The sequence below is a fragment of the Abrus precatorius genome, unplaced genomic scaffold (genome assembly GCF_003935025.1).
Source record: "Abrus precatorius isolate BTA unplaced genomic scaffold, Abrus_2018 Scaffold3, whole genome shotgun sequence".
NCBI classification, from domain to species: Eukaryota; Viridiplantae; Streptophyta; class Magnoliopsida; order Fabales; family Fabaceae; genus Abrus; species Abrus precatorius.
This window is the reverse complement of record NW_020874373.1, coordinates 30454934-30589271: the sequence shown is the minus strand read 5'-3', so window position 1 is coordinate 30589271 and position 134338 is coordinate 30454934. Positions and strand designations below refer to the sequence as shown.

The following is a 134338-nucleotide window of genomic DNA, read 5'->3' as shown; positions in this document are numbered from 1 at the left end:
TCCAACGCCATCATCTCCAAACAACCTTCCTTCTTGCTCTTACTCCTTTACTTCCTTACCGCTGCTGCGAAACACGCCAATGAGAAAGGTTTGAAGAAAGGCTCCACTTGATGACATTCTTTGTGTATGACTTTGATGCGGACGCTAGGGTAAGGCACCTGAAAACAGAACAGTGCGGGAATAATTGGAATGACATCAGAGAGGTTGTTGCTGAAAGTGTCAAAGATTTAGAGAGAAGAATGGTTAAACGGAGGGATGGAACCTTTGAAGTGGTTCCAACTAAGACAAAGGTAGTGAAGGCGGTCAAGGTTGGTGAAAGCTGTGGATATTGATCTGATGAGGTTGTTGTGAGAGAAATTTAAAATTCGAAGGCAGTGAAGAATGAAGAGTGAGGAAGAGAGAGAACGAATGAAGTAGTTGTTATTGAGAAAAGGACTTTTGAGATTGAAGAGATCAGTGAGTCCAGTGAGGTAGTTGTTTTGCAAACTAAGGAAGAGTCAAAGCAAGAAGGAAGGTTGTTCGAGAATGATGCATGGTAAATTTAGCAAAAATAAGATGAGCAGTTGGAAGTTAAAATATGAAACGATATTACATTTTCAGATTTGTCATTGAAATTTATTATACACAATAAAAAAATTAATAAAAATGTTATTTATAAAATTCTAGTTAAGTAATTAAAGTAAAAAAATATATAATGAATTATCTATAATTATAAAGTATTTAGTTGAAAAAAAATTATCATATTATAATAAAATAATTATTTTATATGATAATAAATGATGGACTTTAGAAGAACAATATAAAACAAAAATAAAAATAATATAAATGAAAATATTAATATAAATTAATGGTTAAATAAAAAATAACTAAATAAGAAATTATAGTATACATAAAAATATTAAAATAGTAAATATAATTAATAAAAAAATAATTAAAATTAATTTAAAATAATTTGACAGTGTATATATTAATATTTTTAGAGGAATTACTGAAAAAATAAATTACATAATTTTTAGTCCATTAAAAACAGTAAAACCTAAAACAACTTTAAATAAAGTTATTAAAAAATATTTTAATCAATAAATTTTTAACTAAATTTAATGGTTTATTTAGCCCACTTTATTTAATATGTTAAAGTTTGATTACTGGTATTGTACTTTATATATATATATATATATATATATATATATATATATATATATATAATCTATATAATCTCTTAGTAATAAGAAAGATGAAATAAAACTAAACCTTACCCTCTACTGTCCCTTCAAAATCAGAACCCTTTCAGGCTTTGATACCAAGTGGGAAAGGATCAAGTACAATATTTTGGTTCACAACATTTTGGTTTAAACATTTTGTAAGAAAATGAGCAGAATAATTTTACAAAATAATAAAAGATTAGTAAAAGAACTTATAGAAATATTGTTCTTCTTATTGAAACTTCTTGAAAGTTTTGATACAACGATATTGTAATATTACAAGTATTGAAAGGGTACAAAGCTTAGAGTGCAATCTTAAGCTTGATAGTATTGGAGAAGGGTTTAGGCTAGTAAATTTTGCTGTGTCTTGAAATGAGAAATGATCTTATTTTGTAGAGGCTTTAGTTCCTATTGGAGGATTCCTTCTTATCTCTTGTATTGTTGCCTTGTCATTTTTTGTTTACTTTTGGTCATATCTTGTTTGCCACTTCTGATAATGTAGTATTGTCATACTTGGTGTGATCTTGTCAATGACTTGTCATAGTATCTTTTGTCAATTTCTTTAGTCTTCTAGATATTCTAAATCATCAAAAGCTAACATCTTTCTTGTTGGATTTTTTAGAACATCATTGTAATGTAATAAGGATATATTTTTGTTTAAATAAATATTGTGATGTTTTTCACCGAAAGCTAATTGATAATTGGTCATATCTTGGTCTCTGACATCCAATCGATAATGTTGTTTATGTCTTTTGCTGTAAAATGCATCCTCTACATCTTCAATATTTTTTCATACTCTGGTTATAACTAATGGTGCCTTATTTGTTGAAATAGAAATGTTGTTTAGGGTTATCCATATATGATTGAATGGTGGTATTATTCCAGTCAATTCCCATACATGTGGTATTGATGAGAACAAGACTTTTGTGGTATCAGTATGGCTAAGAATATGTTGAATACTACAAAATGCTATTATTTGTCTTCCCAAAGATGAGATTTGTGATAAGCTAGTGAATCTCGTGGTATCCAAAAATCTCAAATCTATAAGAACTTGTATTGTTATCTTTTTATAAGTAGTTGACTTTCCTGGAGGAGTATAACTTATAATTTTTTCTTAAAATATTGATAAATCTAAGATTACTTGGGGCTAGAAATAGCTGGTAAATTTTTTTAGGATCTTTCTAGATAAAGGGTTTTAAAATATAATCCAAGAATTTTTATATTGGATATAATATTGTATATGGATAAAGCTTGGGTATAGAAATTGGTTTTTATTTTTTTCTAGATAATTTCTTGTATTTCTTAAGGAAAAGAATAGACTATTGGAATAGGCATACAAAATAGTTTAGATGTAAGATTTTTGTGACTAAGATTGATAGTTTGTTGACAAGACATTTTTTGTGAAGGTCTGATAATCATGTTTTGTAACTCTCATAGTTCTTTATCAATCTCTTTATTTATTTATTTTTCTAATTTGTCATACCCCCTCGAACTTTACTAGAAAAACATAAGAAAGATGGATTTAACTTTATTCATTTAGAATTAATTCAACTAGTAGTAAAACCAAACTTTAGATTAGGAATAGACCTTCCTATTCTAGTATTATTAAGACATAAAATTTAATAAAGTACAAGATTCAATAATAGCAATTTTAGAAATAAATTTACATGATAGACCAACTTTCTTTAATTGTTATCCTAACTTTGTCATGAGTCCCAATAATGAAAAAATAGCTAAAGTAATAAAGATCTTTATTAAAACACCAGAAAATATAGTAGATAACTCGTATGATCCTTTTCATTTAATATATAGGGTTTATTACAAAGTTACAAAAGTAGACAGAGCTCTTTACAAGATTTCAACTAATGAAACAATGGTGATACAAGCCAATTTACAAAGAAGTCTAGTACAAACTATAGTGATACAAGCCAATTTATAAAGAAGTTTAATACAAACACCTAAAAAATTAAAACATAATGAATTAACAATTCCTCAAGAATGAGAGTTAGAAAATATCAAAGAACAATAAAAATTATCAATACAAAAATAAGAGATATAATAGAATCTAATAGAAAAATAAGATTAAGAATGAATAGGTCTTCATCCATTAGAATAACAAGGTCTTATACTCTGAGCGAGTCTCCCACTCTGTAGATAACTCAACAATAGAATTAAAGGGATTAGACAATATATCAAAACCAAGAATATCAATACCAATTTACAAATCTGTAGAAAATAATAGTGAGGACAATTATAGTCCAACAGCATCCCAAATATTTAATACAATAACCAAAGTAAAACTCTTCATAATAGATAAACTATGGATAAAAGCTGAAATAGATGCAGAGTATACTAAAGAATTAAAAGAATGGTTTTTCAATAAATTTTTAGAACCAGAAAGATTAAAAATCAGAACAAGATTATATAATTATTTAGAAAAAAATAGAAATATATACTATTTTTTCCATGTTAGAACAATATTGTTTAAGAAATAACATAGAATATTTTTATTCCAAACAAATAAATCCTTTCCAAAAGAAAACAACATTAGGAGAAATATTGAAATATTCTTCGATAAAACAGAACAAATTAGAAAGTATAAATAAAAACTCAAAAATCAGTAGAAAATTAAGAAATTTTTTAAAGAAGATAAAAAAAATAATATAAGAAACAAGAAACTCTGCAAATAAATGTAATAATACAAGAGAACAAACAAAAATGCAAAAAATTAATAGAAAAATTAGAAAATTCAGTAAAAATAGATTTTATTAAACAATTAAACACTTTATAATCCTCTTTTGAGGAAAATAAAGCTCTAACTATAAAAGATTTACAACATGCAATAAAAACAATAAAACAAGAAATTAATAATCAAAGAAATGACTCTAATGATAGAGAATTATTAAATCCAGTAATAATACATATATGATATTGTGAGATAAAACTAATAGTAAAACATGAAAAATACAATATGATAGCTCTTATAGATTCAGGAGCTGATATAAACTGCATACAAGAGGGAATTATACCAACTAAATATTATTTTAAAACTACATAGAATTTAACTTTAGCTAATCGATAAAAAATGAATATACAATATAAATTACTTTATGTAAAAATCTGTAAAGATAAAATATGTTTTACAATATTCTTTGTATTAGTAAAAAAATATAACAACACAGATGATACTAGGAACCCCATTTCTAACATTACTATATCCGTGTAATATCAATAATAATGGAATAAAAGTGATGCAATAAAAGGAAAAATATTAGAATTCAAATTTTTAGACATACCTATTGTTAAAGAGTTAAATAGACTTCAAAATTCCTCTTTATTAAAAAACAAATTAAATTGATTAATAAAGAAATAAGTTATAAAAAGATAGAACAACAATTAAAAAGTCACAATATATAAAATATTATTAAAAACTATGAAAAAAGGAATTGAAAAAGACATTTGTGAAACAAATCCAATAGCTTTCTATTTTAGAAAAAAAAAATGAAATAAGTTTACCTTATAAAGAAGGATTTAATGAAGATAATATTCCAACAAAGGCTAAACTCATACAAATGAATAATGAACAATTACAATATTGCAAACAAGAATTAGGAGAATGTTTACAAAAAGGATTAATAAGAGCATCAAAATCCTCCATGGAGTTGTACAAGATTTTATGTAAATAAAGCCTCAGAACAAGAAAGGAGAGTTCCAAGAGTAGTTATTAACTACAAACCATTAAATAAAGTTTTGAAATGGATTACGTATCCTATGCCTAATAAACAAGATTTAATTAAAAGACTAATATATGCTAAAATATTTTTAAAATTTGATATAAAATCAAGATATTATCAAATATCTGTAAAAGAAGAAGATAGATATAAAATAGCTTTTGAAGTACCTATTAGGCATTATGAATGGAATGTTATGTCGCAAGGATTGAAAAATGCCCCTAGTGAGTTTCAAGAAATTATAAATAATATTTTTATCTATACATACATTTTCTATTGTTTATTTAGATGATGTGTTAGCATTTTCAAAAAATATTTCTCAACATATACAACATTTTAATAAATTTATATAATTGATAAAAGAAAACGAATTAGTTGTATCAGCTAAGAAAATAAAAATATTCGAAGAAAAAAATTAGGTTTTTAGGGTATGAAATATATCAAGAAAAGATTACCCCCAATACAAAGGTCAATAGAATTTGCAAATAAATTTTCAGATAAAATAAACAAAAAACAAGAGTTACAAAGATTTCTTGGGTGTTTAAATTATATAGCAGATTTTATACCTAATATTAGAACAATATGTGCACCTTTGTATAAAAGGTTAAGAAAAAATCCTCCTATATAGGATATAGAAATGACTAATTTTGTCAAACAAATAAAAACTTTAGTACAAACTCTTCCCTGTTTAGGAATTCTTAATCCAAAAGCCTTTTTTATAGTAGAAATAGATGCCTCAGATTTAGGATATGAGGGTGTATTAAAACAAAAAAATACAAGAAAAGGAACAAATAGTTCAATACCATTTAGGGATATGGCATCCTACACAACAGAAATATTCTACTATAAAAAAAAATATTTTATCAATTGTTTTATATTTACAAAAGTTTCAAGATGATTTATTTAATAAAAAATTTCTAATCAGAATTGATTGTAAATCAGCCCCTTCAGTTTTACAAAAAGATGTTAAGAACCTAATTTTAAAACATATTTTTGCTATATGGCAAGCTTTATTATTTAATTTCGATTTTGAAATAGAACATATCAAAGGAAACAAAAATTATTAACCAAATTATCTCACAAGAGAATTTTTACAGGATAAATATGTCCAAAATGACTAGTTCTCATTATGATACTCCAAAAAAAAAAAAGGAGGATTCAAAACCTTCCTTTCCTCCTACTCCTTCAAAACTGAAACTAGAAAAAGGGAAAAAGGTAATGACAACCTTACAAGTTCTACAAACTCCAACTCAATCTACCAAACCAATTACCCCTTCAGAAATTATACAATCAGCCAATAAATTTATAGTATTAGGATCTCCTAGTATGACAAAGCAAATATCTCTAGAATACGTTGAAAAAGAAAGATGTATTCCAATAATGTTCATAGACCCAAAGTGGTTTTCATTTCCTAGGAATGAAATAGTAAAAAATATCTTTCCTCATAATTGTCATGTTATTCCCTTTTCTGAGCACAAAAGAGAGAATTTTATGAGCTTATTTTAGTAGACATTCACTCTATTGAGTTAACTCATCAACAAGATGAACAAACTCAAGAAATAATATTTTCTAAATTTAAAATAAATAAGATTTTAACAATACAGAATTGGGGTTGTCCCCTTTTCCACTACAAGCTATTTATAATAAATTATCAGCTAACATAATATAATTACTTTAACTATATCGATGCTTGGAGAAATATAATGTATTTACGACCAACCACCCATTCTTGGTTTATTTGGTTCCGAAAAGAAATTTCTCTTAAATTTTTGAGATGGTTTCATTATTGGTTCCATGATTTTGGACCAACTCTGCAAATATTTCCTGAAGTAGTCAAAACCTCTTTACAATATTTTATTAAAAACACCCATTTTACTCTGGAATGTCAGTTGATATCTTTGGTAGCAAATTTTGGAGTAACCTGGATTACAATGTGGAATATGACTCAGCCAAGCTAGAAGAAAAGCTAACAATACAAATGCTAGTCAAAACTGTTAAAATAAAATGATGAAATAAATTCAATATGGACTTGTTCAATACACAAAAAATAGATCAATGATTGATTCAACATAGACAAACTCTGAAGAAAAATATAGGAATAATTACTAGTGAAAAAGCTAATCAAGAGTTCATTGATCAAAAAACTCAAATATTGACAAAATTATTTGTAGTAGGAAATGAACAAGAATTTAATAATATTCTGCATTATTGTCTCCTACTAATACTGATAATAATTTCAAAGACAAAAATGATAGTCATAATTTACTGGAAGATTATAAAGATTTAACTGACAATAATGAAGATAATTGTTACGGGATTTATTTACCCTTTCATCAAATATAAAGACAAAAGACAATCTTTTACTAAAAATAAAGAAAAAAAGATAACATAAATAAAAATGACAAGACAACATTATCACAAGTAATAAATAAGATATGACAATAGTACAAAAAAAAAAATAAAGAGTCCTCCAATAGGAGATAAAACTTCTATAAAAAGATCACTTTTTATTTGAAGACACAGCAAAATTTATTACCCTAAACTTTTAAGAAGTTTTAATAAAAAAATAATATTTTTATAAGTTTTTTTACTTATTTTTTATTATTTTGTAAAATTATTCTACTCATATTTTTATAAAATATTTAAACTAAAATATTATGCTCAATTCTTCCTTACTTGGTATTTGAGCTTGAAAAAGTTTTGATTTCGAGTGTAGTAGAGGGTAAGGTTTAGTCTTGTTTTATTTTTTTTTATTACTAACCTATATATATATATATATATATATATATATATATATTGGATTTGATGGGATGGGCGATAACTTTAATCCGCCAATAACATGCACTTTGATTACATATTTTTAGGTACAAGTCTCTAAAAAATCGAAACTTTTTGTATACTAATTTTGTAAGTCAAAATCATATATCTACCTCTAATTGTGCATATAAAAAACACTTTATTAAAAAAAAAAAATTCACTTTAATAGTCTTTACGTTTCAAGAGTCTTTAGTTATCCACTACAGTGATTATTAACCGGAGAATACACTTAGTTAGATTAATATTTTGTGTATATATATATATATATTTAAAATCTGATATGTAAAAAATTAAATCGCATTCTTAACAATCATTTGTGGCTTAATTTTTAAATCCCCAAAATTCAAGAATGTGGCAAAATCATTTCTTAGAATTTATGTCGAATCTAAAAATAAAAGTAAATAAAGATGGATATATCCTCCAAATTGACTGAAAACAAAGAAAGGTGAGGATAATTGTTGATGACTCTCATGGTTGATGAAGCAATTGTTATGATAACTGATTAAGGTACTCTGAGCAAGACAAGTTTGCTTTTGAAAGGACAAAAAGAGTGCATGATGCAGATGCAGGTGCAGGTGCCTTACATGCAGAAGTAGAAAGCTGAGACAACAAGACACACGTCTCATTCATGACTCCTGACGCATCGGTTTGAGTGAAATGACAGCAACCCATATCTTCAATTGACAAATGCTACAAATGATCAATAATTTTCATATATATACACACACATTGAATGAAGTGTAATCCATGCAAACGAGACTATAGTTAATGTAACGCGTGTTAGAAAATAAAAAATATATTATCCCATTTCATATTATGTTCTCTTAAATTATTTTGTTTATTTTAAAATATTTATTTATTAAAAACTTATTTTACCATCACAGCTTATATAATTATTTATTTTACACTTTTTAATAAAAAATACGTGCTTCAGTATAAACGTATAATTAGAGTTAATTTACACACATATATATAAAAGATAAATATTTATCATAGATCCTCATGCTACTATTGTGTTGTTGCTACTGTACTGTCATTGTTTTGTTTCTCTCTCAAATACCCTGTGTGGCTTCTTTTTATGTTTTGCAAATCATTGAGTTTGAGTTTTACCTCTAAACCCTTTTGGTCTCCGATTCTTTCCCTCCTGTTCTTCTTCCATCTTCATTCCTGCTTCTCTCAGTCATAGTTTTGTATTCATTAAATAATTTTACTTATTTATTGATTAAAAATTTATAAACATATAAATAAATTATACACCTGTGTTACTCAACACACTATGAGAGAGAAAATAGAATAAAAATAATAATAATATGATTTTTTGAAATCAAACACATACTAATTTATAAATTATAAGAAAAAATAAACTCAGAAGTTAAATTGTAAGCTAAAAACATCATCCGCAATTTTTTTTAATAAGTGCATGTTCCATTATATAGGTGTAATTTTTCCTTTCTCAATTCAAAAACTTAAACAATTATTCATAATTTATATAAACGCAGAGGGAACGAATCATATATATATATATATATATATATATATATATATATATATATATATATATTACCATTAACGTAATATTTCTTTCAGCTAAGAGCTTTTTATTGGTGTATCATGTCACTATAAATAAACATTAGTCTCTTTAGTTTTTATTTAAGATTTTTGTTAGCAACAATTTTTAAAATTGATTTTAAGCATTTAAAAACAGCAAGCTTTTAATAAAAAATAAATATTTTTTAATCAAATCTTGTTATTATTATATATTTAAATTCAGTTTTAAAAATTGTTATTAACAATTTTTATTTAATTAAATAGTACACGATTACAATACTAATCTTATATTTTTATCTTACTTACTTCTATAAAATTAAACAACTTAAAAGTTTACACATTTTTTACAATTATTTTCTCAACTTTCACACCTCATTTTTCCTATTTTTCCCATGCAAACACAGCCTTTTGTCTCACTGATCATTCTCCGACAGACATCACGTGTCTTACAGACATTGGTTTTCTATTAAAAAAATAAATATTTTAAAAATTCGTGTATGCATGCATCCATCTAAAAATGATGTATTTTAAAATTGGTCTATCTTGAGCTGCCTACACTAATTTATTTTGTTTTGCTTTTAATCTCCAAAAATGTAAAGTAGCGGTGCATCACTTTAACACTAAAATTTTGAGAGGGCAATGTTCACGAGATATATTAAACTCCTCTCGTGATCTTTTTACTTAATATTTTAAAAAAATATTAATGTCAATCTTAAACGATAAATTTAAATAATTAATAATAATAAAATTTCATTAAAAAATATTTATTATTTTTTTATAACTTTAATATCATATATATATATATATTAATATTTTTAATGCTTAAATTTAACTCTAAAAATTAATAAATTAAAATTTTAATAAACATTTATAAAAATGCAATAACTAAATTTTTTATTAAAAATTATAAAATTTAATATTATTGAATTCATTAGTACTATTAAATACTATATTCACAGTAAAAGATTATTATATATGATTTTTTATTTATGTACAATATTATATAAGTTAAAAGAAATTATTTATTAAAAATTTATCATGCATAAATTTTTATTGTATATTCTTATACGTAAGTTAAAAAATATTAATTAACATTAAAAAAAATTTGTTAACAATGTCCTCTTGTTCCCTCGTAACATATTAATTATTATTAAGTATTAATTTATATATTTAAAAATAATTAATTTAAATAATTATTATAATAAAATGTTATTAAAATTTCTTTATAAAAATATTAAAGTTATTATAGTATTTAAGTAAAAATTAATATTTATTAATTGATAAAAATATTCTTAATGAATAAGAATATTAATAAAAATAATCAATACTTTTAATATTTTAAAATAATAAAAATCTAAAACAAATAAAAAGTTATTGAAATAAAGAGAAGTAAAATAAAAGGAGTAGTTTTTTGGATTTATTTATATATATATATATAATATGTAAAAATAATATATATTGAAATGTAATATTTTTAAAAATTACAAAAATATGAAATTTAAACATTATTAGTGACGTATTTTTTGTATAAGTAAAAAAATTTAAAATGAAAGTGGTAAAATATTCAAAATAATTCATTTTTAAAAATTAAAAAATTAATATTTAAAATTTGTCATTAGTGATTTTTAAATTTTTTTTCATATTTTTATAATTTTGTTAAAAGTAGTATATTTCAGTAATTATTTTATAAAAAAAAAAGTCTAGTTTTTTATTTTAAAAGAAATTTGAGGTGGCCCGTGCATTGCGTGGATTAACAAGAATATGTTAATGGAAAAGAAAGGGAGAGTAATAATGATATCTGGAAAAAGAAAGAAAGAGAAAACACTGAAACCAATAGCAGTGTGAAAACAGGAGAAGGTGAAGCACTCAACTACCCATCTTATTCATATCCTCTTTATTAAATACCCTCCTCACCTCACCCTACCCTCCACCTTATCCCACTTAAACATCTTTAACATTCAAAAGAAATTATTAAAATTATTAAAATATCATAAATAATATTTTTCAATAAATATTATAATTAATTATTTAAAGACAACTTAAGATTATTATTTTTTGAACTATTTCTCAAATAAAATCATATATTTATTTGCATATACTTTAGTCATCAATTTTTTTTTATTGAAACAATATATATTTAACTATAATTAATGTGTTTTTAAATATATAATAAAAAAATATACATAATATTTTTCATTAAAAATTATAATATGTTTCAAAGTTTAATGAATTAATAATATTATTAACTTTTTAACATGTAAAACATTATATATGATAAAAATTAATAAAAATACATTTTTATTAATTATTATAACATTTAATATATTAATATATTCAATTATGAAATTTGAATAAAAATTTATTATATATAAATTTTTATTACATTTTATAAAGTATTTCTTTTAAGATACGAGTCTCTGACTTCTTCTTAGTGATAAATACTCTTAAATGTGACTTGATTAAAAAAAACGCCTCATCTATTTTATAGGTCTTTGTTAAAGATATTGATTAAAAAATTAATAAATTTTTATTTCTAATTCGTTAACTGACATTTTTAAAACACTGGATACATTTTGGTTATTTTATATATTATTTTTACTCATTATTACTCGTCATTCTTTAAAATCGTTTATTGTTTTTATGTACAAATCATGTGTACAATACCCCACCCTTAATAATAGCTAATTAAGCAAAGGACATGAAAGCAAGTTGGATATATATTTGAATATAAGTGTACGCATCGTCAATCATATACGAGGATCATTTATCGCTTTATTTTTTATGAACAAAAAGTTTCTCTTTTTATTTTTATTTTTATTTAATAGTATATTTCCATGATAAACTAGATGAGTATAATTATAGGTATTTAAATAAAAAATATTAAAATATCGAGAATTAATTCAACCGATACATACTTGAGTCTTTTAAATAATATTTTCGATTTAAAATACCTATATTTTATACTAAAACAATAAGAAAGTTTTATACGTATAGAAACAAATTTTAGCCAAAGATAGTAATAAAAAAATATTAAATCTCCATGTAAGAACTGATCTATTTCGTAAAATTATTGTATTTCAATATTAATTTTGACCGATTTAACTTTTAAAAATTAAATTTAGTATATTTTGAGGATATGTTTGAGTAATAATTTTAATTATTCTTAGTTTAGTACTTAAAAATAAATTATGAATTAGCAATTAGATTTTAAGATGTGATATGTTTATATTGATATTATTTAATTTAAAATATACATTGTAAAAGTATGCTTTAATTTTATTAGTTAACTATATAATATTATGATTGATAAAAATTTCTTTTTGATAAATTGGATTGATCCGAGCTCAAATAAAAAAACCTCAATCAAAATTTTAGATTAAGTATTCATAAACTTGTCCTGTATACTTATAATTTGAATATAATTATAATCACAGTCTATATATTAATTTTTAAAAAAATTATCGTATTAATTATTTTTAGTTAAAAAAATTATATTAATTTGTAATGTATATCATTATCATTGTATTAATATTAACTATTAGTTGGACTAACTAAATAACTGGTGTGAAATGTTAAATATTAATTAGAGCTATATATGTGATCTAGTGTTGACCGACGTACGTAGAAGAATTATTTTTAAAATCCATTAATTTTAGTTTGTAAAATTCTAAAAGTACCTCATCAAAGTATCTTGTCATTTTGCTCCTTATTCTTTTCATCTCTTTTTAGTAATATTTTTTTTCCTGCTTTTGGTTCCTTTAGCAACCATTATTTCTCTTTTGACATTGCACCTTCATTTGAGACTTTCACTTTGTGATTTGTTTGACCCAAGAAACTTAAACCCAATTTTAAATGTTAATGGGATTAAAAATCGTCAGCTATAGTTGCAAAAGCCTTCATCCCTCATTCTCTCTATAATTTATTCATTCATAAGAGATTTAATAACTCCAATTTCATCACAAACCACATTGTCCGATATTGATTTTTTAAACTTAAACATAGTTAGTAATAAGAATATTTTAAAATTAACTAAATTTACTAAAACTAAACTAAATTTATGAAAAATAAATGAATTGAAACTAAAATTTAATCTATACGATAAGATCTTAAATGGATATGATTTGGTTTTATGCTAAAGCAATCTATGTACACTCTTGCTAAGTGCACTTCCTCAATTTTTACCACATCTCAATTATCATTTTAGTCATCTTTCTTCTTCATGCTATCATCTCATCCTTTAAACCTCTTCACACCTTATCTCATTCTTCTTTTTTATTAGTAACTTCACTTATTTTCATCGATATATTATTTCTTTATCACAGACATTAACATGTTTAATAACATTTTCTTATTATTTTTCAAATCAATATATTTATTTCATTTAATTTCTTTTACAATAGTCTCTTCATGAATCTCTTTTTATACTTTCAAACAATGGTCAGTGAAGTGAGACACAAAATATGAAAGGATAAATATTAAATGAAAGAAACAAAAATGATCAAGATACAAATGACAATTTTGTTTTAGTTTTATGATTCTAAGCATTAGTTTGATAGATTTTAAATATAAAAATCTTTACGTCACTCAATAACAAAACTTTATATATATAGTCTACTTAACACTTAATGTTTCACATTAGCATTTTGGTTAGTTATAATAGTTGACTATTTTAAAAAAATTGTAAGTATTAGAGATTAGTATGACTATTTTTCTAGTTTGAAGACTATTTTAGTGACTTTTTAAAATGATAAAATCTAATACAATTATTTTCATTATTTTTTAAATATCAGACAATTTAACTCTTAAAAAATATTCAAACATCTTTAAAGACCATTAGTACAACATTAAAAAAAGATAAAAATAATATATTTGATGTTTAAATTTTTTTAAAAATAATATTGAGAATAATAAGAAGGTTTTCAAATTTGTTTCTAAAAATTAGTGTTAAGACACATTAATTCTTAAAATAAATATTAATAATATGTAATATACTTTTTATTAGTATTTTATTATTAAATAAAATTTATATAAGACTAATTAAATAAAAAGTAAAGTATATTGAACAAGGAGTAAACTCAATAATTTAGAAGATTTGAAATAAATTTTCTAAAAAAAATTAAAGAAGTGTCGTATAAGCATATTTTTTTTTATAGTTTTTAAAATAAAAATTCTTACCCTAATACCTAAAAATCATTAATGTTAGTCACATTAGATATTTTTTTAAAAAAAAATCAATACTTTCTTTAAAAAAAATTATTCTAGTATTTAAAGACTAACATCAGTGAAATTTATTTATTTTTAATAACTTTTTTTTTTCTAAAACTTCGGTAGAAACTCTTCTAACTTCTTATTTTTATATAGAAGGCTAAATATATTTTAAATAAATCAAATGTATTACTACCTCATACAATATTGGCACCGTGTATCTTTATACTATCGAATATTAATGCACTTATCATCTATGTTTTTTACAAAGGAATTGAAAAGTGTATATTATTATTATTATTGAAATTATAAGTAATCATAAATTTAATTCTTAATTTTATAAACATCTCAATTTAATTTTTAATATTTTTAAAAACCATTCATTTTAATAAATTTTTATTTTATATAAAAATCAAAATAAATATTATTTTATAAAGTCACAAAACAAAGTAATTTTGTGTAGTGGAGGAACTAAGATAATTTATACTTATAATTTGAGAAATTAAAATAAATATTTACTCTTATTATTCCTATAAGTGTTTGAAAAATATTTATTAAAAAGTTAATCAATAATTTTTTTAAAAATTATATACAATTTAATTAAAAATAATAACACAAGTATTTTTTAATTTTTTGATTAATGATATTTAAATACTAATTAATATTTGTCTAATAATATTTTATTATATTTCTTTAAACACACATTAAAAGAATATTTTTATGTTATAAAAAGCAAATGTATTTATTGTTTTACTTTTTACAACGGAATTGAAAAGTGTATTCTAATACAATAGTCATACTTAGGGATGGCAATGGGTAAAGTACCTGATGGGTACCCGCAAAATCTACCCTCAACGGGTAGGGTATTTACCCGCTACACGGGTATGGGTATGGGTATGGGGAAATACCCGCAAATTTCCATGGGGATGGGGGCGGGTATGGGTACCTAAGTACCCACCCTGCCCCATACCCGCATATACTATTATTATTATTATTATTATTATTATTATTATTATTATGCTACTTATGTGAGGGAGGCCTTAACCCAAAAGCCCATAATGGGAAGGAATTAGGGTTAATACTTTATGTTATTCAAGGCTAGGTCTCTTTTATAATCATTGATAATTATATAATTATATGAGTTGCTCTACAATTTGCCTATCGAGAGTTTTGCTTTAGGAGTGTAACTTACAGAAAGATCTCACCATCACTTCTTATAGAATTCAGAGATCAAGTACAACAAATTTTGCAAGTCTTCAACAAGTAAGCTTAAAACTCTATTATAATTATTATTGATATTTCTAATTATTTTTTATTGTTCTAATTTCATATATTATAGTTTGAATAATTTTTTACTTATAATGGAGGAACTAATAATTTAAGAAAACAAGAATCTAACCTACTTTTATATTTTAGAAAGTTTTTGTGGATGCTTTTGTAAAATTTTGGTCAAGATAAAGATTTTATTATTTATTTTATATAATTTCATGTCTTATATTTTTTCTCAGTTCAGACTTCTTTTATAGGTCATATTTATTTTATTTTATAATACTATATTTTCAAAAAAATTTCTATGCAAAATAAAAGGTTGAGAAATTTAATATAAATATTTATGTTACTCAAATAAAAGAATGCATATTTAAATATATAAAAATCTATCTAATTAAATTTATTTTATAAGATTAACATAAAAATATATTTATCAATAAAGTAAACCATAAAAATAATTTTTTTTCATATTTTTAATAGAAAAATTTATTTACTATTTTATATCGTTTAACTAGACTAATACAATTTAATTATTATATAGTTGATATGCGATTAATTTTTTTTAAAAAATTATTTCTATATGAAACATACAAAATGTTTAGAAATTTAGTGATTAAAATTATGTGATATTATATTGACTTGGGTTAAATAAGATTTTTTATTTAAGTTCTTGCTTTTATATAGGTAATAACAAATGGAAAATGTACGTGAAATAACTCCTTCAAAGGAATCTGAAAGTAGCTCTTCTCCAATTATTTTCATTACTCCTACACAACCTGAAAATGTTCCTAAAAGTACACTTAATGATTCTGGACCGAGTGACAGTTCTGATATTAGAGATCAATCTCAATCCCAGTCTGATACACTTCCTATTTAGGTGGATGGAGATGATTGTGATGCAACTCATGATGAAAAAAAAAGAAAGATGTCGATTGTATGGAATCACTTTAAGAAAAAAATTATTAATGGGGAAGAAAAAGCTATATGCAATTATTGTAACAAGCAACTGACAGGTAGAAGATCAGATGGAACAAATCATTTGCATAAACACTTTCAAACTTGTAAGAGGAGGTCATATAAGGATATAAGACAATCAATCTTATTGAGAGAACAAAAGAAAGTAGACGGATCATCCACTTATTTGAGTAATTATCACTTTGATCCAGAACAATCTAGAAGAGATCTTGCTTCTATGATAATAATTCATGAGTATCCGCTTTCTATAGTAGACCATTTGGGGTTTAGAGCATATTCTGAAGGCCTCCAACCTTTATTCAAGGTTCTTAGTCGGAACACAATAAAAGGTGACATTATCAAAATATATCTGAATGAAAAGTTGAAGACTATGGGACTCTTAGAGAAGATTGGAAGTAAAATTGCTTTAACAACAGACATGTGGACAACTAGCAATCAAAAGAAAGAGTTTATGGCTATCACAGCTCATTACATTACTGATGATTGGGATATGCAAAGTCGCATATTGAGGTATAATTTTTGTGATCATTATATGATATATTCATTTAGTAATTATTTGCATTATTTCAATTTTTTATATATGTATATAATTTATTTTTACATTAATAGGTTTGTATATGTGGAATGTCCACATATAGCAGAAGCTCTGTCTAAAGTATTAGTTGAATGCATGCTAGATTGGAATATTGATAGAAAGTTATCTACCATCACTTTGGATAATTGTAGTACAAATGATTCTCTTGTTGGTTTGTTACTAAACAAACTTGATTGTTCTTCTCTTATGCTTGATGGTCAATTGTTTCATATGAGGTGTTGTGCACATATTCTCAATTTAATTGCTCAAGATGGTTTAAATATTCTTGGAGATGGTATAGAGAAGGTTAGAAGTAGTGTTGCTTTTTGAACAGCTACACCTAAAAGAGAACAAACCTTTAAGGAAGCAGCACGTCAAATCAAAGTTTCCATTACAAGGAAACTTGTACTTGATTGTAAAACAAGATGGAATTCTACTTATCACATGCTTGTTGTTGCATTGGCTTATAAAGATGTTTTTATTTGTTTGAAAACAAGAGAGCATATGTATATATGTATCCCTACAACAAATGACTGGGAAATTGCTAAAGAAATTTGTAGTAGGTTGGAAGTCTTTAATCGTGTGACTGAGATGTTTTCTGGGACACAATATCCTACAACAAATATTTTCTTCCCATTGGTTTGTGAAATAAAGTTATCTCTGCAATAATGGCAAATTTGTTCAATTGAGGCTATTAGAAATATGGCTACAAAAATGGTAACCAAATTTGAGAAATATTGGTCTGTTATACATGAAATCATGAGAATTGCCATTTTTTTGGATCCAAGATATAAATTAAAGTTGTTAGAGTACTTCTTTCCCAAGCTCTATGGAAGTTCATCTTCTTTTCAAATTAACAATGTGAAAAAATTATGCTACTTGTTGTTTGAAGATTATTAAGCTAAAGCCATGGGAATAGTAGAAAGTTCAACTGAAAAGTCTAATGAGACGGAAATGAATTTGGATATACTTAATGTTAACAATTTTTTAAGTGATTATGATTCATTTGTTAAAGATACAAATGATATGCAATCAAAGTCTGAGTTGGATATCTACTTGGAAGAGAAGGTATTGCCTAGAAGTGCTAGTTTTGATATCCTTGGGTGGTGGAAATCAAATGGGATCAAATATCCAATATTGAAAAAATTGCCAAGGATATTTTGGCCATCCCAATTTCAACCGTTGCTTCAGAGTCTGCTTTTAGCACATGAGGTAGATTGTTGAGTCCTTATCGTTCTCGACTCCATGAAGATACTTTAGAAGCACTCATGTGCGCACAAAGTTGGCTGAAACATGAAAATGAAGGTATTGAATACTCTATTAATATATTTATTTAATTAAATATTTTTGTTAATTTTAATTTGATAGCTTAATTATTGATTTTCTTATTATGTACTTGTATGTTTTAGTTTCTATTGGTATTACTGGACCAAAGCAATATGTAAACTTGAAAGATAAACATTTACAGTCATTTGGAGAGTCTGATTCTGATGAAGAGGTAAAATAGCCTAACTATACTATTTTGACTTTATAATAAATAATTAACTAATGCTATTTTTTTAGGTCTTGCAGAGTGACAATACAGGAATATAAAGTTTAGGAGTTGGTTGTTTTACAAGATCTTGAAGATTATGTGTGTAATTTTGTTTGATTTTTAAGTACTTTAGTTTAGAAAATTGATGTCTTAAGATACACTTAACACTTATGATCTTTGAATATTTATTTTGTATTTATACTTAAACTTTGTTCGATAAAATTATATAAGCATATTTTTTTTATAACTGCTTTTTTTTCTTAGACATGCGCGGGTAATAGGGGCGGGTATGGGTATGCGGGTACCCAGAGGGTACGGGTACGGGGACTAAAAGTACTACCCATGCGAGTATGGGGCTGGGTACGGGTATTTTTTTAAAATGCAGGTATGGGGATGGGTACTATAGTACCCTACCCATACCCTACCCATTGCCATCCCTACTAACTATACTATTTTGACTTTATAATAAATAATTAACTAATGCTATTTTTTTAGGTCTTGCAGAGTGACAATACAGGAATATAAAGTTTAAGAGTTGGTTGTTTTACAAGATCTTGAAGATTATGTGTGTAATTTTGTTTGATTTTTAAGTACTTTAGTTTAGAAAATTGATGTCTTAAGATACACTTAACACTTATGATCTTTGAATATTTATTTTGTATTTATACTTAAACTTTGTTCGGTAAAATTATATAAGCATATTTTTTTTATAACTGCTTTTTTTTCTTAGACATGCGCGGGTAATAGGGGCGGGTATGGGTATGCGGGTACCCAGAGGATACGGGTACGGGGACTAAAAGTACTACCCATGCAGGTATGGGGCTGGGTACGTGTATTTTTTTAAAATGCGGGTATGGGGATGGGTACTATAGTACCCTACCCATACCCTACCCATTGCCATCCCTAGTCATACTAACAAGTGTCTTAGAGATACTAATTAGAAAATTGATAAATAATTTTTTATTAAAAGTTATATAAAATTGTATTAAAAATCATAATAAAAACATATTAATTAATATATGTCTAATAATGATAATAATTAAAAAAAAAAGGGCGCAGAGAAGGGAGAGTAATGGCATTGGTGGTGGCCCGAAGAAGTGAAGAAGCGAGAAAGAGAAAGAAGAAAGGAAAAGCAAAGCATTGGATTGGATTGGATTGGTGGTTCACCGTTCCTCTCTCTCTCTCTCTCAACCCATTCCTGATCTCACACATCCCTTCACTTCCCATCTCAATTCTCACCCTCATCTTCAGGTATTCTTCTCAATTTCATCATTTCGTCTTTTCAATTATTATTTCCTCAAAATTCTTCTCAATTTTTTTTTAAAACATTTTGCATTTAATTCAATTCCACGAATCTAGCTATTCACATTTTTTTCACCAATATCTTAGATCTCGTACTTTCGCGAATGCCGCCACACGAACTCGTAGCATGATTGGGGTTTTTTCGATGGTGGTTTTGTTCACTGATAATTCTCCAATGTCGTTGGAGGACCATATATGAGTCCTGATCAACCCTTGCTTCTCCAATCGGATCATCCTTCAGTGGTTCATCATCGCCATCGCAAATCCGGATCCTGGACCCGCCACTGCACCAATGCTTCCTTCACATCCTCTATGTTCGACGATGCTCAAGCTCAGAGCGTCGATTTTGATGTGAAGGACAAAGAGTCAGAGGTTGTGGTTTCTAGGGATTCTAGTTTTCACTCTGCATTTGGGAATAATAATAATAATAGTATCACTGAGAAGGAGTTTCAGCGTGTCGAATCACGCTTTTCTGGACAGTTTCCTTTGGAATGCCCCGCGCACAAGAGGGGACTCTCGGTGTCGTGGGGCGGGATGGAACTGCACGATACTGGAAGCCAGAGTGTGCCCTTTGAGATATCTGGAGCTGGATCTTTAGTTCAGGATAGGTTGAGTAAGTCTCAGAGGATTAGGCACAAGAGTGTGCAGTTTGATGATGCTGCATTTCATGAGGATAGTGCTAGGTTGATTTATATTAATGATCCGAAGAGGACGAATGATAAGTATGAGTTTACTGGGAATGAGATTAGAACTAGCAAGTATACGTTTATAACATTCTTGCCCAAGAATTTGTTTATTCAGTTTCATAGGGTTGCTTATCTGTATTTCCTTGCCATTGCCGCGCTGAACCAGCTTCCTCCGTTGGCTGTTTTTGGGAGAACGGTGTCTCTTTTCCCGCTGTTGTTCGTGCTTTGCGTAACAGCTATTAAGGATGGTTATGAGGATTGGCGTAGGCACAGGTCAGATCGCAATGAGAACAACCGGGAGTCTCTGGTGCTTCAGTCTGGTGATTTCCGGTCGAAGAAGTGGAAAAATATACAAGCTGGTGAGGTTGTTAAGATCTTTGCTGATGAGACGATCCCGGCTGACATGGTCTTGTTGGGGACAAGTGATCAAAGTGGGCTTGCCTATATTCAGACAATGAATTTGGATGGAGAATCGAATTTGAAGACGAGATATGCTAGGCAAGAAACAGCTTTGGCAGTTTCATCAGAAGCTTGTGATGCTTTTGGGATAATTAGATGCGAGCAACCAAACCGGAATATTTATGAGTTCACAGCCAACATGGAGTTCAATGGGCTTAAGTTTTCCCTTAGCCAGTCAAACATTGTTCTGCGTGGCTGCCAACTGAAGAACACGGATTGGATAATTGGTGTTGTAGTTTATGCAGGACAGGAGACAAAAGCAATGCTGAACAGTGCAGCTTCTCCTTCCAAGAGAAGCAAACTGGAAAGTTATATGAACAGAGAAACCCTTTGGCTGTCAATTTTTCTCTTTATCATGTGTTTGGTTGTGGCCCTTGGGATGGGTCTCTGGCTGGTACGCCACAAGAACCAGCTTGACACCTTGCCTTACTACAGAAAAAGATACTTCAACAATGGGCCGGATAATGGAAAGAAATATAAGTATTATGGGATACCTATGGAAGCGTTTTTCTCCTTTTTGAGTTCTGTTATAGTGTTTCAGATAATGATACCAATATCTCTTTACATCACAATGGAGTTGGTTCGACTGGGTCAGTCATACTTCATGATTGAAGACAGGGATATGTATGATGCAAGCTCTGGATCAAGGTTTCAGTGTAGATCATTAAATATAAATGAAGATTTGGGTCAAATACGCTATATATTTTCAGACAAGACGGGAACACTCACAGAAAACAAGATGGAATTTCGGATGGCTAGTGTACATGGGAAGAATTATGGGAGCTCCTTGTCCATGGCTGATATTACAGGTATCCAGTCTCCTCTGGAGATCGTTATGTAATTTTGGATTGCTAAATGATGTGGTAGAACAATACAGTGCCATTATTTCTTATCTTGCTATTGCACTTTGAAATCTTTGTGACTAAAAGGCAAACAATTGTTTATGGATTAAGGTTAGAGAAAATTTTGGTTTCTTGTGTTAGTCTGAGAAATGCATTAGTTATGCTTTTTGATTGCCTTTGTTTATGTTAATGATTATTTAGCTGGACAGTTTGATGAGAATTGGTGCCAATGTAATATGTGCTTCTGGTTGTAATTTTCTTCAGTTACTTATATATTTGATTGTGGGATATACCTAGCTATACTGCTGCATGAATATTTAAAGCTCTGTTATTATTGTATGAGGGGAAGAGCTTCTGATGAACTAGCTGACATTTTTGTTTTCCGTGTTCAGTCTCTTCTTGTTGGTTTGCTTATTTGATGAAATTGCTTTGTTTTTCAATTATTTTTCTATTATGAACTTACAATTCAGTTATATATCTTGATCCAAGTCTGAAGGTGTCAGCTGTGTAAGTTGTCGTCAGAAACCATCTGTGAGCTTATGATGAATTGATCAATTTGCTGGTGCTTATGTGTAAGACTTATTTGTGGGTGATTTTTTGCAGCAGTGGCAGCTGTTATTCCTAAACGGAGATGGAAGCTCCAATCTGAAATAGCAGTGGATTCTGAACTGATGACAATGTTGCGGAAAGACTCAAATAGAGAAGAAAGGATTGCTGCTCATGAGTTTTTTCTTACATTGGCTGCTTGTAATACTGTAATCCCTATACCTGGTGGTGGAAAATTTTCTGGTTGTGGAACTAGTGAATTTAGTGAAGATGTTGAATGCATTGATTACCAGGGAGAATCTCCTGATGAACAAGCTCTAGTTTCTGCCGCCTCTGCATATGGATATACTCTTTTTGAGCGAACATCTGGACATATTGTTATTGACGTCAATGGTGAGAAACTCAGGTAGATAGTGACTTCCTTTTGGTGGGGGACTACTTGTTTTATTTTGCGTTAACAATATTGAACTTATATAGTTAATGAAACACTATTATGTACATTGGATATTGTAGTTCAGTCTTGCTCTTCGTGTGTAACCTAAATCTGTATTATTTAGTAACTCCATTATCTTTGTGGTATATAGATTGGACGTATTGGGCCTGCATGAGTTTGATAGTGTGCGAAAGAGAATGTCTGTTGTTATTCGGTTTCCTGACAATGTGGTGAAGGTGTTGGTCAAAGGCGCTGATACTTCAATGTTTAGCATTTTAGCAAATGGAAGTGAGAGCAGCAATAGCTTATGGCATGCAACTCAGGGCCATTTGAGTGAATATTCTTCACAAGGTTTGCGCACTCTTGTAGTTGCCTCAAGGGATCTTTCTGATGCTGAACTTGAGGAGTGGCAAAGCAGGTATGAAGAGGCAAGCACTTCATTGACTGACAGAGCTACTAAACTACGTCAAACAGCAGCTCTTATAGAATGCAATTTAAAACTACTTGGAGCAACTGGAATTGAGGACAAGCTACAAGAGGGTGTACCAGAAGCCATTGAATCCCTGCGGCAAGCTGGAATCAAGGTTTGGGTTCTTACTGGTGATAAACAAGAGACGGCAATTTCAATTGCTCTTTCCTGCAAACTTCTCAGTGCAGATATGCAGCAGATTATTATCAATGGCACTTCAGAGGTCGAATGCAGAAATCTTTTGGGTGATGCTATAGCCAAATATGGTGTGAAATCTTCAGGTGGAAGGCGTCAGAATCTGAAGCAAAAAACCAATGCTAGAGGTGGTGATCTTGATATTCCCAATGGTTCAAAGTCATTGAGCTTTCCCAAATGGAATCCTGGAAAAGAAGAAGGAACTAATGCTCCATTGGCACTCATAATTGATGGAAACAGTTTGGTTTATATTTTGGAGAAGGAACTGGAGTCAGAGGTAAAAGATCATCCTTCCTCATTTGTTGTTGTTTGGAAAGTTTGTGTATATTGGATCCAATGCTTGCCTTTGCTGTTGGTGTTGTTATAGGTGCATATACCACTGCTTAGACTTGACTTGTTAAATAAAACTTAAGGGTAAATATTTACTGATTTTGTTTTTCCTTTCAACAGCTTTTTGACCTTGCAACTTCCTGTCGGGTTGTGCTGTGTTGTCGGGTTGCACCATTGCAAAAGGCAGGAATTGTTGATCTAATAAAGAGCCGCACAGATGATATGACACTGGCCATAGGTGATGGTGAGTTCTTTATATGAAATTGCACTTAATTTGCATTTGAATTTTCTTGTGGGCCCTGGTTGATCGTTGATAATAATTTGCCTATAGGTCGAGGTCACTGGGCTTTAGCCCATCTTGTCAGATGCATTTTGAAATAAAATTTGATTTGATATGAACTTAATATTTTTAATTTTGAATACTTTTGACAGGGGCCAATGATGTTTCAATGATCCAAATGGCAGATGTTGGTGTTGGAATATGTGGGCAGGAAGGGCGCCAAGCAGTGATGGCATCAGATTTTGCAATGGGGCAATTTCAGTTCTTGAAAAGATTACTTCTGGTTCATGGGCACTGGAATTATCAGCGTGTTGGTTATTTGGTTCTATACAACTTCTACCGCAATGCTGTCTTTGTATTGATGTTATTCTGGTATGTATGGTTGTCTTTGGATATTTGAGTTACTCATGTTTATATGACTTTTCCTTTTACCTGATGTCTTAAGACATTTGGACTAAAGCTTGGACTAGAAACATGTGATTTTCATTATTTTTTTTTTGCCTATGATATTAATAGACCATGTGCTGATAATTTACAAAAGGCTTTTTCCATATTTAGATGTTAACTTTTTTCCTGTATGACTGTCTTGTTATGTTCTGGTGCCAAAATGTCTGCCAATAATATATTTCTTCTCTCTGTGCTATCCTTGTTGATATGTGTAATATGTAGGTTTATCATAAATTCTGGGCCTAAAGATGGATGTTACTGCATTTTAATAATAATTACAAGTATTTTGTGATTTTAAACATTCTGATATAGTGTCTTCCTTGACTCCAGGTATATATTATGCACAGCTTTTTCTACAACTTCTGCGTTGACAGATTGGAGTAGTGTTTTCTATTCTGTGATATACACATCTATACCTACCATTTTTGTTGGTATTCTGGACAAAGACTTGAGTCATAGGACACTTTTGCAGTATCCAAAACTGTATGGTACTGGTCACAGGCAAGAAGCTTACAATATGCAGTTGTTTTGGATCACAATGATGGACACAGTGTGGCAAAGCCTGGTTCTCTTCTACACACCATTGTTCACCTATAAGGACAGTTCCATTGATATATGGAGCATTGGAAGTTTGTGGACAATCGCAGTTGTTATCCTTGTAAATGTACACTTGGCTATGGACATCAACCGATGGGTATTAATTACTCATGTCGCCATCTGGGGATCAATAATCATTACATATGGTTGCATGGTGGTATTGGATTCTATACCTGTATTTCCCAATTACTGGTTAGTTACATGTGTTCTCCGGTGTGTATTTTGTACTATAGATGAAGATGTACTGTTTGGCATAATAGCTAACTAGTCTGTTGATATCATTGCAGGACTATTTATCATCTTGCAAGGTCCCCTACATATTGGATAACAATTTTGCTTATAATTATTGTGGCATTGCTCCCACGCTTTACTTGCAAAGTTGTTTGTCAAATCTTTTGGCCTTCAGATATCCAGATAGCTAGAGAAGCTGAGTTAATGAGGAGACGACAGCGTAATTTGCAGCCCAGGCAACGAGTTTCCGGTTAACTTAGGTTATTGTCCTGTGTCTTATAGAGACTTAAGGAATCTCAATTGAAATGGCTTCCCTTGCATTTGTCTATCACAATGCATTCTTGTGGCAGTCAGTTGTTAAGTAACCAGGTAAGGGCATGATTTCTCCCTTCCGTTATTTTCTGCACATTAGTTTCCTCGGGTTTGGTGGTTATCTATTGTAAATTGTCCAAAACCTGTTAATAAGTTAGTTCTTCTTCTGAGGGTATACAGTTTCCCTTTCTTCATTAACGTGGCAATTTTGAACCAGTGATGGATCCAGAAAATGCCTAAGGAGGAGTAGAAGCCTAAACATGCATAATTGCATTGAAATAAAAGTGACGTAGAAGTCAAAAATTCAAAATAATGGACTTGAAGGCTATAAAGACGACTAATTGAGGATGGGTGCCCACTACTCCGGATCTGTATCCATGAACCTAAATCTGCTAATAGAGATACTTGTTGATAGTTGATTTATTGAGAAAAATATGTTAATTTTTGTAGACATAATATACAATTAGAGCATAAGGTTGGTTGGTTGAATGATGGAGTATCACTTGTGCACTTCATGTGCTCACACTTGCTACATCTGCATGATTAAAAAGATGACTCTTTTCATGTGCTCAAAGTTGTTTGTGCTTGGTTCTGATATTTTCTGGTCTAAATTATCCAGATGAGTTGGTGAAGCAGATTGCAGTGATGTAAGACAAATGCTTGACACCCTACATAGTAACCGATATGTTGTGGGGAAGCACATGGCAAGTTATGATGGCATTGCCAAGGGTAGCAAAATCGCCTGGCTTCTCAAATGCACGGGGTCAGGAGAAGAGGCTCAGTCAGACTCGGGTAGCTGTAAGTATGTCCAGCAATTGATGTATCAGGGGGACCAGTGTCGACATGGTAATGATCCACGATCTGTAGAGGAGTGTAAGAGAGAGTAAAGTGTAACTATGTGTACTATAGTTCTGTAAAAATTAGCCTCCAAAACGTCCTTTATGAGGTAATTATATCCAAGAAAGGACAAAATGAAAGGAAAGGTAAAGGTAATTTTCACAATTCCTTCATCCTTCATCTCTTCCTTCTTGCAATCCCCCGTCTCACACATAGAGGTTTAATTAAATGCGTAATTTTAGTTTCAGTTTTTTACTTGAATTTAGTCTCTAAAATTATTTTTAGTTGTCACAATTAAGTTACGTTGTTTTTTTTTTTGTCTAAAGATACTTTATTTAGCTATTAAGAAAATATTTTATCTATTACCCTTAAATAACAATAACAAAGCTTTATTTTATCAGGTGAGTAAATTTTTTTTAATAATAAGTCAGATTAGAGATATGTTGATAACATTATATGTTATAGTTTTCATTAAAAAATTTACTTTTGATTTTTTAATTATTGCATTAAGGGAATTAATTCGAAAGATTGATTTAAAAAAATGTTAAAGTACACTAATTAAAAAAATAGATTTTTTTTTTTATTATTAAGTGTGACGATCATTCTTTATATGGTTTTTAATGCATTTCTTATACTTGATTATTTTTTATTTATTAATAAGAAGTCACTAAGACCCTTAAAAAATTAGGGGCGAAAGCAAGTTTCTTTACAGGTGCATATTTTCGTGTAAAGACCTTGAGAAGTCTAGGCCTTTGGACGTTCTTGGGAACTGGAACACGCGGTGGCTATATTTTAAGCAATGTTTGAACGAGGACGAAGATTGTCCTAGTTAAAAAAAAGCATATGATATACTAAAATAAGTCAAATAACCAAGTAATTCTAGTGCGAGTAAAATGTTTGTAAATACGATTAATTAAAAGTGTGAAGTTATTTTATGTTATTTGAATGATTTTTATATTAGTTGTGTTTATTTATACTCTAGGCTTTTGTAACGAGCTGATGACTCTATGAGAATTGTTGTCATTACTTATTTAAATTATACTTGTTATTTGAACAATTGAAAGTTTATACTATGTGAAATGTTGACATATTGTGTATAGTTATTTTTATTATTTATTATTTTATAAGAACACGGAGATACATAAAAGTTGTCTCTCTGTTGAGATGTTTAAAAAATATTTCTCTTTAAAATCTCATAAAAGAGAATGAAATGTAATAAAACTTATTTTATCTAACATATCTTTTACTTTTATTCGTAATTTGAGAATTGAGATGAAATTAGTTAATTGCCTAATTTCATGTTTATCTTATTCACCTATCAAATATTAAAATAGAATTTTTTTAATTTAATTTTTTTGAGTTCAATTTAAATGTATAGTTAGTGTTAAAAATTTTATAATGTCAAGTAATTGGAATGCAAAAGTCAGATTTTTGCTTACATGTCAAGTTACGATCAGATGATAGTATAAACAATTGTTTTACTGTTAATGTATTTTATTTTAATTTAATTTGAGTCTAATTCTATTATATCTCTCTTGCTCCCCTTCCCACCTTAAAAAATAATGGTTGACGCAAACAAAAAATGAAGTAACACTAAAACGCTCACCACTCAATTTGTTTATTCAGTTACAATCCGACACTGCATTTCTAACAATGCCGCAAAAAACTTGAACGAAAAATTGAACTAGAGGCAATACTGCAGCATCAGATTAGTTTCTAGTTTTGACTTAATTCCATTATTTTAATATATAAATTTTCTTCCCAATTGAGGAAATTAGGAAATTTGAAGGATGAGGTAGTTAATTGATATGAATTATTTAAAAAGATCAGAATGTCATTAATTCCCTAATAGTGCATTAATTTTTAAATATGGTAAAATCATTTAAAAAGTATCCGATTGAACACTCTTTAATTAATTTCACCATATTGTACCCTAGAATATAGTTGAGCCAAAATACTTCAGCCCAAGTTGCTTTCATTTTCTTGAATGCGTCTTCTTGACTTTTGATATCATTCTAGACATGTAAGTTTTAAGAAAAGAATAATAATATTGTAAGTAAACTGAATGTAGTCTGGCTTGACCTGTCAACAATTTAACGACACGATTGAATCATACAAGAAGTCTTCTCAGCAATTAATTAGTTCACACTTATTTTTTTCTCAATTCATTTCTTGAGTTCCCACCAACAGTTACCCACCTTTAATTTGTTTGTTCTGAATTCCTTGTTCTCCAAGGTTGATTGTGTGAAATTATTACATTACCCCAATAAAGTTTACTCTATTAATCATTTACAGAGACCTTGTTTAGAACAAGTGAAAGTCTATTCACCAATTCTTTATGCCCACTGAACACGTGATTACATCGGAATTCACTAATCGTTAGATCTGATGATCATGTGGTTGGCTATATATAAATACGGACTGAATCTAAACTGGGAATGGAATAGAAAATACTCTTAAGCTCACGAAACTGTTATACTATGGTTTTAAATTAAATAACTTATTGAATTCCTACGTCATACCATTATTTTGTTAAAATTTTTATAAAAATGTCTCATCGTATACATTCTATGATATAATAATACGTTATACTCCTTCAAAATTATTTTTAACTTGTAATATGATTTCTATCATTTATGATAAATATTTAATTAATATTCCTTTACAATCTTAAATAAATAAAAATAATATCATGCTTAATTTAAATAAATTATTATTATTAAAAAGATTTTATCTTATCATTACATTAATATTTTTACACTTGATTTAATGTATTTGATTATTTATAATTGTCACGTGCAGTGCACTATTCGGATCCTTATCCAATCTTACACTGTGCATCGGATGAGTTGTTAACTACCCCTCTTCTGTCCGTACCTCAATGAACTCATCTAAATCTAACATAAAATTCGCTGAAAGGGTAAATCCGTCTTTGACAGACCCTGTTCAGTGGAGATTATTACTCTTTTCACAACCAATCCATGAGAGCCACGTGTCTTCCTGACGTCTATAGCTACGCAGGTACGATGACGTCATCCCTCAACGTACTAACCATCTCCGACTCGCCATCCTTCCACATCGAAACCCCAAACCAGTTCTTTACACGTGGCATAATCACAACCGTCGCGTTTCACACGCTCCAAGTTCGCGCGTGAGAATACAATTTCGTGTTGGAAGGGGTTGGAATTTTCGTGCCAAGGTTCCTTTGAACTTCGGAGCATGTGCATATGGCAACAACTTGGTTCCTCGTTTGTTTTTTTCTTCATGATATAAGGTCTCTCCCACCATATAATATATATAGTTCAGCTCAGTGTCTGTGTGAGTGAGAGAGTGACAAGAAAACCTCGTAGCCAAACCAACAAGGGAGGTTCAATCTTGTGAGGGAATAAAAATTTTCCAAATTGGAACATGGATAATCTTGGGTATAGTCGTAGTAAGGCAATTGAGGAACTTGTGAGAGGGCGTGATAGTGCCAAACAACTTATAAGTGTCATCAATGGAGGTTTTGATGATCGGTCAACAACCCCATTTGCTGAACAACTTGTGAAGGAGGTTCTCATGTCCTTTACCAACTCCCTCTTGTTTCTCAACAATCCCACTTCTGAACCCCATGATGTCTCTGATGTGCATGTTTGGGACTCTTCCAAGTCTGAAGACTCTCAAGAGAGTAATTGCAAGAGTTCCACAGTTAAGGAAAGAAGAGGGTGTTACAAGAGAAGGTAATTCATTAATCCATGGTTTTAATTGTATTTCTTGTTGGTTAATGGTTTTGTAAACAAAAAATAAATCCCTCCCTTGTCAATTTAACATACACGATGTTCAATAGTAAATACCCTCAACTTATCAAGTTGTCTCTTTGATTTGATAACGTAATACTTTGTTATTATTTGTCCTTAACATATGTGTACAATTGGACCCCATCAATTATTGTTCCATACATGTGATGAAGGACTATGTTGTAATTAGGCTTGTCTTTAATTTATTTTGTTTGTTTGTTTCTCTTATGGTTTTGTCTGTCTGGCACTGTAAGGATGATTGCATACCCTTCAGTGATTGGTTTGGAGTTTTGGGAACAAATTAGAAAGTTTAATTATCTGAATCTTGAATTCATGTTTGCAGAAGAACTGCACAAGCATGGGAGAAGGAGTCTGAAACTCCAATTGATGATGGGCATCATTGGAGAAAGTATGGTCAAAAGGAGATCCTGAATACCAAATACCCAAGGTATAGATATGAATATGAATATTCCTTTACTTGCTCTTCTACAATATCTCTTCTAGGCCTAAATAGACATGTCTTTTGTGCCCAATTTTCAGGAACTACTATAGGTGCACTCACAAATTTGATCAATGTTGCCAAGCAACAAAACAGGTGCAAAGAGTTCAAGAGGAACCACCCCTTTACAAGACCACATACTATGGCCACCACACTTGCAAAAACTTTCTAAACCCTGAGATCATACTTGACCCTATTTCCCCTTCTGGTTCTTCCAAGTTCCTTAGCTTTGACAGCACCTTTCCAACTCCATCCCAACAAGAGTGCCCCTTTCTCTCATCAGTGAAAAGAGAGTGCAAAGAGGAGGTTCCTCCCTCATCTTCCTCCAATGATTACCTCTTCTCTTCTGAGCTCACTTTTGATAATTCACCAAGGCATGTCACTCTTTCATCAACCCTTGACTCAGAATACAAGGGTGTGGATCTTTCAGATGTCTTGTATGATTCTGCTAGCCTTGATGATGTCTTCGAGCCCTTTCTTGAATTTAGATGAATGCCTATGTTTTGGTCTGTAATTTTTCTTTTCTATCAAGTTTACTCCACTGAAAGTAGTGCAAATTGTGCAATATATAGTACTTTTCTTAGATAAATTATGTGGCTAGCTTGGGTTCCACGGATGTAAAATCTCTACTGTTGTCCATTTTCAATGAATGAGAAATGATAATATTTAGAATTATTTCTCATTAATTTTACTTTAGTTTGTAAATGGAAAAGTATGCTTTAGTCATATTGATTAAAGCAACATGCACGAAAGTGCATAGTACCTCTACCCAACGGGTGGATGGATCACTTGGAAAGTTTAAGGGTAGGTTCAAGCCAGACCTGTTGAGTTGCCTATTCATTATATGTTTTGTTGTTTTTGAAGACTGAGCTATCCAACTAAAAAGAAAAATATTATTCTCCCTCCAATTTTTTTAAAATATTTTTTCATCTCATTTATAATTGAATAACTCATTAAAGAAAGACCAAAAAAGGTGATGGAGATGGCATGTTTGTGAATGTTTGATATCCAATTTGCATTGGGCAAAATTTACAGGCTGTAAACCCCTATGCTTAATGATTACTTAATTAAGCACGCTTATAAGGATTGGGTTTGTATAGAAAATGAAAAGAATATACATATGCACCCCTAAACTGTCATTACTAAATCTTATCCTCGTCTATGCATATTCAGGAGATACTTGATGGTAAAAGTACAAATTATCCTCATTGAAAGGATACATTTTAGATATGGCTGAAAGGAAATTTGCACATGGCCTTTCACTTGAACCGAAAAAAGAAATCGAATGAGAAGTTCCATTCTTATGATAAGGCTCTTACTACACAAGACACTTTGCCCCTATAGACATGCATAAGAAAGGAAGAAAAAGCTAAAGACACTTAACAAGTAGAGATTTCAAACTCCCTTTTTTTTTAAAGTTCATATTGAATAAAAATTATATTTGACAAAAGGCACATATTTCTAATAAATTAATAAAATTTGATATAATTGGTAAATGATTGTGTTTCTATTTTCTTTTAATCTTGATAGAAGTTTAATTAATGATCGTGTGATAGAAAAAAATTAACGACAGAAACAAAATCTATTTCGATAATTTTTGAATTTCTAAAGAATTAATCTTTGATTGTTGGCTGAAAAATACCTTTTTATATTTCGATATTTGCTGATAACTTTTATTTCATACTCCAATAATTTTTATACTCACCCTTTTTAAAAAAATTTATCTTTTGTTATTACATTATGTGGTATATCTTTTGTTTTCTCTTATTTCCACTTTATCCCTCTTCCCTTCACATGAATATATAAACCAAGAGGAGTGTGAAATGATATTTATCCAAATGACATAAAAAAGCACATCAAAAGGTGATGCACTATCCAAGTATCATTCTTTGTTTGCGTTACCAAGAAGGAGTGAACGTTTTGGTTGTGACAGCATGATGGACACATGCATCTCTTGTACAATAATATTTGACACTCGCACATGTCTAACCTTTTTCTTCATTGTGATTATATTTTACAGTAAAGTTTTTATACTTTCTTATTTAACATTATAAAATAAAATGTTAAAATATGAGAGATAAAGAGGAAAAAAGTTTTTTTTTTTTACTCAAATAGGTTAATTTTAAAAACATATTTTTAAAAGAAATTCATCTAAAAAATAAAATATCGAAATAGATAATTTGAAAAATAAAAAATAAAGAATAAAATATGTAATACATATGTCATATTTTAGTATGTGAGTCACAGGTCTTGCAAAGTGAACTACTGTTGGATGATTTTATTTTACTTTGGTAAGCTAACTAAATTTTTGATATAGATGGTGAATAAAAAGTTATTGTATTTATGTGAATTGACAAATATTTATGTAATTTTTATTATTTTAATTAAAATAACAAATTCTTAAGTATTTACAAATTTATAAGTGATTTTTAATTAATTTTTAGTTGTTTGAATTCATGAAAAGTAATGTAAAACATAAATGAAAAGAGAATTAAACTAATATAATTAGATTAGGGATTTGATTTCATCAATCATTCTCATCGTACTTTGGCAATTACATACATTGAACATGTTCTATAGTTATAGATGCATTTTCTTTATATTTCCTTATTTTGATTTCTTGCACCCAAGTTTCTAAGAATAATTCTTTGAATAACAACAAAAACTCCAACATTACAATCAATAGTGATTTAGCATACAATACATTGAAATCTATTCCTAGGGTTCTAACACATTGCATGAGTTTCATTTAAATAGAGTTCTAAGATAGTTTTCCAACTCACCCTAAATTCTCAAATCATGAATAATTTCTTGCGAGGTAGAATCAAGCATTACTAACAAAATAAAATCACCAATAACATATAGAAATGAATAAATATATTAAAAATACCAAAGTATTCAAAGTATGAAGATTACATCCAATTCCACCAAGGGTTTAACCACTCATAACATACATTACAATAAGGAAAAAAAAAGGAAAAGGGATTTTGAAAATGGTTATCCAATGATCTTTACTGCCTCTCCTAACCTCCTTTATTATTCTGCACTTCCTCAATTAGGTCATGATGCGAGACTCCTTCTTCTTGAGTTGGATTTTCTTTCTAAATGAGTAATTTAATGAATTCTCACTCAAGCGAAAAATTCTAACTCGAGCTAAAATGAGATTCTTGCTCAAGTTAAAAGAATTTGTTTGAGCTAAAATTAGACAAATTCTAATTTTTGTTTTTTTGCATTTTTGCTTAAGTGAAAAATCTTTCACTTCAGCAAAAATTTGACTGATTTACTTCTTTTCTTTCTTCCTTACTTTTCTTCTTCTCTCAATTCCTGTAAAATAAAGAATTCAATAAGAAGAGATCAAGAAATTTCTTCATCTTTATATCTAAATTAAAATAATTAATTAATTTAAATTCTTTCAAATTAAAAAAGAAATTAAGGTTTAAATTAGTTCATTAAAGAAAATATATAGCCGAATTCATGTTACAAATTACAAAAACTTATCACTTATCAACTACACATAAGAGTGTGACATGTATTACACATTGTAACTACTTTTGTTTCTCTTAATTATTTGCAGTTTAAACATAATTCTAAAATCTGATCTATAAACTAATTATAATAATTTTTAAAATTACGAAGCTTTTAAATTGTGGCGGTTTTAAACAATTAGAAATTAGGTTTAAATCACTTGGGTCACATTTTTTGGTGTAATGTGACACATTAATGTAAACTACATACGAAAGTGTGTTATGTGTTGCATTTTAATGAGTTATGCATTTTACTTTTAACTTTTTAAATACTTTTAATTTGTAAATTATCCATTTTTATTATACTTTTTTTAAATACTTTTTAAATATTTTTAATTTGAAATAGTTTTACTTTTTAAATACTTTTTAAATACTTTTAATTTGAAAAAACATAAAAATTTAAAATAATTATACTTTTTTTTATTATCATTTAGTAGATAGTACTGCTAATATTAGTGAGTATTAAGAAACTATCAAGTAAATATTAAAAAATAAAAAAGTAACTTTAGCCTAACTTACCATAAATTGACTTAATATAACCTATAAATTAAACAAATTAAGTCATAATAACGTAAGATTTTTGTGAACTTAATTTTTCGCAGCTCAGTTCACTAGTAACTTAGTTCAATTTATGATCACAAATCATCTTGACAACTTAATACTTATATTTAACATTTGTTTTTTTTTTCTATTATTTTAATTATTAATTATCACTATCGAGTGCATGTATTAATTAACATAAGAGTATTCCAGGGAAGTCTCAAATTTAAATATTTAAAAATACTGTTGTATTAAACCCAAAAAAAATTAAGAGTCGTCATCACTATAATGTACGTTATGAAAATTTAAAATCTGTAAGTCTGTTGAAAATAAAAAAAAAAAAATGAATATGTTTGGTATATGACTCCAAGATGTTTATAATTATTGTGAGCACTTGATTGTGGCAATGGCGACAATTCTACTAACTCAAGTAGCATAGAGAGGAAAAAAAGGAATATGCAAAAGGCACTAGCTTGAGAGCTGCTTCTAGAGAAAGAATAAATATATTAATTGTTTTAATTTGAAAAGCAAATTAAAATAATTTGTTCTAAAGTTTTTAATTACACAATATAATTATGACTATTAATACTATCTTATGCCTGTTATTTCCAATTTAATTTTCTTGAAAGCAAAACTATTCGCTGTACTGTAAAAAAAAATGGTTTTGGTCGAAGTTCTATTTCAATTTATTGAAATAGTAATCCAATCTGGTCATACACATGTTAAGAATATCAACAAAGTTTAACGAAATTGACAATGATTGTGTTCTTTAAATATACTAATTAAGATTATATATATATATATATATATGAAAAAGACTTTGTAAAGTGAAAGATTAGTGATATGCTTTGAAAGCGAATAATTTAAAAATATATAAACTTTTACACATTAAGAAAATATTGGCATTTGGAATTAGAATTCCAATCCGAATCCATTCACACGTCTAGAAAGATCCACCTTCCCCCATTCACCAATGATCACTATTTTCCAGACAATAAGTTTATAATAATTTTGTTGATATAGTTTGATCTTGCTTAGCTTTATCACACAGACAATGCCTCGCCTATTATAAGAAAGATAAAATTCAAGTATAATTTTTTAAATATTTTAAATAATTTTAAAGATTTGTTTTAATAAAATATTTAACATTTTATAAATTATTAAAATAAAATTTAATTAAAAAATAATGCTAAAACTACTTAAGAAATTATTCTTAAATTTTGTCTCTTAAAAAAATTGCATTCTAACTTCAGCATTATGTGTAAACCCATATCATATGTTCACTTACAACATAGAGACTGTATATAATTGTTATGATATTATTACAAAAGTCACTACTAAAAAGTCTGTTTATACAGACGAATTTATAGACAGATTTTTAGAGTATTACAGACAATTTTTTCTATTACAGACAGATTTACAGACGGATATAAACCGTCTGTAATATCCTCGTCGGTAAATAATTACAGACGGATTTTCAAATCCGTCTGTAAGTTACAGACGGAAGAATCCGTCTGTAAGTTACAGACGGAAGAATCCGTCTATAAGTTACAGACGGTAGAATCTGTCTGTAAGTTATAGACGGTAAAATCCGTCTGTAAATCACAGACGGGAAAATCCGTCTGTAATTCACAGACGGAAAAATCTGTCTATAAATTACAGACAGAAAAATTCGTCTGTAATCTGTCGGTGATATATTTTACTATAATTGATATTTTTTTATTTGTATAGATAGTTATTTCCTGCTGTTCTTGATTATCACAATTTATAAACAAAATAGAAACTATAGATTCGGCATCTAAACATTCCAAAATGATTTATAAAATATAAAATTTAAATGTTGTTACAAAGGAAGAAAAAAAAGCATCTAAATAAATACATTTAAAAATAAAATACAAGTCTTCATCAGGAATAATCTATATGGTCAGAATCCGAAGGAGCATCATCATCAGTAGAAGAGGAGTCAGTAGAGGAATGATGCATGGAGGTGAAAACCGGTGGTGCTGGAGCTGGTGGAGAAGGAGAAAGAGGTGTGGAGCTGCTTGCTCTCATGAGCTCAAAATAAGCATGCATCTGCTGCATTTGCATATGCTGCTGCGTCATCTGCTGCTGGACCTCCCTTTGCATTCTCGACGCCACCTTCTTCTCTATCTTCTTCTCCATTTTCTTTGCCCACTTCTTCTTCCATGCACTTTCTTTGCTCTTCCACATCTCCTCATTCTGCTTTTGGAGTTCTTCATTGAGGGCATGGACCTGAGTGTGGACCATGTCCTCCACATCCTCGGGTGCAAGAGAAGAGGCATCTCCAGTGACAGATGCAGGGGACATGGAGTCTGCAAAGCGGCCCCCCATGCCATAAATGCGACCTTTATAAAGGCCACCCACTGTCTGTGACCACATAGCATCCTCATCTACTGACTCTGGATTCTGAGAAGATGCTTCCTCAAGCCTTTGAATATAGTCATCCTACAGTTCAGTTCAGATAATTAGATATTAGTTTGGAGAACTATTTAATAAGTCGCTAATAATAACATATATTATCAATAACTATGACTTACATATGTGGCCTTAGATTGTGTATCAACCCACAGGTTTTTGTCCTGCCTGCGAGTGTGTGTCTCTTTAAACAACTCTCCAGTAGTAGGTGGCCTCTTCAACGACTTCTCCTGTAATTAGAAATAAATCACAATCTTAAATATGAAATTATAGATAGAGTAAACTGAATTTTAAAATCACATACCAAGTTTTCCTTACTGCCAGCCAAAGTCGTAGACCCACCAGTATGCAGTGACCCCCCTTTATTAGATGCCTTGTTTGTCTTGTTCTTTACAGAGAGATTTTTAAACTCATCTGTACCCCAATACTCCTGCAAGGCATGAAGAAAGTTGAGTGCTATCCAATCAACAGTAGAAGGGTCCTGGCGAGCCTCAGTGTACATCTGTCTTAGTCGCTTTGCAGTGCGACTCTTCCAGGCCTTGAAAATCATCTTTTCGTCCTGGGGGGAATGGAGAAGTTGCTCTACAGAAACACAATTTCATTAGAAGAGGTACAAACAGTCATATGTAATTACACTTAGTTAAAATTAATACACTATTATTACCTTCCAATCTTTGAACCATTCTATCTTTGTATCATTTGGCACCTTTGCAAAACTTCTGTAAGGCGCATCAAACATCTTCTTAATCGTATCTGTGACCTGATGGAGACCTTTCTGTGGTGGTATCCAATTGATAACACAATAAAATAAAACATAACTACTAACATTCACATAAAATACGCAATGTTAGGCATATTTGATTGAATTACTTACCAAGTGGACCCATCCCATCTCAAAGTTTGTAACGATCTCGATGATGCCTAGGTCTGTGATGACTGCTGCCTGCTTACAGATGGGACAGCAGTGGATCCATCTCCTGTGCCCTGTGTAGCAGGTGACTGTGTGGCCTGTGTAGTAGGGGGTGCAGAGTGTGAAACTCGCTGTACTGGAGGGGGAGGAGCAATATACCCAGGATTCGGCACCATGATAAATTGCTCCTGTCCCCTAACCTGGGAGGTCTGCACTGTTGCTGGTGTGGACGTCGAAGTCGGAGCGGTAGGTGAAGAAGTGTTGCCACGATCAGTTTGCTGAGTAATACCCTTCTTACCTTTACCTTTACCTGCCATATCTGAATCAAACCATATATATGTTTAGAGACAAATACTATAATTTGTTTAAAATATAAATAATATTGGTGATAACTCAAATTAAATAATCTTGGCAACATAGTAAATTGACAAACCTACTTATACAAATCATATCTAATTGAATCAATATCCAAAAACTTTCTACACTTGCACTTAGAACATGGACACCTAACGACCTGATTGGTGATGTATTGCTGCAAATTACAACAGACGCGTATAAATTCCTCTACACCCTCAAAGAATTCAGGTTTTATTCCCCTGACTTGAGTGCAACCTATCATACATCCACTGACGATTTCTGAGAAACATCTTCCTCAAGAACTATATAAACCTAATACAAATATACAATGTGGTATCAACCTTCTAAAATACATTACAGAAAATTTTAATATAAATTTTAGCAGAATCTCCCCTAATACATGTTAATTTCCTTACATTTGTTTACTATTTTTTTACAAAAATGAAAATTTTACCTAAAATCAACTAATAAATTATATAACAATAAATTATTCGATACATCAAACACAAACACATCACAATCCTAAACCGTTCTAGAGCACATCCCCTTGTAACTCCACAACATGCATATTCTACAAACTCCACAAACACAAATAATCCCACAATACACAATAATCAGGTTCGGAGAAGGACCTCTACGTCCTTCCCCCCAGTCATACAATCTCCAATCCTAAACTCTATCTTAGAAATTTTAAGTCTCTAAAAAACATAAAAAATTAAAAAACTAAACCGATTAAAAGTTAGAGTATCGTACCAGGAATACAATGATGCAAAAAAACTTTCAAATGGTTGCTCCAACAACTCGCAATGGCCAAAACACTGAGCTCTTAGAGAGAGAGAGGGGGGAGCGAGAAAGAGAGGGTTCTGATAATGGGGGAGGGGAAGAGGAGACGCGGTTTTAATGGGTTTCAGTCATTACAGACGGGAAAATCTGTCTGTAATGGGTTTAATGAAACGGTGCGTTTCAGGAGGCACATTACAGACAGATTTTTCCGTCTGTAAATGCGTCAATCCCATTTATAAACAGATTAATGTGCCACCTGAAAGGTCGGCTAAAACCGCCATATTTACAGACGGTAAAATCCGTCTGTAATTTCCCGCCATAATATTTCATCCTATTTTCAAATTACAGACGGAAAAATTCATCTGTAATTGCTGTCTATAACGTTTGGCGCCAAAAGACGGGCTAAATACAGACAGATTTTACAGACGGATTAAAATCTGTCTGTATTACAGACGAATTTTTCAGAAAATAAAAAAAAATTTATTTCACAAATCCGTCTGTAAAGCTGTCTGTAATACAGACGGATTTTACCCCGTCTGTAAAATTTGTCTGTATTAAACGCTTTTCTAGTAGTGAGTTATCAGATTAGTAATTTGTTAATAAAAAGTTTATTAACATAATATTTTATTAATCATATAATAAGTTTGGTGAGGTTATATGACTAAACATTATCATTTAAATAAAATCTAACATTATTTTCATTCTTAATATTTTTAAGTAAAATTTATTGTTTTTAGGCGTTTAAAGTTAATTCTAAAGGTTTATATTAACAAAATCGTAAAAATTATTCATTCTTTCATATTTAATAAAGAAAGATAACGAAAAATGGTTGTTTGATATTCAAATTTAAAGTGTGACTTGGGTGGAGAAAGAGAGAGAAGAAAAGATAAATAAACAATGAACTAAAAGAAAGTGAGAGAAAAGAAGGAATATTAAAAAAACAAATATAAAATAAGTAGATGTACAATTATAAAGATTATGCAACGAGTATGTGCATTTTCTAAAAGACAAATTGAAAAATAAAATTCATAACCTTTTTGTAGCATTTAAAAAATAGTGAAACTTTGATTGAGCCCCACTCTGGGAGGTACCTGAGGCCACATACCATTGAAAAGCAAAGTTTCCTTATGTCCACATAGTTATATGCAATGCAAGTTCATAATTGTACACTTTTTTTTCCAACATTTTTAAGTATTATCTCAACATTTTTTTGTGTTCACATTGACCAGAGCAAAAGGTTAGTTGAATTCTTTGAATTGAACCACACGATTTGGCATCTTAGCTTACCCTTAAATGCTTCAACCACCTCTTCTGTATTCCCATTTCTTTAAATATCAATATCAATCTTTAAAATTTTTAAATTTTAGTTTAATTTAATCTTTTTAAATTTTAAAATATTTTAAAAATTATATTTTTACTTATTAAATGTGTTATATAACACGTTAAAATAGTAATGATTGCTCACATAATTTTATTTAATATATATTATGTTATTATTAATTTAATGATAAGGCTTAAAGGCTATCTTAAAAATTTTAACAATAAAAATAACTTTAAATATATTTATATAAACTAAAACATATTTAAATTTGCTATTAAAAAACATAATTAGGTTCTAAAGTTATTTATTTCTCAAGATTTTAACTGGTTTAGTAGTTATGTGTTTGGTTTGATTCACCATAATCACAAAAAAGCATTGAGCAACAGTACAAAAGTGTCCCTATCTTATCGTTTGTCTTGTTCTTGTTTTGGATAGGCATGGCGTGCGATGTTGTCATGTCTTTTATAACAAAACAATTGTCAATGGTAGCGTTTCTTGTAATTGAAATTTTGGAATGAAAAAAGATATCGTAGAGTTAAGATGTGAAAAGAGGCTTGATTTATAAGGCTGACTAAAATTAGACACATATATCAGTGTGAACTGTAGAAATGCCATAAAAGAACTTTGCAAAATATAGAAAACTTATAATTCATTTAAATGAGAATTTTAACTTATATATCAGTATCCAGTTCTTTTTAAATCAATGTTTGTCTTTAATTATTTAGAATGTGTATTCTTTACCCTTTCTGTTTTTAATTAACATAATTGTATGCATAATTATGTTTTTTATTATTTCTTTCTAAATATTAATTATTATCTTAATAATTAATGGTATTGATCGATTCATTTTTTATTAGAATTACATAATTAATTTAAAGAAAGACAATTTTTAAAATTTAAAAAAGTTATTTTTTAAAAAATAAACTAAAATCTAAGCTCCATTTAAAAGAATATATTATGTATAATATAATAAATATGCAAATTTAATATGACTTTAATGTAGAGCCTTCTTGTTTGTCCAGTGTTAAAGAATACAAGATACTTATAAGCCTAATTAACTTAAAGACTATCTTATTTTGAGTGTCATGCTACTGTTGGTTAGAGAGAATTTTACACATAGTAGAGGTTGAATATAAAATCTTTTGCTAAATAAATTGATTACATATCTACAAATGTAATGAAGTTTTATACCATTGCCACCAACCCTTTGAATTATCGTACAGCTATTTAATAAGATAAAATATATTTAAAGAAAAATTAAGAAAAAAAATGAAGTTTCTTTCGTCAATCCTTATATCTTTGAAGAGATTGGTGGTTATCATGCATTGATATTTCACTAGTTCGTAGCTGTTCTCAGTCAATATCCTAAATGTTGTCTTTATGATATCCAAATCAAGATTGGCAATGACCCCATAATTCGTGGGGCATAGAACCATTATCTACATAAAAAGTCATGAAAAATCGAATTCAAATTCCAAAAAGCCATTTATCTTGATCTAGAGTTCTACGTAGAATGAGTTATGCCATTGTTTAGGGTAAGTAAAATTTTTTCTAAGTTATAAAGACCTTATTAAGTTAAGGGTCTTAGGTTCACATATTCACAAATCAAAGACTTAAAAAAATTATTGAAGTCCTAAATTCATCTTAAAAATTCTTCGAGGAGTTTTGGGAGTATTTAAAAAGTAGTTCTGTCCCATACTAAATAAATTACATTTTAAGAAGTTTTAAAAAGTCAGAGAAGGAATCTCATTCTTTATTGAAAAGTAAGCTCTAACCTAAGAAGTATTGGAAGATTTTTTAAAACCTTAATTTCTATTGAAAATGTCACATTTCGAGTTATTTAAGAAGTTTTTGTCAAACCTCTAAAGGTCTTTTCGAGGAGTTCCTACGGATTTTCTAGTCGTTAGACTGAGAATAGTTAAAATTGGTCAAAAAATAAGACTGAAAAGAAAATTATTCTAAGTTCACAAGACCGAAGGTCTTTCGAGGAGTTTTTGAAAGTTTTAAAGTCTCAAACTTTCCTCAGAATTGTTTAAAAAACAGTAAGTGATTAGAAAATATTCTAAGTTTACAAACTTAACTGAGCTCCAGACCTTCTCCAGAATTGCTCGAAAAACAGGGAATAGTCAGAAAATACTCCGAGCTAGATTGAGTTCCAGATTTCTTCTAGATTTGCTCAAAAAATAGAGATGAGCAAAGAAAATATTCTAAGTCCACATGACAAAAAAGTCCATAATGCTAAATGAGCTTTGTTGATTTCTCTTAGAACTACTCAAAAAATAAAAAAGTCTGTAAGAGTCATAATAGGACTCAAAAGGTTAACACAAGAATCAGAAGTGGTTACTAGCAATTACCACCAGACGAAGATCCAACAACATAAAGAAAGATAATGAGCAATAGCAATTACGGAAAGAGTCTCAACCGATAGCACGATTATAAGCAATCGTAGATAATGGGCAGCAGCAGTTGAAGGCAAGCACGCATGGAAAACAGTTACTGAGAAAGTGATACTTTTGCCTATAAATACTTCAAAATGACATTTTACAGGGGACAACTTTTTGCACCTAGACACTGCACCTAAAATTCTCATCACGTTGAAAACTTACACCGCGTTAGACACTAGCTATAAAAAGATATACAATTGTTGCTTGCCATTGCTAGAAGTCGTACATTTACATTTCTGCACATTTATGTTTTTTCATTTGTTTTAGTTCATTTTGCTTATTTCTATTTCTGCAATTTAGTTCTTGTTTTACATATTTTTGTAAAAACCTCTATGTTTAATTAGTTTCACGTAATTATTGCTTATTATTCTTGTTTAATACTCTATTTTATTACGTCAATTTAAACATTACATTAAATAACATACTTAAAAGAACTCAAAAGAACCTAAATCTAATTTTCAAATTGCTTTTTAGATTATTTGTTTATAAATTGTTATTTTTCACCGTAAACAACTATTACGAAAAAAGCATCCATAACTAGTCTTACCCTAATATAAAGGTGGCAAAATAAGTTTGTTTTGATGTAGTTATCCGCTTAACTCTTCTAAAATATAAGTTGAACTGAAATTTTTATATTTAGTGGCTTGTTAGTTTACAGGCCTTTTAAAAATTTTATTTAGTGGCTTTTTAACGTGTGTTAAGAATACATGATACATAAGAAATTAATAAATAATAAGTTTTTATTAAAAAGTGTAGTGCATTATAATATTAATATATTAAATTTAGTGATATTCTATATTTTTTAATAAAAATTTGTTATATATAAGTTTTTATTGTACATCATTAAACATGCATAAAAATTTATTAAAAAATAAAAACAAAAATGTTAGTATATTTCTTTTTGACTAACTTTAAATTACATGCTGAGATTGACTAATTTGTTTTATCACCTTTTTTTTAACATGATTGATTAGGAAAAGATTAAGACTAAATCCGTAGATTAATCTTTGAGATTGTAGGCGTTAAGTAATATAATTCTTAGGATTTTAAAATAAATTTATTAATTTTTGACTTTATTAAATGTTAGACATTTAAGTTTAACTAACATTTTCTATTCGTAACAGTGTTAACATTTACCTAATAATAACTGAGATGTTAAAACGACGTTATTTCATACAATTTTAAGGATTAATTTAATCGATGTAAATCATTATGATTGTGTGTTCTTTTTCTCTCAAAACTACCTTTCATCTCCTCCCACAAACTCAAGGACCAGTTTGCTCAATACGAGCTCTAACCACTCCCCTTCAAAAACTCTCTTCTCCTTCCTAGTGGACATTATCTCTCCTCCATTAGAGCCTAAACACGCTGTCATATTCACCAAATAGGCTTTAATTGTCATCAATGTTGCCTTCCACCCTATTACTCCTAGATCTTCCATATGTCAAGCTAGTCTAAACTTGAAGTCTTCCCTTCTTCATTGCAATGTTATCAGCTATAGAAGCTCCATAATGATGACAGTAGCGATGATGAGATTGAAGAAGTTGAAGAATAGATAAGGAATGTGTAAATTAAGAAGGGGAGGGCAAAGATAAAGTGTGGAGTCCATGGATAAGGAGGAAAGAGAGTTTTAGGATATGACAACAATGAGAAAGTGACAACATTAAAAGAGGAAAAGAATACAATTATAGTTATATATATCAGTCAAAAATTACCTTGAAATTGTGTAAAACATAATTATTTTAATATTTCAAGTGTCACTTAAAAATAAATATTTAATGACAAAAATTATTAGTTGAATGAAAGATATTAACATTTGACAAAGTCAAAATTATTGGTCTTATTTTAAATTCTTAGAAACTAAATTACTCTATGTTCACAATTTCATTAAATTACTCTGAGAGTTTACTCAAAAAATTAAAGTAATTATCTAACAACAGAATCTTAATTGAGTATATGTAATTACGGTAGCAACACGATAATTACACAAGACATCAAGCAAATTGACGTTAGTTGATGGATCCCTTTTGAAACTTTTATCATTAGCCAATGCATGAAAGTAGCATATGCAATTAAACTTATGAAAGTATATTATTCAAATTTTTTATGTTATTTAGTCAAAAATATTTTGAGTGATTTTCATACGGTACAATATAAGTCAGAAGCAACAATCAAAGTAGTAGTTATGTATCTAATTTGAGTGATTTTCATCAATAAATTAGTTTGAAAAACGTTCGAGTGTAACAGCAATTTGAATAAAATTGATAAGTTCATGGAATAATACTTTTTATATGTCGGGTGTCTTGTCTTAGAATTTCTCCTTATTTTCATACATGAAAATTTTATACAAATTATATGAAGGGACCATGTATTGTACAGCACTACAGAAAGTAACCACTTAACCCATATTCCCATTTATGGGCTAATCAGGCAGTGATGGTCTTAATCACTTAACTGGAATACTGATCTCATTGGAATCCCAAAATGATCAATTTTCAATTTTGTAAAAGAAATGTTAACATCTTGAATTTTCAGTACTTGGAAAATATAAACCCTTTCTTTATAATGGAGATAAAAATCACGTGGACTATATATCAAAGATTTTATTATATAAAGAAAGAATTTAATTGAAATACAACTATATTATCATTTAATTATAGACTATTATATTAATAAAATTTATTAATTTTTATAATAATTAATTTTAAAATTATATTTATCGAATGTTTTAATTGGTTAACACTTGATAATGTAAATTTTTTATTCTAATATATATCATCAACATTAAACTCATAAAATAGCAAAAAGCCCTCTGGAATGGCCAGCTTCTCAAAGCCCTTATTCAATAGTGACCCACCAACCCAAGGAAAACGGAAAAAAAAGAAACTACACTGTTATGCAAAATCAGACCAAAAACAAAACAATGTGTATATAGATAAAAGAAAAAAGAGATAAACTCCTAGTCCAACAAAATAAAAAATATATATACTTATATATATATATATATATATATATATGTATGTATGTATTATCTAATCTAATTTTTAAAGCATATTATATCATCTTCACAAATTTTACATAATTGTAATATTTGCAAGTATATTATTTAAATTTTGATTATTTTTATATTTTAAAAATATATATAAATAAGGTAATACGATGAATTATTTATTTATTTTATATAAAATTTTAACAAATTAATCTACTTAATTCACCTTTCAATTTCACAGCTTATAAAATATATTAAACGATACAAATGTTCAAACTTAATATTTAGTGTAAACAAATCCTACGCATACAAATACACGACAAGTTTATTTTGAGAATACAAAAAATATTATATAGATAAACAAGATTAAAAAAATTAGTTAATTTGTTACATAAAGTCTATATTAATTATTATTTTTATTTCTTACAATAGTTAGGTATTTTCACTTAAATAATTCTCACCATATACATATTATCCACTTTAGCTAGGCTATTTTACAGTGTTACATTGCTTATGGTTTTCTGGGAATTTGCAGACAAAATCAAATCCGTGCAAGACAAAAACCAACGCTAAGGAAGCTAAAAACACTGGCACTGGACCCAGCATCCATAGCATCAAAGGAACAGCAACACAAAGTACCCTATTTCCAACAAGAGCTAATGTGAACCCTTTTTCTAGTATAGTTTGTGTGTAACCCCCTGACAAGAAATCTCCATATGCATTCATAAGAAAATTTGCATCAATCAGAAATCCAATGGCCATGGAACTGAACACAAAGCTAATCACCAAACAAATTGAGGCTGATCCATACTTCAAAATGAAGATTTTATCTGACTTTGAGCCAAAAAGTCCACTGTTAAAGAGATGGCTAGCATTGTAGGCGTTGTTGGTTAGAGCTGCCAAAGCCAAGTTAACAAGAATGGTTATAGAAGCTGTGAGTATGGTTGCCATAAGAGCGTTTCTCATGCTTTGCACTGTCAACATAGCCTTACTGGCATCACCCTGCACCATGACAAGCCAAATCTAATAAATATTCGAGCTCCAATAACCCAATTCATTAATCTTTTGAATCCTCTCCTGTTCAAATTTTACTTGAAGTTATTATGTGAATTCTCTTTATAAGCATTATATTGGTGTGCCCTTGTTAAAATTGGTGAATATTTAAGAAAGGAGAAATAGATACAAAGGTTTTGCACCACGGGTTAAAATTTAATGCATGAGAATTTATTCTTTAAATAACAGTTATTGTGATTGGTGTGAAATTGATTCAGACGTAGATATAATATATAAGTTTTATCTTAAAATGTGATTTTAATTCATTTTCAAATATACATTAAATCTAAGATCGTACTAATTAATACCCTTAAGAATTAAAACAAATATTATGTTAAAAATCATGTAAACTATACATTAGAAATTACCATAAAGATGTATCAATAATCGCTTTAAGTTGAGACATTGAACATATTGAATATGCTATTCATCACATGCAATTACCTGATTTAAGTTGAGACACCAAGCTGTTCTTCTGAGCTTACTGATTCCATAAGTTGTACGTGAAGGTTTGTTCTTGATGGTGTGGCAAAGATAGGCATGGTAACCCACTGTAATGAAAAGACTCAAAGGGACCAATATGGTGTCCAAATAAGCAGTGACTCCCATCTTTCCTGGTGATGAAGGAAGAAGGAAAGCTATGGCCTTATGGTTGGTTGGTTTGGTAACACTAAATAAAATGAGAGATCTTTTTATAATGGTCTCTTCTCGCAGAGAATGCCATGGAAAGCAGAATGGTATATTATAAGAAAATGAATGATGCATGAGATATTATTTTTTAATTATAGTTAGTGCTACGGCTCCTCTCTTTAGTGGAAATGATATAATGGACACTTAAACTTGACGTGGGGTTTGAGTCATACGTAACTTATACTAATTAATTTTTATCTTTCGGTGTGCTAATAACATTTTTCATTTTATTGAACATTGTTTTGGAATTGTGCTACTTTTCTTGGAACCATCAACAAAAATTTCATTGATGTCTCTATTGGTTTAGGTACGGTGACATCACTTCAAGAGATCATGTCTACGAAAGTTATAGTTTTGGTCATTCTTGCTGTTTAAGTGGATTCCCTCTATGTTGTGTGGACTTTCTCCTATTTTTTAATTTCAAACACATTTTTAATTTTTGAGTAAAATTCATTAAAAATTATATAGATATTACTCTTATTTTAAATATTCCTCACTCATATTTTTGTAATTTTTAATAGATTTTAATTAATAATAAAAAATATGTTAGACAAAATGCGTTTAAATAAACCATATTTCAGATTTCTGTTCTTATTTTTTTTCTTTGTTTGAGTTAACTTTAGAATCTTTGTAAAAGTGTATGAGTCTCTAAATGCTCCAAAACATGCTAAGGACAATTAATTAAGCACAACATTTATAGTTAGTCATTGTTTCCTTCATATTTTTTGATATAGCTATGGAAAAAATATGGGCTTGGTTGGAATTTAGAGCAAATTTATGTATACTCTTGTAGGGTTTGTGCTATTGTCCATTTCATTGTAAGGATTAGCTTTGATGCAGTCCCTAATTTGAAAAGATATTTGCTACATGCAAATAAACAGTTTGAAAAAAGGACTTAGTGGCAGTGTCAAGACATGTTCTTTTATGCATTTTTATTTTCATGTGAGTCATTCTTGCTAACTGGTGCTTCATATTGTGCTGAACCAGCTATACTTTAGTGCAACTGACATGTATATATTTTGAAGTTAAATGCACCATTTCGTTTCTTATTATTAGTATTACCTTTTAGATTTCCCATATTTCCAGTGATTTCGTACAAAAGGAATTTAAGAAAGTTACAATCCTAAATTAATGTTAATGAAATGCAATTGCATTTAAAATAGGATTATTTGCTGTATTTAATAGCTTAAACAAATCCTATTCAAAAAATGTTTGGGGATATGGGTACACAGAGAGACAGGGGATGACTTGAATGAGTAATGAGTTGGGTATCTTTGTGACAAGCGTTGTAGTGGTGAGGTTATTGGGGATATGACACCAAAAATAAGTGTTCACACTCTCTTGTCTGTGTACGTGTTCTGTTTTCCCTGCACTGAAGGCAGGGGAAGCAAAAATAGTTCCATTTCCAATAATAATATCTAATGCCAAATATTATTTGATCTTTGTTTGTTTGAAGAATTGTTGGAGACACAATAAAAAGTAACATTTTCACATGTTGAGATATTTAAAGTGGTACTTTATATTGTTCGTCACAACATATATGATCATCCCTTCTAGAAGGGCCTTTTCAGTGGTTGTGACTCTGTCTTCAAGTGTTTTGGACTTTGCTGAATACAGAGCATCACATTGAACATACTCAACTGTTCTTATTCCAATTCATCCTCATATATCGGTTTGTCGTCTCCTATTTCCTGTCATATATATCAGTTGTGAGTAAACTTATCTACTCTAACACACTTTTTACTATTAATTAAAATTTATTAAAAATATAAAAATATAAATTTAAAAATATTTAAATTAATAAATTATATGTTTAAAGTGTCTAAATTATTACCTCTTTTTTACATGAAAATGTAAATAAAAAAATATAAATAAAGAAAAAACATGATTTAATACACAATTCTAGAAATAACTCTTCCATTCAATGACTATAAAATTTAATTTTTATTGATTAAATTGTTAAACTAATAACTTTTAATGAATAGATAATTAAAGAAAAATGTAATTGACACTTTATCAAATAATTTTATTTTAATATTTAATATACTTTTTAAAATATAAAAAATATTAACAATAAAATTAGATATATATAATTGTTTAATTTATCTAAAATCTATATAAACAATTAACATGTCAATATCACGTTGTTTAATAATTGAATAAAATAAATTTAATACACACCGAAACAAAAGTCCATTTTTATTTGAAAATAAAAAAATAATATTCAATTTTAACTTTAATTTTGAATATTAATTTGTTTATTTTCTGAATTTTTTTTACTTTTTAATTATAATTATCTTAAATTGCTATGTTATATTTTTAATTTTGAATACTACTTTGTTTATTTTCTGAATTTTTTTACTTTTTAATTATAATTATCTTAAATTGCTATGTTATATTTTTGTATTATTTTTAGTATTATAATTTTATAAGAGCATTGTAATAGAGAAAAAAGTGCAAGAAAGTGAACAAAATAAGAGTAAAATTAAAATCAAAGTTAAAGATTTGTTTTATAATTTTAAATTGAAGATAAAAATTTGTTTTTACTACACAAACACACAGAACAATAGTAAACGAGTGCTGAAAATTAGTTTTCGTGTTAATTTTTTTGTTAATAACATTTTTTTTTTGTTTTCTGCATTTAATTATCAAGTATGTTTACACACTCTAAAAATTAAATTTTGAAAGTTTTTTATAAATAAAATTTAAAACTTAATGTTAATATATTTTGAAACAATAAATTTTAAAAAATAGCGTAAGTAAAATAAGAACAAAAAAAGGTGATGTAAATAATGCAAAAATGATAATATACACCTGAAAGCCTGAAAGAAAAGGAAGAAGATTAAAGGAAAAGAGATTTGGATTTAAAAAATGTTTATCCCATTAGTATGAATTTAATTTGCTACCAAATATCCTAATTAAGCAGGTTGGCTCCCTCCACTGTCTTCTTTCATTAATTATGAAGTTCATAGCTTGCAAATGCTATGTTCTTGCCAGCAAAAAATTATTTCTACAATTTAAAAAAAAAATGAGTACATGAAACGATTTTAAAAATAATTTTACTAACATTAATTTTTATTATTTATTTTAAGTTATTAAAAATAAAATATTTTATTACAATATAAGTATTAAGTGAAAAAACAATAAATAATTTTAGTTACCAGTAATATTTTAAAAAATATTAACTTGTTAACCCTTAAAGAAAAATGAAGAGAAAAATTTCACTTGAATTTTTGAGTTATTCTAATTTGAGTTTTTTTTAAGTAATTGTAAAATAACTAATTTATCTTTTTAAATCCCTGACTCTTTTGCGCAAACTTGTTCTCACCCTTTCATCTCATCAATCAAGTTATTTCTTTCTTCTCTTAAACTTTAGTTTTGTCTCACTGTTACTCTCTTTCTTTCTCTACAATTTCAAATCCTTGCAAACTCTATTTCTTTTCAATTGCAAATCTTTGTAGTTTTGTATGGCAATTTTAATTTGTACAATGCTATCGAATCTAAGCAAAAATTATGTTCAGATATGCTTCTTATTTGGATTGATTTTTCTCTTTACTACTTGTTGTGTTTATACAATTTTGAATCACAGCTATATCTCTCTTTATTTTGGAGTTCATGTAATTTTATGCTGATAACTTTTTTCTACAATTAATAATATCATTTAAAAATGTTTTTTTTTTTTAATGATTTAACTCTGGATGTGATGCATCAATTGTCTTTGATTTTGTTCCATCTTTTTCTAAGTAAAGGGTTTTGATATTTGCATTAATGTCATTTCTTGAATTAATGGTTACTTGATAAGAAAACAGTTAAATGTAACATCAACTACTTTATATTTGCATGCTGATACAGGGATAAATGCTTTCTGTATTATCTCATGTTTTGTGTCACTGTTGTATGATTCCAATCCTTTCAATTTGATACCTTGTCAACTCAGATGTGAACTTTGATATGTTAATTTTTAGAGTGGGAAGTTTTTAAAAAATTTATAAATAAAAATAGAAAAAAAATTAAAATTATTAACTTTCAAAGAAAGAAAAATATTTAATTATAATTCTTAAATTATAATTATATATTATCATAATTATTTATGTTAAATATTATTAAAATCAAATAATTATAAAAATTCAATCAAAATGTCCTATTTTTTTATATATTTTAAATATGTATATTATTTTAAATTTAATATATAAGAATATAGTATTAAATTATTTTAGATTGATCTAATGCTTAATTTTACAATTAAATTATCCTGTAAAAAGTTTATATAATGTAAAAGTATATTCTATTGCAATTTGATTTATTGCCTAAAAAAACATACTCTGTTACATAAGACTTTATTATTAATTATTTTTTAAATATTACTAATAGAATAATGTTAACAATTTTTATAATTTTTGTTTTAGCCAAATATTTTAAAACTAAAAATAATAAAATTTTATCTAAAATTAATAATATTTAAAAAATACATAAGTTAATGGATGCTTGTGTTATGGCTGGAGTGGAGAAAATCCTTTAACCTGGTTAAATATGAATAGACAGTCCCTTGTTGATTTTGTTATCTTTTGACTTTTCAATTTATTAAACTCTAGATTTAAAAAAAAACTAAGAATTTAAGGGATTTTAAGTTAACATGACACAATTTGAAGTTATGGGAGAAAACTGAAGACATTAAGATAAATAACTGCACAGAAACATTGCTACACTATAAACTTAAAACATTACTCATCAATCACACTCTTTTCTTCTCAAATTGTGAATTAATAAATCACAAAATAAGTTTTGCTCACCTCCGTTTGGTTTAGATTGATAAAGGGTTGAGGAAATTTGTTAAATTTTTCTATTCACAAAAATAATATATATCTTCTAAAAATTATAAATTATAAATTAAAAATAGCTATATAACAAGTCACTAATCAACATAAATCAATTGACCAAAAGTTATACGTATATAATTATATTTTAACTTGACTTATAATTTAAATTTAAGTCATATTAAATATAGTTATCTTACTGCTTATCTAGTTTTTTTTTTTTAAAGTGACCCTAGTTTTTTTAATGCCAATTGCCGCCCATGTGAATCACAAGGGCACTGTCAACGTCTACATTTTTTTTTCTTTTTCTTTTTTTAGGTTTTTAAAACTAGTTAAGTGCTGTGTATGTTCGTAATTATGTCTTTATCGCAATGATGATATTAAATAATTAAAAATTGATACTTTAAATTATTATATTTATTTATTTATATTTTTTTTGTATACATGCATCTTAAAAATATACATAAGTATGAAGAAAATACTTTAAGTATTCCCTCCAATGGTTCAAAAAATGTTTTTCATGCTTATCAAGAAGTTATGAAATGAGTTATTATATTATTATTAGAGCAAGTTTTCTTCTTATGCTTTTCTTTCTTTTTCTTTAAATTAAATGTTAGATAATCAGTGTTGTTTCATTTTAAAAAAATTTGTTTATTTTTATTTTAAATAATTTTATCATTTTAAAAATAATTATTATCATTATTAATTGTTGAGACTTGAGAAGAGGATTCAAGCCTTTTCGTTACTGAAACCACACAAGCACAGTCAGTATTTATTCAGAAAATAAAAGTTAAAAAAAAAAAAACTAATTTTACATATTTATAGATAATTATCCTAATTAATTATAATCGTCTAATTATCTTTTCATGCAATTATTATATTCTAAGAGAAATGATTGTCATAAAATCCATCGGAGCTTACAAAAACTAAGAGAAACTAAGGGTGGGTTTAGTTTATAAAATGTTTTTTTATTTTTATTTTAATTATAAAACTACCGCCTTATTTTCATTATATATTTTGAGATTTATACAGAAAATAAAAAAGAATATCTTTTAGTATTTCTTGTACAAATCTTTAAAAACATAAAATAAAATTAAAATAAAAGAAATATTTCTTGAAACGAAACAACTTTTAAAGTTTTTGTGTTTAGCCTTTGAAGATCTTGATAGAGTGGTTTTTTTTTTTCCCATGAGAGAAGAAGAAGCAAGCATGGAATTAGAGGCAAAGAAGAATCTTCATGAAGGTCTTTACCAAGAAACACAATATTAAGATCGATTTAATTTTTAAAACCGCTCTTTTTTGTTGTAATGGCCAGAAGAATCTTTAATATGGTGAAGTGTACCATTTTTAAAACCAAATAGTTTAATTAACTTTGGTATATAATTTCTAAATTTTTAAACATCAGTAGTTTTGGAATCTTTTTAAAACAGAAGTACTTCTAAGAATTGATTTTTTTTTCACCATGTCAAAATATTTTTAATTTAATAAAATTTTGAATTTTGTATAATTTATATTTATCTCTTCATTTAATTTTATTTAATATAATAAAATATTTATTATTAATCATTATAATATTAATCTTATTTAAATTTATTAATTTTTTGAAATTCGTGTAATATATTTTTATTAATTAGTTAAAAATTTATTTTAATTTAATAATAATCCTACAATAAAAAAAATTACTAAATTGATATAACCCTTAGCAACCAGTCTTATTTTGTATTTTTGAATACTTCCGCAAGCACGATGCTTGACTTTATCCATCCATTCGGTGTATATATATATATATATATAATAACTTAATCACAACTTAATATTTTAAACTATTTATTATTTATATTTTAATTTATTTTAATAAGTTAACATAAATGGATTTATAATTTTTTAATGGAAAAATATATTTGATGATTTTTTAAATCCTCCTTAAGATTATAACAATCTTTTGCTTTTGAAAGTAATGGAAGTTATAACAATTATTTATTTTATTTTTGTGTTTTTTGAAGCATTTATTTTATCATTTTTAAATTAATTAAATAAACTTACATTTAGTAATTTTTTATTAAAAAAAAAATCAACTTACATGTATGATAACACAAGCTTTTAACTTGTTTAAAAATTTGTAATATTTTGAAAGTTGATTACAAATTTTTTTTCATATTTTTATTTTTAACCTTGTAGATAATTTACACACATTAATCTTTTTTTAGTTATTTAATACATTTTAATCAGTTATATAATATGAATAAATAAAGTTATATTTGGTAACACTGTCTTATAATTTTTTTTTTATTTTGACAATAAGCTATTAAAATTATTTAATAAGAAAAATTAAAAATAACATTTACCTTATAAAAAATTATTTCAAATAATATTTAACTTATTACAATTAGCTTTCAATATTTTTATATTTACACCCTTAACATTTTAAACAAATTACATTTACATCAAAATTCTTACATATGTTAATTTTTATCATTTTTTTATTGTAAAAACTAAGCCTTTTATTTAATATTTTGTCCTATAAATTTTAAAAAAATGATGAAAATATGATATAATATAAATTTATATTGGTTACAAAAAATTTAAATAAAAAATAAAAATATACCTTAATTAAAATAACTAAAATTTAAATATTAAATTTGAATAAAAATATTAAAAAAATAAAATTATATATCGATTATATAATAAGAAAACTTGAAGCATAGTTAAGTCTGAACAAGTCCTCATAAAAAGGAAAAGGAAGAAATTGTCTCAACAAGTTATTGGCGATTAAAAAAATGGGTAAAAAATGGGTAAAAAAATGGAAATTACAATAGCAGCATCTGTAACAATGACGACGTTAATAATAACAAATCTTCGTTTCTGTTTGTGTTTGTTTTTTTCCTACGGCGACGATTTCAATTACAGTTGAACGTAACTGACACGTTTACACCATTTGGTTCTTCATTTCGACACCTTTAAGGTTTCGATGCTTTTCCATTCTCACGCATCACCTTGCTGACCCAGAAACCAATAAACCTTCCAGAACCCGAAAAGCCTCATTTTTGGGCCTCTATTCTCATTTTCCTCATCTGGGTCTTCACCCTTTGATCACACTTGCATAAATTCCACTTTGAATTTCAGTTTTTATCGTTGATCTCGATCTTCTTCCTCTTTTGCAACGTGGGAAGAAGATGATGAGTGCAAAGTCAAGCTTTTTGTTGTGCGTTTCGTTTTTGGTGTTGGGGTGTTGTTTGGGTAGGTTTGTGGTGGAGAAGAACAGTTTGAAAGTCACTTCACCCAAATCGTTGAAGGGTACATATGAATGTGCAATTGGGAATTTTGGGGTCCCAAAGTACGGAGGAACATTGGTTGGCTCTGTGGTGTACCCAAAGGTGAATCAAAAGGGATGCAGAAACTTCAGTGATGTTGATGTTTCGTTTCAGTCCAAGCCCGGAAGTTTTCCCACATTTCTTCTAGTTGATCGAGGAGGTGAGTTTTTCATTAGTCCTTTTAAACTCTTTAGTTTGTGAATATCCCATTACAGAAAGGGAAAGATAAACAAGTATATTTTTTATTAACAAGTTAAATTACTAAAGATGGGAAGTCTTTATTGGGAATGAAAATATTTATTACATTAAAAATGTAAAAGTATAATAAATGTTATATTCTAAAAATAAATTTACTAGTTTTAGATGCTTAAAATCAGCCGCCTTAATGACAAAGGTTTGCAAAACTGATTAATTACTATAGAAGTCAACAATTTTCAATAATATGATAATTTATAATTAAGTGGCAATGTAAAAACTTTTAGACTGTCAGTGTGATCTAATTAAATTTAAAATAAGAAGTCAAAGTTTTATGAAATATTTGGGGACTGTTCAGTGGTTGCTCGCATAACATGTTATTTTGAGGATGTAAATATGTACTGAGCTACTGTTTCAATTTCCATCCTTTATTTTGATTACGGTAATTTTGAATATCTTGTGCATTGGAATTCCGTTTTATTTTAGTTTCTAGTGCTACTTTTGGCTTAACACAGAAAGTAGGAGTTACTTATTTAATTAATTGAATATCATTTTCCTTCTAATTTTGTTATGTTCTGGTTTTAAGTAATTAAGTTGATATCAGAAGAAACACTGTAGATCTTCCCAGTATAATGTAACAAGTTCGCTGGGAGTTTCTGCAAGAGATATTGTAAATGTTGCATGCAATGCTAAAGTCAAGGATGCAGAGTTTCTCATGTCTTGAGTTTATGTTAATTTGTTTTTCTTGGGTATGAATGATGGTGGGAGTAGAGATAAAAGTACACTAGACTGCATGGTGCTATGCTGAAGATGTCAACACATTGGTTGTTAGGAACACAACCACACAAAAATGGATTAACCCTTTAAAATTTTCCCATGGTCATTTTGGTAGATTGTTACTTCACTTTGAAGGCGTGGAATGCACAGAATGGTGGAGCAGCAGCTATTCTTGTAGCTGATGACAAGTCAGAAACATTGATCACCATGGACACTCCTGAAGAAGGGAATGGTTCAAATGATGGTTATGTGGAAAAGATTATTATTCCTTCTGCTCTTATCAGCAAATCTGTGGGGGATAAAATCAAGGAGGCTCTCTCTAATGGAGAGATGGTTAACATAAATCTTGATTGGAGAGAGGCACTTCCGCATCCCGATGATAGAGTCGAGTATGAGTTATGGACAAATAGCAATGATCAGTGTGGTCCAAAGTGTGACAATCAAATTGATTTTCTGAAGAGCTTTAAAGGTGCAGCTCAACTACTTGAGCAGAAAGGGTTCAGTCAGTTTACCCCTCACTATATAACTTGGTATTGCCCTGAAGCATTTCTCTTGAGCAAACAGTGCAAGTCTCAGTGCATAAACAATGGAAGGTACTGTGCTCCAGATCCTGAACAAGACTTCAATAGCGGGTATGATGGCAAAGATGTTGTTGTTCAAAACTTACGCCAAGCTTGCTTCTTTAAAGTGGCAAATGAAAGTGGAAAGCCTTGGCAATGGTGGGATTACGTGACTGACTTTTCAATTCGTTGCCCCATGAAAGAGAAAAAGTACACAGAAGAATGCTCTGATCAAGTTATTAAATCTCTTGGTACGTTGAGCATTCCATTTTTCTATGCATACACTTTGAAACTGGCTTGTGCTTTTCTTTGGTGTTTGATTTTGAATGGCTTGCAGCAATTTGCCCAAAAGAAAAATCATATAATGATTTTAATTTCAAACAATATATTATGTATCTCCTTGGTTTCATTTTTTTTTTTTTAATAATTTAGTGCCCCCAGCATTGCATTGTTTTATAAGGAGGCATTTGTTTGAAGGTATATTATTATGATCCAAGGAATTACATTCTTAGGGAAGCTATAATTAAAATTGTTATTCCAGGGTAAATTCAATAAATATGTTTGGCTAAAATTTAATATTTCATAATTTTCAAAAAGCCAAATGAGAAGAAAAAAGAGAGTGAAAATTGAAATTAATAGTTGGGTTATGAAACAATATCCCATATTACCATGAGAAAGCAACATAGCTGCCCTTCACCATAGGAATGAAAATTTAGCAAAATATAGATTTTGTCACTCTCCTCAGAATCAACAGTACTTAGGAATTCTGTTTTTGGGCTTGTATCAAACATGGGAATGTCATATTCCCAACTTTACTTTCCCAGGTATAACTTTGTAAACCTTGAAATAATCACTCAAAAATGATAAAGCTTTGGTATATATGACAAACAACCCAAATTTGTATTAGCACTGATGGAAGTATCACTGGCATTCTCATGAACCCAACATAAGAATCGTGTACCTAGCCATTGTCTTTTTCCTTTGTTGTATTTTTAGCATAAACTAAACTAGTCTTTCGTTATCTCAAAAGTTCTTTTAAAAAGGTTTATGGCATCATTCTAATAACTGATATGCTTGTCCCTCTCTCCCTCTTTTTGTCTTCCATTTAATTTACAGGTGTTGATCTGAAGAAGATTAAAGACTGCGTTGGAGATCCTCATGCAAATGTTGACAATCCTGTTCTTAAGGCTGAACAGGAAGCACAGGTTAGTTTTCAAAAGTACAAAACATTTTTTTATGGTAATTCTTGTTGGCTTGTTCTTTCATTTTGGCCTTTCTTCTGTTTTATGATTGTATTTTGTTCCAACTTCTGTTTCAGATTGGCAAAGGCACTCGTGGCGATGTTACTATACTGCCTACTCTTGTTATAAACAACGGACAGTATAGAGGTATGAGGCAGCTTTTCTAGATATCTTGACTGCTATCTGACCATATTATATTATATAATGTGTGTTTTCATCTGCTTTTAGGTAAATTGTCAAGACCTGCTGTTCTTAAGGCAATATGTGCAGGTTTCCTAGAGACCACTGAACCATCAATTTGCTTAACTCCAGGTCCTTTTTTCATTTCCATTTTAATTTTTACTTTTCACCCTGAATCTTCCCCTCCCCCCAAAAAAATATTATAGGAAACTGCAGGAATTTTTTTCTGCCTCTACAGTATTCACTATTTTTTATATCTTTTAGGAGAGTTTGCTTTTATATATAGAAGCTTCAAATGATCTGGATTATTTGTTGCCTTTTATGTATCAACAAGCTGTGTTTATTAGGTAGTTCTAGAAGTCATAACATTGAAATTTTCTTCTTTCCTCGTTTTTTCATTCTGATGCTTTCATCTTTCAATTTTGATAGAAGAACTATCTGGATTATGATTAGATAGAATCATAGATGTACTGGCAGCTGACTCGTTGAAATTGAATCTTGTTCAGGAGCTAATGATTTTACTAATCATTCTTTGCAGACATGGAAACAAATGAGTGTTTGGTGAACAATGGTGGTTGTTGGCAGGACAAATCTTCTAACATTACTGCATGCAGGGTATTTGGTTAACTGAACCTTGTTAGGCATATTATTGTGAAAAGTTCATTATGTTTTTACTTCACATGAGATCTTGCTCTTATGGTTTCAATCATCTGCACGTTTTTCTAATTATAGGACACTTTCCGAGGAAGAGTATGTGAATGCCCTATTGTGCAAAATGTGAAGTTTCTTGGCGATGGATATACCCACTGCGAAGGTAAATTAGATTGTCAAATTCAGATAAATTGCTTCATTCTACATATTTTAAAATCTATTTCTGCCAGAAACTGCACAAACAGAAAATATATAAGTTTTCCAAGACATTAAGGAGTCTTCCAATTTAACTCACAAATAGAACACATATTATCATCATCTCACCAAATTGATGTTTGGGGTTTATATTTCTAACTCCTTTTGTTCTGTCTACACTTTTAATTTTTATCCATGATTGTCATTCTACATAATTTGTTTCTTGTCCTTGTAGTCTATGTGGCATGGAGGTTGTGAAGTTTCTACTTATGTTAATTTCAATTTCTTTATGGGTTTCATTTTCATGGAATTTGAATTTTTCAACAGCTTCAGAATCCTTGAGGTGTGAAATCAACAATGGTGGTTGTTGGAAGGGAGCCCAACGTGGCAGGGTTTACTCTGCCTGTATTGTAAGTTGTCTTGGTCATCCTTTGGTGCATGCTTTTGGTTAGAAGGGGTAGGAGCAAGACTTATGTGCTAGATAGTAACTGTCTTTTGTTTCTTAATTGATAATGCAGGATGACCAAAAAAAGGGTTGTACATGTCCACCTGGGTTCAGAGGGGATGGAGTCCAGTCATGTGAAGGTACTTCCTGTCCTAAATTCGGCGTATTATTCTATTATCTGACGAACCACAAATACACATCAGAGAGAGTTACTTCTCTTAGTGTACTAGTGTTGACTTTTTGAATGTGATCTAGATACCTGCAGTTATTATTAATCATGCTATTAGCTGTTCTTGAAAATATTGCCTTTTCTATATTCTTCTTCTGATTATGTTGCAGATATTGATGAGTGCCAAGAGAAATTGGCCTGTCGGTGCCCAGATTGCAAATGCAAAAACACCTGGGGGAGTTATGAGTGCAAATGCAGTAGGGGTATGATCTACTCGCAAGACAATGACGTGTGTTTTGGTGAGGCTTTTTTAGTTTTTCTATCATTTTCTGTACTGCTTTCAAAACTGTCTTGCTAAATGCTTGTTTTTGTATAATATCTTATGATTTTGCACTTGTCACTGGACAATTCTCCCCTGGCATTTCCTTTTCTATCCGTGAAGTATCAAGTTTTTCTTTGAGAAGCACATCAGGTTCAAATTTCCATTTTAGTTTAAATTTGCTTTTAAACTAAAATGGAAAATTCTAGTGTGCTTTCCCTTCCAAACTCGCAGTTCCTTATCTTGATCGAGTTGTAGATACTCTATGCATGCAGTTGAGGCTTTAGATTCTATTCACATGTATATTATTTGCAAAGGTTTCAACATTTTATTCCTGCCGTTCTAATCATCAATGTATATATGCAGGTGCAGGTTCATATACTTCTTCAGTAAACATCTGGATGGTTATCCTCGTTGTGGTGGTTGCTGTTTCTGGAGGATATGCATTTTACAAGTACAGAATCCAGGTATGAGTATGCAAGTTTGAAGTTTTGTTCATATATTAATGCCACATTTAGACACTAGTGTCAGAATATGAACAAAAGTAACTTCAGTTTTTATTTTATTTTTTTGAGTCTTGTTGATTTGTTGCCAACGATATGTGTCAATTTTTATGCATTGTCATCCTTAAATTGTTTGTTAATTCTTTAAAAAAAAATTTGGCAGAGATATATGGATTCCGAGATTCGTGCAATAATGGCTCAATACATGCCTTTGGATAATCAACCTGAGGTCTCTAATCAAGTTCGTCATGATGTATAGATCTAAGTATTCTACTTCTTTGAGAAGTCTAAAGATTACTTAGTAACTTGGCGTGATCTCTACACCTAAATGGAGATGAGTGATATCCAAGCTTTCATAAGCTTGCTCAGTATGTTATGATCCTTCCTCTAGTGTTTTTTTTCCTTACCTCACTCTAATAGCAGAATTTATTTTCGTTTTTTATTATTATTTAACTTTGTAAATTTCAAGCCAAAATAGTGTTGGCATATTATCCTTTGGTTTGTTTATGAGATAGTAACAATCTCTTGATAAATTTATGTGTTTTTTCTCTTTGGCTCCAAAATGTTGCACCATTTTCTGTTCGGGACATTATACTTGGTATGGAAGAGTAAAGTTGAAGACATAAATTATTACTTAGTTCATCACAAGATTTTTATATATGAAACTATTAATTTTCTGGAGACTACATGGCGCATGTTTTCGTTTAAATATTAATTTTATAAGATAATACTAATCGAACAAGCTAAGCTTTCATTTTATCAATGCCGAATATTTATTATAGAAACGAAAGACGATGTATAGTTTTTGAAAAAGAATCGCATTGAGATTGATAGGAAACATGATTTATTGAAGGAGATACCACCTTTTTAATACTCTGTTATAATATTTTTAATTTGTAGAAATAACTACAATTTTTAGCTACTAATCAAATATATATATATATATATATATATATATATATATATATATATATATATATAATTTTACTAACCTTTTAAAACATGTTTTTACTAGTCAAAGTTAAGTAATTTATGTTTGATTTTTCTTAATTAAGATTTTGGATTTGAATCTTGTATGTATATAAAAACATTATTTTAGTTTAATTTTTCTTCAAAAAATCATATAAACTACATATAAAAATAACATGCGATTCAGTTTAGTTTTATTTAAATATAATTTGAAAATTGGACCAACTCAAACTAGAAAATATTAGTTCAATTTAGATTGATTTTTTTTATTATTAATTTTTTTAATTATTATAACTTTTAATCTATTTTTAAATTTACAGTAAGTCGTAACTCAAAAATTTAAATGAGTTTGTTGAAAAAAAATAGAGAAAAGAAATGATCATAAAAAAATAAAAAATAAAAATAAATTATTGATAGAAAAATATTTAATTGAGAAAAATAAAGTTAAAATAAATAGAAAGGATGCACTATATATTTATATAATGTTATAATAAAATTCAATAAAAAATATTTTTTATATAAAAATGCAATAAAAAATATAAATTTATTATAAATCCAGTTTGGTTTGATTTTAAGAATGTGAACCGAATTGGAATATAAAATGTAATTTTTTCAATTTTTGGTTTAATCGGTTTAATCTTTTTTTTTTTTCATTTCTCTATATCAACTTAGTGGTTTAAAAATAATTTGGTTTAATTTTGAATACATTTATCATTAGCAATTAAAATTTACGTTTTAAAAAATCAAAACTCAAACAAGCATCCCTTTAACGATGGTTAGCAAACTAGTTTTATTTAAAGACAAAACACAGTTTAATCATAAAAAAGTGGGCTTGTCCAAAGGTTATATATTACTTCTAAATTAACATCAATTTAGTCTTGAAAGATAAAAAATTTGAATAAACTGTCAAATTAGTAACTAGAATTATGACCATAAAAAAAATTAAAAATTTTTAAACTAACTCATTAATTCACGATTTTACTAGTTCAACTAAAAATTTATATCATAATAATATTAACTTTTGTTAAAATATCACGCTAAATAACACTTAAAATTAAAGTAGTTAAAATAATATAGCTTAACACTCAATCTCTTCCTCCACCAACTAAAAAAATAACTCTGGGATGATATATTCCTCATAGTTTGTGCGTCAAAAATGTTGTTGTCTTTAAAAACTCTTTCTACTCCACTTAGAATCTCTTCCAGGACTATTTTAGTAATAGGTTCTATAGAAATTCTGATGAACTTGTTTGGTCAAATACTTGGTAACAATCTCCAATGTTCCTTTAGTCAAATACCTAACAACAAACTGATCCTTTCCTTTCATTAGTATTTCTAAATTAAGTTCCTCAGTAACACTGTTTTCTTACTGATGATATTCCAAATCGAAAGACAGATGTGAAAGCTGTTCTACACCAACTTCTGCAAGTTTTTTAACATGGGCATGCAACTCACTACGCCTTGTGACACCTGGTGACGTATGGGTTGCTAGTGATAAATCTTGTGAATGTTGTGTTAAGCCAACACTACCATCAACAGCGTTGTCAGAAGAGTGAAACTTGATATGGTCACAAAATCACAAGCAGTTACGCAATATCAAAGACGCTTGAAAAGGCAAACGGTTAAGTAGCCCATTTCTCTTTGTTCCAAACACTCGCATGGGTCTACCCCCTCCCAATTAGGGATGAAAATAGACTATGTTAATTTTGTATATATATGTCTTATTTATTTAATAATTTTAAAATTTAGATATGACATTATTTATTATAAACTTTTTATTAAATTTAATTTTATCTTTTTAAAAGTTTAATTTTATTTATTAATCTTTTTAACGGCTTATTAAAATATTTAATAGGTCATTAAACTTTTTTATAAATAGGCTATTAAACTATCTATATAAATATATCCCTTTAAAAGTCATAAAGCTTATAAATAAATAAACTATTAAAAAAATAATAATTGAACATCCTGAATATATATAATAAAATTACATATTTTTATTTATCACTTTTAAATTACATAAACGTAATTAAAATAACACAATGTAAATCATTATTATACATATAAAATATGCAAAAGACTTAGTCAATAAAACTCTCTCTCTTAAAAAGTATTTAGTAAAAACTCTTTTCAACTCTAACAAAAAAAATTAGAGTTTTTAATTTAAAATTTTATTATTATTATATTATAATTTTATATAAAATTATTTAATATATTATTATAAAATATTCTAATAAAAAAAAATTTAAGCTCAAGCTTGATTTATTTCATTAATTAAACTTTTTAAAAAACTTAAATTAAACTTATTAATTAAATAGATTAAGTTGAATTAAACTTTAAAAAAACTAAGCTATAAACCCTTGTCAAACAATCAGGCTTATCTTCATTCCTACTCGCAGTGCCTTCGTTTATAATCTTTGTAACTTCTTTGATGTTCCTCTCGACCCTCCCTTCCCTACCCACAAACCCCACACATCTGGCACAACCCCAGAAGAGGATCCCAAGCCACTCCATCCCAAATCCTCATCCGAGCAGCACCAAACATCGTATTTTACAACGGAGAGGGGAAAGAGTTTTGACCGATGGCAGCACCAAACAATACATTGATAATGGCCTTCAACATATAACAAATTTTGCAAAAAAAATCATCGACTATTCAATAATGCTGGATTAATTATATTTCACCCATATGGAACAGATCTAATCAGCATCAACTTCACTCCTTTGGCACGAGCATTTTCTAATAGCTCTGATTACACGAATGGGAAAAGATTATCAATGCATAGGTTACTTCAATTTTCATTATTTTTTTTGGGTTAATTTTCATTATTTTATAATACATTATATTGCACAAAGACATGCTTTGACAATAAATCAGTATTGTAATTTGTTCAACTGCTAAAAGAAGCTAAAGGGAACTTACGTCAGCTGCATTTGTTCTCATCCTTCCAGTTTGGTACAGAAGAAACATTAATAAAAAAGCGTTTTAATCAAATTAGTTTACAATCCCACGCTTAAGTTAACCTTTACGTTTTAAAATTTCCCTTCTTGCGGGGAGAAAAACACAAGGAGCTAGGTACTTATTTTGATGTTTCTAAAGTGCATGGTCAAGGTTACTCTCCCCAAGCCACACAAAGATCGAGGAGAAATTGACAAACACAGAGGGGCCCCAAAAAAAACTAAAATATATCTAGATTTTAGTAATATCCCACCTCAGAGAGGTTACTCATAACATGATATTTGTAATTTTCCAAATAAACCACAACTAAACATGAAAGTACACATGAAATTTTATCCAGATTTTCCGAGCTTCATTTTTCCAGGCATGGAACCAAAACCCTCAGCAGGGAGTCTTTAGTCTATGATGACCCAGCCCGTGAAAAACTATATAAAAAAATAAATAATCACCAAAATTTACTCCGACCATTTTCAAGTAGATCTTCAGTTTCTTTATCTGATCTTCACGCAGATCTTGATTTTTTGACACTGAGTGGAATATAGAAATGAATTATTGACACTAAAGAAAAGTGCATGTGTTGGAAGGGAAATATTTCTCTTATATGTTCCCCAGAAGATTTTTTGGATTAAAATATAATATCTATGAATTTTAATAGGCTAACCTTATCGTGGAACTAGTTTTCTGGTTCACTTTCCAAGTTTGAGCCCTTCTGTTGATTACGTTCCAGTAATATTCTATAGACATAAAATGCCACTACTGCAGTACTGCAGATGTAAAACAAAGTTGTCACATAACAAAATATTAATTGATATGAAAGAGCAAACAAAGCATTGAATCAAAGATTAGAATGTCAAAGAAAAACAAAAAAACTAGTGTAACAATTAACTTCAAAATGAAGATATATAAGTCCATATATAAGCTAACTAATAATAAAGTTTCAAGAACCTGATCAAGGCAGTGAAATAAGTTGATCCCTGAGAAAAGAAAAACAGGAACAAATTAGCAAAAGTTTTAAATTAATATCCATTTTATTGGCATGAAAGTTAGATAATTTTGATAAATATTCAATATAAAGAATGTCTTACTTTGCCTAGTGATCTTATCTCCCGCAGAAACAATATAGTTGCTATGGCTGCAAGTCCAAGTAATTTAAGATAAGCCTCAAGATTGAGAAACAAACAAATACACATAATTGAAAAAGAAAAATACATGGAATGTCCAGAAACCAATAAACATAATTGATTTTAAAAAAAAAGTTCATGTTGTGATAAATGATGTAACCATATTATCGTCACCCGGATAAGTGTAAAGAATGATCATAATATATTTGGATGCAATTTGTTTAGTATTTAAAATATGACCAAAACAAATCATAGCAAAAAGAGTCTTGAGTTTGAGTCTTGTAAATGTAAAAAATGAGTGTTGAACTTTGTCCTTTCAAATGGGTACACTGAGTGTAACTTAAATTAGTCAGGATCAACGGTCCCAGCCAAAGAAAAATAATAACTCAAGGCATATATATAAGGCATCAATTATACAGAAAAGCAAGATTAAACCCTAAAACTATGCAACAGTTCTGTGAAACAAGTGCAAGTTGGCATTACAACAGTTAAATACACAGGCTAATTGTCATTCCAACTCCTTTTAAGATTTAATAAAAAAATAAGCTTGAATGAGCAAGAAAATTGGTTAATCGGACTGTGTAAGCAGCAACTCTGATTTTAGCAGAAATATTAAATCCCACCCCCTCATCAATATATAAATTCATGCATAAAAGTTTGTTACATTCACAAAGTCAATTGGATGTATTTTCAATTAAACCAACTGGTTGCATAATAGTATAATGCTGTTGCAAAACCAAATCAGTATGAATATTTGTGGATGTTATTGTTTGGTTTAGCTTACTTTTAGAAAACAATCTGTTCTTTGTTTTGACAGTTTGCGGGGAAAACTTATAGAAAAAACAATTTTACCCAAAAATAATTTGTTCTCAAACATGTGCTAATTATCGTATTCGTATAACCCATTTAGGGTGGGTTTGGATATAGAGCTTAACTAAGCACTTGTTCAATAAACTCTTTTTAAATGATGACTTGTGCCTTAAATTTAACCATGAATACAAAGCATATGATCTTACCAGCTTGGCCCTTCAAAGCTAGAGGAGAGGGGTGTCCTCTTTTGTATGATCTCAGACTTGAAATGCTTAAAGCCAAGAGGACACCACCTAAAATTACACCAAACCTTATGGCTGCAAGACTTCCTGTTACCATAAAGGTAAGAAAGCCACCAAGAGAAAGTATCAAACCTGCAAAGAATATGAATATCACATAAATATTAAACCAAGGGAGGGCAAAGGAGGCAATAAAATATTCTCAGTCAACATAATGGAAGTCATATCAGTATTAAATGAGATGACATCCATATGGGACTGATACTGAGGCCCAATAAACCAGCACCATTACATCAGCCCAATGTCTAAAAAGATGCCGACAACATCAGTCCTTATAATACTCTTCAATATCAATCATTAGCATATATATAACTCCTACCAAAGGCTATTCCTTGACAGGTACCAATCCTAATCCTCATAAGGTGCCATCCCTCCTTGCAAGCTATCTATTGTAACATAAGCATCGTAATATGTTTCCTTTGTTGTGCAAGCCCCCTACCACAAGACTACATCAGCCTCAAGAACAATATCGATATCACGGAATCACAAATCATCATCTTACATTCAAATGCCTCTTAACACACTTCCTGCATTATATTAGAAAACATACTATCCACAATAGGTGTAGCATTCAGCAGAAAAATATTTTTTTGCCCATTTCAAAACTGACCACACAAAACACAGTCACATTATTACATACCATAAGGTACACCAACATAGAAGTCACGAACTCCAGATATTTTGTGGAGATCATCCGGTGGAGAGGTGAATGTCTCCACAATGTCCTTCACCTCAGGCGAATTCTGTGCAGCTGCGGATAAATACTCTTTGCCTTCATCAGTGATTTCCTTCGCTGCCACACTCAATTCATTCCCCGTCTTATCGGCCAGCACCTTCAACTGTTCTGTAGTATCCTTCAGAATGACAATGGCCTTCTTAGAATACAATTCATACGCTTCTTGAGAAACACCTTGAAATCTCAATGCTTGTTCCCTGCACGTATCCATAACCTGCTTCCATGCTTCTTGTGACTCTTCAGCGCCAGCGTGGACCCCCTCATCATGCCCCTTCTCCACTTCAATTTCTTCATGCTCCTGCACAGTTCCCCAATCCAAATTAGTGTGTTTGGAACCTAATCCAAATCGAGTTAAATAAACATGAAAGTTATAACTTGTAGCATTGAAATGAATCCACGCTTGAATGGATTTGACGGGAATCCAAACACAGTGAGTAATTCAGAAACATTTCCGTTGAATCTAGCTAATTAACTAACTAACTTTCAGCTCCAGATGTAATTTGAAACAAACACGCATTGGTTAAGCAATGGCGTTAACCAAAACACCCCATTTCACGAAAATGAATAAAAATCGTTCCTTTTTCATCTTACCGAGCCTTGGTGCGAAGCAGCAAAAGCGACGGTTAACGGGCGTCGGTGGAGGGTGAGAAAGCAGGAGTTGGGGGAAACGGCGTTGACGGAAAGTGCGAAAGCGCGAGGTTTGAGCAAAGGGTCGAACTTAACGCAATGGGAAAACCTGTTGAATGGAAGAGAGAAATGGGTGCGAGCGAGTTTAGGGTTCAACACCGAAACCGAATCCATCGTGAAACTCATCGACGCAAGAACGAGAGAGAGGTTGAAGTTGAAGAGAGGCGAAGGTTACGAAAAAGTAGTTAGAGAGGTTTGAAGGAAGGAATAGGAATCAAAGTGAAAGGGAATTTAAAGAAGGAAGAACGGAAACTGAAATTGGAGGGTAAGTGTCTGTGAAAAGTCCTAAACGACGAGGAAGAATGTGTCTGTTTTTTGTGAGTAGTGGAAAAAGTGAAGAACTGGGCGTGAGAATGACACCTACACCTAATCAAATGAAACAACAACAAATACTTACTATGTTCCCTTGGGCCCCTTAAAACCCCAAAGTCCAAGGAAATGGTCCACTTTAATTTCCTTTCCCTCGTGCTGTTTCTTCCCTGTTCTTTTAGAGAAAAGATATTTATTAAAGTTTTAAATTGAAGTGGACCTAAAGACCATTTAAAATAGTACCTAAAGAACATTTTTTAAAAATATTTTTTATCTTATTGTTTTAAATTTCTTTATATTTATATTTTGAATTTTCTTTTAGGAACTGTTTTTAAGTTTCTTCTCATATTATTTTTTTCTCAAAATTTAATTATCTATTTAAAAATATTTATTTATTAAATTAGTTAAAAGTATTATTTTCTCTTCAAATGTAAACTACTTTTTTTTTTACTAAAAGAGAAGACATAATTAATTAGCATGAAATATATATAGATAGAGAGAGAGAGAGAGTTTTGAAGAAAGAACATTGTAATTGTAATTGTAATTGTAATTGAGAAGGCTTCCTATATTCAAGTCGGGGGAAGGAATAATTAAGATTAAATTACAAAAAAGATGCACTTATGAATTGAATCTGCAATTCTTACAGAAGTTACACAGCACTTAATTTCCCAAAGAAACATTTGCTTGAGCTCCAAACAAAAATGGCCCTTCTTCGCGATTCTAAAGGTAGATAGTGAATAGATGCAAGAAAGGGATAAGATTCTAGTAATTGCCTTGTTTATTACACGCTCTACCTTTTGGTTCATAACAAAAGCAAAGAACCAATAGCCAAATCAAAAGGCTAATCCAAGTTTAAGGCTGATCATCAAACACAATCGAATGCTGAAGCAGAAAAAGCAACCAAGTGGGATTAAACGGGTACACATGAATTGGATATCAAAAGCTAAACAAAAATGAAAGAATAATGAAAACTAGTAATCACATGCCCCGTATAAGAGATATCAACTTTCGGTATTTGTATATGCATGTAATTTTTATAAGGGAAAGTCATCCGGAAATAATTTTGGGCATGCTTAGGAAAACAATTTTACTAAACTCTTAGGATAAGAACTCATATAATAAACAATGTAATTTTTTTTGTAAGTTTCATCATAAAACTTATAAGAGGGTCATGCGTTATATATTAATAACATCAATTTAATTAAATACTTTTAAGTTTCAAGTTAGGTGCTAGAGGGAAGAAGATCTTCTAGAACAGGATTGAAAGGTTCCTATTTTTATAACCTATTTATCATTTAAAATCAGTTTGATCTTTGACTATGGATTCTTTGTCAGCTTCAAGTGTTGATTAGAAAACAACAACACAGGTGTAGCGAATAATTAAGCATGATTGTAATTTAACAATTAAATGTCGTGACTTTTATAATGGTCTAGTTGAAGTAAATTTTTAATCACAAGTCTTTGTAAGTTTAAAATCTCTCGAACAACACTCACCTTACTCTAGAACTTAACAGTCATGAGTATATTCGAATCATGACAACCTTATTAGAAATGAGATGGGGGTCTAATTCCCTTTCTTAAGTTGGTCTGGAGATTAATAAAAGAAGCCAGCTCAAGGAGCCCTTAGTAGCAATTGGAGGGCAATTAATACACATATAAGTTCTTTTATGGGTTGTTAGAGACCATTGGAAATTGCCATGTCTTTTTACAATATATCAAGAAAAGTTAAATGAAGTCATTATAGCTTGACCATTTTGATGGAGTTTTCTTGCTCTTTGAGCATTGAGCCTTTCTTCTTTCATTCTCATTTAACATCTTGACATTTCATTTCTGAATACATAACTTGATCAATTCTTTCGTTGGACATAGCATACATACACATTTCCTTTTAGGCATGGGAATTCTTTTCTAATTTAGCTTCTTCTTTTTTAATTATTGTTTTAGAGCTTAGTTCTATGTATTTTTTATTATTTTTTTCAAAAATTTGTGTAAGAAACAATGAAAATAATAAATAAATTTATTTTTTACTGTTTTATACAATTTAAAAAAACCAAAAAAAACAAATTTGAAGTAAAATTGTCATTTTATAATTAAAATAAAAAATTAAAACCACATAGGTTCTTAAGTTTTTTCTTCAGTTTTAAGGAGATTTACTAAAATAGTATTTTTCTAAATAAATTATCAAAATAATATTATCTTAAAATATATTATAAAATTAGGATTGTTTCACTACTAAAAACATTGTTGTTGTTTAAAGTTACCAAAAATTAATCTTCACAAATTTGTGTGAAGTGTGTTTTTTCTTTGGGGCCTGAACCATTGCTTCACTTAACTTTTTGTATTTGTTACTTTTGGGCTGAAAAGGCTGAAAAATGGACACTAGAAGAAGGATGGCCCAACAATAAAACTCTATGGGCCTGTAAACCGTTTGTACCTTTTGGTTCTACAAACTTTAAAGCTATACATGACAACAACAACAATAATAATAATAACTCTGAAAGTTATTCTTTCCTTATGTTTTCATTTTCATTTTAAAGAGAAAAATGCATGTTTCATGGTTACTTGGATCCTGCGCCATTTGCGCCACAAACAAGCAAAACAGAGCAATTCCAAATAAACAAAGTTTAAATCTAAACAACACTTTTAAAATCACAAGCATGTGAATGTGAAATTTGATTGTCTGTAATCAACATTCAATAGGCACAGTTACAATGGAAGGAAAACGTAGCACTTCCTTAGTCTCATAACTTTTTCTTGCCTTCTAAGGCAAATAGCAAAAGGAGTCAATCTATTAGACAATATTGGGTAACAAAGTCAAATAAAAGCAAAGGTCCAAAGACCAAGTGCAAACAACTTGGACCCATAAATAAGAACTTGAGGGTGGGTGTTTCAAGTTTGAATCTTTTAGCTTAAAGACACCCATTACAAAACAAAAATGGCCCAAAAGGACATGACTGACTCTAGTGTTTGCGTTACCGTCTTGGCTTGAAATTTCCCTAAAGGGTCTGATTGAGACGTATATGTATATATATATATGGTTACTTATATGGGGCAAGAGAGACAAGTATGTTTCACCAATTTAAGCATCATATGCAGCACATTTATATCACAATTCAAATTCGATATAATAAACTTGTAAATGCAATTAGTTATGCTAAGATCAAAACTTAGGATTGTTTAATTGAATCCTAGTTTAGTAAAACAAGCATTAGTACTATTTCAAAGTCAATGACAAAATTTGACAAAAGAATAGTAGAAAAAAAGAGGGGTTTGACACTCATTGGAGCGAGTGACGTGGTGACATCATTTGGTTCCTTCTTTTTTATTCTTTTCAAACGTATCATTGTCTCCTCTGGCAATAAATTCTTCCCATGAGGCATCAATGTGCTTTGATCTAATTCTAAATTTTTGAATAACTCTGCACAAATCAGTGGGTGAGTGAGGACCATCTTTTATTCTATTATATCATGTGAAATTTTGAATACTTGTACACCATACGATAGCAATTATGGTCACAGTTGGATTTTGTTATATAAAAATATCTAATAAATAGAAACTATAATTACCATATAATGTAATTTCGGTAACAAATAGTACTATAATATTATGACTGAGAATAATATGTGGGAATTCTAAAGGTAATACAGTTTTCTCCAACAATACAAAAAAATCTTTTTTCGAGTAGATAATGAAAAAGTGATTATTTTACTTATTTTTGCTTGTTGATATTGGGATAATCATTGAACAAACATGCTTTCAGATTAAACTTGAATGATTGTATATATTTGAAATTATGAATGGTTAAGTTAAAATGACACTGTGCTGTACAACTTGGTTTGATAATGATATTTTCATTTTCATAGGAAATCATGTATATAGTCAGGAGGTGCTTAAGAAATTTAATATATTATCATCAAAAGATAACATTGGTTTTGTACAAAAAATAAAACGAAAATACAAATGTAGCTTGTGACTTTGATGCTGGTTTACGATATCCAGGAGTTGGGCATTTGTGATTTCTCAACTTAAATTTAAATTGGGTTGTTTTTGGCATAATCCAAAAACAAAACCATTAAATGAAGAGTTTCTTATGTTTTGTAATACATGAATTAATAAAAGTACTGTGCAAGAAGATGCATATTAGATGACATTTTCAATACAGTATCATGTGTTAGTAACACACATATATTGTTTTTCAAACTTTTATTATTAATACGTAAGTCTCTCAAGATACGATTTAAACACTAAAATATGAACCCCTTTCAACATCAAGTGTTTATAAATTTGAATTACTCTGACACATATTGATTAATCTAATTTTTTAATTTAATTTTAAAATTTTTACGTGATAAAAAGTATTTTTAAGAAATATTAACTATGATGTTTAATAATGTTTTAAAAAAAATACTAACAATATATTTTCAATATATTTTTTAAAACAATTTTTTGTTTTCAGTTATTAATATTTTTTGGAGTTTTGTTAACCTTAATTTTAAAAATGAGTTTGAGTATATCAAAGTAAAAAAAAAAATATTAAAAAAATATTTATTGTATAAATTAATAAATACTTCTATTCATAACAAAAATTTATTACTTTTTCTGTCTCTAAAATAGAGTTTCTTTAGTCAAATTCATTTTTCTCAAAATAATAGTCATTTTATAATTTTAAAGTAGTTTGTTGCTTCAATTATATTTTTAAAATAATTTTTATTTTAAAATTTATTTTCTGTATTTTCTCTATTCATTTATCGTATACATAAAATCTAAAATAATAATAAAAATTATAATACTTTTAATAAAAATTAAATATATTTCTTAATTTTTATATTATAACTTTGAACTACTATTTTTTAAAGATGAAGAGAGTATTATTATTTGTTTATGTTTAATTTTAAAGACTAAAATTAATATTTCTTTTACTATTTTAAAGATTATATTTTAATTTATAAAGTAAAAATCATTAATGTCCAACACTACATTAAATATCATTAATGATAGTAGTATTTCTTGTTTATTAAGAATAATTATTATAATTTTGTATTACACAGGTCAAAAAGTTGTATATAATAATTTATTATAAAAAATTATAATATTTAATAATATTAGATGATATTAACTTTCTTTATTATTAATAAAAAATTGTTTTATAGATATTTAAACCTTTATAGTAATACACAAGTTAAAGAATCATAATTAATAATATACTCAAGTGTTTAAACGTTTCAACCACGCCAGACAGAAAAATGTTACCAAAAGGGCCACCAAGATCACACATGGGATATTGGATTGACCATTCCGATGAAGTAAATTTTTTATTTCATTATATATTTATAAAATTTTTAATGTATTTTTAAATACACATTTTGTCATATTTTATCCATCAATATTTAATGACAGGCCATTCAACTAATACTTCAAAGTATTAATTAAAAAATTTGAAAATTTACCAAAATAAATAATTGTTTTTCTTTCAAAATTAATATATTTAAATTTTTTTTATCTAATATCTTAAAAATATTAGTTAGCAATATATATGTTTAGATGAAATTATTTATAATAATTATTTATTATTTTAAAATTTTATAAAATTATTACAAATATTTGTTTTGTCAAAATAAATATAATTAAACATGCATTGTTACAATTAATTGAAAAATAAGAAAAATTATTTTTCAGAAAAAAAAGTGAGACCTTCTAGAAAAAAAATTATACATAAGTTTTTATTTCAAAATATTAAATTTGAAAATTTAAGATAATAATTTATAAAATTATTATGATATAAAAATATAATATTTTAAAAATTATTACTTTTACATATTTAAACTAGTCATCAAATTTTATTATATTCTCCTATACGTTTGTTTTTTAATTTTCTATTTTTTAAAAAAATAAAATTACATACATTTATTATTTAAGCATATATGAAAATATGATAATAGCTAATTAAGTATTTTAATGATACTGATTAAGAAAAAATATAAATTTTAATGCAATTTAATATTATTTTTTTTATAAAAATTTATCATTTTAAAATTTTTAGCCATTTTTTAAATGCACTGGCTAACGAAAATTAAAAATATTTAAATTTTTTATTTAGAATTAATAAAGTTTATAAACAATTTTAAAAATAATTATTAATAATAAAAATTTAAATAATTTAAACAATTTTTATATTATAACTTCAAAATTTTAGCTTAAATTTAAATAATTATTAATAATAAAAATTTAGTAAAAAAATTATTACATTTAATTTTTAATATATTAAATTTAATAAAATTTTAAATGCTTAATTTTTTTCGAGTAAATGCTTAAATTTAAATTAAGATTAACAATACATTTTGAAATATTTACAGCTAAAGTGAGAAACATTAAATACTAAAAAAACAAGAATACAGCATCATACCGTAAATGAAGCACCTTTGCTGTACACACATGGCAAATACAAACACACACACTCTCTCTCTCTTTCTCTGTCTTTGACGTTCGAAGCTTTAAATGCTTCACTTTACTCTCTCTGACACTAACCAGAAGGCATAGAAGCCTTGGAATAGAAGTAGAACCGCACTCATTTATTTATGCTTTTCTCTCTCTCTGTCCCTCTTCCATTAATGGCTTCTCCAACCCCGAGGCTTCTTCTTTCTTTAAGATACTAATAACCCTCTTCCCTCTTTGCGCCCCTTTCGCCGCTTTCCCTGGGAAACTAATTCAATATTCATTTTCTTCTTATTTTCTTTCCATATAGTAACATCCTCAAAAAAATAAAATATTTTTTTTTTCTGTTCCTTCTTCCACCCTTTGAAATTTCATTGCTCTAAGTGGAAACACATTCCTATTCTCTACTCTGCTGGTTAATCTTTGAGTGTTATTTTTGAATGGAGGAGTAAATTTGAAATTCTGAGAAGCAAAAAAGCCATAAGGGAATTTCCTGAACTTGCTTTAATTTTGTTGTTCTCTTTTTCATCTCACTCACATGGCTTTTGTCTAATCTTTTTTTTTTTTTTTTGGTTTTTTGCTTTTTTCACCTTTTGTTTCTTTCTACTCTTCTCTTTTTGTTTATATCCGCTGAGATTTGTATTCTTGCAATTTCAGCCTCCATTTCGTGTCCTTTCTACAGTTTCTGTGAAGAAACTTCCCCTTCTTTATGTGTTTGAGGTGGTTTGGTGGCGCATATGTTGTGCTTTGCTTGGACCTACCAACCGTATATGCAAGTAAATGAGAGTGGTGTTGTTCTTGTTAAGGGATAGAGTACTTTGTGAGAATTCATGAGGAGTTACTAGTACTACTCCTTTCAAAGTTTGAACACTACCCTTAACTTAATTGTAGACACATCAATACATGAACATGATGCAACAATTCAGCTTGTGTATGTTGTTTTTCATTCTTCTTGCCCCAGTTCTCTTGGTGTTCTCTGAGGACCCTGGTTTCAACGATGATGTGTTGGGGTTGATTGTGTTCAAGGCTGGTTTGGAAGACCCAAAAAGGAAACTTTCTTCTTGGAATGAGGATGATTATAGTCCTTGCAATTGGGAAGGTGTGAAATGTTATCCTTCAACCAACAGGGTATCTGCTCTTGTCCTTGATGGGTTCTCTCTTTCTGGGCATGTTGATAGAGGCCTATTGAGGTTGCAGTTCCTTCAAATTCTCTCACTCTCTGGGAACAACTTCACTGGGCCTATAAACCCTGATCTAACTCGCCTTGGGAGTTTGCAAGTTGTGGACTTGAGTGACAACAACCTCTCCGGGTCAATCCCAGAAGGGTTTTTCCAACAATGTGGCTCTCTCAGAACAGTTTCCTTTGCCAACAACAACCTCACAGGTAAGATTCCTGAGTCTTTGAGCTCATGCTCCAATTTGGCCACTGTTAACTTCTCCTCTAATAAGCTCTATGGGGAATTGCCTTCTGGGGTGTGGTTCTTGAGGGGACTACAGTCTCTTGATCTGTCAAATAACTTGCTGGAGGGAGAGATTCCTGAAGGAATTCAGAATCTGTATGACATGAGGGAGTTGAGTCTTCAGAAGAACAGGTTTAGTGGAAAGCTTCCTGGGGATATTGGAGGTTGCATACTTCTGAAATCACTTGACATGAGTGGTAATTTTCTCTCTGGAGAACTCCCTCAGTCAATGCAAAGACTCACTTCTTGCACATCACTTAGTTTGCAGGGAAATTCATTCACAGGAGGCATTCCTGACTGGATTGGAGAACTGAAAAATCTAGAGGTGTTGGATCTTTCTGGTAATAAATTTTCTGGATGGATTCCAAAATCAATTGGAAATCTAGACTCTTTGCATAGGTTGAATTTATCATGGAATCAGTTAACAGGAAACTTGCCTGATTCAATGGTAAATAGTACTAAGCTTTTGGCTCTTGACATCAGCCACAATCAGTTGGCAGGCCATATTCCTTCATGGATTTTTAGGATGGGTGTTCAAAGTATCTCTCTTTCTGAGAATGGCTTTGGCAAGGGCAATTATCCTTCACTTAAGTCCACACCTGCATCTTATCATGGTCTTGAGGTTTTGGATTTGTCATCCAATGCATTTTCTGGTGAGCTTCCGTCTGGCATTGGGGGACTTAGTAGCTTGCAAGTCTTGAATATTTCCGCCAACAAAATCTCTGGTTACATTCCTGTGGGTTTAGGGGAACTTAAGTCTCTATATATTATTGACCTTAGTGACAACAAGCTTAACGGGAGTATTCCTTCTGAAATAGAAGGAGCAATTTCACTCAGTGAACTGAGGCTACAGAAGAACTTGCTAGGTGGGAGAATACCAGCTCAAATTGACAAGTGTTCATCTCTAACATTTTTGTAAGCTCTCTAATATCCTAGTTGTCCATCTTTCATGATTTGTTCTTTACAGCTTAATCTGACTGATTTGTATTTACAAATTAAAAGGCTTTCGTTACTTCTATTAAATATAATTGTGAAAATTTGAATATCTCTATAATAGTTTTCATTTTTTGTCTAATTATTTTTTGTTTGTGTATTTCAATTGAATTGTGCAGGATTCTTTCACACAACAAGCTTACTGGTTCAATCCCTCCAGCCATTGCAAATCTAACGAATCTTCAGTATGTAGATTTGTCATGGAATGAATTCTCAGGAAGTTTGCCCAAGGAACTGACAAATCTTTCTCATCTTTTCACATTTAATGTATCCTACAACCACCTTGAAGGTGAACTACCTGTGGGAGGCTTCTTCAACACCATATCCTCGTCATCTGTTGCTGGTAATGCGTTGTTGTGCGGTTCTGTTGTCAACCACTCCTGCCCATCTGTTCACCCCAAACCTATTGTCTTAAATCCCAATTCTTCCAGTTCCAATTCCAGCATTTCCTCACAAAATCATCGTCATAAGATCATACTCAGTATCTCTGCTCTTATAGCTATTGGAGCAGCTGCTTTTATTGCCATTGGTGTGGTGGCAGTTACTGTCCTAAACATCCGTGTGCGCTCTTCAATGGCACGTTCTGCTGCTCCATTTGCATTATCTGGTGGGGAGGACTATAGCTGTTCACCGGCAAATGATCCAAATTATGGCAAGCTTGTCATGTTTGCTGGTGATGCAGATTTTGCTGATGGAGCCCATAATCTTCTTAACAAAGAAAGTGAAATTGGTCGTGGTGGATTTGGAGTTGTTTATCGCACTTTCCTTCGTGACGGGCATGCTGTTGCAATCAAGAAGCTTACAGTCTCCAGTTTGATCAAGTCCCAAGAAGACTTTGAGATAGAAGTGAAAAAGCTTGGGAAAATCAGGCACCAGAATCTCGTGACACTTGAAGGTTATTATTGGACTTCATCCTTGCAGCTACTCATTTATGAGTACCTATCCAGGGGGAGTTTGCATAAGCTTCTACATGATGATGATAGCAAAAATGTCTTCTCATGGCGACAAAGGTTCAAGATTATTCTTGGCATGGCAAAAGGGTTGGCTCATTTGCACCAAATGAACATAATCCACTACAATCTTAAATCAACCAATGTTCTCATTGATTGTTCCGGTGAGCCAAAAATAGGAGATTATGGCTTGGTGAAACTATTGCCAATGCTAGACCATTGTGTTTTGAGCAGCAAAATTCAAAGTGCACTTGGATACATGGCTCCTGAGTTTGCATGCCGCACAGTTAAGATAACTGAGAAATGTGACATATATGGTTTTGGGATCCTAGTGCTGGAGGTTGTCACTGGAAAAAGACCTGTGGAATACATGGAGGATGATGTGGTTGTTCTTTGTGACATGGTGAGGGGTGCATTGGAAGAAGGCAAGGTAGAGCAATGTGTTGATGGAAGGCTCCTTGGTAATTTTGCTGCTGAGGAAGCAATTCCTGTGATAAAATTGGGGTTGATTTGTGCATCACAAGTGCCATCAAACCGTCCAGATATGGCTGAAGTAGTCAACATATTAGAGTTAATCCAATGCCCTTCAGAAGGACAAGAGGAACTAGAATGAGTTTTGTTGCAGTCTTTGAGAAACAGCACATAATGTAGTACCTGGTGAAGTACAATCCGGTTTAAAAAGAAGCTATACATGCAAAGAATATTCAGTCAATATCTTCCAAACTTTTGTTTGTTTAAGTTGATGAAATTTTCTTCTTTTTTTGGTCTCTTATTTTTGTTCATCTCATGTTTGTATTACTGGATTTTTCTTCACCAGTTCAACGGCTGATACAAGGATATAATATATATCTCTTAACCATACTTTTATTACCTCCTAGAATGAATTGAATTTTCTGAATTATAAGTATTCATTGCAATTTTATGGTTTCTATTCATGCTGGGACAAGTGCGAGTTACTGTTGATACTTGGTATGAACCCCACCTAGTTTGGTACACTGCTAAATGACATTGAACTTTTTTAGTGTAAAGGTATGGTTCATTCAAATACACGGTTGAGTTTAGAAGGGAAGCACTAATTCACTTTAGGCTGAAAAGAATTGTTTGTTTTTAGAAAGACTTGAATATAGAAGACATGATAGACAAGAATTGGTATATTATATAGTTTTGCTATGTGCCAAAATCGTTTTTAATTTGATCTCTATATTAATATTGTCAACACACGAAAAAAAAAAAAATAGTCATACCCATATAAATATTTTCATCTATTACCATTATTAAAATATAAGGTTTGAATAATTTTTTTACTCAGTACTTTTTGTTAATTGTTTTGAGATTAATCTTTTTAAGATGTTGAGATTATCGAGATGAAATTTGTTGTTTTTTTCCCTTTTCTAATAATGTTATTTTTATGCATATAATTAGAAATTGAATCCTTGTCAATTTGGTTAAATGACTTGACTACCTATTATTTGTATTCAAATTGAAAATGAGCTTAATGTGCAGGGATAAAAATAAGTTTTATATTTGATAACAATGTTTGAGTTGATCTTTATATTTTACGCTAATTCTGTATTAATTTTAGTGTTGTAAGGCAAAAAACAGTGGATATGATATTAAAAATGATTTCACGTATAATGTCTAATTTTAAAAATAATATAAGAATTTAATTAAAGAAAGGTTACATATAAAAACTGAAGAAATATATATTTCTTATAATGACTGAACATAATTTGAACGAAGACAAATGTTAACAATAACATTTTGATACTGTCTTTTAACACGCCATCATTAAATAAAATTCATATTAATTTCCCTGAATAACTTGAAATTACTTTTTATTCGTATAAGCAATAAGAGATTTCCTAAATAATAATAAAATTTTCAGTCGAAAAGTGTTGTACAACTTGCTTTTGCTTTTACTCTTTTCGTATGAAACCAAACTTAAGATTTAGAATAAACAAAAAGAAAAGGGGAACATAGCTAAACCCTCACAAAATATAATTAGATGAATACATTAGCCGCTACCACAAATAATGCACCGAAGAGAAAAGTAAAGGGAAAAAGCACTTACTTGCTTTATTGACACTTTTAAACTTAATACTAACATTTTTGCCTCTTTTTAGTAAAACGTTTCTCAGCAAAGAGTGTGAATAACTTTAGCACTTGAAGAAGATAATAATAGTTTACTTACCGAATTGGAATCTATCTCAGTTTGTGCTAGTAAATTTAATAATTAACGCTTGAACGTGAAGTAAAATATATTGTTATTGCATAATTAAATAGTTGTAGCAATGCCACACACAACCTTATCAAATAGGCTTCTTCGACATCATCAAAGCACATCACAAGTTGTCCTTAAAAGCACCACCAACTAACAAGCTTTTTCAAATGGCAACATTTGGTGCAGTGCATGGCAATCATGGCATGTTCCACATTTTGAACTGTTTCAGTTGTGGTCTAATTGAAAGAGGGCATAAAAAATATCACACCCTTTAATCATAAAAAATAATGTTCCATGTAGCTTGTTGATTTACGTTCACGCTACCATACACTAAGATGATTATGTCTACACATTAAAATAGTAAATAAAAGGAATATGTGGATGACTTTGCAATACATTATCATCACCATTAACCTTATAGGATAACAATGCAGAAATTTTTGCTTTACGCCAAAAATTGTTGATTAATTCAATTGCCAGTTGGTAAGAGCCTTTGTTTAAATCATTTTTATCAAAATAGTAATAAAAATGGATGTTCTAATGTTTCTAATATTTAACTTACTTAATGCTTCTTTATGCGCCAACTTCTTTTTGTGTATAAGTTCTTGTAGCAATAAATGATAAAAGAAACAAAATGATCAAGGGCTTGTTTGTTTTACAAATGTTAAAAATATATACTTCAAATTAATTTATGTATGTATTTTCAATTATATTTAATAGATAAAGATCAATTTTATTGAAATTAATGCACATCAACTTTAAATTAAATGGGCACTCCCATGAAGTTAAATCCAATAAAATAAAAAATGATCCCATGTTCCTATCCATGCACTCCCACCTTTTGGTTTACTTTGTGGAGACAGAATGACATTGAATCCATAGAGTGAATGAAGAGGTACAGAACAAGATGATGGGGCAGTGGAACCTTGTGCATCAAAATTTGAACAACAAATCCACTCTTGGCTTTGAAGAAGTGTAGATTACCATAATAATAATTATTGGGTGTCTATGACTTTTGCATGCGCACGCGTAGCTGAGAGGCAAAAGAGCTCAAGAATGATATATATATATATATATATATGTGTGTCTGTGTCTGTGTCATAAATGCTATGATGCCCTGTATATATTTAATGAATCACCAAAAACCTCAATAGTAGAATCATGTGCTTTCTTTAATGATAAATTATTTTTTAAAATGTATTCATTCCCTCCTCCTCCTCCTTCTTCTTCTTCCTCTTTCTCTTTATAAATTATTTTTTAACTAAGGATGAATTTAGAAAGCATGTAAAAGAGGAACCGAAAATTAAAATAAAACAATTGTATTAATTAGTAAATTTTTTTACATTATATGGGTACAATTAAAATAAATTTTTAAAATGAAAATTTAAAATAATGAAATCACATGTTTTTTTGAGGGTAATGAGAGATATTTTTGTTGTCCAAAACAACACTTTCAAAATTAAAGAATAAATTATGAAAATAATGTATATGAATCAATTATCAATTTGATGTCAAACTTCAAATTTATAATTATTAAAATATTTTAGTATAAACAATTGAATATGTTGAGATTGATTCAATTAAAGGAATATCATTCAAGAAAAAAAAAGAGATCAAAATTTCAAAATTTGAGATGTTTAAGGTGAAAAACGTTAGCACATATAGAGAGAGTAGGTTGAAAAAGTCTTCACTCTTAAAAATGAATACTTAAATTTAATGTTATATGTATAAGAATAAATTAATGAATTAGAAAACTACATATAAATTCTATATATGAAATATTTAAAAGAAATGACCAAGGGAGACCCTTGCTCTTACTTAAATTCATCTTTGCCTTAAGGGCACATATTTGACAATTATGTGCAGAGGAAATAGGTATTGGAAGAGCTTTTCTCTTAAGTGAACCTACTTGACTAAACTTAAGATTATTTAGGGTTTAAAGTATATCTACGACTTAAGACCTAAATACCTTATTTTTATTGTGAAAAAAATATTTACTCTCCTAAACTTTATAGCTTTTATAATTAGATATTTTAAATTTTAATTTTATATCAATTGATTCTTAAATTTTATACTTTTTGCAATTAATTTTCATTTGCTAATTTATATTTTAAAATTACAAACATTAAAATGTGTGGTGCATTTAAAATTTCACTATTACAGGCACCTTATTATGCTGTAGTTCATTCATACAGTTGCATTTACCTACAATTAGAGATTACAGGACACTTTTTTGTCAATTAGTTGTCAGGGTTTGTCTAAATTATCTAATGAAGTAAAAAATAAATAATCCTAATACAATGTTTTAATTTCATTAGTCTACATAGGATGAAGTTATTTATTCATGAAATAGCTTAAACAAACCCTACTCCTATTTTCCAACATAATTTCCAATGAAACTTATCATTTATAATTGATTCTTTAACTAATGTTTTTAAGACACTAGTTAACAATACCTTTTTCATCTGACATATGACCACGTGAAGCCTTAGCATTTTCACAAAAAGTTGGCCATATCTGAAATAATTGATAAAACAAGCACATCCTTCATGCCCAGAGTCCACCATTAATGACTTGCAGTCAACAAGCCAAATCTCTACTCATCATATATCGCCTTTAATAACATGAATATTAGAAAAGTTTAGTCTTTTTTTATCATTTCATTTTCTCATCAATTTAAGTTTAAAAATTTCCCCCTCCTCTTATTTTCTTTCCTTTCAGGTGAAGGAAAAACCATCAACCTAAAAACAATACATTACAATAATAACAAATATTTTATTAATGCAACTACATAAATCACCCGATAGTATTCAATTCGATTGAACCTAAAAACAGTACATTAGTATGGAAAAAAGGGACTCCAATACTTCTCACAAGTCACCCCCAAACAACCTCTAAGAAGAGAAAAGTAGCCAAATAATAACAAAAGTTTTTACATTTGGTACCACAAGAACAGTATGTATAGGGAATTGATAAAGCCCAAAAATATACTCTTATCTCCTATGTTTCATTTACAGTTTCTTTTATCTCCCGTTTGGGCCAGGGCATTCACTATTACATGTTCAAAATAAAAAATCCTGTGTTAAAACTATTACACGCTCTTTTCTTTTCGGTTGTCCTTTGCATGGACACACATCAAAGTTAAGCCCCAGCACAGTCACATTTGTCACATCCTTTCTTTTGAACCCTTCCCAACTTCGATGTTTCACCTTGCGTTTTCCTTCCACCTCTTCCTCCTCCTTCACCACCTTTGAGATTAATGTCCCTTCCCTTATCATTTTCCGTATGATAACTAATCATCCCAGCTATTCTCCCATCCATCTTTGTTTGATGATCTAGAAGTAAGGCCATTTGCAGAGATGCTTCCTGCATGATGTACAGAAGGTGACTTCACTGCAACGTTGTCGTCCCAATCATCATCCCATCCCTGATCCCAACCTTCAGCGGATTCCACATTGGTAGCCGAAGCAGACTCAGGCAAAGCCATTTCAAGTTCTTGATATGGGACCTCATCGTGCCGCTTCTTCCTAAACATGCAGCAAGCCCATGTCCCTCCAAAGACTAGTACTGTCAATATGAGGAAATAGGCACCATTTACTGGTGTTAAAATTTTCTCATATGAAGGAAGACGCAAAAAGAAATTCCTTTCAGATTTATGAGTAACCATGTGAAGCACACAATCCCCTTTTCCGGCATTTAAAGTCAGTTGGGTAGTTTCACTTCTAATTCGTTTGATGTTGACCTGAAAAATAAGAGTGCAAAACCAGTAAGGCAGTTGCTGATCTGAGGCGTAAAATGAAGGCTTCAGCAAAGAACCTATGAAACCAAACATCTTAAACAAAACATTGAGCAAACAAGCTTGAAAAGATGGTCTAAGTACAAGAGATCACCCTGCTCTTCCCAGCCAGAGGCACAAGGAAAAAGGAAGAAAGGATGGGCACAAGTTCAATAGTGATGATGGAAGAGCAACACAACCACAAAGGAGGTGGTGGAAAGAATTGACAGGATTTCTACGTATTACAATTTAACTTACTACAAGGTTTGTAAAATGCATTCCTTTCTTATGGTAAGTAGATACAAACAATACATTATAATCAAACTTCATACATAAAGGAATCAGATTTCATAATTTCAATTGTTCCGGAGTGTGACAATAAGTTTGGGGAGATTTAACAGAATGAACTGAAATGGAAATTAAAAGAAAGGAACAGTTATTAACCCTTCATTTCAATGGATTATAGTAGTAGAAAGAAGGAAAACCAATGGAATGATGTGTTCCTTTCCTTAGGAACACCTCACTTTCAGCCTACATCCCTTCAATGGAAGGAGAGAAAACGTAGAGAAATTGGATGAGATTTAATTAACAATTAGTTTACCCTGCCAACAATAAAAAAGGTTTTAAAAAATATGAATAAATTATATGGTAAACAAAAAAATATCTAAAGTCTCTTTCCTTAACTTCCTTTCTTCTATGATCCAAGTATGTTGATTCTCTTCCATTCCCTAATAGCATAATAACTGTCACATTTCTTCTGTCCATAAATCCAAATGAACTTTAAGATTCCGAAATTTCATTCAACAGGGAGTCATGAAAATGATTAAATTGATTCAATAGTTGTCAATTTATTCAAAACACTGTCAAATGTTTACTTATATCTTTTAGCAATATTTTTAAGCAAATGAGATGAGACTGTGACCGGGAATTTATTTGTCCAAAGTAATGTTATGTTTCGTTTGCCTCACAAAATAAAACAATGAGATGAGACTGTGGCTAGGAAGCAGTACATCTCAAGCTGTGGTTTCAGTTTGAAGCAGAAGGGTATGAAGAATAAAAGAGTACCTTGTACATAATAAAAAACATCAATTAAAAGAAGGAAAAAAAACTGTCAGCTTAAGATAAAATGACTGATACCTTCTCTGTTTTACTTTTCTCAACATCTACAACTCCAAGGTTATTTTCAAAATCAGTACGAAGCTTCACTTTGATGATGCCTTCTCCTCTATTTTGAAGAAGAACAACCAAGTATTTGGAATCTGGTGGTTTTTACAAGAAATAAGAATACAAATAAGTACATAATGCTAACTTTGTGAAAGCAAGTAATATTAAATTAATAAATGTCATTGACCTATAGTTTTAACACAAGGACTGTGTTTCAGTACACCTTAAAAATTACTGGATAATATTTCTTCAAGTGCCCCATTTACTGGAAATATAAATACAATAATTCATATTGTTTGTGTGTCAAATAAATAGTACACAGCAAAACATTAGCTACTAGTTGCCTAGGGCCCTCAGAAAAACAAAGGGTTATACTAAAGGAATATTCTATCAATAAACAGCATCTAAAATAGAGAGGAGCATGCAGCACTATTGCTTCCTTGGTTTGTTCACATGATGATCAAGGACCAAAAGTTGCAAACCCACACACTGAATAGTCAAAGTTCTGATAGTAAGTTACAAATTAGCCCATCATGCAAAGAAGACCGCTGGAGGCACCAGTGAAAAGAATGGATGACATGACTTTTAATTTGGTGAAAAGTGATAGCGAAGACCCAGGAGAACTTAGAGGAAATTACTAAAAGAGATCTATTGATTAATAATATTTCTACAATTTGGTTTTTAACCGAGCTTATGGCATTGTGTGATCTATATAGCCGACCTAATTTAGTAGAATACGACTTGGTTGTTGTTGTTGCTATATAGAAGTTTAGTCTTTATCTTACAGGCAATCATTTCTTAAATCAAAGTGAATAGGATTATAGTAATCCACTAACCCTGATCCAGCATCTTAAGCAGAGGATGATTGGTCCCAGTTCATGAAGTAGTTCTAGCACTTAAAAGGAATTATTGGTTAAAATAAACAAGTTATTTCTACTTTAGCAACAATGAACCACCTTCTTTTTCAACTAAGATTATCAACACAAAGGGAATGGAAGATAATAAATACTCCAAAAACTAAAGAAAAGAAAAGGCAAACAAAAAAAGGATCAAAAGTTGTCAATGTAGAAAAGCTACCCAGTCCCTCAGCATTCTGTAAAAGCCACACCTGTTAAAAAAACCAGGTGCTTCACAAAGTATGGAAACCAAATGCCTAATCTAGTTCAAAAATCTGATTACTTAAAGAGAGGTACTAAAAAAATGAGAGAAATTCACTCCAACAAAGTGTAAGTATAACAAACAATGCACATTGCCACAAGAAAAAAAAATGCCCTTTTCACTTCTACCATAACCAGTAAATTAGTCATAAAAAACTGGTCTGAGAATTTAAGACACCAAAAATTCTCTGAAAAAGCCTAGCAAAAAATTCCATGTAGACTGAATGCAGAACAACATAAAAATAGAGAATGGACAGATTAGTTCAACCACACAGAAACAATTGATTAAGCATTTGGTCACTGACTTACCAATCTCTGAAAATAGTTAACCAGTTGAGTGGCTGTTGTTCTTGAAATGCAACTACCAATAATTCCATTTTTTTTTGTAATTTTTATAAATTTTACTTACAGAGAGCATCATTTAAACTGTCACAAGTAATAGTTTAAAACTTGAATCACTGGACTACGAGCAATCGCAAAGGCTAACAGGGAGGGATGGAGGGGCTTTAAGAAATAAATAACTACAAACAAATGGGCCAGTTTTGAAGTCTTTAGCAATTATTTCAATTTGAAAAACTAGTTCTTTATCTCACATGATATTGTTAGCTTCTATCTCAAAATTAGTTCAAATAAAATAAAAATAAGTTTTACTAGTCAAAATAAAAAGTTCCCTTAATTCTCTTTTGTTTCCTCTTTTTATCTTACTTCAAATTTCTATAGAAAAAAAGGTCACCAAGATTTACTTAACAAAATTTGTTATTAAACTAGTTCAAAATCAAAATTTAGACAATCTAAGAATTATTAACATCTAAGAACAAATTCCATTTTTACATTGATTTATGAAACCAATTTTGAGACTTGCCAAAGACTTCCATAAGAATGCAGATTATTCATATACATATACATTGCTCAAAGCCAGGCATTTAATGCAAACATATGTAAAAAGAACATAATAATTTTGAATCAGTGAAAATTTTAAAACCAAGTTAAATTCAATAAACCAAGTTGTTCTTTTCTGAAAATTGTCCTATAAATAGTAGAAACAGGAAATTTTTTTCAGTACTCATGCAGTATGTAACCCCCCTCCCTTCCCTTTCAAGCAGAACACTTGTTATGTATGGTTATTTTTCCATAATGTAATTTTTTTTTCTAAAATAAACATTAGAAAAAACTGCTAAATCAGGAAATACCAATAATTTGCTCCAAAATAGCAGATGAACTTCATCTTCCATTTTCTTGCATAAAAGGTGAAAAATAATGTTTGCAGAAAAAATGGCATCCAGAGCTTTGGAATAAAATAAACATCCCTGACAGCAACATTCACATTGTTGCATATACAATAATCCTAAATCTATGTCCAAGGGTAATCTTTCAATCTATATTCTATGGTATTGCCGAATGGTAAGGTAGGTAACTTAATTACCAGTATTCACTTTTCAACCACACTTAATTTTCTTGTAATTGTATATTCTAAACTGGAACATACAGTTAAAATGACACTGCCGATTTGGTTAATACTATCTAACTAGAATTCCATATCATTCAAGGACTAAGTAGTTTAATAAGGCCATCCTGAACTAAGCAAACATTTGTCCTAGAACCAAATTCTCTCTTCATATGTGTCTGTCCTCCTCCTACTTTTTAAAACAAAGTACAACTAATAACACTTGCATTGAAACATTAAAAAATAAATAAATTAAACACAAACACACACAAACAAATATTGATTAATGGAAGGACTAAATGAAATGATCAAAAGCAAGACGGAATATTGAAAAATACCAATTTTAGAAATGCAAGCAACCATGTCCCCTTCATCTGCGCAAATATTCAGCTCCTTACAAGTCTCAGTGGTTGTAGTATGTGAAAAACTTAAACCCTCTTTTTTTCCCTTCTTTTCTGCACCCTTGTCAACAACATCAGGTTTTTTGGGCACAGGAGGTGCAGTTGCAGGAGGAGGTGTATCATTGCTCCCATTTTTACCACCTTTTCCATTGTCCAATTTGGGCACAGGTTGTGGCTGTGGAACTGGCGAAATATTAGTGTGTCCATTAACCACTTGGCCCTTGTTTTTTTTACCAACAGAGTTTGGATCCTAAAGGAGACAACTTTACTCAACCATCGTAAGAAAATAAAAATGAAAATTAAATTGAAGCAATTCAAAGCAAGAAAGCATAAATAAATATAAATAAATAAATAAATAAATAAATAAATGAATAAATAAATATATATATATATATATATATATATATATATATATATATATATATATATATATATATAAACTCACCTGTTTTATGTTGTCCTTTGGATCCAAAGCAACCAACTTTCTGAGTTCCTGAACAAAGGAAGCATCGGAAGCATCAAACAGAATCAGAGACGACAACAAAATTGCCACTAACACGTGTCTTCCCATTGTGATCGAGTTGCAACACCCTCAAGCACACCTTTGATTTCAAACCAAAAAATAAAATAAAATTGCAAGGAAAGCGGGAGGGGAAAAAAAACCCAGAAACAATATACGAAGAGAAATCAGAAGAAACCCTCTTCCGGAAAATCAGTAGGTGGCGTGGAAGTGGGTAAACGGATGAAAAAAGGGCAAAAGCCTTGGGAATGGAATCAGAAAGAGAAAGAATAAGAAGAGAAAACTGGGCTATTTTCTATTATTACTATTAATTTTGGATTTGGAATGGAACGAAGACTCAGTGATTTGGGAATTACGAAAAAAGAGATGACTTGACGCCAAGTCTGCTTCAATAACAGATACTCTCTCTCTCTCTCTCTCTACGTTGGAGGAGAGAGATGGAAACGAAACAAAGAACGCGTAGACGGAATCTATGGGCCGTTTTTGTTTTGGACAAGGGAATCTATGGGCTATGTTCATTTCGAAGTGGGGTTGGGTTTTGGGCTTGAGGATGGATACTAAGAATGCATGTTCATGGGCTTCTGTTCATTATTTGAATGTCTAATTTTTTTAGTGTATACTAACCTAATATTTATTTGGTGATTAAACAGAACGGAAATAAAATGAGTTAATTGTATTAGGTAACTATAAAGCAGAGCAAGACCTAAGATGTTTTTTAAAACAGAACATAACACTATATTCAATTACATATGTACTTAATGTTTGGTTGAACATAAGAATATAGATAATTAATTTATAATATAGACCATTTAATTTTTTGTTATCACACCTTATGCTTTTACCGGAAATTTTTAATTCGCTTCCATTTAATTGAGTTTCTTGCTGTTATGGATTCCTGGCTCCATGTATTTTGTTGACATTGTTGTTGATGAGGAATTGTAATAACATAATCGTTTATGTATACATATTGAATGAAATTGATGTGAATTTTGTTAAAGTTCTATTTGTATTAGATTTCAGCCAACGTCCTTAGGTAATTTTCCCAGAAACTGATATTTGTTTTGTTATTTATCTTGAACTTTATATCCATTTTACTTGACTTTTTTGTCTTTTTGGTCTTGAGCACCTATGTTGTTTGGTTTGCTATCTATTAGACATACATGTTCTTTTTTGCAACTTATTTGGTGGCACATAATATTCCTAAAGAAGCATGCAAGGATGAAACATATTTCCCTCAACAAAGAAAGAATAAAGCGTTGCTGGAATACAGACTTATATAATCCCACTATTCTTTTGTCTATGCAATTTGTGAAGTATTTTTATTTTTATTTTTATTTTAAATCTAGATGTCTAATTAATAACATTTTTGGTAATTATTATACTGAGGAAATAAATTTAAAAACTAATATAATTTTTATTAAAATTACAATAAAAACTAATAAATTAAATTTTTAATTTTTAATAAAAAAATTGTACTTTAAACTCTTTAAACATTGTCATGATTAGCAAAACTAAATTAATAAGTCAAATATTAATCAATGTCTTAACGAAAATCAATATTAAAGGTCAACATTGATTTTTACTGTGAAAGTGGAATGTTAATTGAAAATAATACTAAAATTTGAAAGTATATATTTAAGTCTCAAGATAATGATATTTTTATTTCTAATTCTGAAATGAGATTCTGGTATGAGAAAAAGAAAATAATAATAATAAAGAACAATAATATTTTGACACCATCTGTTTGAGTGAAAGAAAAAGAAGGATAGAAAAAAAAGAAAAAAATATGTGATAAGTAATATTATATAAAAAGACGAGAGAGATAAAAATAAGTTATAAATAAAAATGTGAAGAAATATTATTTAATGAAAAATAACCGTTGATGTAATATAAGAAATAAATAAAATGAAAAAAAATTAAATATATATAAAAAAAGAAACTTAAAAATATCATTAGTACAAAAGTACTAAAATTAAATGACAACCATTGAGTGATTACTTTAATCTTGTTTTATTTAATTTTGATTTTGGATCCTTTAGGTGGGAGGTTGGTCAGATACAAAAATATTTAGGTGGATTGCATCGAATTTTCTTATAGCTAGTAGTTTTATAACTTCAGATATTACTTTCTTGTTTTAGCCAATACCTTGTCATATGTACCTTTATATGTTCTCACCACATAAACAAGTTTGTACTTAGCGTATTTTCTATCAAAACTCTTGTTAAAGAACAATAAGAAAGGAAGAGAGTAAAGGAAGTAAAATGCTTCAAGAAACTCCACTCTATGATAGGGAGAGAAAGAAAAAGGACATGTATTTTTTTTGTGGTGATGATAAAGTGCAAGAAGGAGAGGGAAGAGTTAGAGAATAAAGACGAGGAGAGGAAGGTGAAATTGGTGTCTTCATTGATGAGTGAGGAAGGAGTATGACTGACAACAAATGTAAGCATATTGTATAATTTATTAAAAAATTATCATCTGCATTTGACAAAGTTTTTACAGGAAAAATATAGAAAAAATAAAAAAATACATAAAAGTACCAACCACACATATATTTACGGAAGCAGACCCATTCACTACAGTATGCATTGGGACAGCCAGAATTCGATTCCTCGGGAATCGAAATCTGGACTCTTTTTTTTCAATTTTTTAATATTTTTATATAATAAAATAAATTTTATTATTTAAATTATATTATTATATTTATATTTTGTCGTGTGACAATGAATAAAAATAATAATAATATTTATTTTATATGTTTATTAAAATTTATTTTATATAATTATGATAATAAATAATATTTTTTAAAAATAATTAAAATATTTAAATAATAAGTATATTATTTTAGATAATAATGTCAATGCTTAAATTTTTTATATTTAAAGAATAATAATTATATTTTTAAAAATTAAATAAAAATATTAAATTTTATTCTGTTTATTTATTTATTTATTTAAATATATAATTTTGACTTAATATTTAAAAATATTAATATGATAAAATGATATTTTGAATAAAAATTTTATTTTAATTAAATTAGTTTTTTAAAAATTGATATTATTTAATATAATAATTTTAATACCATAAACCCTAAAACTTTACTATTATAATTTTTAATAAATTTTATTTGAGAATAAAAAATTTATTTTTAAAAAGTAAATAAAATATTAAATTATAAATTATTTATTTATACTTGAGACAAATATTTTAAAATTAACGTTTTCATATTACTAAGGTAAAATTGATAAAGATAAAGTGTATTAAGAAAGATGATAACAAATTCATAATAACATTAATAGTTAACTATCTCCGTTAATGGTGGTCAGTTCCACAACAAGGGCGACGTCTGTGACGTGATGAGTTTTGTCGTTGTGATTATTGCTCTGGGATTTCAGGATGAACTTGTGGAGGATTTGGATCATCATGAAGGTCTAGCTGTTGGAATGTATTTGATGAATTACCAGATTCATTAGCAAAATCCAGTTAGTAAAGAGACTGCATGTAAGTTTGTGCTGAAGATGGAGTTGTTTAATAAGTTTGTAAAAAAAAATCCTCCGATATTGTTGCAAACGAATGTCTTGTGTTAATTATGTTTGTTTTTGGCGTAATGTTCAAAGAAATTGATGTAGTCTCGTGGTACGACGGTGTGGAAGTCTTATCAATTTCAAATGTGTTGGTAGTCCTTAATTGTTGGTCGCTCCTCCTTGGATCTTGTAGTAGTGGTGGCACAGATAGGAAATAGATGAAATTGACAATGTACCATTCCATGTATTCTTATATGTGACACAATGGGCCTTGCATTGGATGACCCGTTAATGTCAGCTCACATCTGTTGTTCCATCTCTTGATTCATTGAGCATGTCTTCTAACTCAATTTTCATCATGTCTTCCTCTCATGTCAATTTTATGAAGGTCATTCAAATTATTCGGTGGAGAAGAGACTTCTTAGAAGAGACAAAAATGTAATTTGACTTTATCTGTACATGAAGTCCACAGTTGGACATCTCTATATGCTTCCATGGGTATTGATGTTTACAAGTCTTGATATGGCATCCATAAAAACTACAAATAAACTTAACTTTGTTACTTAAGATGATGTGTAAAAGATAAGAAAATAGATATGAAGAGTTACCTGATTAGCTTGAATATGATCAAACATTGATCTGTACCCCACAACATCATTGTGAGATTTATTTCGAAAGTTTAGTACTCTACCCCTGCTCCATCTGCACACAAGAGAGTATGTTGGTAGATTACTAGAAATTGGCGCAATATATGACATGCGATACCATGCCCAAGACATTAACAGTGATGAGCAACCACCCATTGTTTTGCTATCAATTTCCGTGGCTCTGCACATTTTCCTGTACAACATAGCTAAATAAGCATAACCCCAACTATATCGTCTTATTCTTCTAAGATTAGTTAATAAAGCTAAATACATAAGATGTACTTTATTGCCTGTTTTGTCAGGCATCAAAACACCTCCAATTAAACCTAGTATATAAGTCCTACAATGAGCGTGAACTTCTTCTTCATATAGTTCTTCTAGTAATGGCAACATGTTGTCTCTCAGCTACTTCAGTTTAAGCATAGAGCCAATAAGTGACTCTCCCTTGACTGGCACGATACCGAGATATGCGTAACATATTTCCTCCCAGTCAAACATTATTGGAGCAATGACTGGTAAATCATCAACTCTTAGCCCGAGTTAAAGTGCAACATCCTCCAGGGTTATGGTGCACTCCCTTGTTGGAAAATGGAATATGTGAGTTTCAGGTCTCCACCTCTCAACCAAAACTGTTATCAATGCGTGATCCACCTTAAGATGTCTTAGTTTTGCTACCCCAGCAAAACCAAATTGTTCAAGTATAGGAACAATTAAATGACTGAGTTCTGGCATTGAATGACAGAAAGATGAAATCATGTTTTCAATTTCCTGCATTTATTAATACATTAGCAACATTCTATGTAGAATATTGATTTACATATACAGTTAATAATGCTAATGTGTAAAACTTACCGTTCTTCCAATGAAGGCGGACCTGTGTTCATTTTGCTTCCAGAACAACATTTTTAGTAATGGAAGCAAAGACAGAGAGACAGAGAGAAACAGAGAACAAAGATAAATGCAAGTTTGAATGAAAACATGTGGCCTTGGATGAACATATTTATAGATAAACTTTGTACGAGAGAGTAGCCTTGGAATCTTGAGAAGTCACTATCTCTTGATCTGTATGAATAGAGAGGTCACCATCACTCGTAAAACGTGGTGAAGCATTGAATGACTGAGAATCCAATGTACCATTATAAATAGCCATATTCATATTCATTTTTTTCATTCAACTTTCTAAGCTTGTTCTTTGTTCTTGTGAACCTTCTCCTTCTAATTCTAAAAATGTCTTCAATTTATGTCATTGTTCACTCTGATAATGTCATTAACCAATGTCCTTATGAAGGAGTCACGTTCACCTCATCATCAGCCAAATTGGTACATCTAAAGAGAGGAGTGACTCTACAAAGGCTTAAGAAAGTCATCCACACAAAACTCAACTGAGACGAAAATGAAAGGGTGACAATTGTACATTTTTGCTACTCAATTAGACTTGACCCGGGAGTCAGCAGTTAAACATGTGTTGAATTAAACGATGATAAAGATGTCGAGACACTCTTCAACATCCACAATTCAAATCAATTTCAATCAAGTATAGAATTATATGTTACATTTGCTACAAACGTAACCCATCCACCATGACTTTCACCTTCACCTTACCAAACTTACGAAACCATAAATCGATCTTTTCAACATATGATATGAATTTTGACCTTCAGTCCTATACACAACTTTTAACTGGTTCATTTATGAACCTCAATGAAATACCCTCCCAATCATTTGAGCATTCCCTACCCTCTCAGCCTCTTAAAGAAACCCCTATTGAAGAACATGTTGTTGTGGGTCTCTCAATCGAAGTATTTAATCCTTTTAGCGAGGACGAAGATGAAATCATATCGTAACAGTAGGATGATGAAGAAGACTTCATCCCACTTCCAAATATTCCACCATCACAACCATTACCATTATACAACCCACCTCTACATTTTCTAGACTTTCCCAGTCAAATACAAGAACATGACTCTGAGTTTGGCCATGTCCTTGATTGTGAAATGGTAGCATATCTGTCTGGAACACTATTTGTTGGTCAGCGCTTCCTAACAAAAGAATAAGTGCAAGACGCCATAAATAGATTTTACATTGTCAATCATTGCACTTACAAGGTGAAGATGTCAAGCACAACTAGGCTTATCGTGGAATGTGTTCACAACGACTGTGCCTGGAGATGTCGCGCTATATTACGTACCAAAAAGCAACACTGGAAAATTATGAAGCTTGAAAGGTGCCACACATGTGCTTCCCCACACACTGGGAAATAACAAAAGAACAAGTGCAAGACGCCATAAATAAATTTCACATTATCAATCATTGCACTTACAAAGTGAAGATGTCAAGCACAACTAGGCTTGTCATGGAATGCGTTCACAATGACTGTGCCTGGAGATGTTGCGCTATATTACGAACCAAAGAGCAACACTGGAAAATAATGAAGCTTGAAAGGTGCCACACATGTGCTTCCCCACTCATTTCACAGGATCATAATAAGTTGGGATCACGAATGATTTCTCAAACCATTCGTGAAATTATTGAGACTGATCCATCCATACCCATCGCAATCATCTTAGCTCACATAAAGTTCACAATGGGTTACACAATCAGCTATAGAAAGGGATGGTTGGGGAAACAACATGCCATTAAAAATATCTTCAAAAATTAGGATGAGTCATACCATAAGTTACCTAGACAGCTGTTTGCAATACAACTGTATGTTCTGGGCTTCATCTGAAAATCGAGTATACATCTGGCATATAAGGGTAGCATGCTTGACGAGGGGAATGTGTTCTTCAAGAGTTTGTTTTGGACCTTCAAGCCATGCACTGATGGTTTTGTCTTCTGCAAACTAATTGTTCAAGTGGATGGAACATTTTTGTATGGCAAATACAAAGTGACTTTATTAGTAGTAGTTGCGCAAGACGGCCACAACAATATAATTCTCATTACCTTTGTTGTGGTTGAAGGTGAAACTAGCGCTGCGTAGTTCTTTTTTAAAAAAAAAAACTTAAGGAGGTATGTAACTCCGCAAGAGGGGTTACGCCTTATTTTGGATCGTCACAAGGTCATAAGAAGTGAATACTCTAGAAATGGAAGTGGTTAGACAGAAAACAATTTTGTCTATGTCTATTGCATTAGACACATTGAACAAAACTTTATGCGATAATTTAAAAACGCTGCACTGAAGAAAGATGTCATCAATATGGGTAATTTTAATTTTTTTATGTACTTTATATTATCATTAATATTTTATACAATTGCTTAGGTAGTTATATTAATTTAATTTGTAATCTTGTTTCTGCTACAAAATTGGAGAACTAACTAGCAAGTGTACTAGGTAGTTGTAGCAAGTAATAAGATTTGGAATTCAATATGAGCCCCAAGTATCATCTACAAGAATCTTATTTCAATTACCACTTCACAATTTAACAATTAGTTGAGAAAAATAATTCATTTGAGGGGTTTGTAACATGTGAAAGTAAGAAATAAAGACAATAAAAGGTAATAAACTTGTTGTAAAAATAGAATACGAATTTTGTACTAAGAATGCTATATGGAAAATAGTTAGGAATTACTTCACTAGATTTTCAATTGCAATGTAATCATATTCTGAACTCTTGAGAATTTTAATTGATTGATAATCAATTTCACTTCTTTAACCAAAGGACAAATCCTTGCCTAATTGATCCTAATACCTAATTAAATTTCCCTAATCCCTTAGGTAAAATTTAATCAAATACTGCATTAAGTTCTGAAAATTATAAAATTACTAGATCATGATACTTATTCCTAAGATCTCAATAACCTAGGCATATGATTCAAATCTGAGAAATAAACTCAATTTCTATTAATGAAAATTCATCTAAATTCAATTGAATGAAGGATTAGTTCACAACTGCATTAAGAACAGAATCACATTCTCAATTCAATTAAAATCTCAAGATTCAATCCATAATTATATCACAACATCAAATTTGGATCCATAGATCCCTAACAAAAAAGGTTTAGAACAACATTACAATAGAGAAAGAAGAAGTAAGAGAAGAAGAAGACAAGAAGCAGAAGAACATCTTCTAAGACCCAATCTTTACTCTGATTTCTCTAGAAATGAAGCTTGAAAGTCGCTTTCAATCTCTCTCTCTGACTTCCCTTGGGAGTTAAAACAGTTACAAAGTGAAAAATAACAAAAATAAACCAAAGTCCCATTTTCTGAACCTCTAACTTCTATTTATAAGATTTTTCCTGCCTTTTTCCTTTCTACACATTAATCTCTAAGAATTCTAGCATCAAAGGTCTTCTAGAAGCTTCTAAAACTGATTTAAGAACTCAAATCGTCTAAAGTTGACACTTATGAGTGATATTTAAAATTCTGTTACTTTTGCGTAGACACTCTAAGTGGTTGAAATGTTTACGCGCAAGTGTTCTACATAGGAAGATTCTCACGCGTAGATACTCTGAGCACTTGAAGTATCTACGCGCTCAATTGTGTAGCAACTCTGATCACTTGAAGTAGCTACGCGCACTGTGCAGTTCTGAATTAGCCTTGGGCGTAGCTACTCTGAATGCTTGAAGTAGCTACGCGCACTGCGTAGCTACTCTTGGTACTTGAAGTGACTACGCGCTCAATTGTGTAGCTACTTTGAACACTTGAAGTAGCTACTCTCTTGATCTTCATGAATTTTTTTCTTCAAAGTGTTCATTCTATGTGCTTAGAGTGATTACGCCCTACATATAATTCTTGATTCTTCATCTTTTAAACTCAATTCCTCTACTTTCTTCACTTCAATCTTCAACTCAAATTCTCAGCTCAAGCTTCTGCACAATAATTAAGTCATTTTTAAGTCAAATTGTTTAGAATTGGACTAAAAATCTAAAAATCAAAACTATTTACACAATTATGAATATTAATACAATTTTTATGATATTTTCAAGTTTACTTAGTACTTTACTACTTATTTATTAACAAAATTATACTAAAAATATGGTAAAATGTGGATTTATCAGTTTCTAGCATATGGAATGACTAAACCGAGATTCTTTAATCATTGGACAAAAGTTGGACAACATCCCAAGGGAAAAATAGACACTGGCATAGAACAACGGACAATGCTACAGACACATGACAACAAATCTAGCGGAGTCAATCAATTTGGTCTTGAAGAAAACCAGAAACCTGCCAATTTGCTCTATGGTCATGGCAACATACACTCGTTACAATAAGTTCTTCATTGACAGAGGCAAGAAAATAGATGCAATGATTAATGTTGGACATATGTACTCAGACGTTGCAACTAAAGCAATTCAAGATATATAGTCAAAGGCGAACACTCATAGAATCATCACCTTTGACAGAATAAATACTAGATTTTTAGTCGTAGAAATGCAACATTCGACAGAAATTTGACCCGTGAAATCTTTACAATACGGTTAGATGAAATGTGGTATGATTGTGGCAAGTTCCAAAAAGTTCACATCCCATGCTCGCATGTACTTGCTTCATGTTTACACACACCACAACTTTGACATCTATATATCTCCCGTGTATACCTTACAACAAGTTTCTAAAGTAAATGTTAGTTTGGAGAACTCAGACATGAAGACTATTGGTCAACTTACACGGGCTCAACTTTGTATCCAAATCCAAAACTGAAAAGAATTTCAAAGGGTCAACCCAAGTCCAGTAGAATAAGGACAGAGATGGACATTAGAGAACAACAAAGTCAGCCAAAAAATTGTTCTTATTGTCACACTCCTGGTCACACAAGGAAGACATGTTCAAACATCGTTCAAGCTTTTAGATCCCGCCATTCATTTATATTGTTGTTATTACTTTAAAATTTTCTTCATGTAATTTTTAATTTTATGAATGTCACTGCAACTTATAAATTTTTAGTATTAGTAATTTATATTAAATATAATTATATATATATATATATATATATATCTACATAATATTATTTAATAATGTTTATTAATATTAATAATATATTTTTTTAGATAAATAATTATGTATAAATTTTAATAAAGATAAATATCTCAAAATAAATAAATAAACTTATTATTATTTAATACTTTTATTTATTTTATAAAAATATAAAATTAAATAAATTATTATTATAATTTTTATTTTATACAAATTTAAAATTAATTCAATTATTGTTGTAATTTTTATTTTTTAAAAAATTTAATATTAAATAACCAAAAATATAATTTCAGAATATAATATTAATATCATTTTACAGAAATTAAAATTATATTAAATAATATAATAAGAAAAATAAAAATATAATTTATTATCATAATTATTTAAAATAAATTTAAAAAATGTAAAATAAATATTATTATATTTTTATTCATTTGCACATAACAAAATATAAATATAATTTAAATAATAAAATTTATTTTATTATATAAAAATATTTAAAAAATTAGAAAAAAAAAATCCAGATTTCGATTCTGCGGGAATCGAATTTTGGCTGTCCCAATGCATGATACAGTTAATGGGTCTACTTTCATATATATATATATGATTGGTCCTTTTATGTGTTTTTTAATTTTTTTTATATTTTTTTTGTAAAAACTTCGTATTTGATTAATTCAACCTATTTTAAAATAAAAATTAAAACAACTTTTATCTACATCTGTGTTGACCCGCCTAACAAGCCTTATTTAATTTTTAGTTTTGCTAATTTTGATGAGTTGGCAAAAATCTGCCAACCTTAACCAAAATTATAAGTATGAAAAAAAAAATTCATTCTATGATTTGTTAAACAATAAGTTATAATAAAATAAAATAAAATTTCATCTTTAATAGAAATTATAAATGGACGATAATATATAATTTTAGTATAACTTTCATGTAATTAAATTTTAGGTTTAAACATGTGATTAATCTCTATAAGTATAACACATTTTACAATAAATTTTTATAAAATATTTTATTAGGATTCAATCTATAAAATTGAAATATTAAAAAGTTAAAATTTAATTTTTACTATCAACTCTCTTTAGTTAAGTATTAAGTTAACTAATAGAGAGTTAGCTCGAACACTTCCACATATCTATGTTATTTAATTTTTAATATTTTATTATTTAAAATTAATATTTAAAAATAAATCTTTAAATATATTTTAAATATTTATACTTTACTCCTCATCCCTTTTCTCTCCCCTCATCCTTCCTTTTCACACACCCCCGTCCCCAACTTTACCTCGTTTCTCACTCCTTCCCCCTCCGAACCTCGCTCTCGCCCTTATTACTTCTTAAACACCTTAATCCCTTCATGATCTATGGCCACTTCTATCACTTTTTATATCCTTCCCACAAATGACACTTTCCATCATCCATGTTAGCTCACACTAACCGTGATTTTCTCCACCATTATATTCACATTGTATGCTTGTTTTGTAGTCAATGACCACCCAATCAAGGACACCCAATTATCAAGACTTTCCAACATAAAACTCCATCCACAATGACTTAAACACCATTATTAATATATGTGACAAAATCTCTAATTATAGTCCTTATTTGTGCAGGGTGGGGAGTGTAGGGTGGAGTTAGAGTTGAGAGTAGAACAAGTGTGGAAGATGGGTGAGGGAGGGTGTGGGGTTAGGGGTGGAGATTGGGGTACAGAGAAGGGGTGAGGTTGAAATTAAAAGTGTGGAGTGGGAGAGTAAAAATAGGAATGAAAGAGAGAAAAAGCGTAGGAAAAAATGGGCTTTCTTATTTTAATATTGTAATTTAAAAAACTATTTATCAAAATATATTAACTTTGAAACTATTTCTCTATCTAGGGTGAATCTGCCAACGTGGCAAAGGGTTTCACCAGAAAGATTGACGAAAGTAATTGATTTATAATTATTTTATATATTATTTTTCCAGAAAAAAAGTGAAAAACTTAAAGATGAAAGCACGTGTCAAACTATGATTAGCTTCGCCATTTGACTGACGAAATGAAGACAAAGTTTCACCACCACCGGCTCGAAAACAATTGGAAAACCACATGTGGCGGTAGCGACAACAGTTTCGCCACTGGAATGGCGAAAGTCACCAAGTAAAAATTCCAAAAAAAGAAACAGTTAAGGAGTTTATAGGACACGTGGCATAATCCTAGCTATTTTGCATTTCTTATGGCGAAGAAGTGTTTCCCAAGAACAGTGGCAAAACCAATGATGTGTTGACACGTGTCTTACCACAGTAATCGTCCCTGCCCTTCTTCCTCTTCTGTTTTATTGTAATACATAATTTTTACACCTATATATGAATTTAAATAAAATTAAGAAAATATAAATTTTTATATTCAGTAATAATATAAAATGTTATGACATTTAATTATTTATATAAATTATATTAAGAACATTTTTATAAGAATATTTATTTATAAAATAAAATTGATATTATGTAAATTATAATTTATAATGAGATTGATATTGATGTGATTATAGCTTATATTAATGTTTAGAATATATTCCATTGAATATATATGCATGTCATTACAATGTTCTAGTATTTAGCTTGTAAATGTGTTTAATTATTATAAAATATGTAATATTAATTATGTTAGTAAAATATAAAGGCATTATTATAGAATGAAATTTTATAATAATTTTGTTGTATAGATGACATCATCTTCATGACAAAGTAGGATTATTAATCTCGGGCCAAAAGATCCATCACTCATTCGGTTTCAGAGTATTCATGTTTCTGAACATATTTGGGATGGACATGATCACCCGATATTCAGGGTCAAGAAGAGTCAAAATATTCCCAGTGGAATAGAGGGTGTTCCAGAAGAAATCATTTCGCATTTGGAGTTAATAGGTTTTATTGGAGTAGCAAACTTATCCCAGTTTTTCCTAGATGTGGGATTGATTACTGCTTTAGTAGAGATGTGGAGGCCCAAGATGCACACCTTCCACATGCCCCTTGGTTATCGCAGGGTATAAGAAAGGGGAAGAAAGATGTGCAATACTCTAGATATATTTTTTATCGTCTAGCACATGATGAGGTGTTATAGTCTACTTTTATACTTTAGTTTTGATTACAATATAGAACTTTGATTCGTTATTAATCATATTTTTATGTCATGATACAAATTGTATGGGTGTCATACAATATGAAACTCATCAACATTCTTCCACCTATCTGTAGAGATGATATGGATTTATGAAGGGCAGTGGTGCCACTTATATGTTTTCAGGTATGCGAGTGGCATCAACCTGATTGAGTAATGCGTCAGTTTGGTATGGTACAGCACATACCTCCGGCTCCTTACCAGCCTGACCAGCTACATGACCTTACCATTAGAGGAAAGACTGGAGAAGATTGATCATTGAAGTTTAGTTCTAAGTTAGAGATTTGGGAGAGTAGACAACTTTGGGTGATGACCAATGAGCCTCAGTATGGTTTACTGAGTTCAAATTCAGAATACATGTGATGGTATGTTAGTCACACTCGTCGTTGGATGACTAAGGATGCAATTATATCAGCTTTATCGATATGTTGAAATTTGATTCACTCTTTTCACTATTATGTTTTTTTATTAGCAACATTTAAAAGGAAACATTTTTGTCATTTTAGGGTGATGCGATGGAGAGATTGCACTACTTGAGCATTGATGAACAAGATTGCTTTACCTTTCATGAATTAAAGACTTGTCTGAGATGCTCCTATCACTTAAAAAAGAGTAAGATCGCATATTAAAGCCTGTGTTATCTTCAGATCCTCCTGCACAGAGTGGTAATCCTGCCCAACCAGACTTACATATAGACCAACCGCAACAACGAAGAGAAAGAAAAGGTTTGGGACGTCGACGAAGACAAGTACAAGCAGCAGAGTGAGCTATCCCGCCTACACCTATGCATATCAAGTGATAATTACGATAAATTACATTCCAAATAAACATTAAAACATTATGAAGGAATACATATTGTATGCATTTAAAGTTAAAACTACAAGTTGCCAACATATTTAACGGACATTGTTATGTTGAGGACAATGGCGTCGATTATGACCTACTTCGTTACATTTGGAACACTTTTTTCTTGTTTGTGACATAACCCAGTCCATTTCATTCCTAATACTAGTTGACTTTGGTCGGCCCTTACCTATTGCTCTGTCCACATCAGGCACCAACTTCCATTCATTATTTGTAACAATGTTGCATTCATTTCCAAGGGAGAACCAATGTGGCGAATACGCATTTACAACATATTTCAGGGAATACACTGGGTCAACATATTGCCAAAAATCAATACTCATAGCTATACAGGCCTCTATCACATGCAAACAAGGAATTCGGTAAGACTAGAATCTTCCACATTCACAATATCTCTTATCCAAGATAATTGTCTATTTGTGTCCACCCCTTTGAGTTATTGAATTAAAAGCTTCTTCAACCTCAAAACTTTTTCTTTGTATGTCATACTGACGAACTTGATGTGATGAAGCTTCTTGTTGATTTTTTTGAATTTGCAACATGACTTTACAACAAAATATGCTTCCATTATGAAAGTCAGACATTGCCTCTTCTCCACGCTTCACAAAATATTCAATCAATCGTCTATATGTGGCTTTAACTTATGCAGTAATGGGCAGGTTTCTAGAACCTTTCAATACTTTATTGACTGCTTCTGAGAGATTTGTGGTCGCGTGTCCATAACGTCATCCTTTGTCATCGTAAGATAATGCCTATTTCTCTTTTGATATGCAGTCAATCCACCTTTGTATATCTTCATATTCATTATGAAATCTAGTTAACTTTTGTTCAAATATGACTTTCGATGGTGTATAGCCTACATATATAACAGAACCAACATTAAAACCATGTGAAATAAATGTGACATGATGAATAATTAGGTAAAACAAAACAATACATACTCAATTTGATGAGGTCTTTCTTCAGTCCTATATTTTTAAACCAGTGATTAAAGTTGCTGGCAATATGACAAATGCAATATACATGATACACATTTGGAGGTTGCCACCCAATGTGTGGATTTGACACAGCCCCTTTGATACTTTGATGCCTATCTGATATCAAACAAATTTCTGATCTATTCGTAACATGCAAACGAATCAATGCTAAGAACCATTCCCATGCTGACAAGGTTTCTCCTTCAACAATTGCAAAAGCTATTGGAAGGACACAATTATTTCCATCTTGAGTTGTTACAATGAGCAATGTATGACGATACTTACCGTATAAGAACGTCCCATCCACTTGTAATATAGGTTTGCAGAATTTAAAAGCTTCATGACATTGTTTAAATGACCAGAATAACTGTTCAAATACTTTAAACCTGTTATCCACTTGATGACCAACCACATACTCTTTTGTTTCAATTTTATAAACAGATCCAGGAGCATGTAATTACATGTATTCTAACCAATGTGACAACATAGCGTATGATTCATCACAATCACCAAATACTTTAACAATGGCTTTTTGCTTTGTCTTCTAAGCTTTTTCATATGAAATTTTATATCCAAACTAAGCACATATTCCCTCTTGTATCAATGAAATATGTACGGACGGTTCTTCGTTCACCATTCCTACATAAAATAAAATTGGGCTAGTTAATAAGGATAAATATGTAAAAAGAAAAAAGAAAAATTAATGTTGTCTTACCAAGTATGCATGAACAAATTAAATCAGAATCTAACTTTTGATGATCTTGAGAAATTCTCATATTAACACATGTATGTAAACCACCCCACCTAGTATTTTTTCACTTGTTTGAATTCTTCAACAATGAAGCCCTCATTCTCCATGGACAACCACTGCTATGGTATAAGCATTTAACATATAAACATGTTGGTTTAGACTCAGCCACAAAATAACTTTGATGAATCTTCATTGAGTAATGTTTTAATGCATTCTTCACATCTTCTTTACTGTCAAATAACAAGCCAATGAATAATGGATCTCCTTGAACCAATGAATTCACTTCTTGATAATGTTCTTCATTCATTTCTTGATCAGGATATTCTCAATTAATATATTTATACTGTGGAGTATCATTCCATAAAGGAATTATAGTATCCCATGCATTATATTTTTCATAAATCTTTGGCATTAATATTTAAATAAATAACTAAAAACAACTAATTTTTAAAATTATTCTACATTACCTCCTACATTTTCGATTACTTGTATATTTAAGTTAGAATGAAACTCGCCTCAACATCAGTAGAAGAACTACCTAACGAAATTTCCGATTCATCATCTTCATCACTGTAACTCTCATAATCTGAGCCTTCATTATCTTCATCAACATTATTTCTAACTCCTTTATTGCAACAAATTTATCATTTTTAATTCCAACAATTAAATATATTACTAAAAGATATTACAACATAATTATTTTTACCTCCACTATAATGACGACTGACATTAGTTCCATCGTTTTGCTGTAAAAATGATAAATTTAAATTCATCATCTGCAAGGGCACAGATGAACTTCTACCAACAACAATATATACATATAACTCAATAACATTTCTACTAGATTGTTGTTAAAATGCACTTATCATGCAATCAATATCTTCATCATCACATATATCCAAAGCTGTATACTGTCTAATATTTTCATCAATCAAAAAATGAGAAATTAATCTAGAAATAACTTCATTCTGATTGAGATTAAGTTTCAAATGAATTTTTCTCTTCAAAGCTTTAAAACTCACTCCTCGCTTTATCTTAATTACTTTCTTACTTCCTTCAAAAATCATTCCTTTATTTCCTTCATAAATTCTATCATTCCAATACATAATAATAACAATTCCACTTATCCTACATTTTTACAAATAAACTTTAATTAATTTTTAACAAAATATAATTTAAAAATACAATGCTCATTCATTTACTCAATAATTTATTTAATTATAACTAACTAAATTTATAATTTAAATTTAAAATGAAATAAATCATAAATTTATTAAATTATACTGACCTGAATTTCTTTTAACTTCCTCTTATTCAATGATAAATGAGATGTTTGGTGGGATATATATAGACGTCAAGTTTCGCCACATTATTTGCGAACTTCTTCACATTGGAGCCATGTGGCAAGTGCCTATCTGTTTCGCAATTTAGGTGACAAAATAGTAATATTATTTCGCCATTCGTAGTGCGAAATTATGTAGATGTCGACATGTGTCAAGCCCCCACAAGTTTTGCCAATCTTGTGGCGAAAATATATTACAATTTTGCCATCACCTTTGCAAAATTAATTAAAATGAGACATGTGGCATCCTTGTTAGTTTCGTTGTTCTTTTGACGAAACTTGATAACATTTCGCTACCGTTTTGGCGAAACCCTTTGTCACGTTGGTAGATTCACCTCAGACTGGGAAATAGTTTTAAAGTTAATATATTTTGATAAATAGTTTTTTAAATTATAATATTAAAATAAAAAAGCCAAAAAAATGATAAGACTTATTTATAAATATTTAAAATATATTTATAAATTTATTTATAAATATTAATTTTAAATAATAAAATATTTAAAAATAATAATATAATATACTAAATAAAAGTGCTGATGTTTATTATTAATAAAAAGAGTTAATAATATAGACTTAAATCTTAACTTCTTAATATTTAAATAGACTAAATACTAAAAAAAAACATTTATATCATTTAACTTTTTAATTAAATATTAATTTTACCCCAAATTATAACATCGCTGTTTTAGAAAATGTGACAATGTCGTCATCTAAACAATAACCGAATCTATACTTTGTTTAGACAAGGACTCCTCAAACAATCTTTAAGTTAACAAAAGTAGAAAAAAAAAGAAAGAAGAGATATTACATAGGAAAAACAGAACCCTTTATGCTTCCAATGTTACATTATGAAATCAGAACTAGAGTCACATAGTGAAACCAAACACTTGGGTAAAACAAGATGGCAGTGATTGGAACGAGGTTCGGAGACGAACAGAGTAGTCTATTGGACGAGTTTGAGAGGGTATCCTTTGAGGCACACGCAGCACAGTTGAACCGAGTCATGTTGGGTCGAAGCCTTTCAGAACCGAAGTTGCCAAAATCACATTCACGACTCATCAGCATGGCTCCAATGCCTCTCGTGACTCAGGTCATGCAAGAGCCTCGTCGTCATGCTCGTGCTGCTGGCGGCTCACGATTCCATAAGGTAGTCAAGAATTTGCTCAAACCCATTTTTGGTAGGAAGAGGGGACCAGGAAAACCTGCCTCCAATGATGCTAAGGATTTAATGTCTTGCAAGGCCTTCAGTAAATCACTTCGGTTCTAACATGTCAAATATTAGACACTGTATTATTATTATTATTACTTGTATGTCAAATATTATAATATTAACTTTTTTATAATTATATTATAGAGTTCGTTCTATGATGTTTTTTTTTTCCGGAATGTGTCTCCACAATTTTTATATTTTATATTTTGAATAAAAAAACAATGGTAATTATTTTCTATAAAAAAATAGCATGTGAAATTTACATATATGTAATACATAATGTGTATCCAAACATATTATAAGTGATTGTTAGCATTTCAGTAGAGATAAATTTTAGTTACTACCATTTTCTTTAGTTCAATCATCAAACAAACATAGCATAACTGAACTCTTCACATCAATTACTTTTGTTAGGCTGTTATTTTTAATAAGATTAATATTTTTTTTAAAAAAAATTATGTGAATTGAGTCTTAAAATTATGAGACTAATATTTTTTAGTACTCTTATCATCAACTTTGAGACTTTAAAATATAAAAACTCTCGAATGTTTATTTTTATTTTTTAAATTCGATAAGTTAATAATAGAACTTAAACTTAGTCATGATAAAATAAACTAAAAAATAACATATATTAATCTATGCAAAAGAGAATAATAGAAGTAATACTTAACATAACGTAATTTAAGCATTTCTTGAAAGGCTGTAAATTACATGTCCCCTTCCTTTTCTCTCCATTGGAAAATGACATGCCGACAAAAAAAAATCTCTTTTAAATCTCAACAACGCTTTCTTTCATAGTTGCTTATTTACTTGATATAATAAATTGATTCATTATTCTTTAAAATAAATTAAGATAGCCTTTATATGTACTACAAATAAAATAAGATAACCTTCATCTCATACAGCCACATATATTCCTCATTTTATAATTTCTTTTAACTTTTATATAAAATTCTCTAAAATTAATTATTCAATAATTTTTTTTAACATATATAGCCAATCCTTAAATTTTTTCAATTAACATTTAGCAACAATGTATCCTAAATCATTATTAAATTAATTATTTTATTAAATAACCTGATTTTTATTTAAAAAATATCTGCTTGTATTGTTACCTTATAATGTACATTTTTAAAACTTAATATAATGATCTTTTTCATTAATTAAATTATTTTTTATATACTTTTAAATTCACGTTCTAATATTTTTATCTAGAATTTTAAATATTTACAATATGCAAAACAAATTATTATTCGCATACAAGAGGAAAGAAACTGGTTAAGGTAATTTAAATAAGTGCAAAGAAAGCTATTGAAGATTCTTCAATAAAAGTAATAGAGAAAAATCTAAAAAATAAAAGAAATTATATAAAAATAATAATTTCATAGTTAATAGTATATTTGATAATTTAGTTTTTATTAAATCTAATAATATCGTTTGATTCTCAAAAGCAATCTCACCAAACAGATAAAATGATAGAGATGTCAATTTTAAATCGAAGGGGAAAAAAAGTAAAAAAATGAATTCATTTACCAGAAGAGGCAATAATTTACTCTTGATTGTTACCACCAGAAATTGAAACGAAGTTACGTGCCAAATACATTAAAAGACAATGTCATCTTTCACCCTTCGATCAATTAAAGCGATATATATGTCACCAAATGGCATGCGAAATGCCTCTTCAGACAGACACTGTTACAATTCTTCCTCCATCAGAGTCCATGCTCATGCCTTCTCCAATTCCCACAAGCTACAAAATTTTTCAGCCCTATACACTAAATACCCCTCTTTTCACCAACAAAATCAACAATGATAACATTACTATCCGACCAACTAAAAGCATACTCTCTTTCTCTGCCACTGACCCTTCACATGAAGACATAAACCACTCTTCACCCTTCAAACACACAACAACAAATGACCTGAATTTTGAGGATTCAACCACTAGGTTTCGAATCAAAGGTCTTGTCCAAAGGATTACAACATTATTCTCCTCCAATTCCAAAACCCAGATACTGCAAATTCTAGAGAAAGATCCAGAATTTCAAACCATATCAGATTTCAATCACCTTCTCATGGCTCTAGTCATTGCACGAGAGTTTGACATTTGTCACAGAATCTTCACAAAGTTACCATCTTTTCAACTTATGCCAGATTGTTGCACCTATTCCATCATGATAAGGTGCCACTGTGAGAAAAATGATGTGGAAGGAGCCAAGAGAGCATTGGACACCATTCTGGAAAAAGGGTTTCAACCAGATCCTGCAACTTTCACTGTGCTCATAAACTCACTTTGCAAAAGGGGGAGAGTGCAAAAGGCAATAGAGGTTTGTGAAATCATGGGTAGAAAGGGTTACAAACCCAATGTTCAAACACAAAATTGCTTGCTTAAGGGGTTGTCCTATGTAGGGAAGGTGGAAGAAGCATTTGAGATTTTGATGAGTATGAAAGGAACCTCACTGGAGCCTGATGTTTATTCTTATACTGCTGTAATGGATGGTTTATGCAAAGTGGGTCGTTCAGATGAAGCAATGGAGTTGCTCAATGAAGCTGAGGGAACTGGGGTAGTGCCCAATGTGGTAACTATCAACACACTGTTACAAGGGTATTCTAGGGAGGGAAGGCCAATGGAGGGTGTGGTTATTTTGAAGATGATGAAGGATAAACATGGGTGTGTTCCTGATTATGTTAGTTATAGCACTGTCTTACATGGGTTGCTGAAGTGGAATGAAATTGTAGCAGCTCTTGGAGTTTACAAGGCAATGGTGAGAGTTGGGTTTGAAGTCGATGTGAGGGTGATGGGGACATTGGTGGGGCGTTTGTGCAAGATGTCATGGAAGGAGAGAGGACTAATTCAAGATGCATGTGAAGTGTTTGAGAAAATGAAGGAGAGGGATTCAGTGGTTGACCAGAGGACACTAGAGGTGATGGTTCGGGCACTTTGTGGGGGAAAGAAGTTTGATGAGGCTTTGGAAGTTTTGAATGATATGGTTAGGTTGGGATATTCCCCTGAGTCAGTTACATTTGACAAAATGATTCAAGGCCTTTGTGGATGGGGAAGAGTGGACGATGCAATGTCAACTTTGGTCCTTTCGCATGCAATTGGAGGAATTCCTGGTAGAACTTCCTATGACGTGTTGATCAAAGAACTCAATGAACAGGGTAGATTGTTTTCTGCTGCTTATTTGTTTGGTGCTGCACTGAAGCAAGGTGTTGTTCCCAACAGGAAACCTTTGCCAAGTGTTATGAAAAGGGAGGAATTACAAGCTCACCCGGGGATTTACAGCATGTTTGGGTTCAGTTTCATTTCAAGAAAATAATTACTATTTTTTAAAAGCTTTTTCCGAATCGGTAGGAAATAAGTAATTATTTCTAAAAGTAAGTTAAACCAAATATACACCAAGATAATTTGGTTGCAATATTCTACGCTATTCTTTTGGATTAGCGGTTTTTTTTGTTTCTTCGTAGCCAAACACAAGGGAGTTTAAAAAAAAGTAAAATCAACCGTTATTTATTTGCGAGCACAAGATACGAGGTACCTTAGATGATTTCAAATTTTTTCCATTTTGCAGGTATTAATTGTGATAGTTTTCATGGTGAATGTGAAACCAATCAGACTCTTATATCAATGTGCCGTGGCAATTCTACCAAAAGGGCAAAAAATCATTCTGACAAACCTTGTTTGGATTGTCAAAAAAACAAGCACAGGTGGATGAGGAATTTCATAGAAAGGATAAGTGTGGGAATGGGAAGTAAGGTGGCAAATCATGATATGAGTCTCAAGATGAAATGTATATTATTAGTATAGTGTATGGATTCGGGTGTCTTTGGTGCTGTGTATACTTTGGTGAGTCCGACGTACTCATGGGAGTCATGAATCCATGACGGAGGAGTTCTAATTGAATGAGAAACTAACTGATTTTTGGATTTAATTGAAATAAAAAATTTAAGGAGGCAGAAAGAGAAGGATGAGAATAATTGAAGATCTGGATCTCAAATGTTAGTGTTTTAGAAATCTTCAAGGTTTTACTTTTCATCATAGTGTTCTCTGCTTTTACTTTTTATCCATCACGTTTTAGAAATCTCAAACGTCATTATTGTTATAATCAAAGATAAGTTCGCAAAAAAATAAAAAAGACGAAATACAAAGAAAAAAGAGAGAATGGAGGTTAAAATTCTAATATATCTTGATGGTAAAGACTAAATTTATGATTGTTAATTTCAAATATTAATGTTTAAACTATTAGCTTTAGAAGACTACTACCAGTCATGTTGCACATTTCAAGAACTAAACCGATGGTTTATCCAATTTTTTTATATTACCGCCAACGTGTGGGAGTGTTTTCTTGAAAGTTAATTAAAACCATGATTCTTTTATGTACGACTTTTTACCTAAAAATGAAAATGAGTGACTTAATGGCTAGTTTTCTGACGCAACAGTGTCATGCTGAAGAAAAATGCTGCTAGAGCTTTAGTTTCGTACATTAATTACAACTCAATTTTAACTCGACGTTGTAAAATCAAGGCCAGTTTGCTAAGCTGAATATTACACGTGCTGCATTTTATGAATGATAAATTACTTAAAAATAAAAGAACAAAAGAGATGGTAATTATCTGGACTTCAACTACAAAACTTGAAGTGAATTCTCAGGCACGACTCATGTACTGCCCAGTTCTTGAATCAACCAATATTTCGTCACCTACATTTACAAAGAGTGGGACATTGACAACAGCGCCAGTATCAAGAGTGGCTGGCTTTGATCCACCTGTCAATCATGTGTTGTTTTCAAGGGTTCAGTAAGTTCTACAAGGGAATGTAAGAAAAAAATAACACAGGAGAAAGGAGGAAACCAAGCAGAAAAACCATAATAACTATCAAAGTTTTTTTTTCCTTGACAACAAGATGAGGTAAACAAACCGATTTTGTCCTTTTGAAATTTAATACATCGCATTTATATGAGCAACAATAAAACCCAATCATGTTTTTCTTTGTTTGTTTCTGATGCCAAATTTGTGAAATATGCATGAAGGGAAATCTTAGTCATGAATTCATCCCTTGACAAATCTAGATAGAACATGATGAGAAAATCATCGTCTAGCAGATGGTTTGATCATTTTCGTGTAACAGAAAATTTTCTTGGCTACGTATATGATTGGCATTTTCAAAGTTTGCAACATGAATTTTGTCAAAATAAATATCTGTAGCATAAACAAAATGGCATCACCTTGGGCTGTGTCACCCTTAAGTCCTGGATCCACATCAACTACAGTAAGTTTGACTGTGATAGGGAGTTCAACATCAATAACCTGAAAAAATATCAAGAGACAAATTGTTAAACAAGATCAATAGCAGTAATTGTACATATCCTATTAATGATAAATTCCATATAGCAAATTGGAAAATGCTCCCTAGTTTGAGTTTGTCTCTGAAGTGATCAAGCAAGAGCGTATCTATTCTCAAATTTTAGTGGGTTAAGATCAAAATGTAGTTTAAATACTTGAGTAACAATCAAATTAATTCTAGGCAGTCTAGGTAAAACACCATTAGGGAGAAGAAAAACTCACAAAGTGTATAAAATACATAACCACACAGTAGATCATTCAAAATTTCAGAAAAGCATGCAGTCCTTCTATAAAGTGAAATACCCCTAAATCAGATAGAACCATATCAAGTTAAAGACACTAAACAAATAAAAAATATGGAATCTGCAATAGATTCTGGATTAGTTTTATCCATTAGCAACTATACACCAACAAGCTCCTCCCTTTGAACAAATAAAATAGAAATTAGTTTACCTCTTATTTATGAATATCAAAACTATATTAGTTCAAGTTTTCAAGAACCCAAGGCCGCTTCATGTCCTAGAACTTCTCAATTACTGGTCTACAAAAATATAAGTTTGAGATTGTGAAAGATAGTAATAAATAATGAGATGACAAGGTTACCTTTCCATTCCATAACAGCAAATTGCAATCCATTCCCTCTTTTAGCCACTTTGTTCTGTCTCCAATTTCTGATTCACCCAGACGAAACTCCTCATACGTATTCTGATAAAATTAAAATACAGCACGTTATATAGACAATGAGAAAACTCAGTACATTAATTGTTAGTTGACTAATTACTAGTAATAAAAACAAAACAATTATTGGAAAACAAAGTATAAACCTAATGGGGTAACTCTTCATCATAGTCACTGACCAGTGGGCGGAGATTATATTTAGTTAGAGCCAAAAAATGCACATATCTATAACTGTTAGATTATATAGTGATAGATTCCAGATAATACCAAGTCCATGAAGACAAATTGAGAACCGTCTTTATATGTGAACTGCTTTGTTTCCTTGAATACATTTGCTTCATCAATCTGTCAAAAGGAAATAGAACAGAAAATTGGAAAAATATAAACCCACAAAATCTAATTCTCAATCAGAAATTATAACCAATAGACAGAAGAGAGACAGGAAATTATAATACTTCACAAGCCATACCATCATTGTGAATTCTTTTCCACTCACATCTCTTGGATACATGAGTGGACTACCTCATTAATTCACAAGGAAACCCCAGAAAATACTTATATTTTAGGGAGAGGGGATCACATAAAGGATACAATCCTATAAACTCTCAGCCATTCTTTAAACATAGGTTGTAAGACAAACAGCAGAAACCCTCGACATCAAATACTTATATAACAACGGTGGATTAATCTACTCATCGGCACACCTCAATTAGGCCATGTCTATTCTAGCCCCACAACACTTGGGAGTGGGTGTTGACTCACATTGCTCGCCTGTGCACCAAAGATTGCATGAGTCTGTCCACTCCACATTATAGCCCAATTTAGATTAACTTCACAATAAGTAACTTATTGGAAACAAAATAAGCAAGTAAAATAAACAAAACTTTTTCATGTGTAAAAATCAACTTATACTCCTCTATTTTTAAAAAGCTCTGTCATCTAACTTCTACAAAACATAAAATGCACAAGTTGATTTTAACTAATGAAATAAGTTTTTATTAATCTTATCTCCTCAGTTTCTTCTCCTGTAAGTGCTTGTGTGGAAACTTACCCAAATAAATTATGCATATGAAAAACCAATAATTTTATCACTTGTTATTTTTTATGTCATTAGCTTTAAAGATGTCTTAATTCATTTGACTAAATCTCAAATAGAGATAGCAAATGTATTCATATAAGACATTTTTAATTTCATTAAAATATATAACAATAATAGTTTAAAATTTTAACGAGGGTAAAGCAGGTAGAATGCAGATTATAAACACTTAATTTAAATAGATTAATTTCATGCCACTAAAGAAAATGGTGAGAATTTAGCGTGCATTACCGTGCTTCCAGCTCTAAAGGTTTTCTCAACCGTATTCCCTGTGATATAGTTCTTTAGTTTGGTCCTCACAAATGCCGCACCTTTTCCCGGTTTAACATGAAGAAACTCTGAAACAAACAAAACAAAAAGTGCAATGCAAGCCAAATTAAGAGCGTTATAAACACAATCCATAATTAAAATCACAGTTCAGAAATAATAATGAATGATACCTAAGACACGCCAAGGAGAACCATCGACTTCAAGGTTGGAACCGACCTTGATGTCGTTGCTGGATAAGGCGTAAATCTCTGAAAGAAACGAGCAAGTTAGCGAATAAGGAAAGGCTTGGTTGTTAGAGAGGGAGGAAGAGACTCACTGAGAAATCGAGGTTTGGAAGAGGGGCTTCGCATTGGGAGAAGAGAGGGAAACGAAGAAGAAGTGGAAGCACTGAAACTCAACATTGATGAAGAAAAGAGCTTAAGCTTGAAGGTTGCGATTGCCGCCACCATTGTTAATGCTTCGTTCTCAGTTCTTTCTCACTTCTTACATAAAGGATAAGGAAAGGTTCTTCTGCTTCACCTTTTCACCCACTTTCACTCACTTTCAAAACAAATCAATTGTGTATATGTGTTTTGATATTTTTTAAAAACAAATAATTTCACAAAACTTTTCTTTTTTGTGTATTCGATAACCTGATAATAATTTTCTTTATGCAAATTGTTTAAAACTTTAATTGTATTTTATTTGTTATATTTTAGTTTATATTTAATTTTAATTATTTCCATTTACAATTATTAACATAAATGCAATGAAATGTAAAATGATATTGATAATATAAATCGATAATGTAAACAGTATTCATGTTTTTACAATAAAATTATTCAAAAATAATGCAATAATCTTTTATTATGATTTGTACAAAAATATTTTATTACTATTTATATAAATTAATACCGTTATTGTCGTATTATTTTATTTATAATACTCTTCTATTATTATTATTATTAATGTAAATTTAAAATGCATATTATGCATTAATCTTTTACCAATGTTGTAATGTAATTTATTTTTTAAAATTTTATATGATTAAATTTTATTTTTACTATAAAAATATTTTTAAGTTTTTTTAATAGATTTTTTTCTAAAATATATTTAAATAAAAAACTAAAATAAAAATATTTTGAAAAAAATTTAAAATTGACTGTTGTCAACTTTATACACATTATACTATCTTAATCATATTCTACACTAAAAAACAAAAAATTGCACAAAAAAATTTGTAATACTTTTAAGATTTCTTTGATGAATAAAATAAAAAAAATTAAGATAAGATATCATTTGTAATCCTATTTTAATTCTGACATTTGTTAAATCAATAATCTTATCATGTGATTTTATTTAATGTAAATTTTCTCTCAAAGAAATTGAATTAAAAATAAATAGAATAGATAATGCGAAAAATAAAATGTTCTACTTTCATTCTCTTCATTTATATCTTTCTCTTTTTCATCTTCATTATATTCACATTCTATGAAAATAATTTTACTACTAAATTCTTAAAATTTAGCTTAAATAATATATAACTTATGAACAAATTATTTTCATAAATTATGTAACCTTCTTTGATTTTTTCTGGAAACAGATGATTATTCATATGCTTCTCAAGTTTCATGAATAGTCAGCATATTAAGAAATATCGAGAAAGACTTTTAGAGAATCACTCTGATTCTATCTCTGTTCATTCCGTTTGAAGAAAGGAAGGATTCCAATAAAGAATCAATCTTTCTTTTAGTTCCTGAATCTCTCTTTGATTGATTCATGTGTAATATTTCGAATCCTCATTCCTAATAGAATGAAAATGATCTTTGGATTAATCAGAAGATCCTTTCGATTGGCTAGAATACGTTATTTGAATCAAACTAGATCTCGTGAAATTATATTGAATATTTGATGATACATTTTGTACCTTGCTAAAAATTCATAATCATGAAAAACAACTTATTACTATTGTAAATTGTTTTTAACTTATTTTAATACATTACTTAATATAACATATTAAAATAAATTATTTTTAACTTATCTTAGTAAGTTTTATTACTAAATTTATTATATAAATTACCATTTTAAAAAAACTTATTTACTAAGTGCTTAAATAAATAACTTTTCATGACTTTTTTTTAATTCATTCTATTTAAAAATACAATTTCCACGTAAAAAAAATGCTAAAAACACACTTATATATTTCTTTCTTTCTTACCCCTACATTAATGTTTACCTCTAAATTAATGTTTCTCTCATAATTCTATAATTTGTAATAAATTTTAGTCAATAATGACAATGTTGCTAGCATTCTTCAATAATTATGTGGTGCTTCTTATCGCAAATATTTAGCATGTTGGCAAGGCTACTTACTCTTTGCCCACATATTTTCTTGTTGAGGTGCAGAGAAGGGAGGAAAATGCTAAAACCATATAAACTTTTCATATAAATGGGGTAACTAATTGAACCCGGTCAGACCAACCTTTGCACTATCTACAAAAGAACATCCTCTCAGCATCACACTAAGGGATTCAAAGGTGGAAGAACCACATCTTTATCTCCTATAAATTTGTGTTGAATCACACCAAAAATAATAAATAAAAAATGAACATTATAGACATTCAAAATCCTTCAACACTAGCCCTTCTAGAGGCTGAGGATGATGACTTGCGACTTTCTTGCCTATCAAGCTCCTCCAAAGAGATACTGGAAGAACAAGCCCTAGGCGGAAGGAGGATCGGCACTCCCGACCATCTTGGAGGTGAAACAGATACGGGGGCAACACCCGATGGTGGCGACGGAGAGAAACTCAACCTTGGAGCAGGGGTAATGATACCATTAAGACTTGGTGATCTTGACATCTGCTTTCCAGCATTTGATGCTGGCTCCTGCAGTGGGAACCGGCACGAGTATTTCAAATCTTGAATCATCTTGAGATGCTCAACAACAGTTCTCATGGTAGGTCTTTCTGATGGCTCCTTTTGAAGGCATCTTTGTGCAATGTCAGCTATTGTTCTTGCTGCTTTGGAAGGAAACCGACCTTTGAGTTGAGAATCCATGATCAACGACAGACGATGATTATCAGCTAGGAAGGGCCGGCTCCACTTGACTAAATTTCTCTCTTCCTTGGGGTGACGGCTGTCAAGATTCTTCCTTCCTGTGAGTAGCTCCAGAAGGAAAATTCCAAAACTCCATACGTTGCTCTTTGGAGTGAGCATTCCTTTCTCCAGTGTCTCCATTGATAGGTTTCCAACAGCCTGGACAATAATAAATAAATTCATTAATATAATGAATGAGAACAAAAATTAGGGAATAAATATAAATACTCAAGAAAAATATGATGATAAGGTACAGAATATTGGCTGAATATAATAGACACTAACTGAGGCTATTTTAGAGCACAAAATACTATTAAGTGAAAGAACTTACAGATGAACTGCTTGATATCTCTTCCTCTGGAATATGTCCAACACAACCATATCCTGAAAGCTTTGCACTGAAATCTTTGTCAATCTGTATGTTGGCTGTTGAGAATTCATTATACATCGCCTGCAGACAGAAAAAAGTATGTGAGCAAAGATGAAGGTATAAATTTAGCTGAATAAGAATAATGTACTGTCTGTGGAAATAAAATATCTAATCATAACATCCTCACAATATTCCGTCCATGTACCATGAAAAACAAAACAACTCAGGTCCTTCAGCACTCACTTGGAGTGATCTGAACTCCAAACAAGTAGGAAAGGCATACATATGACCACACAAGGCTTCTTCAGTTAAACATATTCAATATAATTTTATACTAATTACCTGAAAAGGCCCTTCTTCATGCAAGAAAGTTAGACCTTGTGCAGCACATATAGCAATTTTCATTCTTGTGTTCCAATCAATAGATGGCCCATCAGATCTCCCATACAATAAGCGGTCCAAGCTTCCATGGTATAGCCTCTCATAAACCAACATCCTATGTTCTGAAGCCTCTCGTGCATGAAATCCTAGCAATTTACAGAGGTTTGGATGTTGCAAAGATGCAAGAGTATTAACCTCATTAATGAATTCCTTCAAGCCCTGAAAGAAGACAGATACTTTTAGACCACTACAGAATGTTTTCATATAATTGACATTTGTTTTAATGTCCAAAACACAAAACTCATAATTCTAACGGTAACTGATTTAAGTTTCAATCCACAGGTATGTACTATGTAATTCATAACAATTTCAAGCATTTCAGTTTGGAAGGGTTTAACAACATTTTCATATGTATGGCATAGAAGAGTAAGGTGGATAGCAAGAAGAACTATGCTTACAAGTACAACTATTTAATCAAAAACTTAAAAACACTTTGATGCCTGTCATAATTTCGCTGCTGCATGTATATGTTAAACCCAACCAAACAAAACTTACGCATAACATATCTCAATACATTACAAAAATATATAAAACATCGAATTCTGGCCATTCTAAGATAACATGCGTGCACCATTAATAAGACAAGTAAGCAATCACCGTACATAAGAATACCAAGAAATGAAATCAAAGCAGCATAGTATGGAGAAAAGTACCTGAGATGATAGGTGAAGCCGTGTGACAGTGGCTTCAAACTTCTTTGAACTTGAAGCATCATCGCCAAAGGACGCTTTATATATTGTGGAGGAAAGACATTCGGACATGCATCTATCTGAAGAGAAATTGTGGCAAGCAGCAGCAATTTCCTCGTACATAAAGTTCCTAAGTGACCCAGTTGGTGGAAGCGGCAAAGGTCCAGAAGCATATAGAGGACCACTAGCTGTCACTGACTTAAAGCTGCCAACAGCCTTCAATACACCACCTCCCTGAGGAGATGGAAGGGGTAAAGGTTGTGGACTAGATGAACGCTGCTCCTTCATTGATGCAGCCCGGTGTTTTGACTCTTCTTGTTCCTCATACTCAATTGAGGCCAAAGCTTCTTGTTCTGCTGCATCAAGAGTTGATGGAGCAGATAATGTTCTTGTTCTATTGTTACTGACTTTATTAGTGGGTTGAATGGGTTTCACTCTGGTCCTAAAACTAGGAGGAGCAGACTGGAGTGAGCGAGTATGAGTTTGAGGTTCGGGCAGAACTGTTGGTACATGCTCATTATGGCTTGCCCGTTTTACATACAAAATCTGATCAGACTTTTTCTTCTTGTTCTTCAATACAGTGAAACACCCCATCTTTTGTAGAGAACTTTGTCGCTGAAAAGAACTCTATGTCTGCAAAAACAAAATAAAAGGTGCATAAATAAAAATTATGTCTACTACTAATTTAGTGTACTTCAACATGCCACAGTTAGAAAACCCACAAGTAATGCAACCATCTGTTTTCCAGAGTCCAGACACATAGTTTAAGTTTTGATTCTCATTGATATAAGATAGGCACATGCAGTCATGTTTGAAAACAAAAACAAGAAAACAAGGGGCAGTCGAGAAGCATTTCATTGTCACCTTTTTCTATTAATTTATTCCTCACCATGGTTATCAAATCATGAGTCGTACCATGAATCCAAGCATATCTTGAACGGTAAGATTTTTTAATAGTTAATTGTTAAAAATCCATTCTAATAATTGAAATAATATTTTAACATAATAAAACTAGTATTGAAAATTGAAACAGAATGATTTCTTTATTCCATTTTCTATTTCCATTAACTATTGGATTCTTTTCATAATTCTCCACGAACATTAATTACTAGAAACTGGCTAACCATGTTTCAAAGCGCATTTTATTTTCAAATTCTCTCTCCTTGGCAACTGCGTTTTATCTCTCATTAACTCCCCTGCCCAAATAATCAGCCTGAAAGCATCCTGCCACTGGAGACTCATTGTCCACAGGGCCCCATGCCCTGATCGTTCGACCACTGCATCCTTGCAGCTTGGAAGCCATGCACTTTTCAGTAGCCATCTCACAGACCTCTGTGCAAACAAGAATCTGGCCACACCCACCCATCGCTGCCTTGGTTCATTGCTCTGTAGTAGCTGTTAGGAACTTAGGATCCCTGTCGCTCTGAGATCCATACCATTGGAAATACAACAGAATGGAAAGTCTACGATTCTGGCACCATTGCTGCTGTGCATTTCCAGCAACATAACGAAACATCATGAGATCTGAATCAATGAAGTGAGCAGTCACATCGAACGTGGTTCATGCCATTCCAGCTACCACATGCCTGACTATTAATTATTTGCGTATCAATGTTTCATTGTTTAATTTTTAGTAAACATCCAATTTGATCCTCAAAAGATTTTCAAACATCAATTTGGTCCAAGAATTGCGAGAGCATGGCATTGATTTGGTTAAACAAGCAGTTAACTTCTGCACTACATATATATTGAAAATCTTTCAAGCCCCAAAATAGTTGTTTACTCTTTAACTTTTCTGAATTTCATCTTCTCCAGTGAGCACATCTTAAAACAATAAAACACCCAATCTTCCTCTACTCTTCATTTCATTTCTCTTTTGATTCGTTGCTCCCAAGTCCCAACATTTCTTAAAACGAACCCATAAGCACCAATCACTCTAAATTGAATGCAAAACACTACAATTAATCAACATTGGGTTAACGGGACACCATATAAGCCTTATTTCCAACTTTTGTCTATCACATTCCCATTAAATAGTATGATAAAATTACTTCAATTTCTGCCATGTCACTCACCAATTTTTACAAGTATTGAAGTGAAAAAATAAATAAAAACAAATGGGCAAAATGCTTTTTCAAATGAACAGAAATACTAAATCGCTGAAGACTCACTACCTCCATCTATTCAACTACACTAAAACCAATTAGATCCATTAAATTAAATAAAAAAAACATTAATTCCATTTAGTTTCACTTAACAAGGTAAACACCAAAAAATAAAATAAAATTTTCCAAGCCGCAAAATTTCATCTCCACCAATAACTTTCCAAATAAAACGAAAAAAACATAGAAAATCAAATCAAGAAGAAAATGAACAATGAACTGGCAAAAAAATCAAACGACAAAACAAGCCCCGAGATCCAAGAAAACCAGCAGAAAACGAAATTCCCAAACAAATTTACAACAAAAAAGGGTAAGATTACACGAATCGAAAACAACGTACGGAATTAAACGAACCTGCGCGAGAAATGGCAGCTCATGCAACTCGGAGTGAAGCGATCCAGGGGCAGCAAAATGGGTAAAAATCGGAACTTTCTGTGGTTTTGATTCGTCTACGAAAAACCCCTTATCGAGTCAAAGAAAGCAGATTGGAAAAGCTGAAGAGTGGAGAGTTTAGCGAGAGAGAGAGAGAGAGAAAAAAGTAGAAGAGAGATTAGAAGAATATTTAGAATTGTAGAGAGAGAAAAAGAGAGAAAATGGAACCCAATGAGCAGTGGTCAAACCTACCCAAAACCCAGATTTAATTAAGTGATTAAAATAATATTTTCATTAAACACAAACAAAAGATGTGCTTTTCCTTTTTTCTTTTTTCCAACTTTGTCCTTCTTTTTTACTTTTCTTTAATTTTTAATTTTTTTCTATTTTTTTAATATATGTCTCTCCAACTTTTGATTCCACTTTCTTACTTCCAATAATCCAAATTTTTATTTGAACTTAGATAGATTCTGATTTTGTAGATTTCTTATTTTGACAGTCAATACTTTAAGATTTGGTACATTTTGTTATAGCCTTAATTATATGGTTTTATTCGTATTTTGAAAATTTATTACCATAATATTCTTGATTTGAATCATGATATTTTCAAGCAATGTCCTATTTTGATTTAAAAATATTTTATTTTTTATCAATCTAGTTGCTTAGTTGTCATTCATATCTCCATTTTGATTTAAAAGTATAACTTAATTAATTAAATAATTTACCTCTTCTAAAGCAAAAAAAAAAAAAAAACTACACTTTAGAGTATAAAATGTAATATCATAAAAATTACTAAAATTTTGTCCAAAAAAATACTGTAAATAATTTAAATATTACACAAACATTTCTAGTGTAACATGCAAAATTAGTGAAATTATATTATTTATAAGAGTTTAATTTTAACACATTATTAATAAAAATGTAATCAATAATTAATTAAAAAAATTTTAAATACATTTAAATTTTATCTTTTTTTAAAATAATAATTTAAAATCTACTTCAGAATAGTCAAGTTGATGTTGAACATTTCTTATTTCGAACATCAACAAAAAAGCTGAAAGCTATGGTGGGTCCATGGGTATTTTGGTAATTTAGGGTGATGCACGACTTTCAACGAAGTTCACCTTGTTGAGGGTGACAGCCCAGTCAAAGTTGTGAAATTTTTATTTAATTTTCTAACAATTATTAAAAAAAAAGGGGCATGTGTTGGTCAAAGAGAGCCATCAAGATAGGTCTTTGACTATGAATCTTTGCCATTGGATTTGAGCACATCTCTCAGATCGACGGTAGCTAGGACCGAAGTGGGCCCCGCCTGATATCAACACATTTGTCTTTTCACGCGCCGAGTACGCGTGGCATGGATTTTCTGATTCATTTCCATTATCAAATAGAGACGTGGGTCCCAATGCTCAAGTGCTCAACTCAACAACTAGCCTTTTGTTGTTTCGTGTTATCAAGAAAAATGGACCAAAGTTTGACCACCTTAAAACGGAAAATAAATAATTAATAGAAATAACAACGGCTTTTATGATAATTTAATTCACCTTGTTTTAATCTGTATCATCAGACACGTATTCAAAAATTATTAATATTTTTTACTAAAAATAATAATATTTAATATTATAATGTTTTAATAGAACTATTATATATAAATTATTATAATATATTTTACACATGCATTAAAAAAATTATTTAATTCAAAGTAATAAATGAATTACTTAAAAACTAATGCAAACATATATACGAATAGCAATAATGATATTTTTATGTCTGTTTAAAAGCATATTAAAATATAGGTAAACATGAATTTAATAAAAAATTATAATTGATAAATTAAATTTATGTTTATTTATACATAAATCTTAATATGATATATGAAAATATTAATAGTATATTTTTTTAATACATTATTTTTAACATATTTATTATTAATTAAAATTTATCAAAACTATAAAATATAAGAAAAATATTAAATTTTTACTAAAATATACCAAGATTCGTATTTTTTTTATTAAAATGCATATTACTAATATTTCTCTGTGTTTTATATTTTAAAAAATGAGAATTTGAATTTTCAAATCATACATAATTTAAAACTAAAAGTTTGATCAAATCACATGATTATATATATAGATAGATAGATAAGAGTAATCAATTTATTTTTTATAAGTTATTTTATTATTAAAAATAAAATCTAATAAATATAAAACATTAAAAGACATAAAAATAGAGAATTTAGAAATATTATAAAATTAATCAAATATAATAAAAATTAGATCTAACGTATCATAAATGTCAACATATATATTTATAAAAAAAATTAAAATTTTATATAAGACAGTAAAAAATATAAATATAAAAATAGATATTCACAAAAAAATTGAAAATTTTATATATGATATTGAGAAATTTTATAATAATCTCTAAAATTTAAAATAAAATTAATAAAAAAAGTGAGTAAAAAATTTTATATAAAATGTTAATTTTATATAACATATAATATAATTATATATTATTTTAGTTATTTATGTTAGAATTTGTTAAAACTAAATTATTATGAGAACATAATTAAGTAATTTTTATATATTTTAATATTATATATTATATTAAATTTAATATATAAGAATAAAATATTAAATAACTTTAAATTACTTTATAATTTTGTATATTTTAACATATGACATATTATTTAAAATTAAAAAGATAATTATTATTTGGTTGGATATCTATAAATATTTAAATTATATAAAATTTTATGTATATGATATTTATGATAATAATATACGAATCAAAGGTTAAATTAATAAAATTTATTTTATTTAAAAATATTATATATATATCATTCCCACTTAGTATTTGATTCACACGCACATAAATGAAAAATTATTCATATTTTTTAAATAACTCTTAAATACTTATTTTATTGATATAAAAAAATTACTTATTTTATTTAATAATTTAGCTTATGAAAACAATCATTAAATTAAGAAGATAAAGATGAAAATCGTGCAATGGTCATTAAAAATTGAATGGCAATTTAATGAAACGATAAAATTTACTTAATTAAGAAAATAATAAAATTAAAATTGAATAATTAAAAATTAGACTAAAATTGAATAAAAATAAAATAATTAGACAAATTTTGTTTCTAATAGTTTAAAATTATATAATAACCTTAAAGAACAATTTTATAAAATTAACAAATTGAAACTTGTTTTGAAAGCTCAATTATACTAAAAAGTTTAAACAACAATTGTGGACAATATTCTCTTTTGAAATAAATCATATTAACAAAATTTGAAAACTTTTTTATTTATAAAATAGATTTCATTAGTGTATAACGTTTTATTATTTTTTATTTCATACAAAATAAAGTAACTTAATATTGTTTAAATAGGAATACACATACACAACGGAACACTCAATTTTGATGAACTCTAATATAAACTTGCTGAATATGATCATGTTAAACTAGACGTAATTTATTTGTGGGTGAAAAAATTTTATTTGATATTGCGAGAAAAACTAATACAAAGAGTATGGGTTTAGAAATTGACCTTAATAAAACAATTTATTTGCATTTTTTTTATCACTTCCGAGGTAAAAGCACGTTGTGAACTTTACTTTGTGACTTATGTATTGTCCAAGGACACGTTGATTCAAATCTTTGAGCAAAAGCTCTTCTTAGCAACTTTGTTTTACACTTGTGTAGCATTTGTAGGTAGAATTTTTCATTCTTAGGTTGACATCTAGCTGTTTTTATTGAAAAATCTATCTTAGCACATTTAATTGTAAGATAAGGGTTAAGGAATATTCTCTTATATGCTTTGAACTCCATGTGAAGCTCTATATATAAGACGATTGTCTTATGAAAGGCTATTTGTCACAAATAAGATGTGATGTAACCCTAGTCGTTGTAGATGAACTGTGAAAGAACAAAATTCTTTTTTTTTAATTACAATTTTTTTAAGAATGTGATATAATATTCTAAAGCAAGGAGAGCAGTTAAGTTTAAAGAATGCTTATAGAAAACTATCATATTCTTACAAATAAAGTTTGATTAATTAAAGGTGTAAATTGCATGTTTTATTCTCTTAGAAAAATTACTCAAATTGTTTATTGAATAAATTAGAGGTGCGCATAAGCTATCTCTTGAGTCTACTAATTGAATAAATTAAAGATTACTTTTTTTAGACGAATAGATTACTGAAGTGGATGCAACTTATGTTAATAAATTTTTTACATATATACAGTACAAGAAATCAAATATCTGTTAGTGTATTTACAAGAACTATCTACTCATAATGTTAAATTAAAAAAAAAAAAAGTGTCACGAAGAAGTTTCTTAATGCACTTAAGTTGTAGTTGAGACTAAAACTATACATCATAGTAGTTTTAGATTATTATTTTTTCTACAAATAGTGATTTCTATTTGATAATATTGTCTGAGTACTACACAAAATAACCACACGTCACTAATGGGTTTTTTTTTTTTTATTGTTTCTGCAAAAATAATATCCTTGCTCCCAATATTTTCTAATTTAGAAAAAAATGTAAAACATTATTTGAAAATTTCAAAATTACTATAGAAATATACATAATTTATTATACATAACTCAAATTTAGGAGGCAAATAATTTTTTTTTTCAAAAAATACAATATTTAAGATTTGAAATGAAAAGGAAAATTTTAACCAACAAGAAAAAAAAGAGTAGAAGTAATTATTCTGAATAGACTGAGATTACGAGAAAAATATTTTTTTTATGTAAAAAAATTGAGATTAATTAATTATTACAGAATTTTAAAATTTATTAATTTTAAATGGCAGTGAAGTTACATATCTAGAAGAAGAAATATGATAAGAGATGCTTTCACTTTAAAAAATACAGTCTTTATTAATATAAGAGTGGATTACAAAGTTAATCATCTTTTTTTCATTATTTAACATAATTAACATAAATTTTTATGACAAGAACATTTATTTTCATGTAATTAGTAAATTAAGAGATAACAATGTTTGAGACTAAAATAAGTTATCCAAGCATTATTTAGTCATTATTTAAGTAAGATTTCGATTCTCTTAAAATTCAGATTTTTTTTATTTGATCTCTTACTTTTTAATCATTTTCAAACACGTCTTAAAAACTATTTTTCCTTTTCATATAATTTCTCAATTAATAATTTATAATTTTTTTCTGTAATGAACTAATATTGTATTATTTAACTTCACTTATATAATATGACATATAGTTGATGTAAATGATGATGTAACATTTGTACTTTTATTTTTTTATATTTTTTTTAAATATTTTACCTTTATAAGCTAAATATTTTAAAATAAAAAATTAATAACACATTTTCAAATATCAATTTTAGAAATCTTAACTTTATAAGCTAAAATTTCAGTTAGAAATACAAAAGATGTGATGTTATTAATAATACATTTCATTCATGTCATGTGTTGATTAAATTATGAGACAACTCAAGCATTTTGTAAGCAAATAACAAAACAAGTTGAAAAATTACGAATACAAGGACTAGATAAAACTAAAAAACAACTTTTTTGAAAGATTAAATTGAAAAAGAAATTAAAATAAGGAGTAAATGAGAAAACTACAATTTTTTGAGGTAAAAAAAAATTTAATTATGGAATTGTCAACAATCCATGGGACCAAATCTCTTATCCTGTTGGTTAAGAGTTTGAAATCTTACAATATACATTTTATTTCTTTTTATTTTTGGTTCAGAGAATCCATTTTCTTGATGCATTAGTTTTTTTTTTTTTAAAGAAAAAACAGTATATACCCTAGATTTTGGAATGGGCCAGGAAGTGTCATCCAAAGTAGGAAATATATAGTTCATTGGGCTCGGCCCGCACCAAACCATCAAAACATGCCAAGCAAATTACAGCACCCAAAACATGTTGCAACTTGCAAGCTAAATGTAAAAAATATGTTATTTGATATACGTCTTTTTAATATATTTTTTTTTACATCATTGAGTAAATTTTATGTTTAACTAATAAAAAATATATTAAAAAACATTTGATGATGCATTATTAACGTTCTTAACAATTATATTTGAAAAATATTAATAATACATTTTTAATACATTATTTTCAACATTTCTTTATTGTTAAGGTTGTATAAATCTTATTAAATAACTTACAAATAAATACTAATCAATATCTTTAAGATACTAATTAAAAAAATAAACAATAACAGAACTAAATTCTTTTAAATAATGTCAATTAAATTACATGATGCAATTGGAATTAATTTAAATTTAAATTTTTAGAGATATTATTTATTATAAAACATTTTTTAATAATTTTTTTTCTAATATTTATAGTCTTCTTCTATTTTTTTATAGGGTTAAAGATCATACAACCAACTCTTTTTATTAGTGCCTCTAATGATTTTTTTTAGACATTCAAATTTCTTGAACCAATTTTCCATCATCTCTCTTCTTACCTGAATACTTATCTATTTTAATAATTTTTGTATGTAGTTTTTTAATTTATTTTTATAAGCAAAATAAATCTTATTAAAAAAAGTTAAAGGGAAACTCAAAACTTATATACATAAAAAATTACTTACTCAGAGAAATAAAAAGTAAAAATATACTTATTCAAAATTAAGACAGATGCAATTTCGTGGGTTCAAATATCAATCAGCTAACATAATAACTTCTCCCTTACTAACAAGTGATAACCATTTTCAGGATCTCAGAATAATAGAATCTAGGACTTCTCTCTCATCCAAAACACCATTAAAAAATATAATTCTATTTCTATGCAACCACAAAGACCACACTATACTTATCCAACTTTAACTGCTATAAAATATAATTAATTATATTTCTACAATTCAATAAAAAAATTACAGAATAAAAAATAAAAAATTCTATTAAAAAGTATTAATACACCATTCTATAATTTTCAATACATCATAATATTTACTATCCAGCAATACCCTAATATACATTCACTTTGTTTTTAGTGAAACATGTAGCAGATTTAACTAATCATAAATGTTTAGTATAGAATTCAATTAATAATAAATAAACTTTAAAAATAGTGGGTTGACAATATTCCTCGGATTAAACCGAACCCAACCAAGAAAAAGCTAAAAGAGAGTTTTGAAATCCATTTTGTATGTTAAGAACGACGGATCTGTGAATATCAGAGACAGAAAGACAACATAAACAGCATCAAAGTTTCTGACGAAAAAAAAAAAGAAGACAGCATCAAAGTCCTCCTCATCACGAACATGAACACCTATCTACAAGAAATTAACCATTTTATTCCACGCATACCTTCCAATGTCATCCCAATAATTACAATCAAAATTAAAAAGTAGGTAACAAAACATTGTTCCAACGTACACCACTAAACAAAATGTTGCCAAAGTCACGAGCTTTACCATCTTCAATTTCCTGAACAGAAGCAACAAGGACCCAACAGAAGCAAGCATCACAATTCCCCTTTGATCTTTCTTGTTGATAGATTGAGCCAGAGATGCAACAAATCCCACAACCCAGAAGCCAATACGAAATGGGTCCTGCAATTTCATTGATGGAATTGAATTGTAAACATAGTGAGCTCAAAACAATTAATCCTATTCCTCATGCCCTTGGAAAATATATTTCTTTGATTTAAGAAAAGATGCATTTTTTTTTTCATTTTTAATTATAAAAATGTCATCATATTCTTATCTTATTTTATATAAGAAACAGTAAAAATCAAACGATCGCTAATCTAATAATCAATATGTATATATATACATAGCAAAGAAGGCGTTAATTTGTATTAGTAGGATAAGTAACAGTAACCTTCAGATATGGAGGATTTGACTGTTTCTTCTTTGGAAATCGAGGTCGAAATTTGTGAAGAATTGTAATGAATTGGGTTGAGAAGAACGATGGTGGATGTGTTGGGTGCGAAGTGATTGTTAAGGCGAATTTATGAAGCTTGAGGAGAATGGAGAGGCGGAAAAAGGAGAGAGTGGAAGTGGGTTTGTGAGTTAAAGCAGCGAATCTGAGTCTGAAGTTGAAGTTGTTGGCTTTGGCAGTAACTTTGAGTCTCCATGATTGCACTTTCTCTGATTGCATTCCCAGCTACAATGGCTATTGTGATTTGAAATGAAGGAGACACTAGCTAGCCGTTAGAGCCTTTCAGGTTTGAAATGGTATCACATGTGATGTGGCAAAGTGGAAACAGCTTCAAAATATTTGAGAATCAAAGTGTATACAATATCTTAAGTGCTTCTATTATCATTTTTTAATTAAATTATTTTTTAAAATTATATCATATATTTTTTAATAATCTTTACTGGTTTTTGTTAGAGTTTGAAACATGTTAATAAGTACCTTTAGAGTACTATTTTAGGAATTAAAAGTTTTTTTAAAATACTATTAAATGCATACTTGTTATCATTTTGAATACATTTCTTCTGCAACCCTAACTGGTAAAACTAACTCAAAATTTATAGCTTGCGGCTGACAAGCTAATAAAAATTCTAATTTGTAATTGAAACATGTTTAGTAAAACAACCAATTGAAACATGTGAAATGGTTAAAAAGAAGGATTAATGTTATTTTGTAATATCCATTAAAGAATCAGCGGTGTCGTGGTGTAGTTGGTTATCACGTCAGTCTAACACACTGAAGGTCTCCGGTTCGAATCCGGGCGACGCCAATTCTTTACCCTTTCTATTTTTATACAATAAAAATATAATATTTTTTAATAAACTAAACGTTACTCGAAGTGATTTTTATAAGTTAACTTTTAAAAGTTATAAATTTTATTTATTTATTTAGTTTATTTTTTAATTAAATTCATATATTTTTAATTTTAATTAAATTCTTAATAATTAATGTCATTCATTTTTTTATTAAATATCAATTATATGGCATTTTTAATTTATCAACTTAATTTTTTTATTTTTAGTAATACTTTTTTTGTCATTATTTTTTAGAGGTAAATTTTTCTAAATTTCTAAATCTATTTGTTGTTAGTGGTTAAATTGAATATTAAATTGAAAATTTATCTTTCAAACTATATTGATGCTCACATACTTAATATGCAAAAATTAAAATATTATAAATTAATAAATATTACAAAAAAAAGAGATTTTAAATCACTATTAAAGTCTTAAAAATTACTTCTACAGAAAACTTAAGTTTCGAATCTAACTTCTTTCGTCAATAATTCAAGTTTTTATATGCTTTTTTTAATATTATTCTTATAAAAGGAAATTACTAAAACATAAATTTTTTAATTTTTTGTCAGGAGTTTTTTTTATTTCGTATTATAGTTGACAAAACTTTAAATTTTTTCAAAAAATAATTTTTATTATAAAAAAATATGAAACTCGTAAATTTTCAACACATCAAATTATCTTAAATTCTAGAACTGTGATATCAAAATATAATATTATAAAAAAATAAATTTAATATTCAAATATAAATGAAAAATGCCCATCATATGACTTTCCATCTTTCCCGTGATAAGTGCTAAATGCTCATGTCCCACAAAGTGATAAAAGGTCAGTTACTTTCCCATGCAACATTAATGATGAATTTTTTTTTTAAATATTAAGTTTCACTATAAAATTTAAAATAATATGACACGTTATATTTTTTATTTTTGCATTTTTTCTAGTGAAATTTATTTTTAAATATAAAAAATTTAAAATTTTGCACAAAATTTATAACACGTAAAAAAAACATTTTAGACAAAAAATTAATTTTAAAAAAGTTATATTTTAGTAAATTGTTTTTAGAAAAATAATATTTAAATAAAAATATTTTTTACACAAACTTTATATAAATATTTTATTATAATAAAACAGTAAAAGAAAAAAAAATATTTTAAACTTATCTCTATTAACATGCAAAATCTAGAGTGTTAACAATAATTCGACCTCAAATATATCATTACACAATAAAAATATAATTTATGTTTTTGTTGAAAAAAAAAATATATATATATATAACAATATCAATTATTGATGATTTAATTAATTTTTTAAAAACTATAAGAACTTAATAAAATAATTTAAATCATTAAGATTTAATTAAAAATTTAAAGAAACTACAGGACTCACAGTTAATTAACTTAAATCATAAGCTTATATTATCAAATATATTTTAAGATTATTAATATATATTTTAAATTTTTTTCTAATAATTTTTTATTACAGTAAAATTCTAATTTTAATTTTACATATACTTAAAATATTCCAAACATGTTTGGAAGGATGAACTTTTGTGTCCAACATCAGGTTAGCTGATTGTTAAAGGCATAATTCTATATAATATAAATTATTTGTGTTAAATTTTTTCAAAATTAAATAATTAAAAGATTATAATAGAAAAACTTTTATTTTTTTAATGTATTTTAAATTTATATATTACGTTAATTTTGATATGTATATAACTAAAGCAATTAATTTAAAAAAATTATAATTTTTTATCTAATAAATTAATTTTAAAAAATTATTTAATAAAAAGTTACTAAATATAAATTACATCGATGGAAGTTGATATCTCTCCGGGCATATAAATATTTCTTTGATATATTACTTAATTTATTTATATCTAACATAATATACATGTGGAATAAACTTATAACTTTATCTTTTACGGTGAAGAACGTAATCTTTTGATATAATATTCATATTTAAGAACGGGACATGTTTAAAAAATTACCTAACGAGTTTTGTTTTTAATTAATTATATTTTATAATTTTTACTACAGGAAATTTAATTTTAATGACCATATTTTAATAATAAATGTAAATTTTGTCACTAATAATTAATTATTTGTGACAATTTTTTATATATTATTATTAATTTTATTAATAATAATGACTTAATTAAAAATTATTAATAATAATAAAAATTTATTAATTATAAATAATAGTGTTTCAATATTTATATGTGTTTAACTTTAATTTTTAAATATTAAATATTAATATTTAGTCTCTTCAATTTTTAAAATTTTTAAATTAAATTTTGTATCTTAAAATTTTATCTAATAATTCAAAAAATATAATAAATACATGATATTTTATTAATTGATTTATACAAATAAGTAAAGAAAAAATATAAAAATTATAATAAAAATTTTAATTTTGAGGTACACTTAATTTGAATTTTTGAACAACTAAAAATATAATTATTATAATATAATTGTAACAACAATGTTAATTTTAAAAAATAATAACTAACATTATTAGTAATATAAATTTGATTAATAATATATAAATTATTAATTTAAAGTATTTATTTATTAAATATTAAATTTTTATTTTTTATTATAAAAATATTATTTAAAATAATTTTTAATAATAATAAATAAATTAGTCATTATTTTTAGAATGACAGTGACTAATAATAATGTCTAATATTATATATATCAATAATAGATTATTTTGTTATTAATATTTATATATATTAGTGACGTTAATTTTTATTATAATAAATATTTTATTTTAATAACTACGTATATTATAAAAATATAATAATAATTTAATTATTAATA

General features: G+C 29.3%; 10 protein-coding genes and 1 non-coding gene across 20 annotated transcripts; 6 read left to right on the top strand and 5 right to left on the bottom strand.

Annotated features, from left to right (window-relative positions):
- Nucleotides 1-19910: 19910 nt before the first annotated feature.
- LOC113862022 (phospholipid-transporting ATPase 1-like) lies at nt 19911-26995 on the top strand. Of its 3 annotated transcripts, none has more exons than XM_027495174.1 (9): nt 19911-20106; nt 20245-22111; nt 22748-23096; nt 23275-24064; nt 24238-24361; nt 24550-24769; nt 25175-25633; nt 25729-26041; nt 26202-26995. In XM_027495174.1, exons 2-8 carry the CDS (start codon nt 20353-20355, stop codon nt 25925-25927), a joined length of 3900 nt encoding a protein of 1299 aa, XP_027350975.1. In that variant the 5' UTR covers nt 19911-20106; nt 20245-20352; the 3' UTR covers nt 25928-26041; nt 26202-26995. The 3 variants fall into 3 exon arrangements, with proteins under 3 accessions (XP_027350975.1, XP_027350974.1, XP_027350976.1); XM_027495173.1 differs by having other exon boundaries at nt 26604-26991; XM_027495175.1 differs by having other exon boundaries at nt 22748-23083; nt 23403-24064; nt 26604-26971.
- Nucleotides 26996-29264: 2269 nt separating this feature from the next.
- LOC113861812 (WRKY DNA-binding transcription factor 70-like) lies at nt 29265-32365 on the top strand. The gene is made up of 3 exons (XM_027494855.1): nt 29265-30540; nt 30941-31045; nt 31138-32365. The coding sequence occupies exons 1-3, from the start codon at nt 30230-30232 to the stop codon at nt 31586-31588; spliced, it is 867 nt and encodes a 288-aa protein (XP_027350656.1). The 5' UTR covers nt 29265-30229; the 3' UTR covers nt 31589-32365.
- A 14524-nt stretch (nt 32366-46889) lies between these two features.
- On the bottom strand, nt 46890-48062 carry LOC113863893. The gene is made up of 2 exons (XM_027497661.1): nt 47898-48062; nt 46890-47402 (listed from the first exon to the last, which is right to left on the bottom strand). The coding sequence occupies exons 1-2, from the start codon at nt 48060-48062 to the stop codon at nt 46890-46892; spliced, it is 678 nt and encodes a 225-aa protein (XP_027353462.1).
- A 7763-nt stretch (nt 48063-55825) lies between these two features.
- On the top strand, nt 55826-62140 carry LOC113861434 (vacuolar-sorting receptor 1-like). Of its 3 annotated transcripts, none has more exons than XM_027494241.1 (12): nt 55826-56428; nt 57356-58051; nt 58917-59005; nt 59119-59188; nt 59270-59353; nt 59760-59836; nt 59954-60035; nt 60395-60477; nt 60586-60652; nt 60852-60980; nt 61367-61467; nt 61667-62140. In XM_027494241.1, the coding sequence occupies exons 1-12, from the start codon at nt 56131-56133 to the stop codon at nt 61760-61762; spliced, it is 1872 nt and encodes a 623-aa protein (XP_027350042.1). In that variant the 5' UTR covers nt 55826-56130; the 3' UTR covers nt 61763-62140. The 3 variants fall into 3 exon arrangements, with proteins under 3 accessions (XP_027350042.1, XP_027350043.1, XP_027350041.1); XM_027494242.1 differs by having other exon boundaries at nt 61373-61467; nt 61667-61966; XM_027494240.1 differs by having other exon boundaries at nt 60852-60981; nt 61362-61467; nt 61667-61966.
- A 3244-nt stretch (nt 62141-65384) lies between these two features.
- Nucleotides 65385-69460, bottom strand: LOC113862735 (protein FATTY ACID EXPORT 3, chloroplastic). 3 transcript variants are annotated; one of them, XM_027495891.1, is made up of 7 exons: nt 68989-69460; nt 68302-68695; nt 67569-67736; nt 66517-66563; nt 66377-66405; nt 66093-66195; nt 65385-65856 (listed from the first exon to the last, which is right to left on the bottom strand). In XM_027495891.1, the coding sequence occupies exons 1-6, from the start codon at nt 69208-69210 to the stop codon at nt 66105-66107; spliced, it is 951 nt and encodes a 316-aa protein (XP_027351692.1). In that variant the 5' UTR covers nt 69211-69460; the 3' UTR covers nt 65385-65856; nt 66093-66104. The 3 variants fall into 3 exon arrangements, with proteins under 3 accessions (XP_027351692.1, XP_027351693.1, XP_027351691.1); XM_027495892.1 differs by having other exon boundaries at nt 65638-65958; XM_027495890.1 differs by lacking the exon at nt 65385-65856 and adding an exon at nt 65908-65989.
- Nucleotides 69461-76734: 7274 nt separating this feature from the next.
- LOC113863373 (probable LRR receptor-like serine/threonine-protein kinase IRK) lies at nt 76735-79990 on the top strand. Its single transcript, XM_027496929.1, has 3 exons — nt 76735-77817; nt 77878-78200; nt 78398-79990. Exons 1-3 carry the CDS (start codon nt 76735-76737, stop codon nt 79839-79841), a joined length of 2850 nt encoding a protein of 949 aa, XP_027352730.1. The 3' UTR covers nt 79842-79990.
- A 4218-nt stretch (nt 79991-84208) lies between these two features.
- On the bottom strand, nt 84209-90325 carry LOC113862701. The gene is made up of 4 exons (XM_027495832.1): nt 89836-90325; nt 89328-89640; nt 86362-86483; nt 84209-85191 (listed from the first exon to the last, which is right to left on the bottom strand). The coding sequence occupies exons 1-4, from the start codon at nt 89959-89961 to the stop codon at nt 84742-84744; spliced, it is 1011 nt and encodes a 336-aa protein (XP_027351633.1). The 5' UTR covers nt 89962-90325; the 3' UTR covers nt 84209-84741.
- Nucleotides 90326-109981: 19656 nt separating this feature from the next.
- On the top strand, nt 109982-112406 carry LOC113863312 (pentatricopeptide repeat-containing protein At1g09900-like). The gene has a single exon (XM_027496848.1). The coding sequence runs from the start codon at nt 110014-110016 to the stop codon at nt 111610-111612; it is 1599 nt and encodes a 532-aa protein (XP_027352649.1). The 5' UTR covers nt 109982-110013; the 3' UTR covers nt 111613-112406.
- A 316-nt stretch (nt 112407-112722) lies between these two features.
- On the bottom strand, nt 112723-116234 carry LOC113863235 (elongation factor P). 2 transcript variants are annotated; one of them, XM_027496739.1, is made up of 7 exons: nt 115996-116234; nt 115850-115927; nt 115641-115747; nt 114581-114658; nt 114239-114340; nt 113518-113599; nt 112723-113058 (listed from the first exon to the last, which is right to left on the bottom strand). In XM_027496739.1, the coding sequence occupies exons 1-7, from the start codon at nt 116126-116128 to the stop codon at nt 112940-112942; spliced, it is 699 nt and encodes a 232-aa protein (XP_027352540.1). In that variant the 5' UTR covers nt 116129-116234; the 3' UTR covers nt 112723-112939. The 2 variants fall into 2 exon arrangements, 1 of the variants encoding a protein (XP_027352540.1); XR_003504529.1 differs by having other exon boundaries at nt 112724-113058; nt 114089-114340; nt 115996-116204.
- Nucleotides 116235-117954: 1720 nt separating this feature from the next.
- Nucleotides 117955-123069, bottom strand: LOC113862814 (probable serine/threonine-protein kinase PBL1). Of its 3 annotated transcripts, XM_027496035.1 has the most exons (6): nt 122773-122993; nt 121381-121742; nt 120221-120889; nt 119469-119726; nt 119088-119207; nt 118077-118915 (listed from the first exon to the last, which is right to left on the bottom strand). In XM_027496035.1, exons 3-6 carry the CDS (start codon nt 120848-120850, stop codon nt 118280-118282), a joined length of 1644 nt encoding a protein of 547 aa, XP_027351836.1. In that variant the 5' UTR covers nt 120851-120889; nt 121381-121742; nt 122773-122993; the 3' UTR covers nt 118077-118279. The 3 variants fall into 3 exon arrangements, with proteins under 3 accessions (XP_027351835.1, XP_027351836.1, XP_027351837.1); XM_027496034.1 differs by lacking the exon at nt 121381-121742 and having other exon boundaries at nt 117955-118915; nt 122773-123033; XM_027496036.1 differs by lacking the exon at nt 121381-121742 and having other exon boundaries at nt 122759-123069.
- An 8345-nt stretch (nt 123070-131414) lies between these two features.
- TRNAV-AAC lies at nt 131415-131488 on the top strand. Its single transcript has one exon. It is a non-coding gene; the product is annotated as a tRNA-Val (tRNA).
- The last annotated feature ends 2850 nt before the right edge of the window (nt 131489-134338 follow it).

Coding starts and splice junctions, on each gene's coding strand:
- LOC113862814 (XM_027496036.1), bottom strand. CDS start 120,850: ATGGGGTGTTTCACTGTATTGAAGAACAAGAAGAAAAAGTCTGATCAG. Junction 119,208..119,468: donor ATGAAGAAGGGCCTTTTCAG/GTAATTAGTATA, acceptor TTCTGTCTGCAG/GCGATGTATAATGAATTCTC. Junction 118,916..119,087: donor AGATATCAAGCAGTTCATCT/GTAAGTTCTTTC, acceptor ATTATTGTCCAG/GCTGTTGGAAACCTATCAAT.
- LOC113863893 (XM_027497661.1), bottom strand. CDS start 48,062: ATGGGAGTCACTGCTTATTTGGACACCATATTGGTCCCTTTGAGTCTT. Junction 47,403..47,897: donor GGTGTCTCAACTTAAATCAG/GTAATTGCATGT, acceptor GTCATGGTGCAG/GGTGATGCCAGTAAGGCTAT.
- LOC113862022 (XM_027495174.1), top strand. CDS start 20,353: ATGAGTCCTGATCAACCCTTGCTTCTCCAATCGGATCATCCTTCAGTG. Junction 23,097..23,274: donor GTCAATGGTGAGAAACTCAG/GTAGATAGTGAC, acceptor TGTGGTATATAG/ATTGGACGTATTGGGCCTGC. Junction 24,362..24,549: donor GACACTGGCCATAGGTGATG/GTGAGTTCTTTA, acceptor TACTTTTGACAG/GGGCCAATGATGTTTCAATG.
- LOC113861434 (XM_027494240.1), top strand. CDS start 56,131: ATGATGAGTGCAAAGTCAAGCTTTTTGTTGTGCGTTTCGTTTTTGGTG. Junction 59,189..59,269: donor AAACAACGGACAGTATAGAG/GTATGAGGCAGC, acceptor ATCTGCTTTTAG/GTAAATTGTCAAGACCTGCT. Junction 60,036..60,394: donor TGGATATACCCACTGCGAAG/GTAAATTAGATT, acceptor ATTTTTCAACAG/CTTCAGAATCCTTGAGGTGT.
- LOC113861812 (XM_027494855.1), top strand. CDS start 30,230: ATGGATAATCTTGGGTATAGTCGTAGTAAGGCAATTGAGGAACTTGTG. Junction 30,541..30,940: donor AGAGGGTGTTACAAGAGAAG/GTAATTCATTAA, acceptor TCATGTTTGCAG/AAGAACTGCACAAGCATGGG. Junction 31,046..31,137: donor CTGAATACCAAATACCCAAG/GTATAGATATGA, acceptor CCCAATTTTCAG/GAACTACTATAGGTGCACTC.
- LOC113862735 (XM_027495891.1), bottom strand. CDS start 69,210: ATGAGTTTCACGATGGATTCGGTTTCGGTGTTGAACCCTAAACTCGCT. Junction 68,696..68,988: donor CTGCTTCGCACCAAGGCTCG/GTAAGATGAAAA, acceptor GGAACTGTGCAG/GAGCATGAAGAAATTGAAGT. Junction 66,406..66,516: donor AGATAAGATCACTAGGCAAA/GTAAGACATTCT, acceptor TTCTTTTCTCAG/GGATCAACTTATTTCACTGC.
- LOC113863235 (XM_027496739.1), bottom strand. CDS start 116,128: ATGGTGGCGGCAATCGCAACCTTCAAGCTTAAGCTCTTTTCTTCATCA. Junction 115,928..115,995: donor TTCCAAACCTCGATTTCTCA/GTGAGTCTCTTC, acceptor CGTTTCTTTCAG/AGATTTACGCCTTATCCAGC. Junction 115,748..115,849: donor TTCTCCTTGGCGTGTCTTAG/GTATCATTCATT, acceptor TGTTTGTTTCAG/AGTTTCTTCATGTTAAACCG.
- LOC113863373 (XM_027496929.1), top strand. CDS start 76,735: ATGATGCAACAATTCAGCTTGTGTATGTTGTTTTTCATTCTTCTTGCC. Junction 77,818..77,877: donor CATGGATTTTTAGGATGGGT/GTTCAAAGTATC, acceptor CCTTCACTTAAG/TCCACACCTGCATCTTATCA. Junction 78,201..78,397: donor TGTTCATCTCTAACATTTTT/GTAAGCTCTCTA, acceptor TGAATTGTGCAG/GATTCTTTCACACAACAAGC.
- LOC113863312 (XM_027496848.1), top strand. CDS start 110,014: ATGCTCATGCCTTCTCCAATTCCCACAAGCTACAAAATTTTTCAGCCC.
- LOC113862701 (XM_027495832.1), bottom strand. CDS start 89,961: ATGGGAAGACACGTGTTAGTGGCAATTTTGTTGTCGTCTCTGATTCTG. Junction 89,641..89,835: donor CAAAGGACAACATAAAACAG/GTGAGTTTATAT, acceptor TGTCTCCTTTAG/GATCCAAACTCTGTTGGTAA. Junction 86,484..89,327: donor TGCTTGCATTTCTAAAATTG/GTATTTTTCAAT, acceptor AAAAACCACCAG/ATTCCAAATACTTGGTTGTT.